The sequence below is a fragment of the Paroedura picta genome, chromosome 11 (assembly GCF_049243985.1).
Source record: "Paroedura picta isolate Pp20150507F chromosome 11, Ppicta_v3.0, whole genome shotgun sequence".
NCBI classification, from domain to species: domain Eukaryota; kingdom Metazoa; phylum Chordata; class Lepidosauria; order Squamata; family Gekkonidae; genus Paroedura; species Paroedura picta.
Window position 1 is genome coordinate 44,236,976 of NC_135379.1, and position 144,179 is coordinate 44,381,154.

Genomic DNA, 144,179 nt, shown 5'->3' on the forward strand with positions numbered 1-144,179 from the left:
AAATATATTTTGCTGATCATCAAATGTACGTTTACAGAGCTTTGTTGATGTGAATCATGCAGGTTAATTATGAAAAGGCATCTTCTATCACCCTTCCCAAGAGGGGGTGGGAAGGGTTGAGGCTCCTCTCACTTCCAGTGGGGATGTGGCAGGGGACATGGCCAGTTGACAGCATTTCCTGGTACTTTGAAGCCTAAAAGGTTTCAGTGGTACCTTCATGGCTCAAAGGTTGAGAAAACCTGGACCCGAGTTTTCTCTGGCCACCAAAAGGAAGGGGGAGACATCTAACCATGGCACAATGCTTAGTTTCAGGTCCAGAATTTTGTTGGAGGTTTGCTCTTGCCACACGCAATCCCCTGGATTTGGATAAAAGTCATTTTGCTAAACCTTCCCCCCTCCCCCAAACTGGAATGTCATCGTGATCCGAGTGCAGAATAGAATCCAGTATGATGAGTCCGTGTGATGTCATAGAAGCCTGAAAAGAAAATTCTAGAAAGGCAGTAGTGTATCTGTTATGGTCAGATACTAGCCAACCAAAACCTGTTAGGCAGACCTTTGAGCCAACTAGGTAAATTGATATTTGGCAGAATGAGGACTTTCTTCCAAACTACGGTTATCCTGCTTCTGGAATGACCTTTTAGTAAATGCAGTGCCAATAGGCAGAAGGAACCCAAGAAGAACAAAAGAATACAAATATATTCAAATATTTTTTGGGGGGGATTACTTAATGTAATGCAGCACTCTTGCTTGCTTTACCTGGATATCCAAAAGCACAGGGGAAAATAGAACGTATTCCTGTGATTTTGCATTATGTTCTGCAGAGCATACTGTTTCTACAAGATTATCATTTTAATTTGCTGAAACAATTTTACTTTGCTCAGGTAAGTCTATGCATTTGTAACCTTACTTGGATGAGGGCTCTCTAGCATTTATCAGTGCCAGACAAAACATAAACGAACATCTCCTTATAGGGTTCTGTAGCACCCGATCTAACTGCCAAAGAGAGAGGGTGAATTTGCAAACAGCAGTTTTCAAATCCAGAAATGCAGAGTTGAGTCAAATTTGTGCTGTTGGATGTCATCCAACAGTAACTAACAAAACAGTTTGTGTTATACCAGAGGACAATTTCACTGTCAAATATTTTCTGTGCTGGGGAAGCATTTTTTGAAATATGGTCATGCTATATTAACGACAATCATAGTCATTCTTCAATATGATTATACTGGAACGTTTTAGCTAGCTTGGCTATAATGAAATATGAAAAACAATAAAACACAGTTCTGCAACGAACACACCAGGCTGCAGTAAGTGTAAACAATAAAAAGAGTATCGGTCAGCAAATACTTTAAATTGCGTATCAAAGTATACGAGTTGCAAATGCAATTATATCCCAAGAATAAATGTTTTTTTTAACCTTTACTGTGTAAGGAAATTAATTTGATGGCAGGAGATAAACAGCTGGACTTTCTGAAGATATCCAGAGGCAAACAGCCTTTCTTATTGCTAACAAAACAACAGAGCCAGCCTACTGTGCTAAAGTTGCACCAGAGGCAGAAACACGGCTGGCATCAAAGGTGGCATAGTTGGGCATCTCCCAAGCCTGGCCTAGGTTCAGGCACCTAATAGGGTGAACTTTGACATGAAAGAATGTATTAGTCATTCAGATTTCACACTGTCCTTATTTTGGCAACAGTAGTCTCACGCTGAATCAATCTCTCATTTCTGGGACAGCCTTTTCCAACCTTTTGACCATGGAAGTACCACTGAAATATTTTTCAGACGTTGAGGTACTAGGAAGTGATGTCAGCTACCCGTGCCTCCCTGCAAGGCCCCCTAGAAATGAGAGGAACCCCAGGCAACAAATATTTAAATGACATGGGGGGGGTCTCCCCTTCCCACCACTTCCAGGCCCATGTTGGGAAGGAGTGGGTCAATCTGCCCAAATAAAGGCAGAATTTAAAAACAGAACCTTATTGTTATTCCTTCCTTGGACCCAAGAACAGCAGTCAAAGGGTTGGAGGACTCTTCCCTGCCACCATTTTGAAAACCCCCATGCTGTGATACCATTGAGAGACCTTCAGGGTGCTGTACGTACCTCAGTACCGTGGTTGGGAAACCCAGCTCTGGAGGGAGGAGAGTGCAAGAGAATATTTCTCCAGCCACTTCTCTTGAAGAGAAGACTCTATGGCATTGCATTGACCTCTGTCCTGTTCCTTCTACACCAAACAGCTCTGATACGGGCTAAGCAAGTGTAAAGTAGTCATACCCACTCCCTTCAATGTGGCAGCAGCTTTCTGAAGTGAATCACAGACTAAAAATATAGCTGCTGCAAACAACCAAATAGAAGTGTAGGTAATATAATGTGTTTGAATTTGCCATAGAGCTAACAGGAAAGAGGAGTGTGTTCATATATGTGGGGGGGGGGCACTAGGGATGTGTCCTGGGGGCCAAGGGGGGCGGCAGCCCAAAATGTTTGGGAATCACTGCTATAGACAATTGAAGCACAACAGTATAACATGTTCCTGCCATGTACTAATGAATCATACACCTGTGTCCATATTATACTAAAAAAATTATTTCAAATTGTGTACAGTACATAGTTCTTTCATTTTTTTCTAGGTACGTTGCTCATGCATCGGAGGTTTCAAAGATATAACGCTAATTCTGTTACAAAACAAGGTACTTACAATGGACTAAAGACACGGCATTCCTGATCAATTTAGGGCGAAGACTGTGAAAAGAAGAATCTACACATGACCATCCTAATGCAGAATGAGTCTCCTGGTATGTCTTTCAAGTTATTGTTTCAGATGATTCATGGATCTGAATGAAATAATTTCAGGTATAGGTAAAGTATCCCCTGTGCAAGCACCGAGTCATGTCTGACCCTTGGGGTGACGCCCTCTAACGTTTTCTTGGCAGGGTAGTTTGCCAGTGCCTTCCCCAGTCATTACCGTTTCCCCCCCAGGAAGCTGGGTACTCATTTTACCAATCTCGGAAGGATGGAAGGCTGAGTCAACCTTGAGCCGGCTGCTGTGATCGAACTCCCAGCCTCATGATCAGAGCTTCAGACAGCATGTCAGCTGCCTTACCACCCTATGCCACAAGAGGCTCTTAATTTCAGGTATACAGAGGAATAATTTAGAAATGTCAGAGAGGAAACCTCAATTTCTTACAGCAAAACAGAAGAATCTATTATAGCATGAATTATTGTGAGCTAGAGCCTACTTTATCAGGGTCAGGAAGTGTATACTCAGATGGCAGATAAAGTTGGGCACAGAGATGGAATGAATTGTAGACAGGTATGAAAACACTATGATATATATGAGGCAATATGATATTTCTACACAAAGCTGAGCTGTGTCTAGTTGTTATGCTCAGTACATACAACAGATAGAATAGGCACTAACACCTTAGATTTATTAAACAAATTTAATATCTTTATAGTAAGAAGAAATTGTCATTGCAATCAGACTCTTCATTGGATGGTATCATCAATTGGTGATGAATTCTAATCCAACAATTCCACACTGGAATCTCCCTTTCTTAAAAGAATAGTAATCTTCAGGTCAGCAGCTAGGAATGGACATATATTATTATTATCATTAACATTATTATTATTATTTGATTTATTACTCACCACTCTGGGCACACCGGCTTGTGGCAGGTTACATAATGGTCCAATACAATAAAATCCCCAAGTAAAATCCCATTAAAACCCATATCCTTAAAAAAGCAACAATGCAATACAGTGCAGATGGCAGAAAAAGTGCATCCATGTGCACTTTAAATAAATACAAAAATTGTGCCATAAACATAATCTGTGCAGAGAACAATTGTCTGTGTAAATTATGGAAAGTAAGCACAGTTGTATGTAGTTGCTTAGTTTGCATCCACTTTTTGACCACTAAAGCTCACTGTATTTCATCCATTCTAAGAAAGTTCCCTCTGAGCCTAAGATATTTCCTGAAGCACTGCATACAAAATTTTAGCATCTATCATTATAACTATATGGTCCAGAAAGCTATTTTCAGCCAAACTTTTCAAGACCATGAATTTCACAGGATAAACCTTTTTTGGTCTTAAAGGTGTTGCAGGACTCAAACTTGATTCCACAGGCAACTACTCATAATGAACCAAAATTTTGCATAGTAGCATGCACAATACAAAAGCAGATAGTTTAGTCTTGAAATAGCTGACCCCCTCTTTACTGTGACATGTGTCCAAGGATTTTGAAATGTTGGAATGTAATGGCCCACATAAAGCTTTTTTGTTGGTCTTGTAGTTTTGGGTCAGGTCTTTTTTTTTAAGCTTTTATTGTTTTTATTAATACCTTCCAAGCAGATCATGTATAGAGACAAACTGAGCTGAATCCTGCAGGCAGCAGTACATAATTCTGTGGTCCATTGCTGAATACCCACACCCACACCTATATTGAAAATATTACTCTTCATATTAAGCTTACCAAGGGTTACAGAGCAGGATAGCTTTATAAAGCAGCAGAACAAATTTAGAGTCCAGCAGCGTCTTTAAAACCTGCCAAGTTTTATTGAAGGGATGAGCTTTGTATAGGTGGAGTGTGAGAGCAAATGAACCAAAAGCAGGATTAAAATGGTTCGCAGGTTCCAGAGAGAAATAGGGAAAAACAGCAATTTGGATTTGTTTGTGTTCCCTTGAGATTGAATTGCACAGGAAACATTTGGCATACAATAAATATGCCACATTAAGAGAATAATGGGCAAGTAGACAATCAATTGCTGACAACAGTTTTCTGAGGCTTTGCCCTTCCACCCCATGCCTATCCTCTCAAGCATGGAAGCATGCCCTCTTGAATGTATAAAGCAGCCATGGTGATTTCCGTTTCCCACTTTTCTCAGTAGCAAGAACAGGCATAGCGGCTGCCAGCAACAGCAGCCTTGCTTATCAGAATCCAGCCATGGACAGCTACCAGCCTGCAGCTCCCCGCCAGTTATCATTGCAAGACTACAACTCCCAGCATCCCTAGCGGCGCACGGCAATTGGAAAATATAGCGTCCCAGAGATCTTGCCTGTTGGGGTTCATTGCGCAGACGCAAGGCTCTCTCTGTTTCTTTCCCCCCTAGAGGGCTTTGTTCTGGCAGGTACTGGGGGTGCAAGGGGAGGAGTGTGTATCCTAGCAACGGTCTCCTATGTTCCCCTAGGGACCAGGAGGGAGGGAGGCGAGAAGGGAGCTGAGGTGGTTGGGAGATGCTGAAGAGGACCCCTAAAGCCAACGCAAACACCTGTGTGTTTCGCTGCAATTAGTGCATAAGGGCTTCAGCACCGCTATAACCCCGGGAATAGCAAACAAAAGAATCTTGTCTCCTCCCGAGCCCCCTGTTTGTATCTACCTGCCTGTCCATGCTGCAAGGGGGCGGTGAAAACTTCAGGCGTCCAAAAGGAGGAGAGGTTTGGAGGGGCATTCAGTTCTAAGCAACCCCACCATAAGGGATGATGCTCGAATCCATTCGTGTCACGGGTGAGTATTGCTCTAGATTTGGAGGGGGTTGTTTCTTTATCCATCCAGTTCTTGCAGATGGAGACAGTTGGATAGTGAAGGGGTGTGTGTGCATTGGGGGGGGGGGGAGTCAGAGCAATTAGAAAGGAGCCCCAATGCATCTGCCGTTGAAGGATTAGGTTTGTTCTTACAGTCCCCACTGAGATATTGGCATTGATTGGGGTCTGCTTAGTTTAAAAGGCTATGTGTACATTTAGTACGGCTGTAACAGAATCTCTGTTCTTAAAAAAGTAAGCATGCCTTATTTTACTGTGGTTCTGCTTATGTTTTGATGCTGGTCAGTGACTGTAAATAAATGAACATCCCTTACTTCGTGTACGTAGGGATTTCCTGCTCCTGTTTTCGAGAAACTGACTTTTTTCTTTTTTTGCAAAGGGCCATTGTCAAAAAATGCCATTTACGGTTTGGGGTTAATAAGCTTTAAACAATGAAATAAGGACTTGAATCCCCCCATCCATGGCTAAATTAATCTCTCTGCTTTTTCCTGCACAGCTTTCAGTAAAGTATTTTGGAATATGGTTTGTCACAAGCAAAGCCTGAGGGCTTTGTTTGCTGTCTGTTAAAATCAATAGCAATGCCGCTGTGGAATCATGCAGAACGAGCTGGAGGGGTTTGCCTTTCAGGAGGTTCTTGGTTTTCTGGGGGTTGTCATTTTTTAACATGCCCCTGGGCAGCTTGGATATAATGCAAGAAAATATCAGGCATTGCAAAGGAAAAAATCATAGTCACATGCAAATTCATACTATTATGTCCAGTTTTTGCTTGAAATCAACCACGTTTGAGGTTTAAAATTTATCAGCAGATCCTGCAGGGAATAAAGAAAGGGGGGGCAGTTGTTGTTTGGAGATACCAAAACTATAGATTTAAAAAATGTAGTCTCTGATCATTTGTTTTAGAGTCCTTACTTTCTTTTTTTTTACAGTATTGTTCAAATAATTGTATAGTAATCATTATAATGGGGCAAAATTAAGCAGCACAGAGACCATAAAATAATAAAATATTCAAGAGCAATTAATGATTTATCATATTATGTAAGTATACCTTCACTACTGCTGAATAATAACAAAAAGTCTCCTGTTCACATTGCTTTCTAAATGTTTCTTTCCAAGGCTGTTTTAATACTGGGGGGAAATCAAGTTAGGACAGAAGGAATGAGTTAATCTACTGATGTGGTATCACGATTCTTATTTCAGTCCTTACTGAAACAATGAGAAATATTTTCTGGTGGGTAACCCTGTCGGTCTGAGGCAACAGAAGGTGCCCCGGGACTCAAACTTTGTTGAAAAGATGAGAGTTTTTGTGTGGCAGCATCATTAAAAGCAGAAAAGTCTCAGAGCTGCCAGAGGTTCAAAGGGACAGATAATTCTCTTCCTTCTGTTAGACAGCTTTTGATTCAAATGTGCTTTGTCCAGCCTTAAAGAGCCACTTGCTTCATTGTTATCTTTCAATTTTTTTAAAAACCAGGTTTGAAGTTTTCATAGAAGTTTGATAGCTTTCTGCTTGCTTCTGTTTCTATCTGCTTTGCTAAAGCCTCTGGCAGTGGGCAACCCAGCTTGTTATTTCAAGTTGTTAGGGGAATCTTACTGGTCAGTTTCAATCATGGAGGGGAGGAGCCTTCTGGAAACCCCTCCTCTCAAGTTTTGGCTGAAACGGATCAGATTTGCAAGGTAGGATTCCAGCTCATAATGTCAACCCATAAACTAAAGTTCCCAGCAAGCAAATCTACTTATGAGTAAGAACACTGACGTCCACTTTATGTGGCATACTAGTGGTTACCAAGACCTCAATATAGGTATATTAGACTGCAAAGATTTCCTTTCAAACATTATGGTTATGCATACCTACAGGATAACAAGAATTAGCAATGAACAAGTGGGGCACCTGCTGCACTCCGCCAACACAAATAGCTGGTGATCCCTGGCCCAAGAGATGTATGCTTGGACTCAACCAGAACCAGGGCCTTTTCAGTCCTGGCCCCAACCTGGTGGAATGTGCTCCTGGACTCAACCAGGACCAGGGCCTTTTCAGTCCTGGCCCCAACCTGGTGGAATGTGCTCCTGGACTCAACCAGGACCAGGGCCTTTTCAGTCCTGGCCCCAACCTGGTGGAATGTGCTCCTGGACTCAACCAGGACCAGGGCCTTTTCAGTCCTGGCCCCAACCTGGTGGAATGTGCTCCTGGACTCAACCAGGACCAGGGCCTTTTCAGTCCTGGCCCCAACCTGGTGGAATGTAGCTGCAGGCCCTACAGGAACTCCCACAGTTCCAAAAGGCCTATACAATGGAGCTTTTCCACTAGGCATTTGGTTTAGGCCAGTGAGCGAACAGAAGACCATCAGTAGGGCCCTTCTCTGTGACTCCCATCCTGGACTGAGAAGGGAACAGAGCTATTCAGTCAGTGACTTAGCTCAGGGGTAGTCAACTTGTGGTCCTCCAGATGTTCATGGACTACAATTCCCATGGGCCGCTGTCTGCAAATGCTAGCAGGGGCTCATTGGAATTGTAGTCCATGGACATCTGGAGGACCACAGGTTGACTACCCCTCAGTTAGATCATTGTAACAATTTTAAATGTTCTTAAATGGTTTTATGATAATTGTGTATTGTATGTGTTGTAAATTACCCCAAGATGGTTATAGAAATCAAAGTAATAAGGAGTTGCCAGGGGGGGGGGTATGCCCTCTTCCTTATTATTTACTCTTTCTGTCCTCCTGGCAGACCCCACATCTTCTCCCTTTTTCATGCTTCATTCTTTCCTTCCCACTGACAAACCAGCCTTTCTTTTATCTGCCTTCCTCCAGCTTTATTTATTTATTCCTTTCCTTTCTGACTTATCATTCATTTCCTCCTTTTGCACCCCATCCTCTTCCCCAACGGGGACCCAAAATAACCTTCACAATAACCTTGTCAGGTAAGTTAAGCTGAGAGAGAATGATCGGCCCAAGGTCACCCAGAGTGCAAGGTCATGGCAGAATGCAAATTCAAACCTGGGTCACCTAAATTTCACTTCAGTGCTCACTACACCAAGCCCACTGATGGCCCAGGGCCTGGTCTGGGCCTTTTGGGATCGTTTGTCTAGTGTGTAGTACCCAAATAGAATGACCACTAGACTGGAAAACCTTTTTTGATTTTATTCAACTGCAGAGGAACAAAATGAGTAGAGGAGAGTTTACTCCTCTACTCTCAACCACTGCCCTAATGCTCTCTGATCACTATGGTAATGTTTAAACATCCCTTCAAAATAAGATAGAGACACGCCACAACAATGAACATAAGGAACATTTTATTTTCATGGAAATTTTAACTCATGACAATGACAAATCAATGGGAACCCTGAGCTTGTTTCTCTGCAACGAGATAGTCCCATCTGGGAGTGATGGGAGACAATGACACCCGAAGTGTGTTGTAAAGGGCCGGGGGGATGAAGTAAAAGGCCGGGGGGAAGGGGAAAGGCGTCCTTCGCGACCCACCTCCAATTAGTCGACGGACCACATGTGGTCCGCAGCCCACAGGTTGGGGATCGCTAACCTAAAGTCTCCACCCTTTGCACATCCCCCTTGAACCATTTTGTCATTGTGCCATTTTGCTGAGTCACCAGAAAGGTCCCTAAAAGGCGATATCTGTTCCTCCCAGCCCTCCACCCAGCTCCAATGGTTTAGTATCAACAATTCTAGTGGCCTTGGAAATAGGCCAGTCCGGTACAGCAACATTGGCACTATTTGGCAGCATTTCAAGAGATGGTCAAATACATCCTTCTCACAAGGCCTTCTGACAAAATATTACAGAACTTTGCATTGTCACATACAATGTTTAAGCACTGAATGGGCACTTTAGGAATCTTAGCATTTCATAGCATAACAAAAGTGAAAAGTTCAACCCCTGCTCCATCACCACAGTCTGTACTGAATACCGAGAAAGAATTAGATACATTTACAAAGACCAATTTCAAAGGTTGAGGCCAGATAAAAGAGCGTATTTTGTTAAATCTTGTCTGCTTTTAAATCCTCTGTCATTGCCTCAGATCTTAGTCAAACCTAATATTATACCTGTTTCCAGGAAACACACCTACAAATAAACACTGCTAAATTTCATTTGTTCCAAAGCTTTTCTTGTTACATCACACCTACTTGAACCCGCTGTCCATCACAGCTTTACGATCCACAATGCAAACAGCAACCCAGAAACACAACATGCCAAATAAGTTTTTTTTAAAAATCCTTGAATGTTTATACAAATGATTCAAAAAAATCAACATTGTGATTACATATAAGACTCAATGCATAAGTACAAGAGCACAGAGTTAATTCTAAACCACAGAACATTTCTTTAATAATTCAAAGGGGGTTAATTTTAATTTTCTTTTTTCATGTTCCTAGATTTTTTGATAGGCTCTCACTTTCATGTTTCATGGGAGCCCTAATTTAATGAAGAAGTCCGGTTTTGCTGGAAGAGCAAGTTTTTCAAATACTGTTTCCACATCAACATCAATATATTGTTGTTGTTGTTGTTAGGTGCGAAGTCGTGTCTGACCCATTGTGACCCCATGGACAAGGATCCCTGCCCTCTACCATTCCCCGGAGTCCATTTAAGCTCGCACTAACTGCTTCAGTGACTCCATCCAGTCACCTCATTCTCTGTCGTCCCCTTCTTCTTTCTATATCAATATATAGTCCCAGTTTTTTAGAGAAAAAAGAAAACTAAAAAATAAATTGAAAAATAAAACAAAATAGTAATGGGAACGTTAACCATCCTCCCACATAAAGACTCATCAGTCCCAGTAGCAACCTGCATCAAATTGCTTCCGCACAGTGTGCGTGACTCACCGAGGTATAATGGTGGCTACCAGACAACTTGATGCTACACAACTTGCCTGGTCCCAGTGACAACCTCTGCATCATTGTGAGACTTGGCCAGGCATGGCAGCAGCCACATTACAAAAGCAACCAAGTGACTTGCTACGATACACCTTTTGTAATGCGATAAAATCAGAATCCAGTAGCAGCTTTAAGACCAACAAAGATTTATTCAAGGCGTGAGCCTCATGCCTTGAATAAATCTTTGTTGGTCTTGAAGGTGCTACTGGACTCTGATTTTATTGTGCTACTTCAGACCAACATGGCTACTCGTTTGAATCTAGGGGGAAAGAATTTGTTTTCTTAATTTCTGAGCTGCCACCCTTCATAGCAGTCTCAGGGTAGCTTAAAACTAGTATAAAATTCCCATACAATAATTAGCTAAAAGACATAAAAGTTAATCTCTGTACAAATATACCGATCACACACTCCATCCTATGATCATTCTCCTATGGGCCTGAATCACAGTAGTTGGTACACCAGTTGTTGGCCTGGGTTTAATGGGGAGAGAGTGGCCTGAGCCAAAGGCCCTGACTTGGGGCTGGGCGGTGGGGGGGGGGCTGTTGAGATGGTAGCAGTGAGGCCTTGGCCCTCAAGCATCTTAGAGGCCCTTCGGAACTTTGGGAGCACATTAAAGAATAACCTGATGATATTATTGAAAATTGCCTTCAGTATTCCTGTGCTTGAGAAATTTGCTGTGTATTACAGTCACAGTCTGTGTATTGCTGTGTATTACAGTCACAAGACAAGCCTCTTGTGGCGCAGAGTGGTAAGGCAGCAGGCATGTAGTCTGAAGCTTTGCCCATGAGGCTGGGAGTTCGATCCCAGCAGCCGGCTCAAGGTTGACTCCGCCTTCCATCCTTCCGAGGTCGGTAAAATGAGAACCCAGCTTGCTGGGGGGTAAAATGGTAATGACTGGGGAAGGCACTGGCAAACCACCCCGTATTGAGTCTGCCATGAAAACGCTAGAGGGCGTCACCCCAAGGGTCAGACATGACTCGGTGCTTGCACAGGGGATGCCTTTACCTTTACAGTCACAGTCAAATGCAACCTTTTTTAGAACAGCGGTGAATAACCATGCAACTCTTTGAAAAGCTCCTCCAGTCTAAACCCCTTAATTTCGACAGATTTAGACAGGAATAACTCTCCCTGGGATTGCACCATTTGTGGCAGGGTGTGAGCTTTTGTGAATCACTGCTCACCTCTTGGTTAGTGTTGAAGGTCCTCCTGGACTCTTGTTCTTTCCCGCTGCCACAGACTAAGACGGCAGCCCATCTTGAGCTCTCTGGGATGACCCCACCTGTTGCTTTTGTAACCTTCTCCTTCCTTTCCGTAACATAGAAAAGCTTCACTGGCCGCAGCGAGAGCTCTCCAAAAAGAGACTCTTGACTCTCGAAGAGCACAAACTGATTCTTCAGAATGAAAGCCCCGTTCAGGACCTCTCCCAGTGCGGCATCCTCAAGGACACCTTCACCACGGGGACGAGCAGCTACAATGTCCTGCTGCAGAGCAAAGAGGGGAAAAAGCACCTGTTGCAAAAGCATCCCTTGGGGTACCCCAAACGACACCGGAAGGCCACGAAACTCTCCAGTGTGTCGCGAAGCAATGAGCGCCGCAAACTCAAAGCGCCTCCGCCATTCCTCCGAAGCGGGTGGTGCTGCCTCAACCGACAGCCCTCCCTCTTTCTCACCGGCCCGGCGACCCCCAGAAGCAAGCTTGCCCACAGCATTTCCATCACAGGCTGTAGCATAGGGCCCACCTTTAGGTCCAAGGGGAAGCGGCGTTCTTTGTCCAACTTGACTAAGCCGAAGCAGCTGCCACCGTCGAAAAGCTACGTCAAAGAGGGCGACGGTGCAGCACGCAAGCTCTGCATCCTCACGGCCATCAAGCCTTCCAACGTGGAGAGGGAGAAGCTCAAGTTCTTCCGGTCCAATTACAGCTACAACCCACAGTTTGAATACGCAAGTCCCGCCTTGTCCAACGTCTTGGCGAAACACAGCCAAGCCTCAGGCACGTTTCTCAAGCAGGTAGGTGTCCTGTAGGCCATGCCTCCCTCCTGGCCAGAATCTCCCCCCCTCCCCATTGTTTTTAAAAATGTCATCTATTGCATTTTGAACTTTCTCAACTTGTCCTACTCCTGGTTCCCCCTGCAGCAAGCATCAGCCCTCTGGTTCATGTGTTTGCCAAGATCTACATATAGCCATGTGCACCCTGATTGGCCCTTTTCTAACTTGGACAGCCGGACTCACTCCTCTTCAAGGCTGGTTTCATAAATATATAAGGAGGACCCATGGATAAAGATTATATGTGTAGTTTATTTTATTATGTTGAAATGTTTTGATGGCAGCTACCTTGGGGAACCCTGTTTGAGTGGAAAAGTGGCATAGAAATATGTTAAATAACACTGGACTGTTCTTGGAGACCCCACGCATTGCCCCAAAACAGGCTCAGTGTCTCCCAAGAGTTTTGATTTCACCATTAGCGTCCAGTGCTGACAGCTTGGCCAACCTACCTCCAGCCATTTTTTCATACTTTCCACTATTCCTTTGTCAGCTTTTGGCAGCAGGAAATTCAATGCAGGCAAGGGTCATGCCAGGAGATAAAATATTGAAGCGGAACAGTCTGTTAAATGCAAGAAGCAATTGTCCCGTGGAAACCAGATCTATGGGATGGCTAATGACTGTCATGAATGTCTGTCAAAGTGCTGGGGCCTTGTTACTGAACTGAAGATCTATCACATTGAATTATTTAGGCTACTCACTGGCAAGTACATCTTCTTCCGATCACATAGTTGGGAAGGAGCCTTTCCCTGTAAGGCTCTAATATCTACACACGGCCACAGGGCAGAATTTGCAGCTAGGGTTGTGCGTGGTGGCGTCCGAATCGGCCATTCCAAGCCAATGCAGCCAGTGCCTGGAATGGGGGGGGGGCCTGGAACCCACGGGGGGGGGGCTGGAACATCGGCCTGGAATGGCCGATTCAGACGCCGCCACGCACAACCCTATCTGTAGCAGCAGAGGAACTGGAAAGTCAGAAATATGACCGGAGAGACCTTGGTTCTAATTCCTACTTTGTCAAAAGGGTGATCTTTTTTTTTGGCGGGGGGGCAGTCTCTCATCCTTAATCAGACTGGCTGTGAGGATTAAGTGGGGTGGGGTTTGCACATACTTGCCCTGGACTCCTCAGAGGAACAGTGGCATAATCTAAAAATCTAATAAGAGAGAGGGAAATAGCCCTTGTTTTTACCCAACAGGGCACATGGGATTTGTGGCCTGCAGAAGCTACAATTATCTCAACGGCAAGGGCAGCTGTGTGCACCCCTAGATATTCCATTGCAGGAATGGAGGTGTCTCCTCCTTTGAAATGGTTGGGGCAAGCCACATGGTCAGGATCATGTATGCTTTGGACCACAGGTGGTTTGACAACACTAAGGGAAGGTTCCTTTTTCCTTATGGGCAGTTTGGAAATCGAATAATGCCTTAAATGTGGTTGAAAATATATAAACCTATGAAGATAACCATTGCTGCATCCAGATATATTATCAATTGCTCCTATTTGGGTCCCCGTCGTAAAATATCAAAATGTAAGACTCCGAGGGGCTTTGGCTAGGGGGGCGGTCCCAGGTGCTTTATTCTCTGCGCTCCCTTGAATGTGTGCTGAGGTGGTCTTCTCTGTGTTGCATTTCATTGCAGATGGCCAGCAGGTGGCATTGCAACCACCCAAGTCAGCAAAGGATCTAAGAGGGAGTCCTACCTAGTTTTGTGTTTATGTTGTCTTCTTCTCAGGCCACCTTTTCTTTATTACCTGCTTTTCACTGCAGTCCTAAACAGAGTTATACTCTTCTAAACTGCTGCGTTCTGTTAATTTAGGAGGAAGCAGCTCTGTTTAGGATCACATTGTTCTGGATTTGCCTGCCAGCTGGCTTCCAAACATCTGGCTTGGACACAAGTCGGGGAACATCAGAAGGTCTCATACAGGCTTTCTTAACCAGGGTTTTGTCTCCTTTGCAGGCCATCAAAATTATGGAGTTGACCTTGCAAAAATACGGAAGCTACGAAAGCTTTGAGCTGGCTACGGGAGGCAGCCTCCTTTCCAGGAGTCGCATCTGGAGCCATGTCAGGAAATACATGATGAAAGAAGGCTGCTTGGGTGAGGTGAGCTCCCTTAAAAACCATCGTCTTCTCCCAGAGTGGAAATACCCAACACACAGCCCAGTCACAGCCTCCCTTAAAGCACTGTGCTCCAACCGTAGCGAAAATGGCCACAGAAGCCATCGGCCTGAGTCTGGTGAGAGCCTGAAGAAATTGAAGATGAGCTGAGGCTCTGGAACCATCTACTTACAAAGCCCCCTGGGATTATCACTGAGTCTCAGTTGACATTTTCTTGCATATCTTTGCGCAGTCTAGGTTCACTTTTCCATCGGCCACCTTAGATCAGTGTCACCTAGTGCAGGGGTAGTCAACCTGTGGTCCTCCAGATGTCCATGGACTACAATTCCCATCAGCCCCTGCTCATGGAAGTAATGTGATTGTGCATTATAGCTATGTTTGCTAAATTCAGTTATGTTTAATCCAAAACTACATCGATGTTCAGTCCCTAGCTTCACCTTCAGCAGAAAAGCAAACCTAGGAGAGCAAGCAGAGACCAAAGAATCAACAGGGTCTTCCTAGGTCCTAGGGCAGGGGTGGGCAAACTGTTGCCCTCCAGATGTCTATGGACTACAATTCCCAGCATTCGCTGGCAGGGGCTCATGGGAATTGTAGTCCATGACATCTGGAGGGCTACAGGTTGACTACTCCTGACCTAGCGTGCAGTTTATCATGCAACCCAATTAACATTTGGTTTTCTAAATGTTTCCTATCCATTTCCACTCCAGTTTTTTGGCATTGAAGAATGGACATTCTTAATTTCCATTACCTGGTGATTTAATTGCTTCATTCAGGTCCTACCATGCGGACTCAGAGCGGCTTATATTCTTCTCTTTTCCAGCTTATCCTCTTAGCAACCCTGTTTATTAAGTTAGACTGAGAGGGTATGGCTGGCCCCAAGTCACCCGGTAAAATCCTGTGGCAGAGTGCAAATTTGAACCTGGCATCTTTGAGATCCTAATCAGTCACTACACCTCACTGACTCTCAATTGTCACATTTAGCAAGTCAGAAAGAGTTAACTCCAGACTAACAAATAACCAAGTGGCAGGTGATAAATGTGCTGTTTAACCCACATCTGGGATATTTTGCTGTTTTATGGGATTTTAGATTTATGTAAACCACCTGAACTGCTTGTTTCCTGAAATGGTGGTCTAAAAATGTGAATATAAATAAATAAATATTTATTTTAAACGCTCATGCAATTCACTACCTGTAAATTAAACAAAATTCAGAAATAGCACATAGAACCCATAATATTCCCGAAACTCATTGCTTCTAACCAGAAGTAAGGCCTCTGCTCTATTTGTACCATTCGTGTTCATTCCTGTCTGGCTGATTAGATGTTGGGCACAGATGTGTCCATGGTGCTATAGCTACCTGGAGCCAACACCATCACCCAGTGAAAGAACTCTGGTCTGGATGGCTCCATTTAGTTCCAGGTACAGCTTGTATGGGCTTATCCTAATGATCAAATCAGCATCCCAAAATCTAGACAGCATCCTAAAAAGCAGAGACATCACCCTGCCAACTAAAGTGCATCTAGTCAAGGCTATGGTCTTCCCAGTTGCAATGTATAGCTGTGAAAGTTGGACCATAAGGATGCCCGAGCATCATAGAATTGAGGCTTTTGAACTCTGGTGCTGGAGAAGACTCTTGCGGGTTCCTTGCACTGCAAGACAAACAAACCGATCCATCTTAGAGGAGATCAGCCCTGACTGCTCTTTAGAAGGCCAGATCCTGAAGATGAAACTCAAATACTTTGGCCACCTCATGAGAAGGAAGGATTCCCTGGAGAAGAGCGTAATGCTGGGAGCGATTGAGGGCAAAAGAAGAAGGGGACAGAGAATGAGGTGGCTGGATGGAGTCACTGAAGCAGTCGGTGCAAACTTAAATGGACTCCGGGGAATGGTAGAGGACAGGAAGGCCTGGAGGATCATTGTCCATGGGGTCGCGATGGGTCAGACACGACTTCGCAACTAACAACAACAATGATCAAGTAACTGGATGGTGGATCTAGGGAGATTTAGGGTAGGTGGGGGTTGGGATCTGCTTTAAACGCTTGCAGTGTGCACTCTCCCTTATGCCTTCCGCTCCTTTGATGACTGATAGTTCTAGATCAGCCTCCCGGTGGAACATTCCAATAGCAGTTCTGGCCTACGATTTCGCTGTGAAGCTTGTTATAGAAAAGTTAAAACAACTCACCTGAAAAATGGAATATATATATAGCAAATTTTTTGTAGATGTGCCTCTGGAGGGGGGGAAAGAAACAGGGTTATAGTTGGGGAGAAAGAACTTTTAATTTAGGAAACCTCCCCTCCCCCTCCCACAGATTGTGGTTCACGTCACTGAAGACTTGCTTTCCCGAGCCTCGATGACAGTCGTGAGTGGCCGTCCAACCCTGACAATCAACATTGCCACCGCACGCGAGCATTGGCTGGAAGGGATGTTAAGGCACGAAATAGGTATGCAAAGCAACAGCGGTGGGTATTCAAGTAGCCATGGACTTTGCGGAGCTGGTGTTTCCTCCTTCCATTGCCTGGTGCAAGCCTGCAGAGCCCCCAAACGTTTGTTTGTAGGGGGCAACCAGACTCTCAGGAGCCACATAAGGAGCAAAGTTGGGGACTGCAACAAGATGGCGGATGTCAGCCAATGTGGTGGAGGAGCCCTCTGGTGTTCTCCCCTTATGATTGCTTTGGAAGTCCCATGCAGGGGCAGGGGAACGTTGGTTTGGAGAACCAATGAGCAGGGTGTCTTAACTTACATCCCAGCCTGCTGATTCTCCCTACAAATGCCTGACACAATATTATTTTGAAATTATTTCCTTTCAGCTAGGCTCCAAGAGTGGAAATGAACAAGACTTAGTGTATCACCCACTCCAGGCCCACCTTTGGCCATTTGGGGGGAGGGGAGCAAGTTGACATAACTATATATGATCATATTACAATAATTTGTTTTAATTAAAGAAATATGTTAAAGATTAATTATAGGTAAAGGTATCCCCCTGTGCAAGCACCAAGTAATATCTGACCCTTGGGGTGACACCCTCTAGTGTTTTCATGGCAGACTCAATACGGGGTGGTTTGCCAGTGCCTTCCCCAGTCATTACCGTTTACCCCCCAGCAAGCAAGCTGGGTACTCATTTTACCGACCTCGGAAGGATGGTAGGCTGAGAACCTTGAGCCAGCTGCTGGGATTGAACTCCCAGCCTCGTGGTCAGAGCTTCAGATAGCATGTTGGCTACTTTACCACCCTGCACCACAAGAGGCTTCTTAAAAAAATTAATTAACTCCCGCCAATCAGAGAAACCCTTCTAGGCCCATCGAGAAACTCCGGTTGAGAAAGCCTGCTTTAGAGAGTAGGCATAATGCAGTTCTTACACAACCCTCAGAAAAAAACCTGAGTCTGAGGCAGAAACACCAGCCCACTGTCCAAATCATTTACTTTTTTTGTTGCCTGTTGTTTCGGGATGTCTTGGGTTTGTTCCCTGCTCGTACTATTCAGAGGTTAACTGTGCTACTCTTTAAGATTATGACATGGCCTGTGTATATATTTCATGCAGGGACTCATTATCTTAGAGGCATTAACAACAACAGTCAACCTTGGAACAACTGGGCTGGTCGCCGAAAGCATGGACTGAAACCCATCAACCCCACGGAAGAAGGCTTGGCGAGCATTCATAGCGTTCTCTTCCGAAAGGACCCATTTCTGTGGAGGGCAGCCCTTCTCTATTACACTGTCTACCAAGCTAGCCGAATGTCCTTTAGCGAGCTGTTTCAGGACATCGGAAGATTTGTCCGGGACCCCAATACGAGGTGGGACTATTGTGTTCGAGCCAAGAGAGGTTGGACTGATACATCCCAACCAGGTAAGCTTTTGCATTTTCCCCTTCATCTATCTGTGGTTCAGGTGGGGATCTCAGGGGAGATCAAGAGACAAAGGTTGAAGCTGGATCCAGCCAACTTACTAACATCTTGTTCAAGTCAGATACTATAGTCCACATCTTATGTGTCATTTCAGTGATCCTCAGCATAGCTTGTTTTTGGAGGATCTCTCTTTCCTTTTCCACCGAGTTGAATAGCTGATTGGATCTAGTCTCGAGTTAGGACAGAGCAATCTCAGTCCTTAAAACAAGTACTTGTCATGAAATATGGAAAGGAGCTTTGGAAAAAAATGGAGTTGGGGTACAAATCCTATTTATCCAAAATGTGATTTTTTTAAAAGTAAAATCCCAAAAGGACTTGACAGATAATTGATCTTCAGAATTACACTTTGAATTTCTCTAGAAGTCACTAGAATCTTGAGCTAGATTATTCTTCCTTGATTCACTACTCATTTTTGATGAAATATTGAGATTTCAGAGGACTAGAATCCCATTTGTAAAGGTGTACATTTGTAAAGTTTCTATCCACCCCATCTAAGTACTTAGATGCTGATGCAGCAAAAAAAAAAAATGGATCAGGTTTTTACTGCCTTCCGTAGGATTCAGTTGATTTCTATCCAAAATTTGTCAAATAACTCGGGAGCTGGAAACCTGATATGCAGTCTCATCCAAAGTATGTTTACACAGGAGTGGGTCCTACTTAATTCAGTGGGGTAGATTTCCAAGAAATGTGCATAAGATTGGAGCTGTTCTCAGCTAGTGTTCTTTTAATCATTCTTGAATAAAGCTACATAAGAACATGAAGTGTTTGTGCAGATTTTTGACAGTATTTACATTTGATGATGCTAATATTTGTAGACCTCCATATAGTGGATACCATAGAAACATTTGAAGATAGAATCGCATACATATTAGCATAGGATGAAGATTTATCCTGCTGTTATATGATAGGAATGCATTTAAAGAGAACCTATTATTAAAGGTTAAAGAGTATTTTACATCACTCATGAAGATACCGAAAACAAACAAATACCTCGGAATTGATCCAGTGTTTCTTCCAACTACTGAAAGATCAGCAGTGTTTATTTATTTATATTTATTTATTTATTTGTTTGTTTATTTATTTATTTATATCTCACCTCTCATGACTTCTGTCACCTCAAGGTGGCTAACAAAACCATAAACAAATTCCCCATTAAAAAACCCATTAAGACAGTAACAATATGTAAATGATCCAGTTGGGAAACTGAATTACAACAACTTGGCATGCAAAAGTCCTGTGAGTTTCCTGAGCTGCCTCAGGAACATATTCTGCTATGCACATGGGATAGAAATGTGCTTTATCAAATGTCCTCTGTGTGTGTTTTTAATAGGCTGCTTCAGTAAAGATCAAGTCTATTTGGATGGCATCCTTCGAATTCTGAGATACCGACAAACCATTGATTTCTACTTACTGACAGCCCTAGGAAAGGTGGGTGAAATTGCTGGATGGCTAAACCAATGGGTGCTGTTAACTAATGGGGAGTACATCTTGTTCTTGAAGAGTATTCTGTTAAAGATTTGAGGGCGTTTATTTGTACATGGCGGCTCACAATAATTAATAATAAAATACAAGAAAAACATGCTCCCAAACCCATACTCCCAAACCCAGACTCAACCTACCTTCTCTCTGCCATGCATCCAGGGATGATTTCCTATGTTGGAGAAGGGGTTATAGATCTTTTTCTCAGCCTGGCCTCAACCAAACGTCTGGTAGAAGAGCTGCATCTTGCGGGCCGTGCAGAACTGAGTCAGTTCCACCCTCAGTTCTTCTAGGTAGGGGCCAAGACCAAAAAGACCCTGGGCCCAGTCAAGGCCAGGTGAGCTTCACATGGGCCAGGGATGTTCAGGCTATTTGCGCTCGCAAAGCATAATGCCCTGTGTGGGGCATAGGGAGTTAAATGGTCTCTCAGATACATTGGACCCAGACTGCTAATGGCCTTGAAGGTCAGCACCGAAACCTTGATCTTGGTCTGGTAAACTGGTAACCAATGCAGCTGCCTCAGTGCTGGCTGGATGTAGGCCCTCCAGGATGTTCTGGTGAGAACCCTAGCTGCTGCATCTTGTACCAACTGCAATTTCTGGGTCAAGGACAAGGGAGGACCCATGTAGAGCCTTCCCTCTGTAGAGTTTCAGTGTTCAAAGTTTTATGCTTAGTACCATGCAATAGGGATTTTCAGAACTGTGAAATGAATTGTTCACGGCTCATATCCAGAAACATTATATACATTGTTGGTTTCCACTTGGGAAAAGTTTGAATAAACGATACATCGTGCTGATATCTTTGCCCAAAGACATCTTTGCCCATTTCAAAAAAGCTCTATCAATCCTTTGGGGAGGGGGTGTTCTCCTTTGCACATCTGCCCAAGATGCCTTTCAAGGATTGCTCATCTCGTGTTTGGCGCAAGCTGCCACAGGCCATGTGGAATGCTAAGCCCAACCCACACTGGTCCCCAAAATAATGAGCAAGGCATGTGCAAAGACCCACTTAAATGGGAATGGTAGGAGTCGTTTGTTTCATTCGGCCATTTTGAAAACATCTCCCTAGGCATCTGGATTTAGCAATATGGTGTCAAACTGGGAGGAAAGGCCCCAGTACACAGATTGGAGAGACAAAGAAGATTGAATGTGCAAAATCAGATAATCAACAAGGATGTTTTAGTATGAACCCTTTCCCCCCTCTTCACATGTAGGTTTCTTACGAGGACGTGGAACGCCTGAAGGAATTTGCAGTATGTGAGAACATGAGGGTGCCACATTTTTTGCAAGATCACAGCCGGTACATGGAGCACTTGGAGAAGATTATGGAAGTCAACGAGCTGTCTGACAAGGAACTCCAGGCACTTGTCCCTTAGGGTGGCCTTTTTATTTTTGTTTTTTGCTTCCTGTTGGCTTCAGAGTAGAACACAGGCAGTGTAAACGTAGACATGGATTGATCATTCTTATTTGGGTGCCCAGCAGAATCTAAATTCTTTCAAACTGCCGTTTAAAAAAAAAAAGAGAGAAGAAAAATTAAGAAAATTGCAGTCCCTTAAAAAGTTCTTTGTTTTCAATTTTTTAAACAAAAAGGCAACTCATTTTCATCCCATTCCCTAGGAGTATATCAGATTTTGTAAAAATTTCAAGATTAAAGTATAGATTGAACACAGACACCTTCTTTAATAAATAGATGCCGATGCTTTCATATTTACCATTTACCATAAGTCCTATACGCAGAGGAAAAAGTTTCAGAATTTTTGTTCTGATTCAGCCCATCATAACCATTTTTGAAGAATTCGCTTTTCCCATGGCCTGATCAGTTTGGATCGTCAGCATTCCACCTGCACCCCTTTCAAAGAGTTAAGCTATTTCCATAAGATTTGCTCTGCCAGCCATTCTTTTGACTCACCCTCAGGTGTCCTGTTTCCTTCAAGGGAGGATTATATGGACAGAGGAACAAGGGTGTATTATTCAGACTTGCTGTGAGTGGTCGTCTGTGTGTTGCTATTGGGCCCTATCAATATGGTGACTGCTCTTACCGGTAGTCGACTTCAACTGGGAGGGGCCTCCAGTGGAAATGCAAACTTTGTCAGAGCTGGCATGAAGGTGGCATCGAGAGCAAGCCCTTATCGCTGATGGACTAAAGAGATATACTCTACGGTTGAAGAACTTCCACTGAAGACTGTGGGTTTCCAGCTCTAGGGCTTCTCATGGATACAAGGAAGAGGAGGGGGGCCTGGTTGCAATGTATCTTGTTTGTGTATCCACAAGATTATCGTAAAATTACCTTGGAGAAGCCTTGTTGGATAGTTCTCAAATTTGGAGACGATTGCTATAAGAATTCTTTGTACATGGCGATTTCCTAGGGCGTTCCTAAGAAGGCAGTCCTACTGATGTCAATGGACTGGACTCCAAATCCTCTTGTTTTGTATTCCAATAATAGTGGAAGTTTACGGCGGTAAATGAATGGCAGTTGGCTCAAATGGTTCATAGCATCACAGGCGAGAATTCTTTAAAATAATTCCTGTCCCTCATGAGCATTTATACAAATGGAGTTCTAGAAAAGGGCATTCCCCCCTCCCTTTGCCTTGCATAACAATATTGCAGGGGAAAAGAGGAAAGAATGGGATTTTCTAAATTTTGTGTGTAAAATGCAGGGATACCAAGGATCTTAACACTGTGTGGAGCGAAAGACCTCTTTATTGTATTATGAACATTCTTTATTAGGCAATTAGCACTATGTTATAAGACTGTCCCAAACCTTGGCCTTGATCGATGTCACGGCATTAACTACACATTCTGGCTTCTGGATTCACTTCAGTTCCTGTCAGACAAGATGTACACAGGCGGTTCTCAGCTGAAAATCATTCTCAGGGGACAGATTCAAGGCAAGAAGATATTACCCGTCACCTAAACATTGTTTTCAGTCAGAAATGATCTCATGGAGCTGCCCCTTGTCCCACAGGCAAACCTACATGTAGCCTGCAAGTACCCTAGCTCTGGGGTAATCAACCTGTGGTCCTCCAGATGTTCATGGACTACAATTCCCATGAGCCCCTGCCATGAGCCCCTGCCAGCAAATGCTGGCAGTGGCTCATGGGAATTGTAGTCCATGAACATCTGGAGGACCACAGGTTGACTACCCGTACCCTAGCTGCGTGGTCATGGCTTCCTAAGATCATTTGCAGTTCGGACATGGCTGTGGGGGAAGAAGACTTAGGCCCCTGTCTCCCCACACACCCCATGGTCCTGATCCTGAGCATTTCATCTTAAAAAGAGAATTTCATGTTCAGAACATCTGCCCTGACCGGAAACAGTGTAGTGTGTCATTTGGCCTTCATTGCAAGGATGGAAACACAGGAAGAGGTCACAATGGATACCATTCCAGTCGGTTAGGAAAGATCTACAAACCTCAACCAGCTTCCATGCATTTTGCCTATGTCAGCGGTCCCAAATGTGGCACCTGCTGACACCCTTTCTGGTACCTTCCAAGTGGCTTTCAAAAGTAGATGGGGCCAGGTAGGGTTTTTTTTTTTGTCCAGCAGAGCTTATGATTGGCTGAGCAGTAAGCTGTACTGCCTTCCTGAAGTTAACCTGTGTCATTCATTTTGTGACTGGCTCTATGTTCCGTGGCAGCCATTTTGTTTCTGCACCCTCCATGTTGCATCAGAATGTCAGATGTGCCCACAGGCTCAGAAAGGCTGGGGACTGCTGGCCTTTGTAGACCATGGTTTACGTAAGCCCTACTGGAGGCATGAGTTATAACCCCCGGTTATTAACATACGGTCTGTGCCTACGGTGATCTGGATGTGTGGCAAATATAGTGCTCAAGCTGCCAGTAGAGCATTTTTAAAATCTCCCTAGGATTTTGGTGCTACATAAAAACAGAAAAGGCAGAGCACATTCCTCTTGCGCGTGTCTAAAGCATTGGCAATGGCAAGCTATGCAAGAGGTCTTCTCTTGAGAGTACCACTCAGTTATGAAGAAGAATTGAAGGCTTTAATCGCAGCCAGCATGAGACTAGGCGTGCTGTCCCCTCCTGTCGCAGTTCCATGAGGAATTCTCCAACTTTTGCCTGTTGCTAGACTAAAGAATCTAGCATTCCTTGATCCCAGCAACTTCAAGCTCACCCAAAGCAAATTCAGGTGCACGCAAAGACCGTGCCAGTTTTGAAGTTATAAATACAGTTTTGCAACATGATAGTTTGCAAGGAAAATCTCATTTGCCGAGGGTTATGGAAAGCATTTAGAAGAGCATCATGCCAGCTGCCTGAAAATAGCACTATGCGTGCGCTGCAGTGATTGTTGTTTTGTTCTTCATGATTGCATGCCAAATGTTACTATAGCAGAAAGATGTACTCCATACCATTGCATAAGTTGTCACCCCAACATAAAAGTACTACAGAGTAGGGAGTAGAATAATATGCATTTCTGTTCCATGGTGGAGTCCACTCCTTGTCCTTGGTGGTGGTGAGATGAGCTGTCAAGCCAACTTATAGCAATCTGTAGCCAAGAGATTTTCTCAGGTGTTTTGCCATTGCCTGCTTCTGTGTAGTGACCCTGGACTTCCTTGGTGGCCTCCCATCCAGGTACTCACCAGAACTGCTTAGGTTCCAAGGACTGATGAGGTGGGGCTAGTAGGTTTTCCAGGTCAGAACTTTTTGTCCTTAGTATCTCTTGATCTTCCCTCTGGACTCTCTTGGTTTACAGTGGTTAAAAACTACCAGGATGATGGTACAAGGGGAGACCAACATAGCTGCTCATTCATTTTCCAGGGAACACTGTAATGGAATCTGTGAAGATGGAGGGAGAAGCCTGTATGTTTCACTTGTATTGTTTGTCATGAATCATGCTGGGAAAAGGGACCTCTTGCTCTTTGAACAGCCCAACACATTTTGTACCTTACAAGGAAAAATTGTGCTCATCAGTTGGCTATTGCCTCTGAAGACAATGGGCGTTTCAAGGAAGGATTAGGAAACTATTAAGCCAACTAGGTCCTATAGGTGTAATTCAGAAGCCAATTGGCCAGGAAGTCCAGCAGGAAAAGTCTTGGGGGACTAATGGTGTGGAGGGTCACCCCAGTCCCAAGCAAAAGGGGGGGACAGCATTTGTCCTGTGCAAGGAACTTGACAACCACTTCCACCATGGGCTGCCAACAGCTGGAGACCCTTACCCCATGCCCAACTAAACTCTGCATAGAGAAGTCCTGCATTTTGCTACACAAAACTGGGGCAGGGGCAGGGTTTTTTTTCCCCACCCACTTGACTCAGTTTGCTATAAGATGTTCACAGGATGTCGTTTCATCTGAATAAATCTTCATTTGTTCATCTTAATTTGATTTAGGCAGATTCTGCATCACCATTAAAACAGTAGCAAGTATAACTTCCTTTCATTTTTACCACTACATATTTCCACAAAGTTAGAAAAAATACACTGTAATTTATTACTGGTGACATTTTAGGGTGACAATACAAACCACCATGGACTGCCATTTGTCATGGGGATGGAGATCACTCCGGTTTGCACATGGAAGAACTACGGGACACGAGTGTACAGATCCACATCTCCTCCATTGCAAACACAGCAGTGATGTTGCTTGTCTTTGACCACAGGCCTTTCCAAGTCTCTGCTACCGTTCAATGCTTAGCATTCTCCACCGCTTATTCTGTGCATGTTAACATCCGAGTGGACACTAAGCCCCACAATGAGAATCTATCACAATGAGAACTGCAATCGACCAGTTGTTGAGCGCCGTCTGCGTCTCCTTTTTCAACAAGTGCTTTAGCTTTGTAATCGTAGTTTTGTAGTCCTTTCTGGATTGTTTCTATTCTTGTGAAAATCTTGCTGAGTCACGGTAACAAGTTTTGAAATAAAGTAAAAGAGTGTCGTTGCATTCACATGTGTCTCACCCTCCCCCCTTCCAAATTCATGTGTTTGTTGTTTGAGGTCTTCTGACCAGCAAGCAGCTGAGGTGGGCAACAGTATGAGTTGTTTCTTTCTGGAACTTGGTAATGCATTCTGAGCTTGGAGAGAGGGCTTGGAGGATGGACATCTCAGAATCCAGTTCCAACGAATTCAGGGTGCGTGAGAACGTCTTGGGTTGAGGTTGGACACTGAGGGATCTCTAGCAAAACAATCGTGAGGTTGGGTCCCACCACACAAACTCCTTTGCTTCTTCCATCTGTCAGGATATTGTAAGAGGATAGTTCCAGGATATTGTAAGAGGATAAAAGAAACACAATAGATGCTCAAAATATACTTTCCTTACCCAGCAGTTTAGTCTTGAATATCCAAAATCAGGACTTTGAGTCTTTGTTGGATCTTGCCCACTTCCAAACACCTTGCTTCTGCTATAATCTCTACATTGTAAGGCAGACGTGTTATTTTTTTTTTACTTGAGTTTTTGCTATCTCTAATGGAAACAAGTTCTGAGTTTTCCAACAGCACAAAAAACTCTTACTGGTGTCCTGATCAGTACAAAAACAATATGAACCAGGATTCGCATGAAAATAATACAACAAATTACAAGGTAGGTCCTGAAATATAACTAAACCGGTCGATTTGGGTTGCCAAAATGAGTTTTCCAGAGCTCTGTTTTAGGTTTCTAAACCACTCTTTAATTCAGAGATTAGCAGCTGCATAATTTTGTGGCCCTATACACTCCCTGCTTTTCACATCCTGTGTCCTATAATCCTGTTAATGAATTAACACACAGTTAGTGTTAAACAGGTGGTGCATACCAAATTTATCAGCAGTTGGTGACTGGTAGCTACAACTTCAGACCACGAGTCAACTTTTAACATTTGAGAATGCATCAGAAGATGACAGAATTTCTACCAATTAACCTGGAGAACAGCAAATAAAAAGAACTATACCACTGAGTGAACAGATCATACTACGGAAAGCATGAACTCTGATAGCAGAAAGGAGATGAAGTCAGCTAGTTTAGAAGAAAAGTTGTTTTTTATATCCCACTTTTCACTGCCCCAGGAAGTCTCAAAGCAGCTTACAATCGCCTTCCCTTCCTCTCCAGACACCCTCTGCGATGTGGGGCTGAGAGAGCTCTGACAGGACTGATTGGTGAGAACGGTTCTAAGAGAACTGTGACTGGTCCAAGGTCACCCAGCTGGCTGCATGTGGAGGAGCGGGGGATCAAACCTGGCACAACAGATTAGCAGCCACTGCTCTTAAACACTATACCATGCTGGCTGTTGATATAACAGCTCTGTATACCTCCTTTACCTGGTGCAGATCAAAACTTCTGCACAATGGGGCCTCATAGGACTACAAGGCAGGTGTCAGCAAACCCAGGGGGAAAAAAAGTTTGAGAAAAGTAATGGAGAATTAGGCAGTAATCCCCTTCAAATCAGTTACAGGAACATTGGCACATTGAAGAAAAAAAATGGTATGACAAAATGATAGCAAAAATGCTGTTTGTGTGTGCCTGTGTACACCTAATGGAAATAAAGGAGAGACCATGGGTGCTACCAGGAAGGGAAGGAGAGCTGGCATAGACGAAAAATGAAAAGAGTGGGACTAAGAACTGGACTGAGGTAAGAACAGGAAGGAAATTTGGAATTGGGGATCTGGGGGCACGTGGTTCTTTTCCTTCTTCTGGAGTCTCCCATAGGCCTTTCTTCTTGTTGTCAAAAGACTATTGGCTTTGTAATAAAATTAAGCTATGTCCTTAACCCTTGTGTAAGCATAGCTAATTACCTGGATTTAAGCCATTTTAGTCTTGCCCCAATATCCTTTTTGAAGGAGGCTACACACATTTTAAAAATTGTACTTTGGTAACAGTATTTGAAGAAAAGAGTCACTGGAAAAGAAAATAGTGCTAGGAAAGTTTGGAGGCAGCAGGAAAAGAAGACGATCCAACATGAGATGGATTGACTCAATGAAGGAAGCACAGGCCCTCAGTCTGCAAGACATTCTGGAGGTCACTGATTCACCCCCAGGTCGGAAGTAACATGATGGCACTTCACACACACACACATTGTGATGTTATCAGCTAGATAACATACTTTCTGCCAAAGGAAGGCTAAACATGAAAGGCTTAAACCAGACATAGATCAGTGATCTAACAATTGTTTATCTCTTACAATTCTTAAGCCTGGAAACATTAGAAGCATCTACTGGGACAAGAGTTCACAACCCAACTCACAAAAGGAAAAGTTCTTTTGCATGAAAATATTCCTTAAGGAAAATGGTCTACGAACAAGACACGACCAATATTGGGGAGCACACCTTAAATATTAAACCAGCATCACAGTTATTCACAATCTGGCTTTATAAGATTAACCCATACCCTCTTAAACATTTGAATTGTACAATCTGCCTGTGAATTTACACTCCAATATTTGTGTCAGGTTTTTTCTTAGAATAGCTATGAGATGGCTACTCTAAACTGTATTTGCAGTACTGATTTCAAAGGATCAGCTTATGTACATTTCCAAAAAGTCTACTACTTTAGCAAAACGGGAAATCTGATTACATCCACAAATGGATTTATAAGGAGACTTTTAGTAACACGGTTCTGAACACAAGAGGCTGTCATGCATTTACCTGGCCCAGTTGGCAGATTACAGTTTTAATGGTGGCATGGTGCTAACTTGTCACATTTTGCTAAAAATGAACACTTGAAGTACACACATTTATCAGAAGGAGCAGGTGGCCTGTCACAGTTCCACAAGGCATGAAAGATGAAATGGTTCCGGCAGGTCTAATTTTAATCCTTTTGTTTTTAGTTGCAATTGGTTTTGAATATTTTCTAGGTCCAAAAGAATGTAACGGTTTTAACTGTTTTCATAATGAACCTGAGCCACCCCGAGCCCCATATTGCAAAAGAGGGGTAGGATATAAACCTCAAAATAAAAATAAAATACTTCTCTTTTAAAAGTTACATTTCTAGGCGACGCCCAATGAAAGCAGAATCAAAATACAATAAATACACACTAAAAACCTAGCTTCAATTATCATTTTAGAAGAAGGATATTTACCTGTTTTCTTTACATTTCAGGAATTACTTGGGGACCATCTTAGAGGAGGATGTCCTGAGAACTGGAACCACGATGGGGAAGAAACATTTCCTGAAGAGATCTTAGTAAATACTGGGTGAACTGGATAGCCCAGACTAGCCTGATCTCGTCATCTCTCAGAAGAGAAGCAGGGTGGACCCTGCCTAGTATGCGGACGGGAGGCCTCCAAGGAAATCCAGGCTCACAACATAGAGGCAGGTAATGGCGAACCCTACAGGATCACCCTGAGTCACCTGTGACTTGACGGAGTGTTCCACCACTCCTGGGGTTCACGGGAGAAGCTTGATTAAGCTATTTTGACCTCATCTGCACCACAGAAGTAATTGTTAAGTTTCTGTAGTGAGCCCAACCATTTGGGGGAGTTTCTTTTATGCTTAAGATGCTCCAGGGAAGTCATATGGACAGCCCTCTTAAGGACTGAGAGCAGGATGAGCAAAGAGCTTCACGTGTCAATCAGACAGCAGTCAGAAATGTGAAATTCTGGTGTGTCATCCCCCCTCTGGGTTTCATCCTCAAAAACTCCACATGGAAGTGAGTACCAGGAAACACCATGGGCATCACAAGCACTGCACTGGGGATTGTTGCATAAGTATTTGAAAAGTTGTCATTTGGAGGAGGGCAGGATGCTGTTTCCATTGGCTGCAGAGGAGAGGACACGCAGTAATGGGTTTAAACTTCAAGTACAACGATATAGGCTAGATATCAGGAAAAAAATTTTCACAGTCAGAGTAGTTCAGCAGTGGAATAGGCTGCCTAAGGAGGTGGTGAGCTCCCCCTCACTGGCAGTCTTCAAGCAAAGGTTGGATACACACTTTTCTTGGCTGCTTTAGGATGCTTTGGGCTGATCCTGTGTAGAGCAGGGGGTTGGACTAGATGGCCTGTATGGCCCCTTCCAACTCTATGATTCTTTGAAGATTTTATCTACAAATCAAAAAAGGGGGTTATTTTCAAATCAGGTTCTTTAGTTTTCTAGTACCACATGCACAAAAATGTTATTAGAAATAAAAATTTCACAATTACATCTTTCATTGGTCATTCATAATTATAATCGATGTCCTTAAATAAAATAATATAATAATGAAATACATATATACGTCTATTAAATCTTCACTTGAGAATACATTTTACTCTTTTCTTTCTGATAAATACTCCATCTTTTTGTTTATTGGGGGAGGTTATTGTGGGGGTGTTGGTGGTAGTGTTTCATAGGTTTTGTGTCTTTTTGTTGTTGTGTAAAATGTTCAATAATAATAAAAACAAATTTTTTAAAAGGGGGGTTATTTTAGCCATCACGAAGCAATCCGAATGCCAGCAAGTGGCTGCAATCCTAACAAAGATGCAGGTTTTAATTCTTCACTTCCATTGGGTTAAAGCAGGGGTAGTCAAACTGCGGCCCTCCAGATGTCCATGGACTACAAGTCCCATGAGCCCCTGCCAGCATTCGTTTGGTACGTTTGGGGCGCACTGTAACCCTGCACCCATACCCTTATTTCTGCGTAATGTTTTATTCAGATATTCCAAGGCTTTTTCACAGAATGCATTAGCAACAAGCTGTCTTTTCAACAGGCCTAGAAACTTACTTACTTTGCAAATGCTTTGGCAGGTCTTCAGCTGGTCACATGCAGTGACTGCACTTCCACTATTACAGAGGATGCAATACGGGGATACTACTGACCACATCTGCAGAATTCACATTCACTCGACCGGCTTCCCATCAATTTTAAAAAGCCCACCTGTATAACACAAGCGTGCACAAATTGTGCAATATAATTTAAAATGGGTCATGCAAATCTGTATTGCTAAGCTACTCTGTTGGGAGAAATCCACTGTTTCATTTTATAAGAAAATCACAGAGATTGTGAACATACGGTATTAAAAAGTGCATTTTATTTGCAGTTATCCAAGCATAAGAGTGTCCGCCATGTCTCCATTAAAAAAAAAATCACAAACCACTCTATGGCAATAAGATGCCCCCAAACATTCACAGAGGGGCACAGAGCAGGGGAGACGGGAAAAGGAGATGTTAAAAGCAGAAGCTGATTCTTTTTAAATGAGAAGAAAGGCAGTTCTGGTTCACAGTTGGGCCTTGAGCAAAGGGATCGTCCAACCATCCTTTCCAGGCACAGGAACAGAGATTTGACTTAGCAGCCATCATCCTTCATGTTTCGTATTTGAGTCACTACGTTCCACCGTCACCCCGTTTCCATTTCGAATGGCATCCTTTCTGTTCCAGTCTCTTTCCATGTAGAATTCAGCTAACACGGGGCAATGGCTTGATGCTACTCCGCCCCACGACCAGTTGTCGGGGATCCAGGGGTTAGTAAGACCTTCTCTCACCACTGCCCAGTGGCCTGCAGGGATGGAAAAGGTGCAGGAAAAAGAGATGGGTAAATTTTTCTTGGAAGGGCAATTATTTTTAAGGCAACACCCATTGACACTACGAAGTCTTTTGCTCTCTTCTTTCTAGTACACAAGGGAATGGCACAAAAGGATCTGATATACTGCAGCTCTTTTGAAATTTGATGGTTATGAACTTAATCAATGCCTAGGAGATAAGCTGTTGATGCTTTCAAAAGAAGAGCAGGATACAGAAATAATAAAATTCAAATAAATATGTGAACACGCAAAATGTAGCAGAATGGCCAGAATATTTCTAGGATCTCTTAAAAATTAGGTGTGTAGTTCTTGTAGAATTAAAATCTTGAAAAAAGCAGTAAACCCGCAGAAGACTCATATCTTCTAACACCAGGGGATCTGTGGCAGACATATGCAATTGGCCATACATCTTCTCTTCTTTTAAGAGGACCAACTCTTCTTCTTCTTCCCACATTTTTTTGCAGCAACTATTAACTATTGCTGAGTAAAACATTCCCTGACCTGAGTAGTCCAGGCTAGCCTGGAAGCCACGCAGTTAGCCCTGGTTGGTGTTTGAATGTGAGATCCCCCAAGGAATACCAGGGTTGCTTTGCAGAGGAAAGCAATGGCAAGTCATCACTGTACATCTCCCACCTTAAAAACCCTATGCAGGGGTAGCCAAGGTGTGGCTCTCTAGAGGTCTGTGGCTCATGGTAATTGTAGACCATGGACATCTGGAGAGCCACATTGTGGCCACCCCTACAGAAGGGTTTTTGTAGACGCCCAACACAGTTAAAGTGTGGAATTGGTCTATGAGGAAAGACTAGCAATCAATTTTCAAACTTTCCCTAAGTCCACTTAACAAGATGTGCAGCAGTAAACATAGTTACATGCCCCATAGCTGGCAATTCTCACTACACCATGGCAAACTACGGAAACCGGCTCACCAGTGAATATCTTTTTCAAGCTACGACTGATCCAGATGTTGTCCAGTGCCTTCGACCCCTGAGGGTTCTTTGTGCTGATGTTTGTAAACGTGTTGGCGGGGACCAGGTGGTGGAACTTCTCCTTCCTCAACAGGTCACAGTCGCTACTGTCCGGAGCTTGACTGAAGTCTCCTAAAATGATCACGTCTTTTTCTCCTGCGGGGGAGGAACAAAGCAAAAACAGAGAGTTCAGTGTCTGAATGAGAAGCAGGGACTTCCCTGTTCACCGTCTTCAGCCCTTTAATTCAGCACCACTTTTCTTGCTCTGCTTCACTATCCTTCTCTGTACAGAAGGCTTCCCTTGACCATGGGACATGTCGATGCCTCCTTCAGTACCCTCATGTCCTCCTTCAGAATACAACCCTTATTCAAGGTCTCTGTATAACATTGTTTTTATACATCCCAGCCTTCTGGGTTGTTCCCCATGGTCTGTTTTTAGACTGTAAGGACCCGGATAGGGCAAAATAAATTCTGCCGGATAATACAGAAGAGCCTGTGTGGTGCAGCTGTTAAGAGTGCTGGCAGGGGCTTCTGGGAATTGTAGTTCATGGACATCTGGAGGGCCGCAGTTTGACTACCCCTGCTCTGGAGAGTGCATGCTGCTGGATTTCTTCACTTAGGAACAAGTGTGCAATCAGCATTTTGTCTCTTTTCAAAAATGCACCAAGTACATCCCTACACTATTCACCATCCTGCAGTTCAACAGGCAGCTAGCTTCATGTGTTCATGAAAGAACATCATGAAGGTATGATAATGGGACTAGGGAATGAAAAAGACATGGCGCTCAACGAATGAGACAAATGGAGGAGGGCAGAATACTGCTCATAATGAGCATTTAAAAAAATTGCTGAGCAGCTTTAAGAAAAGAACTGGTCAGGGCAGAAAAGTTGACTGCCTCTTACTTATCACTTCAAAAGCACCCAGGCTATTCAATTGAGTGGCTGCAGTGTCAGAATGTTCTTAAACATTACAACAGCTTGGAGGAAGAAGGGTCAGCGCCGGGATGTTGCTGATCATTATAGGGATTTCCCACAAATAATTTTGCAAAGGACAACATAAACCATCCCTTCCTAAATAGGCTCAGGGTGGTGTACAATGTATTAAAATTCTCTATAAATATACAATTCAAATAAGACAATAAACACTATAAAACAGTATCCTGATGCCTCATCATAACACCTCTAGGGTTTGTTCTTACTACTATGTCATTAGGCTGTCTATGCCAGCATACGGAGGGGGGGGGGGGCAGGTGCATTGATTTTTATTGAGTTGCTCTGGCCACAACCATATGCCTGGTGGAAGAGCACCATCAGGGCTGGAGTCTTCACTAACAGCGTATTCTGGCAGTATTTTCAGCATCTAGACCATTTTCTCATAAATGCTCTTTTGAAATTTTAATATATTTTTTTAAATTAGCGATTCCCCCCTCTCCTGTTTTACATTCATATCCCCAACTGGTAACATAAAAATATCATTTATATTCAGGAGGAACAGACGAGAGTCCTACAAAAGCTCTTACTTTTCCACAGGGTTAAATCTCTTTGATTCAAAATTTGCACTGATTTTTTCCTTAGCTTAGAACTCTAAGCTCCTTTTCTCGTCCCCGTACTCAACTCTGAACCCTTTGACTATGTACTGCCTGGATATTTAGCTTAATTATTTATGCTGATCTTTGTCACTGCATAATTCATCGCTCACATTCTTTTGGGGAGGCCAAGTTTCCTTATTTGTTCTTGATGCCGACCGTCTGAGCAACGAAAGATTCTTGGGCTCGGCTACCAGATAACCATAAAGGATATGCACAATAATGACAAAGAGCAGAGCCTCAAAAATCTGATAAACATCAATTAATAGCTTGCTAAGATTCCAGAACGCTCTTAAATTAAGAAATGGCTGGAAATATTTAACAAGCACAAAATCAGCTGCCAAGATCCTACTGACATTACTTGTTTAAGCTAACATTTATTCTTTGGGTGTGGGAGAACTTTTTTTTAATGCTTGCTGTGGATGCTCAAGTTATCACAGCTATGCAAACAGCCATCCAGCAGAGGGAGCCCAGAATCAGTCATAGACTCTTACCATTTCACATTCCCTACTGAATCAACACTGCTTTAAGAGTGTTCTTGACTCATAAATGTGACGAGCAGTACACAACTTCTTAGCAGGAAAACACACTTGAACCCTGTTTTGTGCAGCAAATGCCCCTTTCTGCAAACATGGGGCACACACTGTGAAATTGACAAATACCAGCCTCCATGTGCTCTTCCCCAAAGATCCCCAGTATTACAACTGACCCCCAGACAACAGAGATCAGTTCCCCAGGAAAAAATGGCTACTTCAGAAGATGGACTCTACGGATTTATATAATGTTTGAGGTCCTGTCCTGGCCCAAAATTCTGCCCTCTCCAGATGCAACTCCTCACCTCGAGTGGGCTACCTTGCACATTAAAGGTAAAGGTATCCCCTGTGCAAGCACTGAGTCATGTCTGACCCTTGGGGTGACGCCCTCTAGTGTTTTCATGGCAGACTCAATACGGGGTGGTTTGCCAGTGCCTTCCCCAGTCATTACCGTTTACCCCCCAGCAAGCTGGGTACACATTTTACCGACCTTGGAAGGATGGAAGGCTGAGTCGGCTGCTGGGATCGAACTCCCAGCCTCATGGGCAGAGCTTTCAGACTGCATGCCTGCTGCCTTACCACTCTGCACCACAAGAGGCTCATACCTTGCAGATTATATACATATAAATATTTCCACCCCTGTGAGGAAGTGTTTCCTCAGTGCAACATGTGTGTTTTCTGAAAGGAATCCTCACCTCCAAATCACCCAGTTCCAAGAACTGTTCCCAGGCAGAATGGTGACAGGGATGCAAAGAAGTGAACCTACCACTAATGGGGAGAAGTGACAAGAAACCCTGAATGATTTCAAGTTTCATAGGAAGCACAATGAAGACTAGAGCAAGGCAATCTTTTTGGAAATCCCCAGAGTCAGCCAACACTTTGCATCCGGTTGGCATATTTCAATTCCATCCCAGCCACGTTATTGGCATGGCAATTAGGTTAGGAAATTCCTTGAGATTTTGGAAGTGGATTTTGGGTTAGCAGGCTTGGTGAGGTATAGTGGTGTAGATTGCAGTCTCCAACGCAGCCAATTAATCCAGTGGAACTCTGCTCTGTAGTCTGGAGATCAGCAGGAACATCAGGAGATCTCCAGACCTCCCCTGGGAGCTGGCAGTCCCTTAATGGCAATTGCATTACCAGCATGCGCCCAAAAGTTTAAACCTTAACTGAAACTTTGTTGGTCTTAAAGGTGCTGCTGGATTCAAACAGAGTCCTCTGAATCTGTTACCAGCATGGTCAGTCTAGAAGGGACCTGGTCATATAAAATGCATCTCCCTTTTTGAAGTACCCACTTGGTCTTGCCTCCAATCCATACATGGACACAAGAAGAGCATCGCTTTGGAGCTCCCGCAAGTTCCCTGGCAGGGTGATAAGAATCCTGGGCCTATTCTGCACACAATAGATAATGCACTTTCAATGCACTTTTGAAGTAGATTTTCCTGTTCCACACAGGAGAATCCAGCTGCCAAAGCACACTGAAAGTGCATTATCTTATGTGTGCGGAATGGGCCCTGGTCTAAAAGGCTTGGAGCTGGGTTGCAGCCTGAACAGAGGACCATGTGAAGTTGCATCAGCACAGCCTTGTGATGATGTTTTTACAGCATGATGCCGAGTATACTGTAAAATAATACCAACCAATACAGGCTGAAAGCATTTTAATGCCAGAGCCATACATTATTGATAAACTATATTAAGATGTTTTATATATAGCATATAGTCTAAGAACACTTTAAAACAAAACTAGCATTTCTGATCTATATTTAAATGGAACATAGGCTAGGTGACTGCGGTTGATTATTTCATTTCTTTGCTCCCACAAATAACTTAGCCTAATGGCCGCTGCACAGAATTTAGCTGTCTGCTCACTTAATGGCAGTATTTCCTTCCCATAGGAAGTTGCAGAGGGGTACCTCGTAAAGAAAACATCTAAAAAAAGATATGCTGTAGCAGCTCCCCCTGCCTACACGGGAAGAGCCTCTCGACTCTTGGGACTTTCTCAAAGCGCCTCTCCAGGACCGCAGGCGGGTGGAACAAGGCCTCAGGAGAACAGGGGCTCCTTATGCAGAAGGAAAGGCTAGGGTTCTTGAGGGGTAGCCCTGTGGTCTATGTTTGGTCCCTCATGAAAGCAGAGAAGATGCTGTTTCGACAGTCAATGGAGCCCCCTCAGGTACATTCCACACCTCCGTGGTGTGTGCCCAGCCTAGCACATAATTATGTGGACATTGGACGGGATGCCGGTGTGAGCAAGCTGGCTGCTTGCAAAATATTTCCAAGCCAAAACGGAGATCCCAGATCTAATAAAGCAAGAGACTGAAAGGGACTGCGGCATGCAGGGCTCTTTCTGCAAGTGGGTTTCTCCCCGCATGGCATGCAGCATGTGCCTGCTTTATTTGGGAACTTCCACATTACTCCCCTGCTCCTTCCAAGCATGGTTTGAGGGGCTTCCATTAAAGCCAGAGCAAAGAGAAACCTTATTTGCATTGATTTAAAGAGGAAACAGCATTGAAAGATGAGATAAGGAGGGCTGCAGTTTTGTGCACCGCTTTGTACTACCCAAAAAAGTCTCAAAGTGGTTTACAAATTGCCTTTCCTTCCTCTCCTCATAACAAAGACCTTATGAGACAGGTGAGGCCGAGAGAGCTCTAAGAGAACTATGATTGGCCCAAGGTCACCCAGTAAGCATCATGTTCTCAAAGTGGCTTACAATCTCCTCTTCCTTTGCCCTCAACAGACACCCTGTTGGGCCTGAGAGAGCTCTGAGAGGAACTGTGACAGGCCCAAGGTCACCCAACTGGCTGCAAGTGGAGGAGGAATGGGGAATCAAACCCAGTTCTCCTGGTTAAAGGCTGCCACTCTTAACCACGACACCAAACACTGCCTGAAGCCAATCTGGGGTGTCCAGAGCTTCCTGCCACTTTCAAGTGGTGACACTCAGTGTGGGTGGCCCCCTCTCCACCCCTTAAAGGTAATGGTATCCCCTGTGTAAGTATTGGGTCATGTCTGACCCTTGGGGTGACGCCCTCCAGCGTTTTCATGGCAGACTCAATACGGGGTGGTTTGCCCTTCCCTTCCCCAGTCATTACCGTTTACCCCCCAGCAAGCTGGGTACTCATTTTACAACTTCGGAAGGATGGAAGGCTGAATCAACCTTGAGCCGGCTGCTGGGATTGAACCGGGGAAGGGGGGGCTGGATTGATCCCCCCTGTGCTGATGTGACAAGCAGGAAGGCTGTGGCAGTCTAAGGTTGGGCGCTTCGGTGTCCGAAGCGGCCATTTGGCCCAAAGCAGCCAGCAGTGCTGCTTCGGGTACGGACGGCCTCTTCGGACGCCGAAGCGCCCAACAATATCTCAGTCTCCTGCAGTGCAAGGACAGGGCATGGGATTGTCACTCCTGCTTGCCTGGAGCTTGTTCACTGCTGCTTGCCCAGCGAGAGAAGTTTTTTTCTTCTCCTGTTTGTTCTGTTTGTGAGCACGGAAGGGGAACTGCCCTTGGGATGTCCCCAAGAATGCAAATCAGTGAGACTCACTTCGGAGTGTACACCCTGGCGGTCATTCCGCAGCCCTCCGCGACGGTTTGCCTCAAATGAAGCAGCACAAGGCTATTTTCAAGTCCATTTGCATGGAGAGGAAATCAATGCTTGCCTAATGGAGAAACCCTTTAAATAGACGCACTGAAGTGTTGGGGGAGAAGCCAACTAAATTTCTGACCCAACAGATCCGGCATCAACTCCAGTAGCTTTAATCTTTTAGTCAAACGGCAGCTCTCCAGATGTCCATGGACTACAATTCCCATGAGCCCCTGCTAGCATTCGCTCATGGGAATTGTACTCCATGGACATCTGGAGGGCCGCAGTTTGACTAACCCAGTTTAAAAGTATGAGTCTGGATTAGAACAATGCTCTCTCTCCACATGAAGGGTATGGTGGTTGTGGTTAGCAGCACACCAGTTCCAGAGCCTTGCTGCTCAGACACGTTTAACAGATTGCATGCAATCTCTCTCTCTCTGTCTCTCTCTCTCTCTGTCTCTGTCTGGAGAGGGGTGCTGGATTCCAAAACTAGTTTTAAGCCACTGACCTTGAAAAATCAAGCTAAATCATCCAATGTTTTGCAGTGCAAGCCTTTTTAGCTGACCCGGATGACCCAAGCTAGACCAATTTCATCAGCTCTCAGAAGCCAATCAGGGTCAGCCCTGGCCAGTATTTGGATGGGAGACCTCCAAAGAATACGTGGCACGGAGGCAGACAATGGCAAACCACTTAGGAAAATCTCTTGCCTTGCCTTGCCTTGCAAACCCTACCGGGTTGCCATGAGTGAACTGCAACTCAACAGCAAAACAGTGAGAGAAAGAGAAAGTTGGTTTATTTTTTTAAAGGCTAATTGTTTCAGTTCCCCAACAGAGGCCTGTTAACAATTACCCAATTATGAGTAAGGAATCTACCTGAATCTCACTCTCAAGTATAAGAGCAATAAGAAAAGATCCGTTCAGCCGCATGCAAGCAGGCTGAGTCAACTGCACTTTCACCTTAAACAACACTCATTCTGGAAGACCACGGAATTTCTCAGAACAAGCCTCACTGTTACGTGCTTCTCCAGAGCCTCTGCATGGTGGGTCATGGTGTGAGGGATCACATAAACACTTCCCTTCCCTGTAGAGTTCCCAGCTGCTGTCTTGGGCAATTAACCATCTAATACCAAAGTATGAATTCACTTGGGGAGCCCAGCATGGGCCCAACGTAGGGCAATGTGCCCCTGGAGAACATCAGGGCCCTGACGGAGCTAGCACAGTTTTGCAGGGCCTGCAAGATGGAGTTCTTCCGCCAGGCTCATGGTTGAGGCCGATACGCCCGGAAGATCTGCACAGCATAAGGGCCTCCCCTGCCGGAACTGGATCACCTCCTATATGCTCCCACTTACAGGGCATTAACAGCAAGACTCAGGGCGGGAGATTTATTATTAGGTTTTTAGTCATTTTAATTGTATTTTAAATGTATTTCTCTGTTTTATGCTGTAATGTTGTATGCCGGCCCGAAAAGACGGGCTCAAGAGGAGGGGCCTACAAGTGTAAATAATCAATAAAGAAATGAATATATTCTGGGATGTGCAGAATGGGCGAGGGTTGACACAGGTTTTTAAATCCAAGTGGACTCAAGGCCCACACGCTAGTGTTTTAATAAAATCAGAGTCCAGTAGCACCTTTAAGACCTTGAAGGTACCTGGAATATAGCGTCTTCAGAGGGGAGTTCTTAGTCTGAGGAAGAGTGCTTGCACTCGAAAGCTCACGCCTTGAAGAAATCTTTGTTGGACTCTGATTTTATTGTGCTACTTCAGACCAACACGGCTACGCATTTGAATCTACGCTAGTGTCGTGTTTCTTTTCCACTGGTTCTAACTGCACAGGTTGTGTTTTGGAGAAAAATGGCACCTTACCTTTCAGCGTTTCCTGTAGGGTCTGTGCAAAGGCTGCTAATTTGTGGCTATCGTGGTTTTTCACAGCATTGTCTCCCGCCGAGGGCAAGGGGGCCAGATGAATGTTAACCAGCGTTAGATCATTCATCCCCACCTAGACAGGTGGGAGAAAGAAAACATGAACACACAGGCTCATCAAGGGACCGTCCGCAAAGCCAGCCGCAATGATCAAAACTTAAGCCGCCAGTTTAGGTCACAATGAGTCGCTATAACTGAATTTCTCCTATATATGCAAGGTCGAAATGGGCCAAGACTGTTAATATTTATCTTGTAAACAACCTGCATAGGGATGTGAACCAAACAGGACACCGAATGATATGAAGCTGAACATCCTTAGTCAAAATTCCCTCTTGGCATCTCTGTCTAGCACCTGGCTAGCTACACAACACTTGTGACAGTGACAATTACCTAACACATTTCAAAAAGAATTCTTATTAACAGCCATGGGAGAGCTGAGGTTTGGTTGTATGAAACCTAAAAGTCTGCTCATTCTGTACGACGTGAAGGCAGGAATTAAAAAAAAAATCCTATGAGGAATGCATATGCCCTTCTTGTGCTGAAGGCATAGAGACCTCAGGACATATCATTTTTGACCGCAAATCATATAAGAACTTCTGAGAATCTCTCCTAATCTTTGCCCCTAATGGGATGATATAGAGAGCGTTTATTGAGAATTAGAAGAAGAAGACTTGGTTCTTATATGCCGCTTTTCTCTCCCCGAAGGAGGCTCAAAGCGGCTTACAATCCCCTTCCCTTTCCTCTCCCCACAACAGACACCCTGTGAGGGAGGTGAGGCTGAGAGAGCCCTGATATTACTGAAGAAGAAGAGTTGGTTCTTATATGCCGCTTTTCTCTCCCCGAAGGAGGCTCAAAGCGGCTTACAATCCCCTTTCCTTTCCTCTCCCCACAACAGACACCCTGTGAGGGAGGTGAGGCTGAGAGAGCCCTGATATTACTGAAGAAGAAGAGTTGGTTCTTATATGCCGCTTTTCTCTCCCCGAAGGAGGCTCAAAGCGGCTTACAATCCCCTTTCCTTTCCTCTCCCCACAACAGACACCCTGTGAGGGAGGTGAGGCTAAGAGAGCCCTGATTAGGGTTGGCGCTTCAAAGCGGCCATTCCAGCCCAAAGCAGCAAGCACTGTGGCACCAGGGGGTGGGGTGGGGGGGCACCAGTGCTGTTTTCACAACAGAACTTTGGGATATAGAATACTCTTGGGCACCTTACCTTGAAGTGTGCAAGATATGGTTGTGGATACGCCTGCCTCCCATTCCCATTGGTGTGCATGTTCTCATAGATGGCGGCATCCTTCAACTCTATGCCTGCAGTCACATCCCACAAGAAGCCCGAATATTCCACCCCCTGGGAAGCAAGAGGGAAAAGCTGATAAAGAAAGACTAGGTGCCATCCAAAAAGATAATCGCCTACACAACTAAGCAAACCGCAATTCTGGAATACCAAAAACTAGCAATGTTGTGGAGGCTCTGTTGAGGGATTCTACTCCACGGTGTTGGGGTACAGCCACCCATGGACCTAGCTTAGCTCTTGCCTACTGTCTTGGTATGAGAAGACAATGCCAGAGGGAATGGAATCTTCAATGATGTGGAAGGGAATTATGACTGGCCACTTGAATTCACTGTAAAAGTTACTCAAAGACATCCTTTTGCACCCATAAGGGGCCCAAAGAGAATAAAAAGAACATCTTTTTGCCACTGTTTGACTTCCAGTAGCTGGTGTTCAAACGCATGCCTCCATTATTCTCCATGGCGAAGATGTCATGATGTCATGTCATTCCAATGTGTATGTAATCGATGGGATCCTGGGCTGCAGAAATGACTTGCAAAAGTAGATCTTTCCTATCTTGCCCTTTCCCCAGCTGCCAAACAACCCAAAAGGCCATGGATTCCAGCATAAAAATTCTCCTTGCATAAGGTATCCCTGGAGGTTAGCGGGCAGACATAAAAGTGAGTGTCGGTGGTTTAAATAAAGCTCTTTACTTTTTGGAGACAAAAAGTTACTCCAATCTTTTTTTTAAAAAAAGGCAACCCTTTCCAAAATCAATAACAAAGTCCAGGGGAAAGTCAATTATGAGACGTCAGCTCAAAGCAGAAAAGAAATATAATCCTTAACCACGGCTACTGTGAAAAAAGTGCAGAAAATTATAGCATAAACACATTAAACCATGCCCTTGGGATGGAAAAAACAAAAGCAAAATATCACCAGGAGTCAGGATGGTTAGATTACCTTTTTTGGCTGTCCCGAGGGCTTCTCAGAAGTAATTCCCTTCCAGCATCCTCGAGGGCCTCTCCATTTGCGAATGTTTGGCAGAGTTGGCTGATTTAGCTCCATGCAAAACTGCAGAGAGACAAGATCAGCAACAAAACTCATCAGATAAGAGCATTTACAGGGTTTTGCTAATGTCAAAAATGCTTTCCAATATCTTCGTCTGCAAACATTTTAGAGCCAGAGATTCATTTAAAAAGAAATGGGCCTCCAAAACAGAGAAAAGAAAAATGGGGGCAAGGAGTAAAGTGTCCTAGCAAAAGTTTCAGTTTTAGGACTGAAAATGACTCAAAAAGGGAATTAAATTCAAAGCACAAGGGGGGAACGAGGCAATTTCCCCTAACTCCTGATTTTCAGAGGTGGTGTGGACTTACATTAGATTAAGGGCCTAACTCAGGATTCTGAAAGCGAACCAGTAATTAGAACAAACTTGAAGAATGCAGTGTCTATTAATAAACTCCAAAACGAATGCCCTTCCCCAAGGAAGGGGGGGCGAGGGGAGATGGCTGGCTGCCCAGTGCTTCAGCGCCACATTCAATCAGAGGCACATCCCACACGAGCTTCTTAAGGAACAGGCTGTTAGCTGATGGCAGGTGGTGCGTTGATCAGATTTGTCTTAAAGACGGGGTCCTCTGGGGAAGTCTGCCAAGAGCAGCCTGCACTCTGTGTGAAGCATTATACTTCCAGCACAAAACTTTCTGCCTGCCATTCTGGCAGCCTTGTAGAATTGAAAAGAACTGCTGCCTTACTCTGCGGCCAGGATCAGACTGCCGTCAAACTAGGTCTCTTAACTTGCAGCTAAATTATTTATTTATTCATTTTATATTTTATTTATTTATTCATTTATATATATATATATACCGCCCTCCCCTGAGACTCAGGGTGGTTTACATAAAACTTAGTGGAATGGGGAACAGTACAGATAAATCAGTAGCTATAAATGGTAGCAGTACAGTAAATAACAATAGAATAATATGATCGAACAGTAGAGCAATGGTGAGAACAGTAATTCGAACTGCAGCATACTGATAGCCCCATGGTTGGACATTGTGGCAGTGATTTTCATGAGAGGGAGGTTTGAGAGCCCAGTGGAAGGTGCTGGCTCTGATCGACCTCAACCAAATGCCTGGTGGAGGAGCTCCCTTTTGCAGGCCCTGCGGAACTGTTCGAGTTCCGTCAGGGCCCTGATCTCCTCTGGGAGCTCCTTCCACCAGGTGTGGGCCAGGATGGAGAAAGCTCTGGCCCTGGTTGAGGTCGAGCAAGCTTCCTTGAGGCCAGGGATCAGCAGGCAGTTGGAGATGGTGGAGCATAAAATTCTTTGAGCGGTGTAGACAGGGAGGTGGTCCCTCAGGTACACCGGGCCCAGATTACCAGAACTTTAAGCCTGATCCAGAATTTGACTGAAAGCCAGCACAGTTGAAGAATGGGTCAAATGTGGGACCTCCATGGTGTTGCTGTGAGGACCCTGGCCGCTGCATTCTGGACCAGATGTAGTTTCCAGATCGAGGTTAAGGGCATGCCTGCATGGAGCAAGTTGCAGAAGTCCAGTCTACAGATCACCGTTGCGTGGATCACTGTGGTGAGGTGTTCTGGGGCCAGGTAGGGCACCAGTAGTTTGGCTTGGTGAAGGTGATGGAATGCCAGCTGTGCTACTTTCATGACCTGAGTCTCCACTGAGAGGGAGGCATTGAGAATCATGCTCAGGTTCCTGGTGGAGTGAGCCACTGACAGCTGCACTCCATCCAGGTTATAATTCTGTTTCACAGTACACCATGCTTGACGTAATGGAAAAGACGAGAAAGCTTTGCCCCAAGCTGCTTACAAGTGTCATCTGGATAACAAGTGTGTATAGTTTGTATGGTTTTGCCATAGAGTTTCTAGAGATTCCTAGAGAGGCAAGACTTTACTTCTGGGTTTTCCCAAGAACTGATGCTGTACCATCCCCAGTGATGCCTCTATGGTCCCCTCCCCCTGATTTCTGCCAGGTCATGCCTGGTAAAGCAACTGAGCCAAGCAGTACTTCAGACCCCACCCCCACCCCATCAGCTAGCTGCTCCCATCTCAAAAATATCTACAAGATTGAGGCTCCAGATGCTTTCAGTTTCAGAGTATTCTATATCAGGATTGACCTTAAAAACTAAACACAGATGCCCTAAAGTGTCTTCCCAGAGGGCACCTGTAGATTGCACAGAGGTTTAAGGTTGGGGCCTTAATGGATGGAAAGACAGCCCCTTCCCTCAGAGCATGATGGATTTTTCACTTGCTGTATAAATGGCGCCCACCTTCAGAAGTCTAGCCCAAGCCAATGTTAAGGGCCCCTCCTTCATGGAAAGGTGACACAGGGATACACATGTGCACATTGCCACTGCTTCTGGAAGGGTCTTCCTCTGGTTTCTGGTGAAGCCCTCCTTGGAATTAGCTCCCTGCAACAGGGTCTGCATGGACTGGTAAAATCCTGCTAATAATTAAACACTGTTGTTGTACATCAGCACAAAAGGGGAGGGGGACTTCAGACAGGGCAGCTGAATTGTAAACCGGAACAAGGCTAGTTCTTATCTTTATGGTGCAGGTGCCTGAAACGGCTAGCTAGAATACAAAAAGAGAAGCACTTGACAGGAGCACATTTTTTGAACAGATAAGACAATCTCCAGCTGCAAAGTTTTCCCCTGGTTTCAACTGATTAAAAAGGACTACATCAGCACCTCCTACTGATCCAGCACTAGGTTTTACAGTCTCGTAGCAGCGTTTCCATCTCTCCAGTTCCGCACCATTCCAATGGCTCGGTTTGCTGGTCATTTACTTCTCCAAAGTGACTGATTCAAGCTTGTGTATCTGTGGAGCTCCGGCTTGTGGAGGGTCTGCCTTGCCTCCCCTGCATACATTGTACAGAAGATAATGGAGCAGATTTTAAAGAGGGACGTCTGCAAACATCAGAAGCTAGAAAGCCATCTGACAGAGAGGCTGATTCTGTGAAGGCTTAAGGGGGTGGCAACTTACAGTGGATGAGCAATAGGGATGTGAGTGTCCTGCATAGTGCAGGGGGTTGGACTAGATGACCCAGGAGGTCCCTTCCAACTCTATGATTCTATGATTCAGTGAAGAACCAAATTCTCTGCAGCAATTTTGAAGTCCTTAATCCTTCCCTCAGTAACTGAGAAGCTGAATTTTTTTCGTCTCTCAGATTCTGAGCCATTCATCTCACAGAGGGCCGCTTTCTGCCTGTACAGCCAAGAAAATACCAGCTAACATTGTATCTGTAAGGAGAGATGGCTGTTTTTAAAATTAGCTTATCAAATTAAAACAGTCTATTACTACTAAGCAGAGCAGGCCACTTGGTGTAGTGATTAAGGGCAACAGGATCTAGTCTGGAGAGCCAGGTTTGCTTTCGTTTCCTCCACATGCAGCCAGCTAGGTGACCTTGGGCCTATTAGAGCTGTTCTCACAGAGCAGTCCTCTCAGAGCTCTCTCAGCCTCACAGAGTTTCTGTTGTGGGGAGAGGAAGGGAAGGCGATTATAAGCTGCTTTGAGATTCCTTTGGGTAATGAAAAGCGGAGTTAAAAACAACGCTTCTTGAACATCTGGGTTTAAACTGTGGGCCTTTTATCCGCTCAGAACGGGACAGAACAAAAGTGTATTTGGTTTCTGCAGAAAAGAACACCCATTTTTATCTGAGCATCAATCTGAACATTGCTTGGCATATGGCTGCTTAGGGGGATAGCCTTGCAGCCGTGACACCATTTTCAAAAGGGCAGAATGATATGTGATATTCTTCCTGCCCCGTGCCAGACTGCTGCTGAATCCAGAGCTGGACTGAGGGTCCTCCAACCCAGAGCAGACTCAGAGATGATCAGCTGCCAGCAGGGCTGCCCTGTTCCGCGGAGGAGGCAGAAATCCCACTTTGACTATCAAGCCTGGCCAGTCTAGAGGCTTCACGGTGTACGCTCCAATACTCCAGGGGCTGTTTCTGTTGGAATAGACAATGTCTACTGTACAAAGATGAGAAGAGAAGAAGACCCTGAAGAGGGCAGCAAGAGGGCTGTTAGAGAGGTCAGAGAGTTCTGGACCTTTCTCTCCTATTAAGTGTGCTTTCTTGTCTGCCATTAGATTGCTACTCTTAGGGCAATATCCTGCTTCTTCTCAAGTAGCCATGTAGTGCAGACACCTGTCCCTATCTCTCCCTGCATTATCACAGATGTCGTTCCATAAATCAGGGGTAGTCAAACTGTGGCCCTCCAGATGTCCATGGACTACAATTCTCATGAGCCCCTGCCAGTGAATGCCGGCAGGGGCTCATGGGAATTATATTCCATGGACATCTGGAGGGCCGCAGTTTGACTACCCCTGCCATAAATAAATCCTTTAAACTCAATAAAATCTGAGTCCAGTGGCACCTTTAAGACCAACAAAGATTTATTCAAGGCGTGAGCTTTCGAGTGCAAGCACCCTTAGTCTGACGAAAGGTGCTTGCACTCGAAAGCTCACACCTTGATTAAAACTTTGTCGGTCTTAAAGGTACTACTGGACTCTGATTTTATTGTGCTACTTCAGACCAACACGGCTACCCACTTCATAGGGTTGTAGTGAGGACTAAATGGACGAAGAGACACCGATGTACAGCACCATGAACAACTTGGAAATGCACTAAATAAATATGTATATTCACACATGGCAAAGCAAGACGAACACAATCTCTACACTACAGTATCAGATATTGGTCAAGACCCCGTTCATATGTTCACTGGTTACCTTTCCACCTGTTCTCATGTTCTTGTCATGGGATTTTTCCCTGACCCGTTTACGCCCTTTAATTTTGTAGCATTTTCCCACAGCTTAGAGGCCCAGGCTCGTATATCTCCTGGGAGCGTTTTATTGCTCTGACCTTGCTAGCCTGATGAATCGCTTGGGAATGCCTTTGTAGTGTCTAAGCTGCCGGGCACGCTTGGGCATAGGAAACGCTGTTTGTGCCTGGCATCTCGTCTAGCGCGTCTATTTTCAAACTGGGGAATGGGATTTAGGGGAAGCTCACAGTCATGCTTGCTAGCTTTGTTCTTTAGTTCTAGCAAATATGTACCTTGCACTCTGTTTGCCATTTTCTCCTTTAACAACATCTGCTTATTGAGAGCTTGACGGGAACTTGCCAATATTTTATCCCTACACACGTACACACCTTTGGGTATAATCATGGGTCGAGCATCCTTAACTTGGTTTCCTTACCTATGGATCTTTTAGGACTTGAAAGCAATGTTTTTTTCCAATCCCAGGGGGAATGACTGATTAACACTCAGTACCAGAAGGCAGGTGACATCCCTTACAGCAGGAGTAGTCAAATTGTGGCCCTCCAGATGTCCATGGACTACAATTCCCACGAGCCCCTGCCAGCGTTTGCTGGCAGGGGCTCATGGGAATTGTAGTCCATGGACATCTGGAGGGCCACAATTTGACTACTCCTGCCTTAAAGCTTTGTCCAAGATGGAGATATTGATGTTTGTTGAGTTCTTGGTCAGAAACCCATTCTATAACTATTCAGATTACGTATTAATACTGCATCAAGGAAGATATGAAGTGGAGACTGTCTGTACCACTTAATTATTCATTAAAGAGGAAACAAAACAAAATAAAAATCAATTGTAACTGACCTCACTAGTTTCAAGGGGAAAACATCTTTAAATAATTAAGAAGTAAATACATCACATTGTTCCTCTTTGCTTGAAGGACAGAAGTCAATGAAAACAAAGTGCTAAAGACTAAAGGGGAAAGTTTCAGGAAAGCGGGAAAACATCTCCAGAGAGAACCAGCCAAGCAAGGATGGAAGAGTGAGCGATTTGATCTCGTTCCCCCTCCTCTCTACGGCCCACCCACCCACACAGCTGTTAACTCCAGGTAAACCCTACAACGCTGAGAGTCCATTTTCCAGGTATTGGAAAGGACTGTTGTGGGGCAGGGAACTTCCAGCACAGAACCTGAAACCCACCAATATGGCCAAGAAAACAGAGTATGGAATCATAACCATTTCCTGTTCCGGAGAAGAAAGAAGAAGAAGAGTTGGTTCTTATATGCCACTTTTCTCTACCAGGAGGAGTTTCAAAGTGGCTCACAATCGCCTTCCCTTTCCTCTCCCTACAACAGACACCCTGTGAAGTAGGTGAGGCTGAGAGAGCCCTGGTTCCGCGCCTGCGTGGTTGTGACCGCCGTTTCGCTGATGCCCACGCCGCCCCCCCCCCACGCAGAGCGGCACTGGGTGCGCCTGGAGGGAACGGCTGCCGAAGCGGCAGAATCGAACAAGCTTAGTCAGAACAGCTTTATCAGTGCTGTGGCGAGCCCAAGGTCACCCAGCTGGTTGCTTGTGGGGGAGCGCAGAATCGAACCCAGCTTGCCAGATTAGAAGTCCGCACTCTTAAACACTACACCACGTTGAGTTCCTTCTCTCTTTTCCCCAGTAGACTCTAAAAAAGGCTACACTGACACACACCCAGATTTCAAATTAGAAAGAAAAGTCCATGTACTGTATTTGCTTCTGGCCACAGTTCTCCATTTAGCTAGTAGGGTTGCCAACCTGGCTGGAGATCTCCTGGGATTACAACAGATCTCCTTGTGCCATAGATCAGTTTGCCTGGGATCAGTTTGCCTTGGAAGGTAGAATCCACAGCATTATATTTCATTGAAGTTTCTCCCCTCCCCAAAACCCACCTTCCTCGGGGTCCACCCTCAAAATCTTCAAGTATTTCTCAACATGGTCCTGGTAACCATACTAGTGATATGTGGGGGCAGCTGTGCATGGAGAAAAGAACCACATTACTAGATCTTCAAACTGCTATCCTTTAAAACAAAAACCTTTCCTTCCAAAACCAGCAGCCTTCTCACATTTCCCCTTACTGGGACATGCTTTGTACCAGGCTAAATTCAAGGCTCAGACTCCCAGCTCCATTACTTGGCTACACAACCCTTATCAAATGGTTGTTCTCACAGAAGCAGACTGGCTGGTTGTGATTCCTATCTCGACCCCAACAAAGAAAATCAATTTAGTGATTACAACCACAAAAAACCTCAAGGTAGATTCAGATGGGGAGCCATTTTGGGTCTGAAGCGGCAAAATAAAGTTTGAGTCCAGTGGCACTTTGAAGACCAACAGAATTTTACTCAAGGTATAAATCAGGCTTTCTCAACCAGGGTTTTGTGAAACCCTGGGGTTTCTTGAGAGCACTGAAAGGGTTTCCCGAATGGGTGGGAGTTAAACTTTTATTTATTTATTTAAATTTGTTAAACGTTTATTGAGTGATATGACCATATGGGGTCATGTGGACCTCCTGCTCCCAAAATGGCCAATGGTGGGTCTGGAGGGGCTGGGAAGGGAAGGGGCCCCAGGTAAGCCTTTCTACAGCTCTGCCTCCCTACCATATTCTGCATGATTGTGCTACTTCTGGGCTTTCTCAAAGCCTGAAGAATGTTTCAGGGGTTTCTCATTGGTAAAAAAAGTTGAGGAAGGCTGGCATAAGCCAATCGCCCCATGCCAAAGAAGAAAATGCTGTAAAGATGCCTCTGTGCTTGAGAGGAGATAGATGGAGCACAATGGCAAGGTCTCAGTGAACTACTCTCAGCATTCCACAATTAAGGATACATCTGCCCATTAATCTCCAATCTTGACATATTTATTTCCTTCACTATGGCCCCCCTTCGCAGAATTTGCCCCATTATAACCTAAGCTTGTAATTCCTGTTTGGTCATGGTATCTGTTAAACGTCTTCTTTATGCAGTATGCTAATTTACTTATTGCTTTCTACCTATATATATAGACATGAAAGCTTATATGCCTTGAATAAAACTTACCCATCCGAGGACCTTCCCTTCCCACCTCCTGCCCTACCCCGATCCTAGTCCAGGGGTAGTCAAACTGCGGCCCTCCAAATGTCCATGGACTACAATTCCCATGAGCCTCTGGCAGCAAATGCTGGCAGGGGCTCATGGGAATTGTAGTCCATGGACATCTGGAGGGCCGCAGTTTGACTACCCCTGTCCTAGTCCAACCACTGCAGCGTGTTCTACGACACAACCTTTGCGCTCAAGCGCTCACGATTTCCTGCAGTCATGCCATGACCTGCAGCCAAGCTGGTTTAATTGACTGCAATATGCTTTGGCTCTAATAAATCAGCAAACAGCAGAACTTGAAAGCATGTGTCCTAATTTGATTATTTTAGCCATCGAATCAAAATGATACAATCTTGACACACATGCGCGCGCGCCTCCAAAGCTAAGCACATTAGCCAGGAATGTAGCTGATGTGGGCATTTGCAAGGTTTGCAAGCTCTTAAGTTTTTCAACGTTTGTCAAAAACAAGCATTTCTGGGAAATCTCTCTCTCCCCTTAGTAAGAACCAAGAGAGTGATTCTGGAGTTACTGCCCGCCATTTGCTGAAGAAGCTGCTATAAACTTAGTTCTTCAGAGTCTCAGTTCAGTAGGCATATGCGTGCCCAGAAAACTTGCTTATGAGTTAGTCAAACTATCTCATTAGGAAGTCCTTCTCTTCAGTAGAATGAGAAGGTATGGGATACATACAAGGATGATGGTTGGGTCGTGAGGGAAGAAAATTTGGAAAGGATCTTGGCCACACTGGGGCTCCTGGTGCCACACAGGACAGCTGGGTTTTGTGTCAGTCTGACTGACACGAAGGGCCAGATGTAACCATGAGGAAGCCCAGAATAGAAACGAATAGAACAATTCAAGGAGTCCCTTCCTTTTAGGGCTTTCCCCCCACTTTTCCCAATGGAAAAACAGAGGAAACTGAGGGAAACACTAACCCACGCATACAAGAAACAACTCCTTTGAAATATTCTTCCCTCTTTTGAAACAAGTGAAATGCTGTTTAAGACACTTGAAAAGTACAGCATGGAAATGCATGAGGTCTTTGTTTTCAATTTTTTCTCCACTGGAAAAACTGGGAAATCCACATAACACAGTCCCCCCTCCCAATGTAATTTCTTTCAGTATGCATGCAGTACAATTCAAGTGTTCAGAGTAATTTTTATTCCCACATTTACAGCAAAGTTTGATTTCTTTTAAATTGTTTTTTCAAATATAGATCTTTGCTTTTCTAGTGCAAAGTATTATTTAGGATTTTTCCACATCAGTCTCAACTTTGACCTTCTCTGTCCCAACTCTGGCCATTAAACACAGATTTCTAGCACTTTTTTCAATCCCTTTCTTAGAACAACATTCAAATTAGTTTTCTTGCTTAACCCATCATGGTCCACTGCTGGAAAAAAGCACAGCTGATCATTTATTACATGGCAAATTCTTTTCGCATTCAAAATCTGTTGAATTTTCATACAGAAATGTAGCTTCACAAACATGCTCCTCCGTATAGCCCAAATTTGCTCTCCCTGAGCATGGCAGGCATACAAGGCTATGTAAGAGCCTCTTTAATCTAAAATAAGTAATTTATTCAGTAAGCTACTGGATATAAACCAAAGCCAACGGTGTGAACCAAGGTCATACATCCTCTATAGTCCTGCCAAGTCACAGGCTTTTTTCTTGGACCTGAAAATGAGGCTTATGACACGAGGGAAACACTTTTCCCTTAATGCGATTGTATGAATCAGGGATAAAATTAAGAAATGTTTTACTTTAGAATTAGAGCAATGACTTGATATTCTGCTTCATTGTGGACCTTTCTCCCTTTATTAACTTCATTTAACTTTCCTCCTAACGGGAAGCCAAAAGAGGACACATCATTCTCCAATTCCCTTTTATCCACTCCAGAACTCTGAGAGAGAAACTAGGCTGAGAAAGATTTATTCCAGGTGTGAGCTTTCGAGTGCAAGCACTCTTCCTCTGAGGAGGAAGTGCTTGCACTCGAAAGCTCATACCTTGAATAAATCTTTGCAGTAGCACCTTTGTGCTACTGGACTGATTTTATTGTGCTACTTCAGACCAACACGGCGACCCATTTGAATCTAGGCTGAGAAATGCGACTGGCCTGAGGTCACCCTGTGTGTTTCCACAGCAGGGAGGGTCTTAGCCCACTGCTAATCCACTTCACCACACTGGCTCTTCTTAACCAGAGGGTCAGGAGAGCAACATGACACTGCTGTTCAACAGTTAACTTGGACCAAATCAGGGGAGCTTAGGGAGTTGGGAAGCCTTGTTCTACAGGGCATCGCTCAGTTGCCAAGTGTACCGTTTGCATGCATAAAAATCAAGGGTCAATCCCAGCAATAATCTGTTAATGGATCTGGGGCAAGGTTCTCCCAAAACATGCCTGAACCCTGCCATGCACCAGTGACTTCCAAGATTTGAACACCCACCCATAGAAATGAGATTTAGGGTTGCCAACTATAGCCTAGCTGGAAAGAGACATCGTCATACAATTAAGACACATTCATTTGAATCTGCAGGGTGTGTGTGTGGGGGGGGGTCAGTTGGTTGGGGATCAGCTATCAGCACTGCCTCCCCAGCTCTCTTTCTTCACAATGGAAATGGTGAATGATTGACTGATTCTCTGAAGGGGAATATCAATACCTCTCGAAGCCTGAAGAAAGGTGTTGAAAAAGGGTCACCTGTGCTCTGAGCCAAGTGGCATCTCAGGCCCTGGCAGAATGGTTGGGGCTTGGATCTGCAGGCTTCTGGCCTCCACTACTCCTCTAGGCCAATAATGCAGCAGGGAATTTCACCCTGAGTTTAGCAGCCAATCTGCCCCTGTTGTGAAGAGCTCAGTTCCTGCGGTAAGGAGGCCAACAGGTTGTAAGCCTGCTTATATTGGCATACATTAAATCTATAGGAATCTCTTTAGACTCCTTGTACCCGGTATCTGAAAAGACTGCATTTGATTCAATTAAACACAGACTGTTACACATAGAACTGCAAGTACTTATTTATTTATTTATTTATTTATTTATTTAGATTTATATACCGCCCTCCCCGAAGGCTCAGTAAAGCTAGAAATACTTGCTCTCCATAGAACTTGGGGATCTCACCAAGCTCTCAGCCCCTACCTACGTATTTCTACCCCGCAATGACATAGAGCATTTATGTTAGCTAGAATTAATGCTCTACCTTCTACTGTGCTACATGGGAGATTTCAACAGATCCCACATTCAGCTAGGTTGTGCCCCTGTGGACAATGCTGTATAGAATCAATTACACACGTTTTTTCCCATTGTCCATTTTATTTCTCGATCTGAGCTAAATTTCTTAACTCGCTGCTGTGTAAAAGAGAACTGCATTCGGATGAACTTAAGATTCGGTTTGTTTTGACATCCTGGAACCCTGATATAATTTTACTACCCGAAGAAGTCAGGGCTTACAATCCAGAACCCTGATATAATTGAACCAGTTGCAAAGTTTTTATATCTTGCCATGGGAGATCGTGAATGCATTTTGTCCTACTCTAAAGCATGATTAATGAGCCTCTTGTGGTGCAGAGTGGTAAGGCAGCCGTCTGAAAGCTCTGCCCATGAGGCTGGGAGTTCAATCCCAGCAGCTGGCTCAAGGTTGACTCAGCCTTCCATCCTTCCGAAGTGGGTAAAATGAGTACCCAGCTTGCTGGGGGGTAAACGGTAATGACTGGGGAAGGCACTGGCAACCCACCCCGTATTGAGTCTGCCAAGAAAACGCTAGAGGGCGTCACCCCAAGGGTCAGACATGACTCGGTGCTTGCACAGGGGATACCTTTACCTTTATCTTTAAAGCATGATTTCTGCCTTTGTATAGCAATGGATCCTTTTGCACTTTCCCCCCTTACATTGTACTTTTACATGCTATTAAAGGCTTGTTGTTGTTAAAATATTGGCATACGTATGGGCTAAAAAGCCATGCTGTATAAAAGCAGCCATCTCTATGCTTCAGCCAACAGAGTGCTGGAGTTGTATTTGGGCTGTGTATAACCCCTGGTTAACTATTGCATCCTGAGCAGTTTGCTTTGCTGTGAAAGTGAATTACAATTGATAAAGGTAACAAAGGTTTAATTGTGAAGAAGCCCTGATCAGGCTGAAACACCACTGCAAGGTTGGGGTGGGGGTGGGAAGGAAACCACTGAGAACGCATTTGCAGTCTAAGCTTTAAAAGAAAAGTCACTTGAGGGCAAAAATATTATACTGGAGCAGAAAGAAAGGAAGATATGGTGGGGAAAGTGGAGCAAAAATAGGTTCCCTTCCCCAAATGGGAATATTTCCTCCTTTGGAATGAGTTTTTGAGAAAAGTTTTTGCTCATTCAAACCAAGCACTATAAAGATATTTTTACAAACCACCATCTACACCATTAAATAATGGAGATCCTTATGCCTGCAGACATATACAATGCATTTTCAAAGATATGTTGAGGGTTTAAATCTAACCAATTGTGTCCACGATTACTTTGCTCCGACATGTATAATAATACTCAGTTGAAGTGAATTGTTTTTAATGTTAAGAAAGTTTGACACCTAAATTAGAGATGGGCCAATATCTGCTAGTGGTGATCAGATGGCCAACTAATCAGCAAGTCATTTGGCTCTTTGTGACCTATTCTTTTCTGGTAGGGTTTGGCAACAGGTTCACTGAGAAAGTTGCAGGACCCTTAATCCAATATGCTCTTAGTTATTTGTGAACTGCATTAGACTGATTCTGTCTACTTCATACATCACCAAAGCATCTCACCAAAGCAAACTATTAGTTCTCCCAAAAAGTTTCAAAGGTGACATTAAAAGATGCCTTGTACAAAATATGACATCCTCAAAATCTTGGATACATCCCTCCTCTGACATTTGCACTTATTCTCACAAACACCTCCTCTAACATTTGCATGCAAGTACATGCATAACTCAGCAGCATAGCGCTCTTCTGTGATCTCTTCCCAAGACTAAAGACAAAGTCAGTGAAATATAAAAGGCTACCGGTGGAGCAGGATGGCTCACTAAGAGAGCCCAGAGATGCAACACATGCCAGAGTTCAGAAGAGCAATCTGTAGACATTCAGGTAGTGCATGATGAATGAGAAATACTGTTCTCAAGGATGCTTTAGGGTGATCCTGCATTGAGCAGGGGGGTTGGACTAGATGGCCCCTCCCAACTCTATGATTCTACGAAACAGAAAGAACCAAAGGTCAAGCTGGGAACCAAATTCTATATCTCTGACATGGGTTGAAGGAAGGGTTCTGGGAACTGATTCTTTATGTGGCACAATCCACCATCAACAAGGAATCCTGGTGCCAGCAGCAGAGTTATGCTTGTGTCGCTTTACAAACAGTATAAAAATACCTTTTCCAGTGCATCTTTGTCAACCAGCTCCTGCACAGCCAAAAGCTTGATGCTGTAAGGGACAGAAACACAGAAAATGTGTCAGTTGAAATAACATCCAACTAGAATTTGGAAGTACATAAACATTATGTGGTAAATTAGCCAACTGCTTGCACAACCTGCCAGAATCAACAGATCTACCTCAGGACAACCAGTCACCCATCACCTTTGTCCAGAACACACAATGTTGCTGCTTGCTGTTTTGACAGGGCTCCCACAAACTGACTTCTGCTCAGTAATTATGCTAGTGAAATAGATTGTGTTAGAACTGATAGCGGGAGAACTTTTGGAATGGTGAGAGCCCATCTACAGCCTTGCAGAGTCAGGATAAGAGTCCACCTAGTCAGGCATTCGGAACTATCCAGATGTTACTGGGACGTCTACCAGCTGTTCATGCAGGTGGTAACCTCACCTGGTATTTTCGCAACCCCTCAGGTTATCAGAGCCATGTTGTCTTTGCACCCAGCAGTGCCATTTGGAGAGGGCGGTATACAAATATAATAAATAAATTAAATTAAATTACACCCATCTCCCATTAATTTGTCTGAATGCCACCTAAGCTACTAGAGGAACAGAAAAACAGGGAACCTTGTAGAAACATTCAGAAAGGATAATATGCAAACCACAAAGAAGCTCCAATTCACAAAGTTATACAAAATGAAAAAGCATATGTACAATTTTAATAACAATATACAAACCCTACAAAGTCACAAGAGTACAATGTCACAAAGTCTCCTCACAATTAATCACAACATATATATATACATAGAAGAAGAGTTGGCTCTTATATGCCGCTTTTCTCTTTGAGGAATCTCAAAGCAGCTTACAGTCGCCTTCCCTTTCCTCTCCCCACAACAGACACCCTGTGGGGTGGGTGAGGCTGAGAGAGGCCTGATATCACTGCCCGGTCAGAACAGCTTGATCAGTGCTTTGGTGAGCCCAAGGTCACCCAGTTTGCTGCATGTGGGGGAGTGCAGAATCGAACCCGGCTTGCCAAATTAGAAGTCTTCACTCCTAACCACTACACCAAGCTGGCATAACTCCTAAGAAGACCGAGTAGCTCAGGCTGTTTCGCATCTGCTTCTGCAGGGGAATAGAGAGAGGAGCAAACAACTGAGTTAGGCCTTCAATGAAATGTAAAGTTGATTCTACTTGTGGAGAAGAACAAACGAAGGCATCACTGGTTGTCTGTGCCACAAGCAGGGACTCAGACTAAGTTACTAACCAACATTATCCGAAGGGAATCCTTCACAGGCTATCAATAAAGACAATGAATGTCGTGTCTCTCTAGCCACACTTAGTAGCAGATTACACAAGAGACAGATTGCTAAATAGCAAGTAGTCAACGTCCTCATCTTGTACTAATTAAACCTACAGAAGCAGATCAGCCAATCCTAAATATTGCCATCATTAGAAATGCTCAACAAAAAACAATGGAAGGGTGGAATCATGTCCGTCATTAATTCACCTCTCTGTGTGTTTCAAGTGGGTAGCCATGTTGGTCTGACACAGCACTACAAAACAAAATCAGAGTCCAGTGGCACCTTTAAGACCAACAAAGATTTATTCAAAGCGTGAGCTTTCGAGGGCAAGCACTCGAAAGCTCACACCTTGAATAAATCTTTGTTGGTCTCAAAGGTGCCAATGAACTCTGGTTTTATTTTGTTGTGTTCTCTGTGGGTGTGTGTGGGGGAAGAGAAGTGTCAAGTTGCAGTTGACTTGCAGCAACCCATGGGATTTTCAAAGCAAGGGACCGATAAAGGTGGTTTGCCATTGTCCCCCTCTGCATAAAAACCCTGGCATTTCTTGGTGGTCTTCCATATCCAGATCATAACCAGGGCTGCGCTTCAACAGACCACTCTGTAAAAAAGTGACTGCCCAATCAGCCAAAGTCAGCCATTTTGCTGAAACCTGAGCATCTTGAAATATGTGCAGGTGACTATGCAAAAAAAAAAAAAGTTTGCTTTTCCAGAGCAAAAAATGGGGTGCAGGATAGGAACAGAGGGAGAGGAAGAGAGACAAGAGTTCAAGGCAAGCCGTTTGAATTCTATAATTAAGGCGGTTAAGAGGTTTATGCAGCTTGTCTGTAAGTTTATTTGCAATCTTCAGCTTGATTGTGTGCTAACGGGAAAGAAGAGAGAAATAAGACGGTCCTTCAGTCCTTTCTTAACCTTAGCCAGGCTTCTGTGCTGACTAACAGAAAGCAGGAGGCTGCTCAAGGAGCGCAATCACCAAGCCAGGATTTATAGCACTGCATTGTGAAGGAGAGATCAATTTGTCTAAATGGTAGCTGGCAGCCTGGCACCAGTGCCTTGTGGCAGAAAGCAAAACTGATTGGACATCCTCTGTGGTTTTTACAGGACTGGAGGTGAAATTGCTCTAAAAATAGGAGATAGTTACTGCTGCCTGTTCGGTATGCTGCACTTTCCCAAGTCTACAAAGGTTGGCTTTAAAAGAAGCAAAACAAAAATCCTTAGTGCTGCTTATGGAGCAAAACATGACCGTCCAGGCTGCAGGACATGAAACCTGCACTGGCAAATTAAGGGATACCAGGCAGTGATTCAACCTGGGCGTTATTGCACAGGACTGGCTAAAAAAGGGACCTGCAGAAAGACCAGCTTACTCCGGGACGGAAGCCACAGTAGGCCAAAGCAGAACAGAGGCAGCCAAACTGTGGCTCTCCAGAGGTCCAGGGACTACAATTACCATGATGCCCTGCCAGCACCATATGGTTTTTGCCCGAGTGACACCCCAAAGTTGCTGGCATCTCCTCTCTTCCCAAAAGGCTGAGGTGCAAATTAATATCTGCACCACCTAATTTAATCCAGTCTACAGTCCATCCTGTTTGTGAGACAGTCAAGAAAACTTAGCAATGCCGCAGGAAACATCTTTTCCTTCACCCTTTTGCACCCAGCCTGAGGGGAATTCTGAGAACTCACACAACACTTGTGATTTTTTAATTGGTCCTACTAAAAATAAAATACAAGTGTTCTGAGTGTTCTGAGAATGTTAGTTTTTCTTTTCTGGTTGGCTTTTCTTTTCTGGTGAGTAAACATTTTTAAAAGTTTTTTTTTTTAAATAATGCAGTTGCTTCAGCCAAATGACTGAATACAATATCTTTCAACCAGTGCTGATTAAATTTGCCCCTCATGCTAAAAATAGATGGCTTGCAGGCACGTAATATAAGAAAAGGAAATATAAGGGCTTTTATTGCGCTGAACTTGAAACACAATTGGCTATTTTGACTGCACGCACCAGCAGAATGTTATTGCTTCTGCAAGGTGACGTTCAACATATTTTGCCCCCAGGCTGGTAATGATGAATTGTGCCAGCTTTCTCACTAGCAGAGAGGTTCCTTCCAAGTTATTCTTTCAGCAATTCTGCCAAGACCCTGTAAATCTCTCTCTGTCTAAAAGATAACAAGAACACCTTCAATTTTGTGCATGTGATCCCAACCTGGCTTATAAACATAGTTGTTTATAGCCAGCTTGGTGTAGTGGTCAGGAACGCAGACTTCTAATCTGGCGAGCCAGGTTCGATTCTGCACTCCTCCCCCACGTGCAACCAGCTGGGTGACCTTGGGCTTGTCACAGCCCTCCTGATAAAGCTGTTCTGACCGAGCAGTTATGGCCTCACCTATCTCAAAGGGTGTCTGTTGTGGGGAGAGGAAATAGAAGGCGATTGGAAGCCAGTTTGAGACTTCTTCAGGTAGAGAAAAGCAGCATCTAAGAACCAACTCTTCTTCAATCATATCAGGGTTCCCTCAGCTTCATCTACCTCACAGGGTGTCTGTTGTGGGGAGAGGAAAGGGAAGGCGAGTGGAAGCTGGTTTGAGACTTCTTCGGGTAGAGAAAAGCAGCATCTAAGAACCAACTCTTCTTCTTCTACTACTTTAATGAGACTATAGAAGTGTGCTCCTCTCAGAATGATAGCTAATGTAAAAGAAATGACTCTTCAGCTGGCATCTTTCAAAATCCTACCAATGGGGTTTGCTAGATTAGAAACACTAATGAATGAAGGAGAATGTCAAGAACCCTCTAAGATATCTTACCACCAAGCTGCCTAGAGTGGCATTAGAGAGAGAGAGTGGCTCAGAGACCTTGGCAAATAAAACTGGCCTCTTGTTTCTCCACCCAGAGAGCTTGCTTGGTGGCTAAAGAAGACAAAAAGCTGGTTTAGATACCCCTTTTTTCACTACCTGAAGTCTCAAAGTGGCTTATAAGCACTTTCCCTTCCTCTCCCCACAACAGGCACCCTGTGAGGTAGGTGAGGCTGAGAAACTCTGACATAACAGCTCTGTGAGAACAGCTCGTTACAGTCCTGTGACTATCCCAAAGTCAGCCAGCTGGAAGGAATAGGAAATCAAACCCGGCTCTCCAGATTAGAGACCACCTCTCTTAACCACTACACCATGCTGTTGCAGGCAATACATTTTATTGGTTGAGGCACAGAACACGGCTGTCTGAGGGCTATACTAGAAGTGGTGGCAGCCTCAGGCCACCCATAGGGATGCTGCCACCACCTTAAGTAGTTTAAAAATGCTGCAAGGGCCCAATCCTGATCAAAGTAGCAACGTGGCAGGACCAGGCACTCTCATCCCCTCCCCAACCTTTTTCAGGTGCCAAAACGGTTCCAGAGGGCTGTTTCAGATCTTGAAAAAGTGCAGAGAACAAGATCCCCTCATCCTGCTACACAGGACTGGGCCACTGCAGCATCTTTAAAGCCCTTAAGACACAAGGCGACCAGCACATCTGGATGGGGCTTGAAGCAGCAGCCCCCAAGGGCAAAGCAGAGGAGGGGAAAGCTTGGGAGGAATTTCAAAAGATCAGGTCATGGGTCAGGCAACCCATGCCTCTCACTTGTAACATGTGTGCTTTAAAGGGGCAGCACACACTTCCTCAATAAAAATTTCCAGCATAAAGTAGAAGCCTGGCATCAAGGTGAAAAATGCAGCTCATTAAAATGAAATATACTGTCCTTTGTAGCCAATATATACAGTGGCACATAGCCAATCATATGTTTCTCATGAAGAAGCAGCATTTCTATTTCCAGAAGAGGAGGTAGGGATTCCTGTTGAGACTCACTTTGCCCCCCTATGCTATTCCTGAGGGTCTGCTGAGAGCCACCCCACCCCCCCAAGAACAAAATGGAAGGACTTAATTGGCAGCAGGAAGAGGAACCAGGAGAACCCTGCACCACCACGCCCCTCCCCAGGTGGTCTCACCAGGTCTCCGCTTCTCTGAATTCAGTGTGGCTTCCTCTTCTCTCATGTGAGCTGACAACTGGAGCCTCAAACCCAGGACACATGTGTATTTTAAACCAAAAACCAGCATGGGGACCACCCAAATCAGTGAATTCCACCTTCCCCTTTCACGGCTGGCCATAAGTATGATTTTGTAGCGAGGGCATAAAGATTTTTTTTGATCCTGAAAACAGGGACTCAATGTGGTTTGATGTGATGATGTTATCCGTTCAGTCGTGTCCGACCCTCGGCAATTCTATAGGAAAGTCTTTGCCATGGTTCCCTGTCTCTGACTGCTTCTTTCAGTTGGTCCGTGGTCATTCCTGTATCAGCTTGGATCGTGTTGAGCCAGCGGATCCTTTGGTGACCACGTTTCCTTTTGCCGCTGACCATGCCGAGCATTAATGATTTTTCTAGCAAGTTTGATCGCAGGATGTGTCCAAAGTAAGTGAGCTTCAGCCATAATATTTTCCCTTCTAATGACATTGGTTTGCTCCTCTCTAAAACTATCTTGTTGGTAACTTTGGCTGTCCATAGTTCAATGTGGCTTACAAATAATACAAAGCTACATAAAAACCAAGTTGTGTAACATCAGCTTGATTAACAAGCACTCGATATCAGAGCCTAATTATCAAGAAACTGGATTTTATTCTAATCACAGTACATCCTTCTATCGAGACCAAACCCTACAGTTTTAGCTGATTTTAGCTCCAATTTGTTTGCTACTACATTAACACAGGGGGTGAATCCGATCCCACTCGGGTTGACGTGTTTTGTAATTACGAAAAATGCACCGCATTTCCAACGTGCTATCGATTGTGTTTAAACCGTGTATTGCTGGAGCCAGCAGGTTTCTTAAGGCTTTGACAGCACCAAGGTGTACTGGGAATATCTCTTTCCACCCCCCCTCTTTACAGTCTTTTCAATTTCGTTTGGATGGCTCATATCATGCATAAAATTCTCTCCACTGGCAGGAGTCCGGCTAAGATTGAAAACAAAGACCTGGGGTCCCAGGATAATAGCTGGCTTAGGATTTCCGCAAAAAGAACATGATTATTTTGCAAATAAAGAAACTCGTGTGTGCTTGGTTCCATTACTATATTTTTACTAATTTGTTCCATGGACTCCACTCTGATGCCTGAGGAGTCCCATTTCCTCCATCGGATTCTGCCTCATCGCTTCACCTCAAAGACTGGCTAGCCCTTTTGTGTGTGTGTGTGTGTGTGTGTGCATGTGATATATATAAATGCACATAAAAGAGGTCAATGGTTTATCATCATTTCTTGACACAAAACAAAGTTAAAAATAAAATGCGGGGGCTGTGAGAGGAATTCAGAAATCGGTCCTTGCTCTTAGGGATTTATCATCCAAGGAGTTAAATCCTGCGTCCTTGCCAAATGGCTTTAAACCGTAAGCAATCAAATGTAATTTAGGGTTGTTTGATTCCATGCTTTCGCAGGGCCCTTTCTGCCAAATCCTACGCAGGGCTTTCAGCGAGAAGACTTTCATCTCACATTCATTTTCAACAAAGAAAAGAAGAGAAGGACGGGTAAGTCTCCACGCGAGAGAAAGGCCCGTTATTAAAGAAGTACATAAACATATAGCAGCTCTCAGCGAGCCTGAATTAGGCTGAGTAATCGTGAGTTTTCTGAAATCAGCATCCAGAAGGTTTAACGGGGACTTGAATACAGGCTTCCCATGAGAAAACCAAAATCATTTTCCTCTGTGTTACGCTGGTCTAAGCAGAGCTAGATTACAGAGAAAATGCTCATGCACTTTAGTAATAATTCTCAAGCAGTCAGTCAGTGTACACATTATGACTATTCTTTGGAGGCCATCAAAGCCCACATGTTTCACACATGGAGTGTTTTGATGCATGCAGTACCATGAAATATTCCTCAAAGTTGTGGCCTGGACCTTCTTAGACTGCATTGAATCATAGAGTTGGAAGGGGCCTCCAAGGTCATCTAGTCCAACCCCCTGCCGAATGCAGGAAATTCACCACTATATCTATGTGTAAAAAATGGCCTAGACAGCGCCTCAAGTAGCTCAGCAGCTGAAGATGGCTGCCTTGGGTTTGGCCTGTACCAGGGTGGCAGACCAGCTGGTAGCGCTGCACAAACTTTGCCAAAATCCCATCTTGAAGAAACAGCTAGGTGGAAATATAGCTAAACCACAAAACAAAGAAGCCTGCAAGCCAACACTAAATGAGAGTTGACACTGGTATTTTTTGCCTGAAGCCTCTCTGGAAACAGAAACCGGGGACCCTTTCGTCCTCATTTTTGCAGGCACTTTTAAAGAAACAACTGGAGCCATTAATGCCTTTTAAAAAAATGAGACAATCTGATTGTTTAGCTAGAACGTTTAAATTTCAGGACCATCCTATTTGTTTCACATGAAAAGCTACAGGAGGGTTGGGCACTTCGGTGTCCGAAGCAGCCATTCACGCCTGATGCAGCCAGTACCACAGCGTGGGGAGGGGGAAGGGGAGGTGCAGGTGATGGCTGCCGCTTTAGGAGCGCTTCGGACGCCGACTGTCTTAAAAATACACACTGGGGGAAAATTAGGCTTGCAGCACATTCTCAATGCTCTATTGTAAAAAAAAAAAAATTAACCACAAAGTAAACAAGATGATTTTCCCATTGGGATGCGGCTGTTTCTCTCCCCCCACGCCCCATAACAAAGGAATTCAATGGTATTATAAGAAACCCGAGCTTCAGATCTGCTATGAAGATCCCGCTGTGTATATTACACATCACATCTACCACTAAATCAAAAGTGCTTGTTATTTGATACTCAACCAACTCTTTGGATGTTTATGTATCTGTATTTCTAATCCGGAGCACATTCATTTTCTCCAGGATCTATACTACTTAAGACAAATGATTTCTCTAAAATATGCTGGGATATGCCAAGAGTTTCCCAGCACCATCAAACACACCGTGTAAAGCTGTACAAACGGGATCTGGCCGGCGATAATACCCAGAATTATGTTACAGCAGGAGCGTAAAAATGATCTGCTTTCTAAAGTTTTCTTCCCATACGCACAGAAAACACCCAAGGGGGACATGCAGGAACCCGGAAAGCACATTAAGGAAAAAACAGAATAAATGCATCTTTTGTTGAACAGCTTATATAATCAAGCAATTATTCCTAAAGGAGGATGTGTTACACTCTGGAGCAAGGGTAGTCAGACTGCGGCCCTCCAGATGTCCATGGACTACAATTCCCATGAGCCCCTGCCAGCGAACAAATGGGAATTGTAGTCCATGGACATCTGGAGGGCTGCAGTTTGACTACCCCTGCAAGGAATGCAAGGAACCTGGATGGAACTGCGGCAGAGAGATGCTGAGAACAGAAGGAAAGCTGAAGGCCAAAATCAAAACCTCCAGGCCCTTTGGAGGTTTCACAAGGCCAGTTGCAGCAAGATCGTGTGGAAATTGGAAGAGATAGCCAAGCTGCAAGTGGAAGGCCAGGACTACTGAGACAATGGATCACAGAGAAAACCCCACTCCAGTCCTGAAATTGGCACCACAACAGTTTGTTTGTTTGCTCATTCAACTTCTAGGCCACTGCTCCTGGCCAGCCAGCTCACTGCTGCTTACAACATGAAACAACAATACAGCCGTTATTAAAATACACAACTCCCCCCTCCAACCCGCCACCCCGCACCAATCATCCTGCCCCCATCTCCCTGGCTGCTACATATCTGGGGAGATTACCATTGGACACATTGCAGGAGAGGCTAAGATCTTCCTTCTCACCAAATGCCTGGAGAAAGAGGTCCGTCTTGCAGGCCCTGCAGAACCATGTTAGTTCCATCAGGGCCCTCAGCTCTTCCGGGAGCTCATTCGACTAGGCAGGGGACAGGGCCGAAAAAAGTTAAGCGACCCCATCTCATTCTGGGATTTGCTTATGTCCCAGGAGAAAAGCAGAAGTATGAAAGTAACCTGGAGGGCCCAGGTCAACCAGATCTCATCAGATCTTGAAAGCTAAGCAGACTAGTGTCTGGATGAGAACCCACCAAGGATCTCAGGATGATTATGCAGAGGTAGGGAATGGCAAACCTTTTGCCTTAAAAGCCCTACAAGGTCACCAAAAATCAGCTGTGACTTGAGGACATGGACCAATCAACCATGAAAACTGCAGAGTAACTATTTGGTAATCTGCCAACTGTCTGACAAGAAACTCTCCATGTGCTACAGGAGGACTAAGATTTGGAGAACTGGAATAGCTGGGGGAGACACTTGGAGACTGAAGACATTACTGACAGAACCCAATAGTCACTCGTTGTTTCCCGGGGGGGGGGGATTCTGTGAGGCAGGCGAGGAATAGAGATTTATCAGCCCACCCCCTCAACAAGACAATCGCACAGAATTCTCCAGGGGAAGCCACAGACATTGAACAGGTATAACAATATCAATGGCTCAATTAAATCAGAGTCCAGTAGCACCTTTAAGACCAAGAAAGATTTAGAAGAAGAAGAAGAGTTGGTTCTTATATGCCGCGTTTTCCTACCCGAAGGAGGCTCAAAGCGGCTTACAGTCGCCTTCCCATTCCTCTCCCCACAACAGACACCCTGTGAGGTGGGTGAGGCTGAGAGAGTGCTGATATCACTGCTCGGTCAGAACAGTTTTATCAGTGCCGTGGTGAGCCCGAGGTCACCCAGCTGGTTGCATGTGGGGGAGCGCAGAATCGAACCTGGCATGCCAGATTAGAAGCCTGCACTCCTAACCACTACACCAAACTGGCTCTCTTTATTCAAGGCATGAGCTTTCAAGTGCAAGCACTCTTCCTCAAAAAACTCCCTACATGACAGTGTGAATATATAGCAAAAATTATTTCTATTAAATTAGTAAACTGTGTCACACATCCAAATACAGCCATATGGTAATTCTTTGCCAAGACAGGCAATCAATCCCCTGGAATTCAATTGTGGTTCACAAAAACATAAGGAGAAATAAAACTCAGTCAGTGATCAAAGTCTCCCACCCCACCGTTTGCTGCTTGCCCCATCTGTCACCATGCAAGTGTGACACATTCCTGTAAGGGAATATCGGTGGCTGTGTAGATAGGTGCTCCCTTTCAGGACTGACCTATGCTCTCCTGAGTCATTTACTCCTTAATCCAGTATTTGACTGCTACATTTATTACCATAACAGAGGGAGGGGAGGAAACCTGTCCGGTGACAGTCTCCAAGCGGATCAATCTGATAACGTTATCAGAATGAGTAAGGAAGGGCGCACACAAACTATACACGACATCTCTGTATCACAACATTAACGATACTGTTGAAAACAACAGCCACTCTGTTGAGAGCTAAAGTCTATATCAAGTCAAAAGTTTCAGTTCTGCCATAGTCTCACACAGCAACTGCCCTTCCCTTAGCAGGATTCTGTTCCCTGAGACAACGACGGATTTCGTCACTACCCTCTTGACAAACCGCTGTGAGCAGAGCAGCTTAGCAACTCAAAACACAACACTGTCTGATGTGGGCAACGAGGGAGGGAAGGTGTTTCCTGTAGCAGCTGTGTGCAAACCGGCACATAATCTGTTTTGAGTTCTAATCCTACTGCCTGAAGGGCCACAGGGAGCTTTCATGCACCCCTGAACAAATGGCCTCTAGCACATTCAGAAGAGCACGTGTGGACAACTTGATTAAAACAATAAAAACAGAGTCCAGTAGCACCTTTAAGACCAACCAAGATTTATTCAGGGCGTGAGCTTTCAAGTGCAAGCACTCTTCCTCAAACTTGCACTTGAAAGCTCACGCCTTGAATAAATCTTTGTTGGTCTTAAAGGTGCTACCGGACTCTGATTTTATTGTGCTTCTTCAGAACAACACGGCTACCCATTTGATTAAAACAGTGTGCCAAGCAGCATCTTGCCCTGTTCCTCCAGATTCCAAGCCAACTTCCCCCCACACCCAGATTTTGAACTCTTCCTGATGACTGTATGAATACATGAAGCTGTCTTATACTGAATCAAATTTTGGTTTATAAGGTCAATATTATTTGCTCTGACCGGCTGTGGTTTTCCGTGTCCCAGGTCAAGGTTCTTTTAAATCACCTGGCCCCTGCTCCTTTTAACAGGAGAAGCCAAAGACTAGATTTCTGGCCATTCTGCACGTGAAGCCAGAACTCTGCTCCTGAGCCACCGTCCCTCCCTGGGGGCATACAAACATGGATAATACCCATGTAGGAATTTTGGGTCATGTGTGGACCATACCTGAGGCAATTGGCAGCAATTAGGAAGGCACACCAGCATCCTTCTCACCTGTTTGTCAGGTGCCAATAGGCTAGGGGAATGATAATGTGTTAGTACACGGCAGAAAGTGGTTACATGACTGGGATAAGTCATCAAATGCAGGCTCATTTGTGATCATTAATCACAGCATAATTGAGCAAGGCTAATCCTGAATAACTAGAAAACACTCCCTTTATATTTTTGTTCACATGTTTTCCTCTGAGGGATAACAGCAGGGCCCAGGGGTGGGGTAGAATAGTATTGCCTGACAAAACCACATGAGGAGAATTAACACCTACACACAGTTTTGTAACAGTTCCTTGCATTGATTTCATCATCATTTAAAAAACACCTCAGCCACTGATTCCCCCCACATTCCTCCTAATTTGACCCTTATTTAGGTATTTCTCCCCAATGGAAGACCCAAGGCTCCACCTCTTCCCATCACGTGATTCCGACATCACACCACTTCCCTTCACATGTCTGCAGTTGGGTGGATCTTTTAAATATCATTTGCCCGTGAGTCACTGCGGCACAGGGAAAGCAGCATTGAGTTGGCTGTGGGCAACGCATATTCACAGAGCTGCCAGATGCATGTCCACAGGTGGTAGCTGGAGATGTTCGGGGATTACAACTGCTCTCCAGGTGACTGAGATCGGTTCCCCTGGAGAAAGTGGCCATTGTGGATCGTGGACTTGACAACACTGCAGCTTATGTATTCAGGCCTTTTGTCATATTTGAAGCACGCTGGATGCTGAGAAGGGATTGTTCTGTGTATACAGGGTAATGTAAGAAGCCTAGGAGCGTAATGAATTATGTGGAGGGAAATCTGTCACATTCCAACTAAAGATCCAATGGGATGAAATTAATTCAAAAGAAACTCTGTCTAAACATCCGGAAGAAGTTCCTGACAGTTAGAGCAGTTCCTCAGTGGAACAGGCTTCCTCTGGAGGTGGTGGGTTCTCCATCTTTGGAGATTCTTAAACAGAGGCTGGGTAGCCATCTGACGGAGAGGCTGAAGGTGAAGGTTCAAGGTTCAAGGGGGTGGCAGGTTACAGTAGATGAGCGATAGGGATGTGAGTGTCCTGCATAGTGCAGGGGGTTGGACTAGATGACCCAGGAGATCCCTTCCAACTCTATGATTCTATGTTCCTTTCATTCTATTCCCAATCTACTTTCTTAGAACGCTCCAGGAGCTGGGCATAAATATCTTTTTCTCAGGAATCTCAACCGGCCCTAACAGATGTGGCTTGAACTAGTTAGGAACTCCAAAGGAAAAGACTTCTCAAATATTATATGAGCTAGTTTTGGCAAAGTGATGCTACTCATTACTACGCTAGCTGATGTAATAGTGAAATTATAGCTCCAGATCAATTATAAATTCATTAATCAAGAAGGAATATGATCCATGCTCCATTGGCAAGAAGCTTTATAAAACCATAAAACATCTCTTAAAATCAGATTTCCCCCCAAAAATCAAACTGAAGTAGCTGAAGACATTTGGGTTTTTCCCAACATGCAGCAGAGTGAGCGTGCAGATTCTCTTTCACTTTGCTTTCCTTTGGCTTTACGGTGCGTATTCTGCCTGCCTGAGAGCAGCATGAACTTTGTGAAGAGTCTGCTTGTTGAACTCAAGTAACTTCAAACCGGGCAGAAAGCCAAGCAGACATCTTGGAGGTTACTAGGGTTCCTTCTGGAAGAAGAACGTGTTTTAAAAGCGACAGTAGGAGAGAAATTGCTGACAGCGGACACACTGCCACGTGGCTAGAAGAACGATTTCATTTATCCGCACAAATTACGCCACGATGCAGCTGAGATTAATCAGAAATTAATCAGAAACGTTTCCCAATTTGTTTAATTGTGGTTTGTGACCATGTACCTATGTGTAGAAGCCCAGATTCTTTTAAAAAACAGAGTAGCGTCAGGATCTCACCGTTCCTTTCATTGGGATTCAAACCGTCACAACTGTCAACTGTTCTCCAGATCTCCAGTTGGGGAGACAGATGATTTTTAATACTACTTTCCCTGATCCCTAAAAAGAAGACACCTGGAAATCAAACCTGCAAATCTTGAGGTTCCGACATGGGAAAGCTAGGAGTGAAATCACATGGTCAGCTCCATCTCAACATTTTCAGGTTAGGTCAAGAGATAACTTCCACATTTTACAGCAGGGTTGTTGTGAATCTAAAACCAACTTGGGCAGAACGTTGATTGTGAGAGATTAATCAAGCAGGTGTTCAGTTGCAGCTGATCAGCTACTGTTCCTGGCTTGGCACGGTTTTGCTGCCCCACATTCAAAGGTGAGGTAGAATACGGGTTTACTTGTATATATAAAATTGTTTTCAATTTTGTAAGATATTACTTTTGAACATTTATGTTTAGGACAACCATTGAGGAAAATTTCCATTTGAAAACGGGACATATCTAGAAACCGTTCTGGTTGGAGCCTATACAGGAATAAACAAACAAGAATGAAGAACCCTTTACTTCATTGGTTTTGTAATAATTTTAGTTATATTTAAGAGCCTCTTGTGGCGCAGAGTGGTAAGGCAGCAGACATGCACGCTGAAAGCTCTGCCCATGAGCCTGGGAGTTCAATCCCAGCAGCCGGCTCAAGGTTGACTCAGCCTTCCATCCTTCCGAGGTCAGTAAAATGAGTACCCAGCTTGCTGGGGGGTAAACGGTCATGACTGGGGAAGGCACTGGCAAACGACCCCGTATTGAGTCTGCCATGAAAACGCTGGAGGGCGTCACCCCAAGGGTCAGACATGACCCGGTGCTTGCACAGGGGATACCTTTACCTTTACCTTTTATCTATAGTAGCCTTGGGATAGTTTTTTTTCTTTCTCTCTTTGTATTCACTGCGAACCGTCCCACTTGTCTATATTTTCCCCAGTGATGAAGTCAACCCCTGTCCGGCACTCTGCCCAGGGCCTTGGTCCTCATGCGTACAGCAAGGAGGTGAGTAGGCCAGTGGTGTGTCTCCTTGCGATCTCTGATTGCTCAGCCCCCACAGCCACAGAGTGTTTTGCAGCGCTGCTGTTGTTGATATCCAGGCGGCTCTTTGATGAGGTTGACCTCTGCACAGAAACAAACCCACAGTTCCTTGAATTTGCCGAGCCGCCTCCCAAGAAACTCAGGGTGTCAACCTGGAGCCTGGAACTCTCACCGTGAGCACCTGCTGATCATGTTTGCAAACTACACACCTCTCTTTCTCAAAATGGACACGGCAGCGGGTTCAGATTCTGTCTTCTGTCGACAGCCTCACAACCGAGGGCAGCAGTGTTTTGCCAACGGATCGTGCTATGTGCGTCCACACCTTTTATTGAATTATTCAAACGTTTTGGGTAGGTATATTTTAAAAGCTCTTTGACTGTTTTGATGTTCGATGTCTCGGGAGCAAAGAAATGATTTATAGAAGTAAAACAATCTGTACTCTTTCAGCCTCAACAAAAATTGAGTCCAATAGCACCTTTAAGATCAACAAAGATTCATTCAAGATTCATGAATGAATCCTTGTTGGTCTTAAAGGTACTATTGGACTCAATTTTTGTTGTGCTACTTCAGACCAACATGGCTACCCACCTGAATCTATCTTTCAGCCTCAGGTTTTGTCCATTGTAAAGCAGTAGCCTGGGTCACTTGTAGTCCTAGCATAGATCTCCAGATGAGAGGTTAGAATTCACAGTCTATGTTAACCCAAAAGCTGATCTGTACAACAAAAGGCAAGGGAATTTGACCAAAAGCATATCATTAGGGAAAGCCTACACACTGGAAAGAGATAACTTTCGCTGATTTCTCAAGGCGCAGCCACACAAACAAATCATACCTCTCCTCCACTGGTACCTTTTGTGATATCATCAAACCCTACATGGAGACAGATGGCTCCGCGGCTCTGATTGAGACAGAATCAGCCGGAATAGCCTAGCAGCCACGCAAAATGGTGGCCAAGCAATTCAATGATTCATATCCTTCCAAGTATCTTTCCACTGTCTTGCCTTCTCTCTCTTAACACTGTAGCTATAGCTTCCTTGCTACAGCATATTTCCAAATATATGCCATTGCCGGCAAGGTATTGAAAGGGGAAATTCCACAACCACTTCCGGATTGCTTTGACCCACCGGGCCATTGTTTCCCTGCTCACCTGCCACATTGATCTACACTGGAATTCACCTGAGAACACTTCCCCATGACTTTGATCTTCAACTAGAAGGGGCCAAATTCTGGGAACAATAAAGCCAACCATCCATTGAAGATACTTTCAGAAAGATTTCTTTCTACTCACAAAAGGCTGGAATACATTTATGTAAAAGACAATGCAACAGGGTATGGGGAGGGGGGCTAATGCTTACTGCTCATTCTGTAGCCATAAGAAAGAGACGATGCAGGCTGGGCAACAGTTGGAGAACTTCTGCAGGAAAATCAGCCTTTAGGTGCCAACTGACAGGGAAGTCAAGACGCAGAATTCTTTTGAAAGCCAAAAGAGGGAATGCTCTGTCTCTCTGCCCTGATTAAAATCTTCTGTGGAATTTCTACCAAGGTTTCCCACTCAGAAAACAAAGGGAAGAAAACCTTCTTCATACAAAATAAGATGATGAGAAGTTGCACGGCCAGAAGAACATCACCAGCCCCCGTGTTCCAAATTTCAACATCCAATAAGAGCAACTGAGGAAAGAATCAGAAATAGCCCCTGGTGTGCAACATCTGGGAGGCAGGGGAGAGACTTTCCTAGGCAACCAGACAGCAAACTGTGGAGAAAGGAGGTTGGACACGTTTTGTAAGACTTATTTGCAAGGCTCCTGTGGCTGATCTCCCCAACCATCTGATTTTTCCAAGACCAACACTGATTGTAAAGAAGGCAGCTGGAGATAGCCAAGGGGCAAGACAACAACAAGAACAAAAGGAGCAGTCTTTATCTTTCTCTGCATGGTCTCTTTTTTGCTTTAGGATGCTTAGGGCTGATCCTGCGTTGAGCAGGGGGTTGGACTAGATGGCCTGTATGGCCCCTTCCAACTCTATGATTCTATGATTCTATTAGGGCTAATACTGGATTTGTCCTCCTACCAACTCATATATTGACAATGAAGTTATGGCAGGACACCTCTGCTGCGTTTCATTAACAGCACAGACACCTCTACAGCCCCAGGAGTACCAAAAGCCAATATTCTATGCTAGTGATGTCTGAACACCACTTATTCTCTGCTCCGGTTGTATTACATCACAGGGACTTTAAGGAGAAACTAGTAATCACGTAATCTTTGCTCCAGAAAAGTGTTTTAAAGCATGTTTAAAAGGCAAAGTTCAAGCAAACTGGATTAGATTTGACTGTAGATTTGTAACTGCTTTGGTCTGAAGCAGCAGAACAAAATTTGAGTCCAAGGGCACCTTGAAGACCACCAAAGTTTTATTCAAGGTATCCACTTTTACAATCACACAAAGCTGGAAGAGACCACAAAGGGCCATCCAGTCCAGCCTCCCACCTTCTCAGGGACTTAAAAATCACACACTCCTAACTGGTGCTTATCTAATTTCCTCCTAAAAACTTCCAACCGGGCAGACTATACCACCCTCTGACAGCATATTTCACCTGGCCAACAGCCCTCTCCATCAGAAAATTTTCTTAATATTTAAGAGGAACTTCCTTTCCTGTAATTTGAACCCATTGCTGCTAGTCCCTGTCTCTAAAGCTACAGTAAACAGGTTGGCCTCCTCTTCAACAGGTCTACCGTTTTCGTACTTCAACACAGCTATCCTATCACCTGTTGCCCTCCTCTTCTCCAGGCTATGCATACCCAAACTCTCTCAACCTCTCCTCGTAAGGCATGGACTCCACCCACTTCAACTATCCTAATAAAATCAGAATCCAGTAGCACCTTTAAGACCCACAAAGATTTATTCAGGGCGTGAGCTTTCGAGTGCAAGCACCCTTCCTCAGACTAGGAACTCCTTACATGACTGTGGGAATATATAGCAAAAATTAATTCTGTTACATTAGTAAACTGTGTCACACATCCAAATACAGCCAATGACATTTTTTTTTGCCAAAACAGCCAATCAATCCCCTTGAAATGCAGTTGTTGTTCACACAAACATGGGAGAAATAAAACTGCCTGTGAAAGTGATCAAAGGCTATCGCATCACCATATGTTGCTTGCCCCATCTGTTCCCATCCCAGTGTGAAACATTCTTACAAGGGAATTGCCTTTGCTCGCTTTCACAGACAGGGGTTCCCAGTTCTCTTTGGGCCACTTTCACCCCGATATTTTTCTGGAAACAAATATTAGGTCACCTTTTTCCTTGCACATAACATTTCTTTTCTGTTTACTTTGTCCCATTTGCTGTCTCCTACTTTGCCATGTCTGGACTGTCACCACCACCAAGCCCCTCCCTCATCTCTCCCCACCAGTGCCTGAAAAGGAGTCAAGGGAAGACCCTCAGTGAGACTCAATAGCACAGAGCCCTCCTCTGAAGCTGCCATTTTATCCAGGGAAATGCATCTTTGGAGTCTGGAGACTGGCTGTAAATACGGGAGAACTCCACACCCCACCTGGAGATTGAGGGAGGTGTGATCCATTCCAGGGTAAACTGAGGGCTGTTCAAATCCTGATTAGGCAATGTGGCAAACCTATTCCTGCCGTAATGTGATTGTGCATTACAGCGATCTTTGCTAAATTCAGTTATGTTCAATCCAAAACCACATCGATGTTCAGTCCCTAGCTTCAACTTAAGCAGAAAAGCAAACCTGGGAGAGCAAGCAGAGACCAAAGAATCAACAGGGTCTCCCTAGATCCTAGGGCAGGGGTGAGCAAACTGTGCCCCTCCAGATGTCTATGGACTACAATTCCCAGCATTCGCTGGAAGGGGCTCATGGGAATTGTAGTCCATGAACATCTGGAGGGCCACAGTTTGCCCACCCCTGTTCCAAGGTACATAAGCAACTGTTCATGTCTCAAATCTATTTGCTGCTTATATGCTGCAAAATCCACGCATAAAAAGTGCTTTCCTAAGGATTTCTGCTCCCTCTCAAACACAGCAAAGGTCTGAGCTCTTGGATCCAAGGTTCAACTGTAATCTCTGAACTATTTTAACTTGCGGCTAAGTAAATCTCCTGATGTTGCAAAGGTTCCTTGCACTGGGACAGCCAAAACCAAAATATTCCACTCTGCCTGTAAGCCGGGGCTGCATTTCAATGTGGCAGAGGGACAGTAGATTTTAAAAATAGGATCCGTCAGCGTGGACTGAGTCATAACGCTGAAATATGCAGTACGTTAAGAATGCTACGGAGCAGAAATTAAGCCAAATTGTTGCTTATTTCTTCCACGAACTTAAAAGAGAGAGAGAACAACCACGGGGACTCTTCCCTCACCCCTATAAGCACAAGAACAAGTGAAACCAAGCCACTGATCCATCCACCTTTGATCCATCATCTGTTGTGGCTGGCAACGGCTCTCCAAGATCTCAAGCAAAAGCTTTTCCTTAAATGGACCGCTAAAAAACCTTTAAACAGCTACGAAGGCTCTAAGTTTCAGCCTCTAGGACAGGGGTAGTCAAACTGCGGCCCTCCAGATGTCCATGGACTACAATTCCCACGAGCCCCTGCCAGCAAATGCTGGCAGGGGCTCCTGGGAATTGTAGTCCATGGACATCTGGAGGGCCGCAGTTTGACTACCCCTTCTCTAGGATATTGCACTGATATTGTTCAAGAAGAACTGCTGTCGTGTTTCTTATTGTCAAGTGTTTGGGATCTAAGGGTTTCCAGAATAATTGGAGAGAGAGCGTCTGACAATTGTGGCATGGCTGTTACCGAGTTCACCGTGACAATTTCCCAGGGTACTAGTTCACATGGCAAGGCTGGGTTTTGCAAGTCAGGTGGAAATCACATGTTTTGTCTAGAAGGGATGGCATGGACTTTCAAAGAGGGTGTGGTTTCTTTTTCTGAGATCTGAAAGGACCATTTCCTGAAAGCAGACATTTCACATATGATCTGGAGGCAAGGAGTTTGCCATGGATGGTTCCAAAATGTTTCCACTGAAAAGCAGCCAAGAAAGGCTGAAATGTGGCGGACAGCCGCTCACCCCTTTCTGTCCCTGTCATTTTGCTGCCCCAGAGTGCCCATCCCCAAAGCTGCTTTTCTTCCCCACAGGTGGTTATATATTTGAGAAGGTAGGGAGAAGAGAGAAACTTAGTGCCCAAGTGGAAGGAATTAACAAGGTTAAGTTGTCTGTTCTCTGGTTCTCCATTCCATCTGATTTCCTGCAGTAGACAAAACAAAGCATCGTACAACTGCCCATCATGAGGTCCTTCGTCCACCAAAGCTCAACAACACTGCGTGGAACTCACACATGCAGAAGGACCAAGGTATGGCCCAACTCTTCTAGATTAGGATCCCAATGTGGACTAATTACCACTTGCAACATCAAACATCCCAGCCTTTAGCAAACAAGGAGCATCAATGTGAATGATCTCTTCATTCAACAGCCTGGACCCATTGCCATGCTCAGAATGCCTCTTTAAAAAAAAAAACAAAATATGGTGATATTAAGACAAGAAATCAAACAAGTCTGCAAATATTATTCCAACGTTCCTCCATGTTGCTGTTTGTGGCGTTTAATTTGCTGCTGTTTGTTCTCATGCTGAAACTAATCTGTCCTGGATCAACTGCTGCCAGAAGAGAATGGAGAGGATGCTAAGGGACAGGCAAGTGAATGAACCCTTCTCAATGCAGCCAAACTTATTCAGCCCGCTAAGAAGTGATGTCTGAGAAGCCACAGGGACAGAATGGATTACCAGGAATTGTGGCAGTGAGGCAAAGCATCCTGATTTCCTCCAAGGACTTTAATTTTGCGAGTCACCTCGAGCGACATTCAGTGGTTAAAAGAAGTCCATTAAAACATTGTCTCCTGAAACCGGCCCACTGCAAACACTTTGCAATTTTCCAAATGCCAACAGCATGCTGGTTTAGGCTGATCACAGCCATTGCATTGTACACGCAACCAGAGAAACAGGTTAGGTGCCTCATGCGTAACTCTATGGCTAAGAAGCCAGAGATGTCCAAATGTAAATTCCCCCAGGTCCTGTATCGTCTTCCATCATCTCCACCAAGGCTTCCCCATTGCTGCCCATGGGCTCTTTATGGAAATTATGTTAACTGCTTAGTCATCGCTCACTCCAGCAGCCTCCCGTACTTCCACGGGACATATCTTCACACTGACACTACAGCCTTACGTCGAGATCTGCTGCAGAACTGAACTGAAAGGCAGGTGCTTTGAACACGCCTGCTTAGAATTCAAATGGGATCGCACAGCCGAGAGCCATCCATCTTTTCAGTTCACGTTATTCTTACGATGCTAATTTATGGCAGCCTACATTTCTCTGCCAACAAAAGGGACCAAAGTGCTTTAAAAGAAATGCGTAGAGTTACTGAAACTAATTGACTCTTTTCAAATGTTCAAAATAGGTTATCTTCCTCCCTAAAGCAACAGATCTTGCACCTCAAAGAGCCAGAAAACTCCCTGCTACAAAGAGAAGGGAATTCAGAAGCAGTGACAATAGGGGCAGATTTGTCCCTGTGTGGTTTTTTTTTTTTTAAGGCAGCTTTTTCTAAGTCAGCAATTGCTGTGCGCATGACAGCAAGCCACTTCAAGTTCAGCAAGAATGTATTAAAAGCTCTCCCATCAGCAAACCCCTGCCTGAGGTCAATGACCAGGAATTACTCTGTGGGAAGTGCTGGAACAGACCCAGGGAGGGGTGTGGACGGGAGAAAAGCGTGCACACATGTGGTATACAGCGGCCACAGGCCTATGACGAAGAAGGGGAAAATAAGATCTATGCAACAGCATTACTGTGGCAATACTTCAGAGGGCCCTCCTAAACTGTAGATTTAATAGATTCAATTTTTACCTCTTTCCTTCAACTAGTGAGGGAGAGTTATAAGTCCCCAAGTATGTTTACACACAGACTGCTCATAGCTCTGAGAGCACGCAGCTAAGTGCCAGTTTGTTGATATTCCTTCATTCCCCTTAACAAAAAATAAAGACAAATTCTTACGGGTACTTTAACCCTCAACTATTCTCTTCAACTGCACACCAGTAAAACCCAAACAGACCCAAGCAACAAAACTGTGTCTATGACTTCTTAAGTAGTAAACAGGAGAGACCTTCCCACAAGTATCTCCTTTTACAAAGCAATTCTACCCACTCTCGGAGTCCGGAAAGACAATACAGCTGGCTTGGAAGCTGGCTAATTCTTCGGCTAGTCCAATCTAGTTGGATCTCAGAAGCTAAGCAAGGTCAACCCCTGGTTACAGCTGCCAGCTCTGAGCTGGGACACACCTGGAGACTTTGGGGGTGGAGCTGAGAGTGGCCAGGATTTGGGGTGGGGAGGGATCTTACAACAAATTTATGACATACGTGGGACCTCACAAGATGGAACTTACAAGACGAGCTCTTCCGCCAGGTTTATGGTTGAGGCCGGCGTGCTGAGGAAGAGCTGGACCCCCCCCCCGGGTTACTCTTATGTTGTTAATGGTCAAAAACCCCTTTTTGCCCCCATGGTGGACAGGGGGTTAGGTCAGTTATTTGCAGTTTCCGCCACTTGTGGACATCTTGCTTATGTTTGGGTATTTTATGGGGTTGTTAGTGTTCTAGGGGAGTTTTATTGGGTTTTTTATGTATGTTGTAACCCGCCACGAGCCATTTTGGGAGTGGCAGGCTAGAAATCCAAATAATAATAATAACAACAACAGCAACAACAATAACAATAATAATAATTTGTGAGGCACACAAGGAAATTGTTCATGCAAGGTCACCCACTAAGCTTCAAGGTGAGCAGGGATTCTGGAGTAGCTACACTCTTGATTGTGATTGCATGAGAAAGTTTGTCCAAATAATATACTTCCTTTTGTTTACTACAGAATTTGTTTTCTGTCTTCAACATTTGTTTTTGCCCACTTCTCAGGTCAGGAAAATTAAACATACTGCTATGGCAGCACAGAGTTCAGCTGTTTGCAATTCTTTTTCAAACACTTCTAAATTCTATAAATTTGCTGACTAATATATGCTAAGTTACAGGTGATGCATTTTCTGTTGGTGGTGGTGGCTGAATTAGCAGCAATGGTTTATGTTCAATAGGGAACAATATTTTGGTGGGGGTTTTTCCTTCCAAAAACCACCCACGCTTTTCCCTTCCAGCTTCAACATTTCCAGAAATGTTACATCTGTAGATCACTACTGCAAAGAGAAGATGGCCGTCTGCCTTCCTCACCATATGGTTTTCTCAAACTGAAATGAACTGGGGCAAACACGTTATTTGATCCATTGGGGGGAGCCCACTTGTACAGAATACTTGCATATGCCACCCCAGTGGGCCAGTTAACGCCCCCCAGTGTCATTTCAGCTCAGGAAAATGATATGAAGGGGAGGAGAGGATCCCCTCCTCCCTTGTGCCATAGTCCCTATCTGAATCGAGGTCCAAGAGAACTTTGAAACGGAGGTCTCAGGAGGAACTGGAAGGTGCAATATGACTGTGAGCCCCTGGCGCTGACTTATATACATGGTAATGTGTCATTTGGCCCTCCAATCACAATTTTGCTTCTTTTTTGGACTGCCTACTTGGAACATCCACTGCAAGTACATCGTTGGGATCTGTGGAAGACCGGTTGAAGAACACAGAGGCAGACCAGGGTGCAGCTCTGAAACGGCAATTTCATTTTGCATCCTTCCAGAGCTCAAGAGATCTCTGTGTGCTCAAGTTATTAAGGCTGTGCTTTCCTCTACTTGTGTATTACAGGGACTTTATCTTGGAAGTCCTCCAGTGTATTATTAGAACGGGTCGAGGAAAATATATACAGAGATAAAAGGAAGAGATAAGGAGCAAAACAGACACACCTTGTAGCTCTGCCAAGCTCTGCCAGGAGCTGAGCATACAAAAATAAACCAACAGAAGCCTATGCTGTTTGCTGATGCTTCGAAACATTTACAGATTAGCAGTAGAGTAATATCGGTACGGATGCTTGGAAGGCATTCCAGTCCAATGCAGAAGCAGGAGTTTCAAAAGACTGCTCCGAATGCAACTCTCCATGGGCTGAGAACGAGAACTTCAGACTTTATGCTGAGCGAAGAAAACGCCTACCTATTTTCTCAGCATCATGTTTGCAAAGGGAAGTCTGGAATGTGCGGACAGACTGCCTTGCTTCCTCATATCTTCTGATTAAGCTGGCTGTCCCAGGCCCTGCTGGGAACCCCTTCCTTTCCAAAGAATACAGGGACCAGATGGCCTTTGTGTTTTTCCCCTTCGGCATGCTCCGTGGGGAAGGGCTGCCCGGTGTGGAGGGTGCAAGGGGACTCATGCCCCATCAAGAGCCTGTAGTTGCACCAGGCTACCCTCAGCAAGTTGGCTCAATCACAGGACCTTTGTCTTAGCTGGATTTAACTTCACCCAACTCCACTTGAGCCAATCCATCAGAGCCACCAGACGTCTGGTCAAGAAATCTCAGGGTTCTGATGGATGGCCGTCCATCAACAGAGATAGCTGGGGATGCCAACCCAGGCTTAAACTCTGGAGGGGGCACATGTAGATGTTAAAATAACATCAGGGAGAGAGTAGCTCCCTGTAGGACCCCAAATATCAGGGCCTGCCACTAACAGGTTCTCCCCCCAAGTGCCTACATGGAGCATCCACTGCAAGTACATTGTTTGGATCTATGGAGGACCGGTTGGAGAACACAGAGGCAGACTGGATAAAAGAATGCAGCCATTTTAATGCTGTGCCTCGAATCCCCACATCAGCTAAGCACCGGGCTAATAGTCCGTGATCGAACAAGAATAGCAGGACTGACCTACCTAGATGCAGATATCTCTAGAGATCATCCGTGAGGGCCACCAGAGCTGTCTCCACCCGTGGCCAGGTAGGAAGCCAGACTGGAATGGGTCAAGAGGCTTACAATTGTTTTCCTTTCCCCACAGCAGGTAGGTGAGGTTGAGAGAGATCCAAAGGAACTGTGCTGGGTCAGGATCACCCAGCTGGCTGCATGTGGAGGAGGAGTGGGGAATCACACCCACCGCTCTCAACCGCTACACCAAGGACTGGAAACAGCTTTTGCATGGGACTAATGGGAGCCTTTTCAGGGATCCTCAACCTGTGATCCTCCAGATGTTCATGGATTACAATTCCTATGAGCCCCTGCCTGCAAACGCTGGCAGGGGCTCGTGGGAATTGTAGTCCATGAACATCTGGAGGACCACAGGTTGAGGATCCCTGGGTAATCCAGTATACAAGGCAAAACTGACCGTGCTTCCCTGCAAATATTCCTTCAGGCCAAGTCCAACAGAGTGAAAGATTCGATTCTTTCAGTGGTTATCAGCTTTCTCCTCCTCTATGGAAACTCCACGGCATGTTATGAACTCCAAGGCGCAGGGTTAAAGGAGGAGGGCAGGAATGCCGGGTGGTTTACTGCTTAAGACAAGGGAACTCCCGCCGCCTGTCTCCACGGCTGCTCACTGGGACCAAGTCCAAGGAGATAAAGATCTCAAGTCAACTCACATTAAGGCAATCTGGCAAAGAGAACAAACCTGCTTCCTGACCCCGGTTGGTTCCAAAGGTGCCCTTTGGCTTACAGGGAGCGCCCGGTTGGAGCCAAATCCCTTCAAACAGCAGACTCCAAATATTCATTAGCAGCAAGCTCTTCGCAGTAAGCACTGGGGGTGGGGGTGGGGGTGATTCCAAGGGCTAAGTGCACTCCTGATATGCCAGCCCAGTGTAGAAGTTAGACTAGTACAGGACCCTGGATTGGAGTCTCCCAGGTCAGATCCAGTTTGAAAGCCAGTTTGGTGGAGTGGTTAGGAGCGCCAACTTCTAATCTGGCCAGCTGGGTTTGATTCCCTGCTCCCCCACATGCAGCCAGCTGGGTGACCTTGGGCTCCCCACAGCACTGATAAAGCTGTTCTGGCCGAGCAGTAATATCAGGGCTCTCTCAGTCTCACCCACCTCACAGGGTGTCTGTTGTGGGGGGAGGAAAGGGAAGGCGACTGTAAGCCGCTTTGAGCCTCCTTTGGGTAGAGAAAAGTGGCATATGAGAACCAACTCTTCTTCTTCTTCTTCATCCTCACTCTGCCATGGAAGTTGGCTGGATGAACCAGAAAGGCAAGGTACGAATGAAGCAAGGCACAAATGAAGTAAATCAATGCATCTGATCTCTAGCAGAACAGCACAAACCCCAAAGGGCTTAGGGCACGGACTGTGCCGGAATAAACCGGAGGGGCTCCAAATCCCTGGTGTTTGATGAGCGTTTGGAAAAGATGACAATGGCGACCGCTGTCCTTTATGACTCACCTGAACAATCTATTTTTGTAACCTCGCCGCTTTGGTTAGGGTAGAGGATTGTGGGGCTGCATACATCCAAGCCAGGGGCATTTCCACACACACTAAATGATGCACTTTCTCTCCACTTTCAATGCACTTCGCAACTGGATTTTTACCATGTCAAAGGGCAAAATCCACTCAATAGGCAGCAAAGTGAATTGAAACGGCATGACCGTATTCAGCATGAGTGAAAGGGCCCAAGCTGAATTTCTACAGGAAAAAACAACCAGAAATTTACCTAGTAGGAAGTCTGTCAATTTTCTGTCATCCGTGTTCCTGCAGTTTCACTACGGTTCGACAAGTGCTGGTTAATCAGTGAAAGTGCTCCTTTTACTTCAACTTCCCGAATGTCTCCAGATGAAGGGGCTGCATCTCAGGATCTCTCCACTACATCTTCATACCCCTCCCCTTCCCCCAGGGAGCTCAGAGCACCATCTGGTGTTGTCCCTTCCCTGCTGAATCCCCAGAGGAAGGTTTAGCTGAAGCAACCAAGACAGTGCCTGGCCCAAGGTCACCCTGCAAGCTTCAGGGAGAACAGGGAGTTGGGACCAAGTCTCCCGGGATCCTGGTCTGAGGTTCTAATCCAGGGATTCCCAACCAGGGTTCCAGGAAATCCTGGAGTTACACGGGAGCTCCCAGGGGTTATGTGACCTTTACCAGATGACACTGCAGACATCACTGGAGCCCACTTGCCCCATTGCTCTACAGGCCTAGTTTCTTTCTCTGCAATGGAAACAGTAAATGGTCGATCGGTTGGCTGGCTGGCTCCCACATTGTACTTCTGCACCCGTCTGTCACCTGTTCTGGGGTTCCTCGCAGCCTGAAAAATATTTCAGAGCTTCCTCCACGGCAAAAAGGTTGAAAAAGGCTGCTCTACCCACTACGCCATATGGACCTTTTATCAAATCCTAGGAAAGGCAGAGGGGAAGGCCCAGTAGAGAAGCAAGACTCTCAAATGGTGAGGAAAATAAGGAAGCCTTTGAGCATTTGTCGTATTCCTCAACATGATCAAGCTGGGCACTGAATGTTTCCACCAATAATTATCAGAACTTAGGCTGAGATTTCATACATGACATCCAAGCATTTACCCTACCTGAAATGGGGGGGGGGGGAAACCCTAGTTACAGCAGATGACAAATTTGGAGCTACTGTGTGACGGAGCCTGTTCCTAGGAAAGGCCTGTTCAAACGGAGATGAGGGGAAATGTTGGGATGCTCCCCCGTGTGGAACTTTCTTTCTCCTAGAAAGCCAGCTTGCCTAAGGCTTGCCTTTTCCCTGACAGACTAGCTTTCTAGATGCTGGGAGTTTCTGGTGTCAGGCAACAAATACAACTGATGCCACCTGCCACTGGGACAATCCCGGAAGGACTTTGCCCCGTCATATTTCTGAACAGGCTGTTCAACATTCAGGCTGCAGCCCTATACTGTGGAAGTCCTGCTGATGTCAAAGGGGTTTATTTATAACCGCAGATTTTAAACTGAAAGGTGATATGCAGGACAGGACACACCCATCCCATTACTTTTCATAAGACTTCCATGCAACCAGATCAGCCTCAGAGCGTAATTGACCAAGGTTTTTGGATTTCACTTTTCCCAGGGCATCTATCTGCAATTTCTCTCTGGGCCTTAATAAATGGTATTTCTACCGTTGTTTGAAGGTACAAAACAGGCTGTCAATTTGAACAGTGTCAACAACGCATCATGTGCCACCTTCCCCGACTTCTAGAAGCACAAAATATGAATGATTGAACCTGCAGATCCACACAAAATTAAGCAGTTGTGCTTAATTCCACAACTCCCCAGGGCTGTGTTGGAATCCTGCCTGCCATTTGCTCTCAAACGCACCAAGAAACCTCCTCTCCGAGGGGCACAGTACAAATGGTTAGCATGCATGAGTAAAATTAAGGCCAGCAGCTTTTAGGAAGCCTCTGCCTTTCCTCTGGTTCCCCCCCCCCACCAAAAAAAATCCCAAAGGCAAGAACGCCTTCTGCACGGATGCAAAGCTCGCATATGCTCTGGGGGTAGTCAAACTGCGGCCCTCCAGATGTCCATGGACTACAATTCCCATGAGCCCCTGCCAGCAAATGCCATTAAATGGGTCATTAACGGCCCTGCAGTTGTAAGAGAAGAGGACTGCAGCACGGTTCTAATTACAGAATTCAAGAATGGCCCATTAGTTCCTTCTAACACAAGGGCATTGCAGCTTTATCGCTCCATTAGAGTCACACTTGCAACAAAAAAACCCAAGAAACCCCACGCTGCACAGGTTGCTCTCTGCACCGCAGACACATGAACAAATGCCCTTTTCTGGGCTTCAGTTTGCAGTGCAGGTAAAAAAACGAGAAGAATGCGAGCATGCAACCCCATTGATCTCCAGCAGCTTCTTCACAGCACTTTTCCTGTGCATTCTTTCCTTGGCACAAGCACAAACGGTTCGAGCACCATATTCCGAAACCAGCCTTTTTGAAGGGGGGAGCAGAGAGAAAGAGAGAGACAGAGAAGTTACTTTTTCTTGTGGTGTTGGGAAGACGGCCAGGAAGGAAGTTCTCGTCATATGAAGAATCAGACGGTCACTTAGAGAACTTCAGAGGCACCACGACACTCATTTCACATAACGATTGCCATGGAAACACACACATCCACAGGCACCAAAGTACTCTTCATCCAACAAGAATTTTACACCTCCCTGCTCCTCACAGACACAAACTGGTCTATCACTTCTAGCGTTGCCAGGTTCTGTGCTGCAGCCATGAAGAGTCGGCGGAAGTTGTCTAAAACTTAACTGACCCAGAGAGCTGCGATTGGAACAATTGTATTTCCAACCAGTTTTAATTTATATTTTATTCCCTGTATTTCCAACCAGTTTGAATTTATATTTTATTCCCTGTCTTTCCAACCAGTTTGAATTAATTTGTTTGCAGATCTATGGTCTAAGTCAGGGGTAATCAAACTGCGGCCCTCCAGATGTCCATGGACTACAATTCCCAGAAGCCCCTGCCAGCGAATGCTGGCAGGGGCTCCTGGGAATTGTAGTCCATGGACATCTGGAGGGCCGCAGTTTGACTACCCCTGGTCTAAGTAAATCCATGCTTTCGGCTATTCTAATTTTTGTCACTGCGAAATGGCTGATTTTGACTTTGCTGGTCTATGACCGTAATAAAGATCTGTCTGTCTGTCAAAAGCATGGCAGGCCCTCTTTCTCACCAGCCACCCCTTCATGGCATCATGGGGCAGGGGGGCTGACGACTCTTCAGAACTCTGACCACACAAACACCCTGTGCCCCGAGGCCTTTGCCCTGCAGTGCCATGGCCAAAATGAGGCTAAGAGGATTGAAATTCTGCCAGCACAGCACACAGGCAGGCCCCTCATCCTTGCCAAGTTAGCCTCAGGGCTGATTTAAACACAGACAATCTCTCTCACACACACACAGAGGCACAACAAGGGGGATACAAACAGACCGTGGGTTGGATCCAGACAGGTTCACCCAAGCCTCTTAACTTCTACAGCCCTCCTCTCAGGCCCCATGAACTGCAGCATAGCCTGAAAAGGGGGTGTCAAAAGGGTGCTCACAAGCAGAAAAGCCAGCAAGCTTCAACCCCCTGTGGATCGGCCATCACTGGCTAAAAGGTTACTGCCTGAACACCTGTGATATTCACCTCAGTTCTGAGGTGTTGCAAGAAGCCTGAGTCCTTTGGACACCCAAATCTATACCTTGTGGCTCTTCTAATGGGACTCAACCGATCCCAGGCGCTAGGGTGCCACGGCACTGAAAAATTTCAATGTCATGCATAATACTTCCTGCCGTCGGTTATTGTAAGGACCTCCTCATAATCCTGAGCAGAGTTACAAAGCTTATTTAGGTGACAGCTGGAAGTCAGATTTTTGCTCTGATGACAACCAGAGTTTAGCCCATATTTGTTTATAACCTCCAACACTTTTGTTACTCATCTCTGCTACAGAACAGTGGTCCCCAACCTGCGGGCCGCGGCCCGGTGCCGGGCCGCAAAGGCCATGGCACCGGGCCGCGGCTCCCTCTCCCCGCCCCGCCCCCGCAGTAAAAAACTTCCCAGGCCGCAAGCTTGCGGCCCGGGAAGCTTCTTACTGTGGGAGGCGGGGAGAGGGAATCAGGGCCGGGCCGCGCCTGTGCGGGCCACGCCCGCTCGGCCGGATCCGCGGGCGCGGCCCGTGGGCGCGGCCCGATCCGTGGGCGCGGCCCGGGCGCGGCTCGCGGGCGCAGCTCGGGTGCGGCCCGATCCGCGGGCGCGGCGTGGGCGCGGCCCGATCCGCGGGCGCGGCGTGGGAGCGGCCCGCGGGCGCGGCCCGATCCGGGGGCGCGGCGTGGGCGCGGCCCGCGGGCGCGGCCCGATCCGGGGGCGTGGCCCGCACGGGCGCGGTCCGCGGGGGCGCGGCCCGATGCCCTGCCGGTCCCCAGCCTCGGAAAGGTTGGGGACCACTGCTACAGAACACAACTGCCCTGAGTAAAGCTGTTCTCTTCAACCTGCCCCAACGTGACCACCAGAGGTTGCCTAAACCAGGGGCAGTCAACCTGTGGTTCTCCAGGTGTTCATGGACTACGATTCCCATGAGCAAATGCTGGCAGGGGCTCATGGGAATTGTAGTCCATGGACATCTGGAGGACCACAGGTTGACTACCCCTGGTAAACCACCAGAAATGTCCTAATACAAGCAACGCACACCGGGAACAGACAGTCCAACTGTTCTATAATGAACATTACAGCATGTGCAATACTGAGCTGGGCGCATGACTAAAGAAGCAAATTTCGGAATGAAACTGACTATGGCAAGGTTTCCGCTCTATGCGCTCGGGTTCAAACGATCCTGCACACGTGACACAAGGCACATGTATTCATTGATTATGTACAATGGTGGCACAATTGCACAGAGATCCTTAAGGGTCTACGGATAAGGCTATATCACTTGCCGAACAGGTAGCATCCCCCATGGGTAGGTGTGGAAGAGCTGAAGCAAGCAAGAACGGGGCGGCGGGGGAGGGGGAATGTAAATATTGCCTCAGATGTCCAGGTGAGGGCTCATACCTGTTTTCCAGAACGGTCATGCACACGACCTCTCGCACCCCAGGGTTGTTGGCTTTTTCAACGGAGCAGCTTTGCAGGTTCCAAGTGGCCACCCTCAGGACGGGCCTCCCGTCTCTGGTCCCCCCAAACATCTCCACACTGGGCCGGGTGGAGATAATCTGAGTGGGCCCGCCCGGCGGTAAATCCAAGTCCTCGCTCTGGAGGCTGAGGGAGGTGGGGCTGGGGTGCGGCTTGACAGTGAAGTTGAGGCCGCCGTTGGTGTTGGTGGAGGGCGGCCTGGACCTCTCGGCGAAGATCTGGTGCCGGATCCTGTCCAGCAGGGAGGAGTTGATGCAGTCCATCCTGACCAGGTCCTCGATGCTCTTGAAGGGCCCGTGCTCCTTGCGGTACTCCACGATGCTCTGGGCGATCTTCTCGGTGATGCCGCGGACGCTGAGCAGCTGGGCCGAGGTGGCCGTGTTGATGTTGACCTTGGCGGCCGACAGGTGGTCCAGGGCCTGGTCCCTGCGCAGCGAGGTGGGCGAGTGCTGGGCCGAGTTGCCCTTGCTGCCCACGCAGATCTCGAACTTGACCTGCTCCAGCTTGGCGGCGCCCACCCCGCTGACCAGCGCCAGGTCCTCCACCTTCTTGAAGCCCCCGATGTACTCGCGGTACTCCACGATGTTCTGGGCCACGGCGCGGGTGACGCCGGGCAGGGTCATGAGCTCCTCCTCCGTGGCCGTGTTGATGTTGAGCCGCTCCTGGTTGACCAGGATGTGGCTGAAGTTGCAGGCGGCGCTGAACTTGCGGCTGTGGCACAGGTCCGACGGGTCCCGCGGGATGGCGCGGTGGCAGCCCAGGTTGCCCCCCATGGCGCCCGCCGCCGCTCCCGCCCGGGAGACGCCTTCACCAAGCGCGCCCCGGGAGCCGGCGGGAGGCGACGGCGGGAGGCGAGGCTGCCCGGGCGCTCCCGGCGCCGCTCATCCTGCGACCGGCGGCCGGGCCAGCCAAGCTCCACGCGCCGCAACGGAGGGGAGGGGAGGGAAGAGGCCGACGAGGCAAGAGTGTCTTGTCCGGCGGCGGAGGCGGCTCTCCCGGGCTACGGCTGGAGTATCCCGCCGGGGCTGCACCGAGCCCGATCAGCGCTGCGCGGCTCCTTTTCTAGCCGCGGCTCCGCCTCCCCTGGCGGCACGTGTGACTCTCGCCTCCCTCCGCCCGCCGCTTTCCCAGCCCTCGCCTGGCAGCCAGGAAGACGAGCGCAGCCGCCGCCGCCGCTACTCCGCCTTGGCTCGTCTGCCTCCGCGCAGGGCTCCGCAGCGAGCGCGCTCGAGCGTGAGTGCGGCGCCCCCTGGACCGGCGCTCCAGCGCTGCCCGCCCGCCTGCCTGGCTCTCTGGCCGCGGCCGTAGCAACAGCGCCCGCCTCGCCGCCCGGTCAGCAGCTGTGCGCCGGACTCTGGAGAATGCAGCAGCAGCAGCAGCCCCAGCAGGCGCCGCCGGCGTCTCGGCTCCGCCCTCTCCGCACGGGCGAGGCGGGGCCTGCGCTGCTTTGGCCGCGCTCGCTGCCCGGTTGATGGGCGGCTGCTGCGGAAGGGTCTCCCTCCTCCGCCCGCTCCCCCTTTTTTCTCCGGCCCGGCCGCACGTGCAACGCTGAATCACGGGGGCCGTCGGTGAGTCGCCTCCCGGCACGCGCCCAGCCTCGCAGGGGTGTTGTGACGGGGAGTTCAGAGTTCCCCTGAACTCCACGGGGAAAGGGCAGTGAGTGTGCTGGACCGGGGCGCAGGGAGCCGGAGGGGGCAGGCGGCACCCCGCTATGCCGCTGCCGTCACCACCGTGCCATTTCAGAAAGCAAATGTTCCCGTTCAGGACTCTCGTCTAGGATGTGACTTGTGTGTGTGTGTGTAAGTAAGTAAATGATGCCCAGGCCCTGTTGATGTGATTTCCCTGTCATTTCTCTGTCACTTAGATCTCATAGAATCAGAGAGTAGGAAGGGGCCTCATGGGTCATCTAGTCCAACCCCCAGCATCATGCAGGACACTCACATCCCAATCGCTCATCCACTGTAACCTGCCACCCCCTTGAGCCTTCACAGAATCAGCCTCTGTTTAAAAATTTCCAAAGATGGAGCACCCACCACCTCCCGAAGAAACATGTTCCAATGAGAAATCCCTCTAACTGTCAGGAACTTCTTCCGGATGTTTAGACGGAATTTCTTGAGAAATTTCTTCTTTCTCCTGGGATTACAACAGATAAATTGCTTCCTTTAGAAGATGGACTCTACAGCATGATAGAGACCCCAGACCCTGCTCTCTGTTAGCTCCACCCTCCAAAATCTCCCAACCCAGAGCTGGCAACCAACCCTCATCGGTTCATTGTTACAGATTAAACATGGACATGTGCGTACCCAGGGCACACCTCCATTCCCTTCCAGAAGGGGGTTTGGTTTACCTTAGCTATGACAATTAGGAAGTCCCAAAGCAGACACACAAACCACATGGCCTTAATATGACTCCACAATTCTTGCAGAGGTTTCTCAAGATACCCCCAGGGCCTGTGGACCTTGCTGAAGAGCGTCTCTGGCATCCAGTCCCCCCTCCCCCCCAAGAAGTGTCATCCTGAAGGAGAAGGTCTAATCATCCCCAGAAGCTGCTATCTGGTGCCAAAAGAGGTGGCTTATGTTCACCAACTGAAGGGGCACTTTGTGTAGTTGAGAGATGGCAGGGCGCACACATGTCCTCCTCACTGGCACTTGAGGCCACTGTATGAACACCCCCAGAAACATACATGAAATAGAACGTACATGAAACAGTTCCTGCATGGTGCAGGGGGTTGGACTAGATGACCCTGGAGAACCCTTCCAACTCTATGATTCTATGAGAACCGGCACACTGGGCACAATGACCAGGAGGAGGGGGGCGGAATGGAAACTATTTACCTCAAAAGCAGCCTATGAAAAACTTGGGCCTTGGGTTTTGCTGGAAGTAATCCAGAACCTGCTCAGCCCTCAATCTCTCCCTCCCGACGCCTCAGGCAAGCTGCCTGTTCCTTTACTTTCAAATAAATTGCACAGTTCTCCTTTAGCTCATTACTTTTTAAAAAGAACTGAGTCCCAACCCCGCTTAGGGGAGGGGACTGCAGAGGTGCCAGCCAATCAGCCGCTGTGTTGCTGACGGCCGCCGTGAGTTGGCAGAACACCTTTCTCGAATAAAAGACACATTTGGGTTGCAAGGAAAAGTGACCTCTGCCCCCCTTGTGAGATCCAACCCCAGCCTCCCTCCCTGCATGGGCCTGTGCGGATGGGACAGGAAAAGCTCACGCAAGTGGTCTGAAGCTGCTGGGTGCAGGAAAGCATTTGAGAGCTCGCCTGTTTGGTCTGCTTTGCAGCAGAAGAGACAGTTGAGGCCGGTTCACACCTGAGAAAACAGCAAGATTTTCAGGGTAGAAGCTTTCAAGAGGCAAAGCTGATGAAGAAAACACTGATTCTCAAAAACTTATACCCAAAGGTCTTGTGGATCTCTAAGGGGCTGCTGCTCTTGGGAGGCTCATCCGGGAGAGAGAAACTATGTATGGCAATTATGAATGTAGCCAACTCTGCATGTAAATATCAACTCTTCTTTTTTTCCCTTCCAAAATTACAACTTCTCTCAATTCCCCAGTTCTTCTGGCTGCTATGCAGGGTGGACTGTAGCATTTTTCCTGCCGAAGTTCCTTCCCTCCCTCAAACCCTCCCCTTCTTGGCCTGGATCCCCAAATCTCTGGGAATTTTACAACCCAAAACTGGCAACTTTATTCCAGTCCCACGTGACCTGAATTTCAAGGAAGGTGACTGGCTGCTTGTTTAAACCGCAGTGACCTTCTGCTCTGGATGCCCACAAATGAAGAGCATAATTTCATTGTACATTCCCTTGTTCAGGCCTCTTGCCAAAAACAGAAGAAGATTATCTTTGGCACAAGGAAAGTGTTGTGCAGTTTGTGTGTGTGTGTGTGGGGGGGGGAACGGAACGGGAGAGAAAGTTGCCATGCTTAATGATTATTAGAGGAACAGCCCTTCATTTCCAAAGTGCTGATACCGGCTAATGAATATGATCCTGCTGATTGCATCTGGTCCCCTTTGTACTTAGCCGCTGGGTGGGGGTGTTTTATATGGTTATTTGGTTTTATAATGTGTTTTATATGGTTTCGGCCCCTCCCGGCAGCCCTCGAATGAGGCTCTCCACGCACAACAAGGATTGTGAAGCAGCTGAAGCAAAGATTTAGGAATCGGCATGCTTCCCAGTGACCTGAAGAAACATTGGTGGGGCACACAAAGACAGACCCTTGGCATCAGGACTCATCAGGGCTGATGATTTACTGTTTGTTTCTTTTTTTACGTACACCCTAATTTCTTTTCTTTTTCTGAAATTTTTAAATGTTATTTATAACATTGATGAATTAACAGGCAAAAAACAGCTAACTAAATTAACACTGCAAAGAATATCGTTGCACAATAGAGAAAAATAGAATAAATGGTCCTCCTCACTCTGTCTGTGCTGTTCCATATAACAGTGGTCCCCAACCTTTTTATCACTGGGGACCGGTCAACGCTTGAGGCCCAGGGAGTCTAGTCTTTTGCCGAGGGACGTCGCCATTGCTGCCTGAGCCCCTGCTCCACTTGCTTTCCCGCTGGCGCCCGACTTCCCATCACCCGCTGGGGGGATGCTGCCAACAGCAGCTGTCCAGTGCCACGCCGAGGGGAAGACCCAGCCATGGCAGCCACCGGAGAGCACCAAAGATGAGCCGGCGGCAGAGTGGCAGGGCAGCCCCTGAGGCAGCAGCCGGGGAAGAGGACAAGGAGAAGCCGCTGACCGGTACCAACTGATCCACGGACCGGTCCCGGTCCCCGGACTGGGGGTTGGGGACCACTGCCTTATAAGATATTTAGTACACCTGACTTCCTTTCTTGAGATAGTCCATAAAATAACTCCACTGTTCGTCATATTCTTCCACCAGGTCCAAGGCAGGATTGTAATTCTGGGAACGCAATTGACCAGTGTGTGGTCAGATCCTTCTACTCTGGGATAATTTGGTGGACCAAGCAGTGATATCAGGGCTCTCTCAGCCTCACCCACCTCACAGGGTGTCTGTTGTGGGGAGAGGAAAGGGAAGGTGACTGTAAGCCACTTTGAGCCTCCTTCGGGGAGAGAAAAGCGGCATATAAGAACCAACTCTTCTTCTTCTTCTTCTTCTTCTTCTTCTTCTTCTTCTTCTTCTTCTTCTTCTTCCTCCTCCTGTCTGTCGGATCCAGACAGTGGAACTGATCAGTAGACCCAGGAGAAAAACTGCCAGGCTGAGTAGGCAGTAGTGACTTTGATGGACCAAAGCAGAAGGCAGCCTCAGGAGGGTTGCCTGGAAACGGGAAGTCTGAAGAGGCTCTGGCACTCAAGCAGAAGGCTCTGGAGAGCGCCGCTGTACAGATGCCATCTCTGAACGGATCCCTCTGCTCTTGCTGCTTGCAATACAGCCCTGCTTTTTGTCCTGTATGACCTCAGCAAGTCTGTCTCCGTCCTAATTCTGAACAGCTGTCAAAGTACATGGAGCAAACACATTCTGCAGAACAAAATGCTTTTAGGCATAGAAATCCAGCTGGACTTAGTGGTTAAGGTTTGATTCCCCATTCTTCTGCAAGCAGCCAGCTGGGTGACCTTGGGCCAGTCACGATTCCCTCAGAGTTCACTCCAGCCCACCGACCTCACAGGGGGTCTTTTGTGGGTAGAGGAAGGGAAGGCGTTTGGAAGCTACTTTGAGACACAGGAGGCCTGGGTGACCTTGGGACAGTCACAGTTCTCTCAGAACTCTCTTGGCCCCACCTGCCTCACAGGGTGTCTGTTGTAGGGAGAGGAAGGGAAGGTGATTGTAAGCCTCTTTGAGGCATAGGAGGCCTGCTTGGTGACCTTGGGCCAGTCACAGTTCTTTCAGAACTCTCTCAACCTCACTACCTCACTGGGTGTCTGTTGAGAGGAGAGGAAGGGAAGGCAATTGTAAACCAGTTTGAGACTCTTTTAAGTATTAAAAAGCGGGGTATGAAAAGCCCAGCTCTTCTTCTTGTTGGTCTTACTCTTATTATCCCAACAAAATCTGATTTTATTGTGCTATTTCAGAATCTTATTATCCCAGAGTAGAAGACGCTCATTCAGGTAGTTTAGAATGTATTAAGATTTCCAAACTGTGCTAAAGAATAATTTTAAATGTACAGATCTCATAGATCTTTGTAGAAGAACTTTCTGGATATAAGGCTACCATCTCCCTTCCCCATAAAAATTAAAGGAAAAAAACCCTGAACTTGGAGCTGGCATTTTAGGACTGGAATAAAGTGAAAGTCAGCTCTGTAATTAAGGCATGGAGTGTAACATTGTTTCCCACGAAATAACTGTTCTTGGTGATTACGACCCCACCCCCTGCCGGGCCCAACTTTTACGTATTATGAAATTTCTGCATTCATATTCTCCCCATTCCCCGTAAAGAAGTGGCTGCCACTAAGCTCATCTGATGGGATTTAAATCTCCATCTGTCACAAAGGAGGATCAGTTTAAAACATCTGAAGGTTGAAATATTTGTGAATGAAAAACGTGTCACCCGGGCAGTAACTGGGGTTTGGGATGCTGTTTGAAGCTGCAGTGAAATCTCTGCCGTGGGCTGCTGGACGGCATACATTTGGCAAGCCAAGCCTCCATCCTGCACCATTTCCTGTTTTGCATAACTTGCTTTGTTTTCACTCGGGACTGAAATGCTGCAGCTGATCTCTGGGCCTGGAAATGTTATTCAGCAGTTCCCCTGGCCTTTAATTTTGCACGGCATTATACCTGCACACTTCTAAACCTACCTTTACAAATCTAATGGTTGTAGGAGGGTAAAGCAATACTTTAGACCAGGGGTAGTCAACCTGTGGGCCTCCAGATGCTCATGGACTACAATTCCCATGAGCCCCTGCCAGAGTTTGCTGGCAGGGGCTCATGGGAATTGTAGTCCATGAACATCTGGAAGACCACAGGTTGACTACCCCTGCTTTAGACTGCCGGGTGTGTGGAAGCATTCAGACAACTGGGTTCTCCTCCACGTGGGGGGGGGGCATAAAAAGCTAGAAGGCCTCTAACCTAATCTACCCTTTCCCTTGTTTTCTATTAGGTATGCCATCCTCCAGCCCAGGGATTCCCAAGCGGGGGTCTGCAGATCCGCAAGAGTCCGTGGAAGTTCCGGAGGGGGTCCACAGCGTTTCCCCTCCTTCCTTAATGGACCGGGCCACAAGCTACAAAACTCATTGCTTCCCCTCCCAGGTGTAAGTCCTCTCATTTCTGCACCTGGGTGGGGGCAGAACCTGCATGCCTACTCTCACCTTAAACAGCATCCTGTCTCTCTCCCCTGTCCTCCTCGAGCCTGTGTGTTAATGCAGGTGGTGATGTCATGTCCGATGATACGTAACATGGGGGGGGGGTGGAAGGGAGGCTTGGCCAGCTGACTTCATTTCCAGGGTTCCTTGAAGCCTGGACAATTATTTTAGGAGCTCCTCTATGGTCAAAAGACTGAGAAGGGATCTGATAGCCATCTTCAAGTATTTAAAAGGGTGCCATATAGCAGATGGAGCAGAGTTGTTCTCTCTTGCCCCAGAGGGACAGACCAGAACCAATGGGATGAAATTAATTCAAAAGAAATTCCATCTAGACATCCAGAAGAAGTTCCTGACAGTTAGAACAGTTTCTCAGTGGAACAGGCTTCCTCGGGAGGTGGTGGGTTCTCCATCTTTGGAAATTTTTAAACAGAGGCTGGATAGCCATCCGACAGGCTGATTCTGTGAAGGTTCAAGGGGTGGCAGGTTACAGTGGATGAGCGATAGGGTTATGAGTGTCCTGCATAGTGCAGGGGGTTGGACTAGATGACCCTTTAGGTCCCTTCCAACTCTATTATTCTATGGTTCTAGGAGGGCACTGTGGCAACCCTATTTTGTACATGCAGAGAATGAGTTCCTCCCTGCAGTCTGAGCTGAGAAGCAGGCCGATGTAGGACTGTTAATGAGATGATCCATGAAGCGGTATTGCAGATGAGCAACACTGGCACCGTCAGCCTAGAGGCTTGGAAGTCATATCTTTTCAGAAGGCTGTTATCACGAGCAGCCTTCCCAACATGCCAGGAATGACTTCCTGGAAACAAAGCATGACTTAAGAAACAGAGTACACACACACACACATGTTCAATCTGGGTGTTTCAGATCTTAGCCTGACACTCTTACCCCTCTTGGAATAAGCAAGATTTACAGCTTGCATGATTCAAAAGCATATGAAGGATATCCTGCAAGGGGAACGTAAAGCGATGTATACTTAGCATAGTTGGAATAGGAACTTTCTGATGCACACTTCCTCTCTGCTTGCCTCCTGGACAGACAGAATGAATGAAGGCAACAGTTAGGCAGGTCTCTCTCCTCTCTTTCTATACAATTCTTTTATGTATTTGGGTGCTGCACTTATCTTGGCCTATTTAAACCCTGCCAGCAGCCACCACTTTAACCTGGCTGAAGACTGCAGACAAAAGATAAAGCAAACGGGAGGGGAAGGGAGAGAGAACCAGCTAGGCAGCACCGCGTAACTTGAGGTTTGTGAGAAAATATTTTCAGGGACTTAATTGAGATAAATCCAGTGACTACATTAAAAGGCTTCTCCGGTGATAGCCCTCTGGAAATAGCACAAATGCCATTGTAGGGAAAAGGCAACACGTCCATCAGTCGTGGCCTCACGTTCTGAGCCGTCATTCAAATGACACACCAAGAATGTTATTTGTTTAGACACGGACTATGTCACTTGGCTTCACCGCAACTTGTGATGGCATTTCTGCGGTGGCTCTTTGAGTTGCCCAGTCATGTTGTTGATGAGACGCCAGCACAATGTTTGCTGATTTCACGGTGTCCTTTGCTCTGTCTTTTATCTCTACTGTTTGGGAAAAGCATACATAACAGAGAGGATCAACCAGTCTTTGGCCCCGGGTCTAGCAAACATATTATCTGGACAGAGCACATTTTATGTTGCTTAAATGCTTCATCATGCTGGAACGGTGGATTTACCTGGACTGCAATTCCCATGAGCCACTGGCAGGGGCCAGTGAATGCTGTCAGGGGCTCATGGGAATTGTAGTCCGTGGACATCTGGAGGGCCGCAGTTTGACTACCCCTGGGTTAGATCATCTGAGAGTATACCTCACTTGAGATTTAAACATTCAGTGAATTCCTCTAAATTCTAGAAACCTGTTTGGGAGTGTGTTGCCAATCATCTAGGGTTGCCAATCTTCAGGTGAGCCCTGGAGGCTCCCACCTGGAGGCTGTCATCCCTATGTACACGTGGTCATGTAGAGGCAAATTCATGTACTATGGACTGTTTGCCTGCCTCCCTCGACCCACCTCCTGCCATTGACAGCAAGCATGGCTAGCTGAGCAAACAGACGCAATTGGAGACCTGATGTGAACTGTAAAACACACAGACTCAGTGTAGATTGTACAACTCTGAGCAGTTCTTACCCATCCAAAGCTTCCCAGGGACTTTAATTAGCCTATTTGCATGGGTAAGTACCAGCTAGCATGAATAAGTATGGGGAAATTTGGCCCGAAGACTGTCAGCTTCACGGAGAAATTATGGTTTTCTCCAGTGTTGTGCATGGTGTAATGAAGAAAACATTCTAACTCTAAGCACCCTCTTCCCTGATGCAGTTATAACATTACATAAGTAGGACTGTTATATTTTATTATTTATTTTATTTATTATTGGAGTTATTGCCCTGGCAAATTGGCTCATGGTGGCTTACAAAACAGATTCCAATACAAAACCCTCCCATTAAAACCCAATTAAAATACACAACATAATAGTAATATGGCAGTAAAAATAACCCCAGGGGGTATCAGTAATGCAATAACTCAGGGGTAGTCAACCTGTGGTCCTCCAGATGTCCATGGACTACAATTCCCATGAGCCCCTGCCTGCATTTGTGGGCAGTGGATCATGGGAGTTGTAGTCCATGAACATCTGGAAGACCACAGGTTGACTACCCCTGCAATAACTGATTATCACCGGAACACCGGAAGCTCCCACAGGGCCCGTAGCTCTTCCGGAAACTCATTCCACCAGGTAGGGGCCAGGACCGAAAAGGCCCTGCCCTGGTTGAGGCTAGATGGGCTTCTCTGGGGCCGGGGATGACTAACAAATTGGTACCTGCAGAGTGCCTTACTGCACACTCTGTTGGGAAACCATCCCTGTGACAAGGGAGTCACCAGTCACTTAGCACAAGTAAATCCTGTGATTGTGAGCACACCGTTTGTCAAATGCCCCGCTTCAACATTTCAAAGAATACAAAATGCTTCATCATTTTGGCCGCCTTTAATTTCCCTCTTCCACTAAGTGTGTGAAATTGCACAGTGTCACATTACACCACACTGCCCTTCAGCTATGATTCACGGCAGAGTTATCCAAATCCCGCCTTCAGAATTTTAAGGACAGGTAAGCGGCATCCAAGAGAGCGGAGATCAAAGGATTGATTTTGGGTTGATTTTGGTTAGGTGCAACTCCGAGAAAAGAATACAAGACTGAAGTGTTAGGAATGGGTTGAAGTGAAGTGGCAAAACCAATGTTTAATTATGATTTTCCTAATTACATAGCCCACTGCCTGTAGAAATCTAGAGAAATCCTAACTGTTATTCTGCAGAAATTGGTGGTCCTCTCCTCTTTCTTTCATTTATTTTTATTTTATTTATTGGATTTTTTGCCCACCACTCCCGAAAGGCTCGTGGCGGGTTACAACATTTAAAACCCCAATAAAATTCCCCTAAAAACCATATAACTTGCACAATACCCATACAAAAATCCAAGATACAATTTGGCGTTAAAACAGCTAAAATATCCCCCTAACCAAAGCCTCCAGGGGCAGATATGGGAGAATTGATCTCCAGCTGTCAATAAGATGTTAAAAGAAAGAAAGAAGTAAGGTGGTGGTGGGGGGGTCCAGTTCTTCCTTAGCGCGCCGGCCTTTGGTATTTAGAGCAAAACTTCAAACCAGTGTGCGTTGCTCAAGAATCTTTTTTCATTTGCTTTGAGATTCATATCGTGAGATCTACCACTGCTCTGTTCAGGGAAGGACCATTCTGTTTCGTCTGTAGCTCTGCGGAGGACCCCAGGCAGGATGCTAAGCCTGCACTGTAATTGACCTAGATCCCGTCAGTTTCAAGTGAAACTGACCAATAGCAACGCACTGGTGGGAAGATCTATTGTGGGGCTTTTGTATATAACTTGGGGTTGCTTGTGGGCTTCTTCGGTTCAGTTTTGGTTCTTGTACCTTCCTGCTGGGGTCACAATAAAGAGCTGAAATGAACTCCCAGTGTGGATTTAACACCTTCCATATTTTTGTTTTTATAAGCATGCCTTGCCTTCAGAATACAAACTTTTAACTCACTGCTTGAAGGTAAAGAGATGCTCAGAAAGAAGACAATGTTTAGCCAGTCGTGGTGTTTGGGAAGCACCATCTACCCAGGCTGGAATGCAACAAGGTTCTCCTACACTGGAGTGACTGAGTGAAGACTGGGTTAAAGGTAAAGGTAAAGGTATCCCCTGTGCAAGCACCGAGTCATGTCTGACCCTTGGGGTGACGCCCTCTAGAGTTTTCATGGCAGACTCAATACGGGGTGGTTTGCCAGTGCCTTCCCCAGTCATGACCGTTTACCCCCCAGCAAGCTGGGTACTCATTTTACCGACCTCGGAAGGATGGAAGGCTGAGTCAACCTTGAGCCGGCTGCTGGGATCGAACTCCCAACCTCATGGGCAAAGCTTTCAGGCGGCTGCCTTACCACTCTGCGCCACAAGAGGCTCTTTGAAGACTGGGTTAGCGACCTACAATTATATTTACCCGATTAAATAGGGCAATACCCATATTCTGTGAAAAGCTCAAGTGCCTCATTAGTCTGGAAAGAAGGGACATGCAATCTCCAGGTGAAAAACAGGCATCGATTACCACGTTCTGGGTACAGATACAGAATAACAGGTTGGGTCCAACAAGCTTTTCTGCTGGTGAAAAGGGAAGGATGGATACTTTTGGACCACTGTCAAAGGCTATGCTAGAGATCACGTATGAGAGGACCAAGTCAAGGTGTGTCAGTCCAAAACACAAATGGTAGAGTTGGAAGTTCAAGTAAAGTATGTTCTTTCAGGAATCGCTGTAGCAAAAGTGTTATGTCTGTGGGCATTTGGCCACCGATGCAAATGAGGGTTTCTGCTAGCCAAGGAACTAACCAATCAAAGGAACCTGTTAAGGTCCAACCAGATCATTCTGCTTAGGGCCAATCAGCGGCAGCAGCAGGCTGCCTGAAAGGTATAGAAGTGCATGAGTTTGCCTGTTTTCTCTGTTCAGTGTTTGGATTTTGTTGCTGGAGTTGCTAAATAAAAAAAAGTGTTCAGAAGACTTGGATTCTGTGATCACTGAACCCGCAGACTTAATAAAAAGTATCATCAAGACACAGTCCATTTATGGCGACCCCCATAGCCCTGACCATGGGAGCCCAGTCAAGGCCAATCCTGTCAGATCTCAGAAGCTAAGCAGGGCTGACTCCATGTTGGATGGGGGCCTTCCAAGAATTTGGGTAGTCGTTCCTCCAAGGAACACCAGGGGTCATGATGTGGAAGCAGACAATGTCAATCCGCCTCAAGACATCCCTTGGCTGGATGCCGGATAATCCTTGGATTTCTTGGCCACACTACCCAAAAAGCCACGCAATCAATAATTAAATATGGTGACCCGACAGGGAGAATTATTGTTTGCTGCTCTATAGCAACCCTGGACTTCCTAGGTGGTTCCCCAAACTAGTACTGACCAGGGCCAACCCTGCTGAACATCCAAGATATGGTAAGATCAGGCTAGCCTGGCCATAAGGCTCACTGGTGACTAGGGCCCATTCTGCACACATAAGATAATGCACTTTCAATGTGCTTAGGCAGCTGGATTTTCCTTTGCAGAACAGGAAAATCTACTTCTAAAGTGCATTGAAAGTACATTATCTATTGTGTGCAGAATAGGCCTAGGAATCCTTCAATAATATGCAGAGCAATCCTTTTATCAGGCTATTTTGGATCTTGCTCCGAAATGTTCGCAAGGAGTCCTCTGTCACCTTCAAAACAAGGAACCATCAAATAATTCAAACCCGCACATCAAAGAGGAGAAAAAGTGACCTGATCCTTAAGAGTGCTGTTAGGCAAGGACCAAATTCATATGCTTAACATGATAGAAGCCTCATAGATAAGTTTATGTCTGCTCCATCGGAAAAGGCTCTCGGCTTCGGAGATCCCTGCTTTGTAGATCAAGATGGGTGGCTGCATTTGTCTGTTGTAGTAGAAAAGAGCAGGAGTCCAATCGCACTTTGAAGACTACCTGTGGCAGGGCAGGAGTTTTTGTGTGTCACCGCTCACTTCTTCAAATACAGCTAGACCTGTTTTGCACAAAGCTAAGAGGCTAAGTGTTGTGAAATAATCTCCCTGATTGCTTAAAAGGAAACCCACGCAGTGCTGTTTCAAAAAGGCTGCAATCGTTTTCTCTATGATGGGCAGAGATCCCTACGCAGCCGTTGCTGTGACAGATAGGGGAGGGCACATTTATTTCTAGCATCTTCTGAAGCCTCAACTGGATAACAAATCCCAGTAGTCTCCCTGCATTGGTCTGTAGAAGCAGAAATGAACAGAGAGCTACAGGGCAACCTTGGAGATGAGAGCACTCGTCCACAAAAATTTATGCTGGGGGAAAAAAAATCTTGTTATGTGTTAAGGTAATCACTACATGCCTGTTTACAGGGAAATATAGCAGGTTAAAATAAGCCTTCAATCACTTACATCAAGCTGAGAAATGGCATTGCATAGAAATTGCTCTTGGGAAGTTGCACACGCTCTTGCAGCAGTTGGTTTTCCTCCCCAAGAGAAACCCCAACACCGTTTTCTGCAATTCCACTTGGTTCTCACAACAACCAACCTATAAGGTAGGGAAAGCAGGGAGAGAGAAAACATGTGACCGGCTTGAGCCTATTGAACTTCTACTGCAGAGTAGGGATTCGAACCTGGACCTCACCTGACACTCAACCCACTACACTACCCAGAATCCCAAGCCCAAAGGACACTACAAATCACCACCCATATCAGTCAGACCAAAGATTCTTTTCTTCTAAGCACCATCACTGGAGATGTGCAGGGCATTCCAAAAGCCACCTGCTGATCTTTCTCTCCCATTATAGAGTCAGTACGCACATGCCGAGGCTCTTGGGATATCAGGCAATAGCGCAGTGGTTCTCAACCTTCCTAATGCCGTGACCCTTTAATACAGTTCCTCATGTTGTGACAACTCCCAACCATAAAATTATGCAAATGTTCTTTCACAGAAATTAAACCGAAACTGACCAATGGTGTGAAGACCCATTATTCATGATTGTATATCAATTGTTTTTTTTTCCTGGGGTTTCTCAGTTCAGTTCTGCCTCTTGTACCACCATGCCGATCTCACTCTTTTCCACTGCTCCAGACAGACAAATGTTGTATCTCGATCCACCCCACAAGGCTGTTGTGTGGATGGCGCCCCCCTGGCCAAGCTGCTTGCCTCGCCATGAACCCTGTAAAAGGGTTGTTCAACCCCCAAAGGGTCCCAACCCCCAGGTTGAGAACCACTGCACCAGGCCTATGGGTGAGACAGTGGTGACCTAAAATCCAGTTGGGCCTCCCCTTTTCCTTTTCCCATTTCCCTCCCTCTTTCCAACCCTGCCCTTTTATTTTCTATACCATGCTCTCTTTCCCCTTTTCCAAGGGGACCCCCTGATGACTCACCAACCAGATGGTGGATAGAGATGGATAGAGGGTTGGGTGAGGAGTAAGTATTACTGTTGTTTATAGTTTTATGATGCTTTTACTGATATTTTATTGATGTTTGTTTTTATGTTATGAACCTCCCCAAGCTCATTTGCGGGGAGGGGCGGTACACATACAAACTTTGTAATGAAAAATAAATAATGGTATTGTTTCAGATAGTCTGAAAAGTATCCAAATCAATGATATTTGGACACATTTTGGACAAATCCTGTCGAAATTGCACTTCCCCTTAAGTTAATCTGCCAGAACGCCTTGGCCGAAGGGCCGAAATACGATTAGGGCATGATTTGGCTGTGCAGAGATTGAGCAGTATAAAGTTTAAAGGGACCAAAATGCAACTCGGTAGGGTATTTTGTGGTTCGGGGGTGTTTGAGGTAGAGGCACCCAATTTGCAGTGTAGGTGCGGAAGCCTCTCCTCAAAAGAATCCCCAAGTTTTAAAAGAGTGGACCAATTCTAAAGCCACCCAAAGAGGGTGCCCCCATCCAACTTGCATCGTTTCCAATGGAGGGGGGGAGGGGGAAGACAAGAACAGAGAATCTTTTTCCTCTTGCCACTGGAAACAATAGAGGTCGGATGGAGGCACCAGCTTTGGGTACCAGTAAAATTGGACCCTGTTCTCCAATCTCTTTGAAACTTGGGGGGTCTTTTGAGGAGAGGCTCTTGCAGCTACCCTACAAATTTGGTGGCTCAAACTCAAACTCCTACACCCCTCCAGGCCCCAGAATAGGTCAAAATGGAAAAATTCCCATTGACTTTAATGACACCAAATGGATTTGGTTGAATATGAGCCAGGGAAGGGTGCTACTGGGTATGGGCACTTCAGATTTCAACCGAATCCGAAATGTTCTGATTTTTTTTTTTTTTGCACATGCCTAATACGGTGTGCCACCATTTGACATACATGCCAAGGGTCACTTACCCCTTTTGCATTTGGTCATTTCCGTGTTCTGAAAGCCACAGAGAAATATGGAAGAACACCTCTAGGGGACTGGAATGGGATGCACCATAGCAGAACAGATTATTCACAGGACATTGCATTGTTGGACCGCATGTTCATATTGCTGCTTTACCTTGCACCTCAATTAGATTTCCCACAATACAATAACATTTGCAACCACCGGTGCATTTCCTTTCTGCATTGCAGTAAATCAGAATCCAGACAGGTAGTAAAACACTCATGCCCACTTCCCTGCAGGCTTAAAGGAGCTCACTCTGTTATGAAGTGGTCCAGTTTCAGAGGATATACAACATTATGTACTATTCTGCCTTGTTTTCAAAAGCCCAGAATCAAATTTCTAAATAAGATCCTACCAGTGAGAACTGCTAAGCTCTCCCCCCCAATCTGATTTCCTGTAATAACTTTGATTTATTATAACTCAATTTTCATCTCAGCGGAGTAAAAGCTTGCTTTTAAAGGTTTGCTTGCAAAGTGTTTATTGGGTGTCAAAAGCTACAGCAAACTTCTTGGATCGTTATTAAACACCTAATCCTGTGCCTAGACTATCTATGCTGCATCCCCTTCTAAGCAACTGCACATTTTCAAATAAATAACAGTGACCTAAGTAGCAAATCTTGGGTATTGCTAAGGTAACGACATATAAACACTGATTTAAATTACCCACAGTTCTTGGCACATAGATCATCCGTTTCCCGCACACCCTCTAATTTATGTCAGGTTGAAATTAGCCCTAGTTATAAATAGCATCACTTTATTTATAAATCTCTTTTGCATACTTCAAAGAAAGGGATGGCTGGGAGGGGGAGGGGAGCCTGAGAACAGCAGAATGGTCCACTTTACAGGCATATTAATTAATAAAGGGTGTCTGGTAACTGACTGCCTGTCTGAGAATCTGTGTGAACTATTAGGGAATATCAGATGATTCCAGAGGGATCAGACCATTGGTCCCTCCAGCCCAGCATGCTGTTTTCCAGACTGGCCAACCAGGGCTTGCAAACAGGGCACAGAGGAAAGGAGGGACTGCTTGGGCTGCAGGGCTGAACATAGCTTGAGGAAAGTATGTTTGCGAATTCTGTGAAGCCAGCTCTCATACAATAAGGCATTGTCCTTTTTGCCCACGGGGGCTCAGTAAGGCAGGGGACTTGAAATCATAGAGCTGGAAGAGGTTGAGGGACATGATATTGAATAGATTAAATACCTGGTGTGGTCTTCCATTAATTAATTAATTCAATCAATCAATCAATTTCTACCCTGCCACTCCTGCAAAGTGGCTCGTGGTGGGGAACAAAGACACCAGCCCCAATACAAACCCCGTTAAAACCCCAACATTACCATTAAGATCAGCATCCCTTGGTGGTGATAAAACCGTCCCACCACCCGCTCCACACTCAGCATCCTGCCTTGAGGGTTTAAGGAGTAACTTGATGTCCCAGGTTGGTACGGTTCTCCAATCAGTCCTGCTACAGCTGGACTATCAGAAAGTGAAAGGTATCCTTAAGCAAAGGATTTGGGACCTGGCCCTTTGTTCTGATAGGGCCTAGCTGCAATATATCTAACTAAAACCCCTTTCTGGCCAACAGATGATCTAACGGCATTAGAAGTCCCTAAATATTGGAGAACATTCCATCTAGTGAGCTTCAACATTTGGTTGTGATGCAGCTTAAGCAAACAGATAATCAAGTCCTTAAGCCAGGCCGAATTGTAATGATACTGTTAAATTTATTGGCTGACCTTAGCATTGCACGTGGCATGTTTTTTTTTTTAATTTTCAAAGCTGATTTTATATTGAAGTAAAGTGAAACTGCACAGGGAGGCAATGGCAGAGCACTTCAGTGGTCTTGAAAGCCCCTTGCTGGGGTCATCATAAGTCTGCTGAGACCTGACACTAACCGGACACTGAGCATTATGCCTTAGGCTGGGTGGCCCAAGCTAGCCCTGTCTCATCTGATCTTGGAAGCTAAGCAGGGTTGGCCCTGGTTAGTGGTTGGATGAGAGACCACCACTGACGTCCAGGTTGCTAGGCAGAAGCAGATAATGCCCTCTGAAAGCTTACTTCCTTGGAAACCCATGTTGGATGTGCTTTGGTGACACTTTCCATCACCAGTGACCATTCCTATGAGTTGTCTCAGAAGTCACAGTATACCTATATCCCACCAGTTCCCAGAACATGTTTCTCGATGTGATCCCATGACAGTTGTTTCCACACAGAGAGAAAATGTCCAAAAACAATCAATTGCCTCATGACGAGTTCAGAGAACATAAGGTACAGAACTATCTCAATATTTGCCACTTGAACAACTTCCTAAAGTCTTCTGTGCAGCTTGAAAGACAGTAGAGCTGGAGAGATGCCTTTGGGTTGAGTTCAGTTTTACTGAGGTAGCTTTCTTTCCTTGCTGAAATGTTTCATGGCCTATGTTGATGATTGGACTACCTAGTGTTTCCAGCTAAGCAAGATGGGCTGAAATGCAATTAACACAATTCAGTACCTAATCCTTTCAGCTCCATTATTTTAACCACAGCTCAATTTAGAATTCCAATTTCTAAACTCAGCTCCCTGTAGCCCTTGTTCCCCAGTTTTGGGGGCATTCCTCTTTCCTATAAAACTCTGCCCACTTCTCTTTATTCTTTGGACTCTCTTCCGGCAAGGAAGGTGCTACTTCTAGCAAGACTAAGCGTCTATCCCTCAAATGTGACTCATGCCAGGTTTTGCCACATTTTGGAATTGGACAGACTTTACCTGTATGGCTGGGGTGTCCCAAACACCCTGACACACATCATCCTGGTCTGTCTGGCCCTTTGTAGTCAATGGACCCTGATTCAGGACTACATAGTCAAATTAGGGCTGAATTGCAGGAATGAATGGCAAACCCTTAAAGCTCTGCTGAATGAGAAGAATCTGAAGTGGTCCATGTACTTTGTTCAATGTTAAAATTTAATTGTTTTTGTGTTTGCAGAAATGCTAGACTGTGTTTCAGGCTTTAGGGTGAACCTACGTTCATCTGAGTTGTGGCAATCTGTATCTACTTATGCCATCTATATCTAACCATAACTCAATGTTATTAGGTGAACATAAACATGGGCTTATCCTATCAACTTCTTTAAAAAGTTTGCACTGGAGAGCTATATCTGCAGAAGTGTTCTGTGTAACTGAAAATCTCATTGCCCATTTTAAATAATCTCCAATGAGACCGATAAAGCCCTTTCTTCTCAAATGCAATACTCTAGGGTCGGTTGGTTTTACAACATAACTCTTTTGGCTGCACTAGAAGCATAAAATGTTTCTGTCCTCTGTTGCGTTACAGCCACTTGGATGGGTGGGTGGGGGGCAAATCTCGTGCAGATAAACCACCAGCTGTCATGGGCATTTAAAACACCATTAATGATCCTGTACAGCAGGGGTAGTTAACCTGTGGTCCTCCAGATGTCCATGGACTACAATTCCCATGAGCCCCTGCCTCCATGGACATCTGGAGGGCCACAGTTTGCCCACCCCTGCTTTAGAGGCTTTGTTGCTGCTTTCTTTTCTCCAAATTTTTCCATTTAGATCTATTGGACTAAAAAAATAATTAGGATTTCCAAAAACTCCCAGATCCAAATGCTCTACTGCAGTGGTCCCCAACCTTTCTGAGGCTGGGGACCGGCAGGGCAGCGGGCCGCGCCCATGGGCCGCGCATGCGTGGGCCGCGCCCGCGCATCGCGCATGCGCGAATGCGTCATGCGTGGCCGAAATTGTGCATGCGCGGCACTTGTGATGCACGGGCGCAGCCCTGATTTCCTCTCCCCGCCCTCCCACAGTAAGAAGCTTCCCGGGCCGCAAGCTTGCGGCCTGGGAAGTTTTTTACTGCGGGGGGGGGGAGAGGGAGCCGTGGCCCGGTGCCATGGCCTTCACGGCCCGGCACCGGGCGGCGGCCCGCAGGTTGGGGACCACTGCTCTACTGGTATTTTGGATCCAGAACAGAAAAAAAACCTGGAAGGGGGGGAGAGGTTTGCAGGTTTGCGGGAATTGCACAGGCCTAGTCAGAAGAATTCCCCCTTCTGGAACAAAAATGTCTCTCCTGGCTCACATTAGGGTTATTGGGGCAAGTTTCATGTCTTAAAAATAGACAGTCACCTACTTAAAGGCATTTTTTGTGAAGCGTCTAATTGCATTTGTAATCCGTCAACACATTTTCACTAACACACAAATCGAGTCATAGCTACAAAGAGAGAACATTCTGCTCATTTTGGGATGATGCCCATGATAATCCTGACCTGGACAGCCCAGGCTAGCCTGATCCTGTCAGATCTTGGAAGCTAAGCAGGGTCTGCCCTGGTTACTATTTGAATGGGAGACCACCAAGGAAGGCAGCAGTGGCCAACCACCTCTTTGAGTCTCTTGCCTTGAAAACCTGTTGGGAGTTTCCTTGACTATTCACAGAGTGGGAGTTACTTTTGTTGATCACTAATATTGTACTTATCTTTGAGTCTATGTAAAGGATGTAGATTGTTAATTAAAATGTTTGCATACTTTTTCCAATCGCATAATATTTTGGCATTTGATATTTCTTTGTGGTGAGTTTATTCTTCTCTTGCTGAATTTTCCACAAGGCTCCCTGTTCATTTTGTTACTCTTGAAAGCCCTACAGGCTCAACCAAACGTTACCTGTGTCTTGATGGCACTTGACACACCTGCAATACGCCCTGACCTCCATGGCCCAGGTTAGCCCAATCTTGTTAGATCTCCGCAACTAAAGCAAACAAAACTAATAGCCAAAAGGTTGTGTCTTCTTGAGATTGATTAAATCCTAAAGAATTTTGCAAAATTATTTAGGATTTAATCAATCTCAAGAAGACACAACCTTTTGCCTATTGGTTTCGTTTGCTTTGGGTGTATTTCTACAAGAAACTATTGGTGTTTCTTCATTTGGACTGCGTTTGAGATCTCCGCAACTAAGCAGGGTCAGCCCTGTCTAGTATTTGGATGGCAGACCAAGAAGGAATACCAGGTTCATGACGCAGAGGCAGGCAAAGCACTTCTGAATGTCTCTCACCTTGAAACCCATACAGGTTCACCTGTGCCCTGATAGCAAAAAAACCCCAGAAGGAGCCCCAGCCTTCACAGCTTCCGCTGCGTTCTTTTTCCCGCTAGGCAAAGTTCGCACCCAATGGTGACATGACTTCAGACACCCGTTTTCCTGACGCAAATGCCACCGGCTGTGTTAAGCTGGCATCACTGGAGCTCCTAATACTTTGGGTTTTATGTCACTTGGATTCCCAAGGAATGGAGGCGGAAAGGTTTAAAGCTATCCAGCAGCCTAATTTTCCCGATTATATAATATCTATTTAATCTTTTATGTAACCGGTGAAGGGATTATGTCCACGTGAGTGGCTGCGAGCTGCATGCATTTTGTCCCTGCCCACACAAATGCAAAAATTGTACTTGCAGAGACCGTGTTTGATATCTACACGTTCTTGGCGCACAATAAACACAGAGAGCGGTTTCAGTAAGGAAGAAACAGGACAGGATTAGAGTGGATTTGCATGTCCTCTTTGCCTATCGTTCGCGTCATTTGCATGCTACGCTTCTACCAGTGAAGGAGGAAAGATAGGGAAGAAAAAACAAGTCTTCGAAACCATCCTAAAAGGGAATGCCGTTCCTGTGTCTCCCCAAGCATCGTTCCCTTCCCTCCTCTCCCAGGTCAGATTCCATTTAGGAAATAATTATGATATGGAATCCTCTGGGGAAGGAATTTAGGGGGTGGGAGGCAGATTTAGTGGGAGAAACCTGCTAGTAGTTCAGGACCCTCTGTCTTCTACATCTGGGCTATTTGCTCTGCAACAGTATATTTGGGGATGGCATGGAAATTGGTACAACCAACAAAGCCGAAGCACATTACACTTTTACAGTTGACTCACTCATTAAACATTTGCTGCAACCCAGCTTGAGTTTATGGCTTTTCCTTTGAGAGTAACCTACGCTGAATTCAGTCTGGCTGGGAAAGGCGTTTCAAACTGTAGCCTTACACCCTCGGGTTCTAGCGTCTCGGTCAATTGACTTGGGTTTAAGCAGGTGATCACAAAAGACCATAGGGCAGGGGTGGTCAACATTTGCTGGCATTTGCTGACAGGGGCTCATGGGAATTGTAGTCCATGGACATCTGGAGGACCACAAGTTGACTGCCCCTGCCATAGAGGGTCACAGGAATCAGTAAGCATCTTGAACCTGGTTGATCAGCAGCAGCTTGATGCATCAGCAGCTTGATGCATCAGAAACTATGTCAGGAACTTGTCTGTCCCTACAGGGACCACACTGTGTTATAGTACTATTCAGTTTGTGTTAGGTCTGTAGACCTGCCAAGGACTGAGCACGAGGTCCGAGGCAGGATTGGAACTCTGGAATCATGTCAGCCAATGCACAGCTAGGTCTTGACTGCAGGATCCAGTCAGCTTAAACCAAAACTGACCTCTAGCGCACACTGGCAGGAAGATCCCTTTGTGCATGGATATAAGTTAGGGTTTGGGTGGGGTTCTTTGGTTCAGTTTTTTGCCACTTTGTAACTTGAGCTGGAGTCACAATAAAGAGCTGGAAAGAAAACCCATTGTACTGGGCTGAATTCAGATCACTTTGAACCCGAGTCTTTGTGCTCTCCCCCCACCGACTTGAAACAGAAACCCATCTGCACGAGGCTGCATGCAAGAGGGGGGCGGGGAAGGCAAGACGAGTGGAGACGAGGACCCACAATAAAAAGAACTTCCTCCCGGATCTCTCAGCCGCTCCTACCTCACAGGGACTGAATCTGCAGGTGAACAGGGGACCTGAGATGAGACAGCAGCAGCCTCTCACAGAATGAGGCAAATCTCTGCTGCAAGAAGTTTGGATTGTGGAGCGCAGTCACATTAAAATTAAAAAAAATACATCTTGCAACCAGGAACTAAGAATTCTTTGAACTGGCGCCCAGCCAATCAGGCTTCCTTGTTACAGCGTTGGAGCCACGAGGCAGCAAAAAGTTATTTCGGGGATGCCGATTTTTCAAATATCGAGGGTTAAAATCACTCCTGGATATCGCGGGGGAAAGGTAGGGTCACTCCAGATCAATCCTGCTTGTTGAAGAGGGAAAATTTAAATCACCCAAAATCAAAATGGAAATCGCATTCTGTGTAGAAGGCAGTGACTGAATCGACCCAGGATTGCAATAAAAGCTCAGTGCAGATTCAGCCCTTGTCTCTGAACCCATGGATCTAACAGTTTCCCTGTTAGGTAAGCTTTACATTCATATTCACCATGTCATCCTTACACACACAGTTCAAGCAAATGCTTAAGGAAGAACGATGACTGAAGAAAGATTATTGAACAGCTATCGACAATTCATTGCATACAGGGAATGCTGTAAGTACTATTTATGCACTGTGGTCATGGAATAATAATGAGAAGATGAATTCTACAAGGCCTATGTAAAATATAGTTTTGTATTGCTTATTTAGTGTTTCGCTTTTATTTTAAAATATATATACTTTTTACTTTTATTTCCATTCCTGTTCCCTTTGACACAGTGTCACAAGTAGACCGCAAATTAGAGAGATGGTGGTTTAAGATTGGATATCTCCGTTTGTACTGAGATATCTTCTCACCTGGAACCACCTTCCTTTCACTCCCGTGGAAGACCTATATGCTGGTATCCCTCTTACCCATCTACATTCGACAGAAACCAATTGATCGAGCTGAGAATCCAGAGCCCACAACACATATTGTATCCAGAGAACCCATGACACGTATTATATCTGACTATAATGAGATCAGTCACAGATTGTATAATCTGTAATCTCCCAGTAGCAGGGGGAGTAAATGGAGGCTCTAAAGTCCATTTAGTGCAATAACACATCTAGCCAAAGCAAGCCCCGGAGTACAATAAATTCGTTTTCAACCGTGTGTCTAGTAAATCAATTTGCATTCATTCCAAAGGGCAATTCTGTGACTCATTCCAAATATTTATACATAATACTTTCACTCATTTTACCTTTTACTATCCCGTTGGACCCACAAGGGTTCTTCAACATTGCATAAAACGCGGATCCTGTGCCTACCAATTTTTGCCCCAAATCCTTTAAATACGACTGATTAGTAGATTGATTTTATGTTATGTTATATTTTATGTTAAACGGATTTTCTGTTATTGAGTATAGGTATTGATTGTCAGAGCAGATTTGTGAACCACAAAACGGCTGTCATTTTTGCAAAGTTAAGGTATGCTGCTTTGGCAATTTATACCTGAATGTTTATATTTTATTTATATCATAGCACCAGATATTGATATGGCTGTTTCATAGAGCCACTGAAAAAGACACACAGTTGAAAACTAGTTCGTTGTACTCTGGGGGTCGTTTTGGCTCAATGTGATTTTGCAGCAAATGGACTTTTTGCCATCGTCAGCTGGGTTTCCACCTTCTACGGGTCTTTTGCTTTCCGCGACTCCTCCCACTTCCAGACATCATGAAAGCTAGGGCAAATAGCATGTGCGGAAATGGCCTCTGTCATGGGAATAGCATGGGAGCTGACTTCCTAAATCTGTATGTGTTTAGGTGTATAAGGGATGTGCACCTCAGCTCAGCTCAGTCACCTCAAGATCTCCGACGCCTTGGAGATCTCCGAGGGGGCACATAGGAGGCCATGGCCATGACAAGGAGAGCGGGGGTGTACAAATTATGTGTGTTTAAGTGTTTTTTAATTAGGATTGCCCTGGCCACAGGGGGCAATGGGGAGGGGAAGGCTGTCAGATCCAAGCTGGGAAACTCCTGGAGATTTGGGGATGGCACCTGGGGAGGGGCGAGACCTTTGTGTAGTTTAAAGCCACAGAGTATGATAGCTCAGGGCCTGTCTGGGCATTTTGGGATCGTTTGCCTAGTGTGCAGGACCCAAACAGAGTGACCATTAGACTGGAAAATCCTTTATAATTTTATTCAACTGCAGAAGAATGAAATGACACAGAGGGGGTTGTCCCAGAAAAGCCTGTGTGTCGAACAAATATTCCATTGGAGGAAGGGAAAGATGATGCTTTTCAGGTCAAGCCAATAACCAGGGGTCTCCACCCCCTTGCACATCCCAAAGGACCACCCCATTGCCATTATGCTAAGTCACCAGGAAAAGGTTACAAAAGGCAATTTCCCATTCTTTCTCAATCCTCCGGTAACATAAACAATTGTCTCTGGCCTTGAGAATAGAACATATCAGATACAGTCAAGAACAGGTTTTTGGGCCTTTTGTTACGAAACAGTCTGGTACACTAAGTTTCACTTTACAGAACAATAAAAAATATTATTTTACCCCCTTATCCATCAAGTCCATTTTCTCTAGGAGAACTGATCTCTGCAGGCTGGAGACAAGCCGTCATTTTGGGAGTCACCAGGTCCCACCTGGAGGTTGGCATCCTTATTTTAAATGTGTGTTTCTATGTTTTCAATGGCATTTCACCATTTTAATGGGATTGATTTTCAATTGTTTAAATGTTTTTATGTCACTGCCTAGTGGGCCCTGATTGGGGGGAAAGGCAGCATAAAAAATGTTTCTACACAAATAATTAAATAAGGCATCTGTTCATTTCCTTACTTGAGGTACAGCTAAATGCCATCTCCACACCACAGATGTCCTCCTCTTATGTAATGCGAACATGTGTGCCTATGATTAAGAGCCATAAAAGATGGAACTGATCCTCACATTTCCCAGATAGTTCAGGCTGCAGTTCTTATTCTGCGTCAGGCACTGACCGGCCGAAGATCTGCTTAACTTCAACAGGATGGAGGCGGCCAGGTCCCAACTTGTGACCAAGTCCATTTAGGCAGGAAGGGAAAGGCCACGGACCCCATCTGGAGCTCCCATGGACCCCTGGGAGTCCATGGACCCCTGGCTGGGAATCCCTGCTCTAGGGGGTCACCATAAAATAGCTGTGACTTTATGGCATTTTCCACCATCTCATTTGAATTTGCATTGCAGATTTTTTAAATGTGTGACATTCGATTTTAAATGTGCACGCTGTTTATTATAAAGCCGGGAATCAGAAAGACTCCCCAGGACGGTATTTGGATGTGTAACCTTCTTCTCCAATACCCTTGGCCTGGACGGGCTTTGCTTTTGTTTAATGAAAGACGAGGCCAGAGGTCAGAGAGCCAGTGGCCAGCATTCATCCCAAGGAGGGGAGAAAAAAAACTGAAGAAGCAACATGATGCCCTTTTGTTCATGTTATTTCTGTTCTAACCACCTACAGATTAGTTATAGCAACTGGGGGATGTAATGAATGAAACAGATTTATTCCTCAAGCAGACATCTGTTCATGGCTGCTAGAGCTTGGGGTGTATTTTGGCTCTCCTAAAGGATGCATGCTCTGTATAGCTTCTTTTCAAATGTTAAAATAACTCACTAAGGGCTAAGTGGGCGGAGAGTGGGCCCTGACTTGGACGGGCAACACCCACTCCTGGCTACCCAGACGGCCAGGGGCTCTCTGCCAGCATAGCCGGCAGTTTGCCCCTGGATGCTCCATAGGACACATGTAAGAGCCCTGGGGGTGGGGGCTTCCATTCCCATTGGCCCAATGGAAAGCCAGTGGGGGGGGGGTAAGGGGGCTTTCCCTGCCACCTTGGGCTGAGAAACCTCCCTCTGCGTGTGCCTTCCTTGCCACTCCCACTTTGCATCACTGCCCGAGCCAGGGGATCTCAGTGCGGCTCCATCTCAGCTCGACAGGCTCGTGTCTGCCCTATTGGGCGCTCCACCACCTGTGCCCCTCCTCTCTGTGCTGACCTCCAATGTCTCCATTTCCTGACTTCCCCCACAGAGGTAGCCGGTCTCCCCTTCCACCACAGAGCATCTCTAGCTGGCCATTCCTTCCCCACCCGATTTTTCCGCTTGCCACCTGCTTCCCCAGGGCCGAAGCTGATCCAGAGACTTCGGTCTGACTCTGTAGGCTCCGTGATGTCAATGTCCAGCAGAAGTTTCCCTCTTGGAGACACTGGTCGCAGGCGTTGAAAGGCACCAGGCGATCCTAGCCAGAGGGAGCCATGCCAGTCCTCCAGGAAAGGAGAGTGAGCAAGTGAGCAAGAGGGGAACCGAAGGGGCCCCTGATGCACTAAGGGACCAGAGCAGCCCAAGAAGCAGCACCGGCCTAGGACCACTCCTGATCAGCCCTGAGACTGAAGAAAGGAATGGGGAGAGGGGGAGGCGAGGGCGCCATGCCAGAAGGTTCTGTCTGCCCATTCTGGGAAACAGGTGGTGGCGGGCTGTCCTGAAAGTCTGGCCTGGCCTGGCAAGGTGGCTCAGCCTGGTACCTGCAACACCCAGGCAGGTGGAGAGGTTCTGCTTGTCTGTCTCTGAAGAACTATGCCTGCCTTCACTGGAGAACTTAGACCCCAGAATCAGACTGTGTTGGTCTGGACTCAAACTTTGTTCTGTTGCTTCAGGACAAGACAGCTCGCCACCTGAATCAAGCCACAACCATGTGTTGGGAAGGGGGATGGGTTTTATGCATGCTGAAGCTGGGACTCCCCAAACCAAAAGCCTGGTAGTATTGAGCCCAACGCAACGCAGCACGCAAAGTTTCCAATTATCCAGAATTCTCTTATCAGGATGGTTGTAAAAACAACAATGCAACCCCCCTCTCCAACAGCCTCCCCCACCACTTCCCTGACATTTTAAAATGGCCATTTTCAGCCTTTGGGGGGGGGCAGGGTGGGGGGAAGGAGTCTGCCATCCTTTCCTTTCCTTTCCTTTCCTTTCCTTTCCTTTCCTTTCCTTTCCTTTCCTTTCCTTTCCTTTCCTTTCCTTTCCTTTCCTTTCCTTTCCTTTCCTGCCTGCCTGCCTGCCTGCCTGCCTGCCTTCCTGCCTTTCTTTCTCTCTGTCTTCCTGTAATTCTTTCTGTCTGTCTTTCTCCCCCCTCCACATCCTGTCCTGCTTGGAGGCAGCACATAAATAAGAGATCATCTGAACTGAACATGTATTATGTTGCCCAGCTTGGACACTACTGGGACGTGGTACCCAGTAGAATCCAGTTGCAAAGTGGATTGAAATCGTGTTGTTTAGTGGGTGCAAAAGCATCCCTGGCTTCCCCACAGCACCTCCTTGGTTTGCATCAGCTTTTCTGCGATCTTTCTCAGACTTTATCAGACCACTTCACATGCTTTGCTGAGCTGCTTTGGAAAAGATGGTAGCAAAGCTGGAAGGATGGCCACACAGGCTGGAGTGAATGGCTGCTTAGTTCTCACTTCCATGGGCAAACTGCTTTACTCCCTGAATGGCTGAACATTCCAAGCTGTCAGAGCAGCTCAACCAATCACTGTCAAGAAGATTCACTGCTGCAGGAAAAACACAAATGGAAATTATTCATGCATTCATCTTGTGGGCCCGAAATTTGGGCCCGAAATTGGGCAGAAAAGCTTGGTTTCAATATCTAAGCCTAGTTCATGGCCCAGCTGGGTGGATTCTGAGCCCAAATCTCCTTCCCCTTAAGGACCAAGAACAGCTCACTGGGTGTCTGGCTGGCTACAGCTCTTTAGAACCAAATTAGGTCACAGAATAATATTTAATTCAGACAGTGACCTTTGAAGGCATGTTGTTCGTTTTGTATGGGCTGCTTCTGGGATCGAGGGAGCAAAAGAAGAAATGTTCCATGAAAGTGCTGAATGGTTTCTTTAGAGAGGAGAAAAAGATCAAGAAAGCGAAAGAGATGAATGTCATTTCCCAGTTCTCCCTCCAAGAGTGCTAATGTTTCCCTGATTAATGCAAAAAGGTGGTACATGAAGCCAGCCCATCCCCTTGGGGAGCTTAGCCACTGAAAACTTAATTTGGGCATATCAAAATGGGAATTCATTGCGTCTCAAGCCTACATATTAACATCTTGTTTTCTCCAGATGGTTTCACAATCTACCAAGTTCCCCCTGTTCTGTGCTTCAACCAGGACCGATAGAAGCTCTGCCATAATTAATGCCTGCAGTGGAGAAGTACAAAACAACTGCCTGGAAAGCTTGTATGGATTTTATACACACACACACACACACACACACACACACACACATATATATATATATATTTAAATTTCACTCTGCTTCACCTCTTGGCTCAAGGCAGTTGGATTTTTTTTCTTTTTGCCACTTTTCTGTTAGCCCGAGGCAGTTTACAGTCTGTGGTGTTCAGGTGAGACAGAAATCACATCCATTTCTACCACAAGGAACTCAGAACAGCCCTCAAGGTGCTCTCTGTCTTATATGATCCTCACAACAACCCTGTGAGGTAGGATAGGCCAAAAATGTGTGGCTGGGCCAAGCCAGTGGGGATTCAAACCTGGGTCTTCTGGATCCAGCATTCTAACCATTATAACACACTGGACCTTATCATTTAAAACATCTGAAATAACAAAAGGAATTCCAAATCTTGTCTCTCTTCCACACCATTTCCCTGACTCAAAATGGCCTGGTAGAGAAATACCCCCCCCCCCCCTTTTGCAGCTGTGCTTGCCTGGAGCCCTATGCAATCCTTTACCGAGTTACGCTACAACTCATAAGAAGCAGTGTGCTTAAATGGCAGGGACAGCCCTAAATCAGCGATCGCTTTGGAAAGTACGGATTTCGGCTTCCAGCTGCGACAGGAGCTGCAAGCTTTTGTTCTGCAGCTGAGATTCCGTGCTCTGGGGAGATCCCAGAATTAAGCTGGGATTCCCATCACGGGATGTAAGAAATTGCGTTTCCATGAGGCAGGATTTGCAAACTGGTGTGCAACTCTCAGAATCTCCGTTTGCTGCCACCTATTAATCGCAGCATGCGGAACTTGGAGTTTGCCCAAACCACAGTTTAGAATCATGGTTTGTGGATGGGGGCTTGATTCAGTTCTGGTTTAAGGTGTCTCAGTACAGGCCTGGCAAGCATGATGGCAGACAAAGGATCTGAACACAACTGCGGGATGCTTTCTGGCGTACTAAATTGACTCTCCTAGCTGAATCTGGCCAAACAGGCTCTAGCCTTCTGGGTGCCCATTCATTAGCAGCGTGTCATGCCAGTTTCTTAAAATTGCTCTCACACAGGAGGAAGCAAGGAACAATCCCTTCTTATCCCAGGCCAACCCGCCAAAATTTGCAAGCTTCCAGTCGGCAGGAGAGACGCAGTGACATGGGTGCAGCCAATAGGCAACTGTTCTGATTTCTAGGCATTAAAAAGCACATCATCCAAGGATCAGTGACCCATGGCCAACAACACCCCTTCAAGAATATTAAAGCTACCGAAATGCCATTCCCTCTCCATTCATTTCTCCTCCTGTAATAATTGGTGCATGACATCCATTTATCATCATGATTATTAGTTATATTAGCTATTACTTATTATTGTCTAGCCTCCTCTCTCAGCTCAGCCACAGGCCCAAATGGCCACAGTTTATTGCCCTTTTCTACAAGGATTGGCACTGGGAGGTTCTCCGTGAGCTGGGAATTAGAGGGGGCTGAATGTGGAGCGTTTGACAACCCATTCTAATCTTAGCAGCTTTAGGGGGATCAGGGCTCACTTCTAATTATATCACCTTTTGTTAATCTCGTCACTATTTTGGGGAGACTGAAATGCTGGAGGCCTCCTCAGAGGGGAAAACAGACCTTCAGCTGCCGGGCTCGTCAAGGCACTTGCTGGGAAGAGGTAAAAATAAAAGTCGCGGGAGACATAATTAATGTTAGCTACGATCAAGAAGGCGGGAAGCTTGTCAGGGAAAGCTGGTAAATTAAAAGCAACTGTGGCTCATGTGCTTTTAAAACTCAGCCAAACTATATGGTTCTGACGTCCAGGAATTGTGCAGGGCTCAGGATGACTTGGGACCGGAGCAGCAGACCTCCCATCCAAATGGATATCCCCAAAGGGTTCAGGGACTCCTTCCCTTTCTGAAGCTATTTTCCAGAAGGTTTCCAGCTCAGGGTTGGAAAATACCTGGGCCTCTTCTGCATGATGGAAAAGCTGATGAAAACTCACTAAATGCATCGTTGTTTTTCTGATCTCTGCACAGAAGTTAATTTACTCTGCAAAACTGATTTTGCTCTGCATGGTGAACTGCCTCTTCAGTGCTTTAAGCATCTTTTAAGCGTTGTTTCTGAAAGCTGCTTTTCACAGATTCATTTCTCTCCTGCCTGCGACACTCTATTAGCCATGCAAAGAAGATCTTTAGTTATGCAGATTAATCACTGCATTCAAGAACAAAGCAGAGTTGGCAAAACTAGAGGCGGCAGGGCTATGAATTGTTTCATGCTGAGAGCATTGCAACGTAGTTTTTCAACAGATTATATTCAATGCAGAACAACGATTGTAATATAATAAGGGGTCTAAACTGGTACCCCCTTCAAGGATCGCTGCCTTGTTGTGGCAAGGGGGCTTGCGTAGTTCAGTGAAGCTATGAGCTATGCCGTGCAGGGCCACCCAAGACGGACAGGTCATAGCTGAGAGCTCTGACAAAAGGTGATCCACTGGAGAAGGCAATGGCAAACCACTCCAGTATCTTTGCCATGAAAACTCTATGGACAGTTCCAATAGGCATAACGATATGACGCTGGAAGATGAGCCCCTCAGGTCGGAAGGTGTCCAATATGCTACTGGGGATGAGCAGACGGCTAGTACGAGTAGCGCCAGAATGAATGAAGCGGCTGGGCCAAAGCCGAAAGGACGCTCAGTTGTGGAAGTAACTGGTGGCGAAAAGACAGTCCGATGCTGTAAAGATTTTTATTCCATAGGAACCTGGAATGTCAGATCCATGAATCAAGGCAAGCTGGACGTGGTTAAACAAGAAATGAGAAGACTGAACATCGACATTTTAGGAATCAGTGAACTAAAATGGACAGGAATGGGTGAATTTAATTCAGATGACCATCAGGTATACTACTGTGGACAAGAATCTCGCAGAAGAAATGGAGTAGCATTCATAATCAATAAGAGAGTAGGAAAAGCAGTCTTGGGATACAATCCCCAAAATGACAGAATGATCTCAGTTCGAATCCAAGGCAAACCATTCAACATCACAGTGATCCAGGTCTACGCCCCAACCACTGCTGCTGAAGAGGATGAAGTTGATCAGTTCTATGAAGCCCTACAACACCTTCTAGAAGCAACGCCCAAAAATGATGTGCTTATCATCATGGGGGATTGGAATGCTAAAGTAGGAAGCCAAAAGATAACCGGGATAACAGGCAAGTTTGGCCTTGGAGTACAAAATGAAGCAGGGCACAGGCTGGTAGAATTTTGTCAAGAGAATACAATGGTCATAGCAAACACTCTTTTCCAGCAACCCAAGAGACGACTCTACACATGGACATCACCAGATGGTCAACACAGAAATCAGATTGACTATGTGCTCTGCAGCCAAAGATGGAAAAGTTCTATCCAGTCAATAAAAACAAGACCAGGAGCTGATTGTGGTTCAGATCATGAGCTTCTTGTTGCAAAATTTAGGCTTAAATTGAAGAAAGTAGGGAAAAGCACTAGGCCACTCAGGTATGAACTAAATCATATCCCTGACGAATACACAGTAGAGGTGACAAATAGATTTAAGGAATTAGATCTGATAGACAGAGTGCCTGAAGAACTATGGACGGAGGTTCGCAACATTGTACAAGAGGTAGCAACTAAAACCATCCCAAAGAAAAAGAAATGCAAGAAATCAAAATGGCTGTCTGAGGAAGCTTTACAAATAGCTAAGGAGAGAAGGGAAGTGAAAGGCAAGGGAGAAAGAGAAAGATACACCCAATTGAATGCAGAATTCCAGAGAAAAGCTAGAAGAGATAAGAATGCCTTCTTAAATGAACAGTGCAAACAAATAGAAGAAAACAATAGAATGGGGAGGACCAGAGATCTTTTCAAGAAAATTGGAGATATGAAGAGAACGTTTCATGCAAAGATGGGTATGATAAGGGACCAAAATGGTAGGGACCTCACAGAAGCAGAAGAGATCAAACAAAGGTGGCAAAATTATACAGAAGAACTATACAAGAGCGAGCTTAACATCCCTGATGACCACAATGGGGTAGTTACTGACCTGGAGCCAGACATCCTGGAATGTGAAGTCAAATGGGCCTTAGGAAGTCTGAGCAACAATAAAGCTAGTGGTAGTGACAGCATTCCAGTTGAACTATTCAAAATCTTAAAGGACGATGCAGTAAAAGTGCTACACTCAATATGCCAGCAAATTTGGAAAACTCAACAATGGCCACAGGATTGGAAAAGGTCAGTTTACATTCCAATCCCAAAGAAGGGCAATGCCAAAGAATGTTCAAACTACCGCACCATCACACTAATTTCTCATGCTAGCAAAGTTATGCTCAAAATCCTACAAGCTAGGCTCCAGCAATATGTGGACCGAGAACTTCCAGAAGTACAGGCAGGATTTCGAAGAGGCAGAGGAACTAGAGATCAAATTGCCAACATACGCTGGATCATGGAGAAAGCTAGGGAGTACCAGAAGAACGTCTACTTCTGCTTCATTGACTATGCTAAAGCCTTTGATTGTGTGGAGCACAACAAATTGTGGCAAGTTCTTAAAGAGATGGGAATACCAGAGCATCTTATTTGTCTCTTGAGAAATTTATATGCAGGTCAAGAAGCAACAGTGAGAACTGAACATGGAATCACTGACTGGTTCAAAATTGAGAAAGGAGTTCGGCAAGGCTGTATACTGTCGCCTTGCCTATTTAACTTGTATGCAGAGCACATCATGAGAAATGCGGGATTAGAGGAGTCACAAATTGGGATCAAGATTGCAGGGAGAAATATCAACAACCTCAGATATGCAGATGATACCACTCTAATGGCAGAAAGTGAAGAGGAACTAAAGAGCCTGTTGATGCGGGTGAAGGAGGAGAGTGCTAAAGTTGGCTTGAAACTCAACATCAAGAAAACAAAGATCATGGCATCCGGCCCTCTCAATTCCTGGCAAATAGAAGGGGAAGAAATGGAGATAGTGACAGATTTTATTTTCCTGGGCTCCAAGATCACTGCAGATGGGGACTGCAGCAAAGAAATTAAAAGACGCTTGCTCCTGGGGAGGAAAGCTATGGCAAATCTAGACAGCATCCTAAAAAGCAGAGACATCACCCTGCCAACAAAAGTGCGTTTAGTCAAGGCTATGGTCTTCCCAGTTGCAATGTATGGCTGCGAAAGTTGGACCATAAGGAAGGCCGAGCGTCAAAGAATTGAGGCTTTTGAACTCTGGTGCTGGAGAAGACTCTTGCGAGTCCCTTGGACTGCAAGGCGAACAAACCGGTCAGTCCTAGAGGAGATCAGCCCTGACTGCTCCTTAGAAGGCCAGATCCTGAAGATGAAACTCAAATATTTTGGCCACCTCATGAGAAGGAAGGACTCCCTGGAGAAGAGCCTAATGCTGGGAGAGATCGAGGGCAAAAGAAGAAGGGGACGACAGAGAATGAGGTGGATGGATGGAGTCACTGAAGCAGTAGGTGCAAACTTAAATGGACTCCGGGGAATGGTAGAGGACAGGAAGGCCTGGAGGATCATTGTCCATGGGGTCGCGATGGGTCGGACACGACTTCGCACATAACAACAACAAAACTGGTTGTTTTTAAAACTGTTTTATTTGGCTCCGTGCAGAATACCTCCTGGACACTCTATGTATGGAGCCGGGAGTGGGCAGGATTTGGGGCAGGAGAGATCTCAGTGGTGCACAGTTAGGTGGAGTCCATCCTCCCAAGCAGCTCTTTTATCCAGGGGGAACTGATCTCTTTAGCCTGCAGGTGAGCTATAATTCCAGGGTATCCCCAGGCCCCATATGGGGATTGGCTCATTATCCATGAGGCAGGAGGGAAGACTTTCCAGTCCCATCCCCTCCCTCTCAAAAAACGTGCACATGTGCAGAATCGTGAATTGCCTCCCCAGCATCTGCAGGACATAATGTAAGCCAGGGGTCAGCAAAGGGCCTTTTTGTCATGCCAGGGTTTATCTGTAGAATATGCAAAGAAACACAACCTTGAGCAGGGACAGAGTACATTTTCTTTCATTGCTGAAAGGAGCTCAGAGAGTCCCCAAACATCAGGGGCAGAGACAGGGGACCTGAGGTCATTCTCGTTCTTCTTGGGTTAGGGAAGCCAGCTCAGATGAGACCTGGGAGTCCACTGGAATTATAGCTCATCTCCAGACTAAGGAGGTCAGCTCCTCTGGAGAAAATGGCTGTTTCGGAGGGGGGACTCCATAGCATTCGACCCCACTGAAGACCCTCCCTGCCCTAAATCTTGCCTGTTCCCAGCTCCACCCTAAAAGTTTCCAGGTATTTCCCATCTCAGAGCAGCAACCCTATCTTGGGTCCATGATACTTCACAAAGCTGTTGTTATTGTGAGGAACAGGGGGCAGAAGGAAGAATAGTGTGACAAGCCAATTTGGTAGGAATGAATAAATGAACAAAACACATCCAAAAGAAGACCAGTCAGGTCAAACATGCAGCAGACTAGAGTTCCAGCATCTCTTGTTTTGAAGACCACCTGCCCTTTCCTCTTTGTTAGTAGCAGCAGCAGCTCAGGGTAGAGATGGTTTCTTTCCAGAAAGCAGTGCTGGCAAGAACATCTATGGCTGAGAACTTGAGAACTCTAAAAATACTGGAGATTCAGGGATGGTGGGGTTTAGGCAGAGGAAGCTGTGCAGTGCGGATGTGATGCCTTAGACCAGGGGTAGTCAAACTGCGGCCCTCCAGATGTCCATGGACTACAATTCCCAGAAGCCCCTGCCAGCATTTGCTGGCAGGGGCTCATGGGAATTGTAGTCCATGGACATAGTCCATTGTAGTCCATGGACATCTGGAGGGCTGCAGTTTGACTACCCCTGCCCAAACTAGATTAAGAACATAAAAAGAGAACTACTGGATCAAACCAGCTAATCCAGCATCCCATCTCCCACAGTGGCCAACCAGTTCCTCTGTAGGGCCAAGAGCAGGGCATAGAGGCCGTGGCCTTCCCCTGACGTTGCCTCCTGGCTCTGCAATCCAGAGGCTTAGTAGCTTTGAACCTGGAGGCTCCCCTCAGTCACTATGGCTAGTATCCACTGAGAGACTTATCCTCCATGAATCTTGGAGCTACAATCCTGTGCATAGTTCCGGGGGAGTAACAGTGCAATCCCATGAAATGGAGCTACCCTTCGTAGTAGGACTGCACAGCCTTCTTGAGCTCTCTGAGGTTGACTTCTGAGTAACACACATCGAATTGCCCTGTCCAGCTTGCCACCTCGAGGTTTATATTTAACCTGATCCTACCAATAGGACCAGTCGTAAACATGACTGCGAAGGAAAAGTTACGCTGAATCCTGCAGACTTTCTCCCTGGTGAGTGTGTTGAGGACTGCAGTCAAAAAATGTGTTTGGCTTTTAATTGCAGCATCAAGTTCAGCTCCCCAAAATTATATCCTTGGCCTCTTGCAACAGGCACATTCCCAAAATGCTTGTCACTGAGCAACTGTTTACCAGGCAGCGTTCAAAATTCGGAGGCTCGGTCATATCAGTGCAAACCACAGATGTGTTTATTTCTGAAATGTGTGAACATCACTATTGTAATCCCCCCTTCTGCAGCTTGTCATTAATACTGTTTTTTCCAGCCCTAAAAATAACTGTACTGTAAACAGGGAGGTCATAACCAACATAAACTCTGGGCTAAATTGCAAAACCAATATTTTAAAAAAATGAATGTGGGTTTATATACAAAGTGCACCCTTCTTGGCAAGTTTCTCTCCATATGTAGTTCAGCAATGGAATCAGCTGCCTAAGGAGGAGGTGAGCTCCCCCTGACTGGCGGTCTTTAAGCAGGGGCTGGACAGCTACTTACCCTGGATGCTTTAGGCTGATCCTACATTGAGCAGTGGGTTGGACTAGATGGCCTCTATGGATCCTTCCAACACTATGATTCTATGAAAATGAATGCTGACACATAAGCACTCTCTGTGAGGCGGCCTGAGGCCACTGCACTGTCTGGAGCAGGTTGGCCAAACTATGGCTCTCCAGATATCCAAGGACTACAATTCCCACGAGCCTCTGCCAGCCTGTGCTGGCTGCCAGCATGTGTTGGCAGGGGTTCCTGGGAATTGTACTGCATGGATGTCTAGAGAGTCACAGTTTGGCCACCCTGTTCTAGAGGATCGTCTACCTAGCTTTGTGAACAAGCTCTTCCATGGTACACTTTGCTCACTTGACCAAATTCTATGATTGATGAATATGTTCAAATTTTCTCCTGTTCACTGGTCCTAAATGGGGAGCTGACTTTTCATTGACTACTTTGGCAGTTTGTGAACAGTTTGAGCCTGTTGAGCTTCTTGTGCAGAACAGTGTGGTACAATTAGCACTGTTTCATTCATACACATTCTCCCACAACCTCCTGAGCGGCCTGTTTGCCTCCTGTTGTTGTCATTGCATCCCCCCAATTTATAAACTGTGAGTGAATCAGTCCACAAACCATTATAACAACCACTGTATTTTAAAAAATCCTTACAATTTGGTGAGCATTTAAGTCCACGTCATTGCCACTATTCCTCAAAAGGGCATTTTGACACAGCCATAAGGGATCTATAGACAATGAAATGATTAGGGTTGACACATCCCTGCTGGCCACCAGCAGGGGATGGGGAAGAAGAAGAAGAAGAAGAAGAAGAAGAAGAAGAAGAAGAAGAAGAAGAAGAAGAAGAAGAAGAAGAAGAAGAAGAGTTGGTTCTTAGATGCAGCTTTTCTCTACCCGAAGGAGTCTCAAAGCGGCTTACAATCTCCTTCCCTTTCCTCTCCCCCCCAACAAACACCCTGTGAGGGAAGTGAGGCTAAGAGAGCCTTGATATCACTTCTCGGTCAGAACAGCATTCTCAGTGCTGAGGCGGGCCCAAGGTCACCCAGCTGGTTGCATGTGGGGGAGTGCAGAATCGAACCTGGCTCGCCAGATTAGAAGTCCGCACTCCTAACCACTACACCAAACTGGTTCCAAGTAGTATTGCAGATCTAGATTGGGAAACTCCCAAAGCTCCTTTGGATGGAGCAGGGGGGGGCAGGGACCCCAGTGAGGTACAATGCCATAGTCTCCACCCTCCAAAGCATCTATTCCCCCCCCCCCGGGGAACTGATCTCTGTAGTCTGGAGATGAGCTGTAATTCTGGGGGATCCTCAGGTCCTGCCTGGAGGCTGGCATCCCATGGGATAGTACTCCACCACAAGGGCATTTGAGGTGAAGGGAGGTGAACTAGAACTGAGGTTCAGCTTAGGGTTGATCATGGCTGTTGACCACTGTACGTTCATCATGATTTCTGCCACTTATTTGTGTCGGGGTGCTGCTCACTGACCATGACCCGAATCTCAGCCAATTCATCCTGCCTTTCATATAGTTCCTATGGGTGTACAAGCTGCACTCACATTGAAATTATGTCCTTTATTATTTAAATGTATTCACGACATTTATAGTACACCTACCTCACTGAGAGTTATAACAGGATCTGTGTGAAGGATCCTTGTTGTGCATTTTGACTAGGGGATGGATGGTGCAGAGAGTTCACATGCACATTCAACTACACACACATACGCTCTGAGAAATGTTTAGGGGGATTCAGGGAGGCCGGGGGTAAGGTAAACAGGGTTGTGTGCGGTGGCGTCCGAATCGGCCATTCCAAGCCGATTCAGCACACAACTCTGGAATCCCATCCGCTTCCTTTGGGTGGTCCCCAACCCCCAGATTTAGTCTGGTGGTAGTTGCTATATCATGTGGCCTGAGTCCCAAAGCCACAAATGGAGGCAGCCATAAGACAGGGGACTAAAAATTCCTTTCGTCTGGTTTCCTTCCTCAAAACACTCCGGATTTCGTATATTCAGTATGGAGAAATGACCCAAGCGAGAGGAGGATTGCCCAGAGTCAATTAGGACGGCGTCATCAGTTGCGGTGAAACGTACGGAATTCATCACTCGTGAATAAAAACGAGATGGGAAATGGCAGACATAGGAACACTTTATGGCAGGGGTGGCCAAAGTGTGGCTCTCCAGATGTCCATGGACTACAATTCCCATGAGCCCCTGCTTTATGGGATCACAAGGGAACACATCTCAATCTCCCTAGCACCTGTGCGTGCCAGGCAACAGAGGGATGGAGAGCTGGCAGAGATAACAGTTTCATGGAGTCATCCCGAGAGCTAGGTAAAATTAGATCCCCAACGAACCCCTTTCCCCTTTCGACTTGGGAAGGCACCCTTGATGGAATTCTGAATTCTGCCTTTGTAAGCACATGGTAAGGCTACATTTCACTCTGTAAGGGTAGCTCATACCAAGGGCTGTGTTTACACTGCAGAGGATTCTTGAATTACTGTACTTCAAGCAGAACACCCTGACTGGTACACATTGCATGGGTGCTAGCCTTAAAATTAGTCATCATAGTACTTCCAGCTGGATACGGCCCAGTGCATGTCCTAGACAAGCTTGGTATCTGCACAGCCAGTGATCTGGCTAGATCAGGTTACTAGATTCACTGCCAAGCAGGGATTCTGTCAACATCCTGCAAACAACTGCGCTTGCTCCAATCGTATCTTCCAAAAGGTTTTCTAATGTATTTATTGAATTAATACTTCTCATCCATCCCTTTCTCTTCATCAGGGACCCAGGGTGACTTACATGTTTCTCCTCTCCATTTTATCCTCACAATGACTGTGTAAGGTAGGTGAGGCTGGGGAAGTCTGACTGGCCCAAGGTCACTCAGGGAGCTTCCATGGCATGAGAAGACATTTGAACCTAGGTCTCCCTACTAGCTCAACACTCTTGACCACTACACCACACCAAAACAGAAGAAGAAAAGTTGGTTTTTTATACCCCACTTTTCACTGCTTACAATTCCCTTTCCTTCCTCTCCTCATTATAGGCACCCTGTGAGGTCGAGGGTGGTGAGCTGAGAGAGCTCTTACAGAACTGCTGTGTGAGAGCAGCTCTAAGGGGACTGTAACAAACCCAAATGTCACCCAGCTAGCTGCATGTGGTGGAGCCCTCTTACAATCCAGTGCCTTGAAGCTTTAGACTAAAAATTTTATTTTGGTGATTTGTTTTTTGGGGTGGGTGGGTGGGGAAGAGGTATGCTTTATGGGCAAATTGGTGGGGAAAAGTTTATTTTGCACTCTGCCTGGGTGATTGTGTGCCTATTCATTGCTCCAGGCAGTTCTGGGTGAAGAAAGAGGAAGGCAGGCTCAAGGGTGGGCACTGGAGCTGGAGCGCTTGCTACTTCGGCCACTTTGGTAACACACGTGTCTTTTGCGAGTGGCTGTTCTCCTCCTACATGGCAGGGGGAATCCAGTTTATGCGATTCCCTGCAAGCGCTTTAAAATGGAGGATGTAGCTGCCGGTGTGCTGCTGCAAGGCTGTATGTTCACGACGTCATGCAAAACGCCAAACATATGGCGTTTACAAAAGGTAAGAATTTTATGTTTTTTTATCGGGTGCAGAATGGCTCTGTCTCTCTCTCTCCTTTCAGAACATCAGAATCTTGGTAAAGTGTAATGATAATGGATATTAAAGTACACTGCAATTCCTGGAACTCTGTCCAGCTCGTCTTTGTGCTATATTTTCCAAACTTGGAGTCTATGGGCTTATTTACAGGCCTATTGCAAGGATGAATGAGCACAGGGCTCTTAAATATTTCACAGCTTGAAAGCATTATCTAGATCATAACTCCTCCTAATGCACCCACTGACAATTTTCGCTCACAGATTACTTGGGTCCGGTATCTGCCTCTGAGTCCTAGACAGGTTTAGCACTTGTTGGCAGGGGAATGGTGTCATTGTTCCCATCCAAGACATCCCCTTTCTTTTGGGGAATGATTGTGTGTGTGTGTGTGTGTATGTGAATGAAAGCTACATTAATAAATGGGAGTGTCTAATGCCGCTGCCTTGAGAAAGACATGGCGCGAACAGGTGGCAGCATAAGGTTTGCAGAGAGGACTGTTGATCAAATAATGCTCTCAGGGTTGCCTCTTGGAGTTAGCCATAAAAAGACCCTCCTGAGCAGGGGAAATGATCCCTATTAATGAGCCGATTTACTTTGACGTTACAGAATGCAAGATTCGGAGTTTCAGAGAAGTCTCAATCAGTCAGGATGGGAAAGTAATAAGATTTCAGGTGACAAGAAGCAGAAAACAAGTCCCCCTGACAGGGCCCTCGGCCGGCCGCTGCTTTTGGGTGAGGAGCCCTTGATGTAAGTTGAGATTTATGCAACAAAGAGGGTGGGGGTGGGGGTGAAATGGGGCCCTTTCACAGTTCCAGAATAGTGCATTGCTAAGAAAGGATTTGGAAAGCTAGAGTGCAGCTGTCTGGCCAGAACTCTTCACAGAAACCCTGTTGGCAAGAGACACTTCAAAAAGTTTAATTGGAAGTTTTGGTTTTCCAAAGGATGTGGGGAACCTTCCCCCTGTTTTGTTCTCTGTCAATGTTAGTGCTTGAGCACAGCTTTAATATCTTGCCCTGACAAAAGAATGATTGTAAAAGACTGGGAGAATTTTTTTTTCAGAGGGGGTACATTGAGTGATCATAGTAGAAAGATTCAGGAAGGCTCTTTTATAAAAGAGAACAGCAATGTGGAAAAGGAGAATTCTGAAAAATTTTCTAGAGAGTATTTTCTAGAGAGCATTTTCTAGAGAGTAAATGGACTTCGAGGAACGGTAGAAGACAGGAAGGCCTGGAGGATCATTGTCCATGGGGTCGCGATGGGTCGGACACGACTTCGCAACTAACAAAAAGAGAGTAGGGTTGTTGGACAACTGGTGGGACCTTTGGGAGCAGAGACGTGGGACATGCCTGGAAATAAGATTGGGGTTAGGGTTGCACACTCTGGCACGCTTCGGCTACTTCGGCGAGCACCAAAGCCTGAGGCAGCCAGTATCATGGCGCAGAGGGGAGGGGTGGCCCCAATGGCAGCACACCAGCCAGCACCTCCCCTCTGCGCCGCTGGCCGCCTCAGACTTTGGTGCTTGCCGAAGCAGCCAAGGCATGCCAACCCTAGTTGGGATGTTCTCCGATGATCCCTTCTGGGTATTCCCCAGTAATGACATTGTAGTACCAAGTCCCCCCCTTCTGCTGTCACTTGGAGCAGCAGCACATAACTGTATAAAAACATCATGGTTCTAATTTCAATGGTTTGTAAAATGTCCAGGCATTTATATCCCTCCCCGTTTATACTGACTGATTAGACAAGAAACCCCTGAAATATTCTTCAGGCTTCGAGAAACCCCAGAACTGGTGTGGTCATGAAGAATGTGGTTAGGAAGCACAGCTGTGTGTATGCCCACCCAGGGTCCATCCCCTTCCCTCCCTCTCCAGGCCCATCATTGGCCATTTGGTGGGGAGGCAGGTAGACATGACTATATATGGTCATAAGGTAAAGGGAAAGGTGTCCCCTGTGCAAGCACTGAGTCATGTCTGACCCTTGGGGTGACGCCCTCCAGCGTTTTCATGGCAGACTCAATACGGGGTGGTTTGCCAGTGCCTTCCCCAGTCATTACCGTTTACCCCCCAGCAAGCTGGGTACTCATTTTACTGACCTCGGATGGATGGAAGGCTGAGTCAACCGTGAGCCGGCTGCTGGGATTGAACTCCCAGCCTCACGGGCAGAGCTTCAGACTGCATGTCAGCTGCCTTGCCACCCTGCGCCATAAGAGGCTCTTTTTATATATGGTCATATCACCACTAAATATTTAACACATTTCTATAATATATTAAACTTTAAATAACTCCCACCCATCCCGGAAACCATTCCAGAGCCGTCAAGAAACCTGAGGAAGCCTGATTTAATTGTTCTCTGTTTGCAAACTCTGTCTTATGGGATGCATTATACAGTTTTATTACTGTGTTAATTGTATGTATTGTATTTCATTGCCCTGTTTTTTTAAACTTTGTAATCCACCTTGAGTCTTAATGAGAAAAGCCGACAATAAATGACGGAAACAAATAAGAGGTGAGGATTCATAAACTGTGTTGGCAAATAGTATGGTATTAAGTATCAAGCTGGTGGGGGGGAAATTGTGGTTTTGCTGTTCCCTGCATTTATGAAGAGGATGCACAATAGTCCATTTATTACTCTAATATTTATTTATATCTTCTGCATGGAAAAAAGTGGGCAAACAGTTCCGCTGCTTACAATTCACTGCAGCCCAAAACAAAATCTGATTTCACAGCACTTGGGTCAAAAGAGGCTGGGTTATTTTCTGTGTTGAAATATGTCATATTAGTATGATAGTGTCCCAACCAAAAAGGAGAAAATCTTAACCTAAACAAGAGTTTAGGAACTAAAAAAGGTTAACAAAAAGGGAAATGTCTGTTGGCCTAAAGGAGGTGCACCATTAAGCTTCTAGACCATAATGTAATTCTAAAAATACCAGTATTCATTAATAATATGCCTGCGGAGTTTCTGTCTAGGCAAAGGAACTACTATATTGCAAAATTCATTGTTCATGTCTTGTATGCTGCACTTACGCATGTGCCAGGCCATTGATAAAGGCAGTAACATCAAAACGTGCTTGTGAGTGGCACAAAGACATTAGAAGGTCCATAGAGTTGGATTTTATCTGAGGTGTACTCCCATTGGGCCAACAGGCATTTCCCTTTTTGTTAGCCTTGTTTGGTTCCTGGATATTATTACGATGGGTCCAAAGCTGATTAGTAGCCCATTCATCTACCAGTCAAATTCTGCTGTTTTAGCAATAGTTTAGCAACATGGCCAGTTGTCAGCAGAATAGATCTTGGTATAGCTTGTTACTGATGACAATTCCACACGTAAAAAAAAATTGTGTTATGCTCACGAAATGGCATAGTGATAAAAAATAATCACGCTTCCGGCCATTCTTCACCTTCTGGCTCTCTTGCTTCCATCTGCCGCCTTCTCGCACTCCTTACACTCTGCATGCCTCCTTGAAATGGAGGAAGAGAGCAATGCGCTTGATACGCGACTCTCTTCTGCCTGTCAGTCAAGCCAGGAAGCCAATCCCCTTTCTCCATGCACTAAAGGGCCCATGGTGCCAGCTAATTTTTTAAAAAGTAAGACTTCTCCATTGAAACGCCTGGGCATTTAATCATACATGCATAGTGCTTTTTATAATGCTACCTCTTATGGAATCATAAGTCTGTAATTTAAAAAAAATTAATCTTATTCCTGATTTTTTTTGGGGGGGGGGACTTCAGAGAGGCATGCTTTGTGTTTAAACTGTGGGGATTTTTTTTTTTTTTTTTGCTTTGCCTGCACAATTGAATGCCTATTCATTGCTCTAGGCAGTTTGCTTTTTAAAAAAATCCCTGGGAGAAGGGAGAGGGAGGCGGGTGTGAGGGCAGGACATTGGAGGCAGAGATAGCGCTTCTTCACCTCCACACATTTCTTTAGCATGTGGCTTGCTGGTTGCTCTCCTGTAGCTCATGCTACATAGGTAGGGGAATTCAGTTTATGCAATTCCCCAACTACCACTGTAAAATGGCGGATATTGCTTGAGGTTTGCTGGATGGACATGGAAGGTTGGTGAAGTTGTGCAAAATACCAAAAATATGGCATATGCATAAGGGAAGCATTTCACTATATTTATCAGGTGCAGAATGGCCCTGGGTCAACAACAGTCAATACGTAATCCATGTTTTTACGAAGTGGTCAACAAGATCAGCAGTAAAGATCAACCAGTAGCAGATGCCAAGCTCAAAGATACTCTCTTTGACTAGACATGGTATTTTCTTAAAGCATCTGTTGGACCCCCAGTGGCAGTCTTCATGGTGTTGACCACGGAGCAATTTGCCGACTCACTGGAGAGAAGTCAATGCTTTGTACACCTTTTGTTGTAATGGCCAGCCAAGACCTCCATGGGCATCGTTTCGAAACGAAGTTATGTGAAAGAATACTACTGTTTTGTCTTTCCCCCCGATCCATCTATTTTTAAGAAAAAGCCTCCTCATTGAGTCTCATATTCCTATGAAGTCTGTTATCACTGCATGTATTTCCAGTGCAAAATGTGTAAAGTGAACATTATAATCAGCAGGCAGTCCTGGGCATGCATATGCTTAGACAACACTTGGAGAGAGAGAGAGAGAGAGAGAGAGATGAAGAAGAGCCTTAATGCAAGCATTTTATAGACTGGAAACCACAGCTGAGGGATGGTGGTTTGATTTGGGTATTTCCAGAGATTAGGATTTGAACTCAGGGCACTCTGTGGGGATTGCACCAATTTTTATACTGGTCAATATCTTTCTTTTTTTTTTTTGTCTCAAGCTCAGCTTACGTTGACTTGCAGCCCTCATATGTATGTGGGCTGAAAGAACAGCTGTCCCCTTTATTCGTCATGGATTTTTAGCATATCCATTGAGGAGTTGAAATTTAATTATTTCTGCAGCTGAGCTGAAGTGGCCTGGTGTTCATCACGTCCCCGTCCCCCCCTTCAAAGCACAGCACAACTTTTGCATCTCTAGTGAACTATTCAGATATTTGGCATCTGAATAGGCTTCCTATGGGGATTTGAGTTTATCCGCCCCTCCCCGGCCTTGCAAGTTCTACAAATTTTGATTTGCATTCACAGAAGCACAGATTAATCTGCCAGCTGTTCTTTCTCTTGGAACAATGGCAGAAACAGTGGTTAGATGTTTGCACATAATTGTCTTCGGGATTTAATAAAAACGGAACACAAGGACAGATAATTACTGCACATTAATCCATTAAGCTTGCTCTAGTATACACATGACAGTGAGTGCATGCACATCCCGTATGCAACACATGTAGATTTTTTTTTAAAGAAACAGCCAATATGTGCTCATTTTCAGAGCCTGCAGATTTTACTGGCTAGAGTGCTGGCAGAGTTTAAAGATGCCAAGGAAAAGCAGAGCACCAGCTGCTTAAAGAATAAATTGCGGCATTAAGAAGGGAAACACATTTGTAAAGAACATAGTCACCAACTGACTAGCTTTGTTCTAGAGCCAGTAAGGGAGGAAGAAGAGTTGGTTTCTATGCCCCACTTTTCTCTACCAGAAGGAGCCTCAAAGTGGTTTATCATCACTTTTCCTTCCTCTCCCCCCAACAGGCACCGTGTGAGGGAGATGGGGTTGAGTGAGCCCTGATTTACTGTTCTCTGACAGAAGAGCTATCAGAGCTGAGATGAGCCTGAGGCCACCCAGCTGGCTGCATGTGAAGGAATGGGGAACCAAACCCAGCTTTGCAGATTCGAAGCTGCTGCTCTTAACCACGACACCAAGCTGGCTCTTGTGTCCAAATGAGCAGGAGTCTCCAATGGAGCCAGTCAGGACTCAGGAGGAGATCATCTGACAAACATCCTCTGATGCCCCCTGATGTTGAATCATGCACACTCTGGCCTGTCCAGCAGTGACTAGGATCAAATCCCCACTCTGTCATGAAAGCTGAGTGCCCTTGAGCTATTCATAATCCATCAGCCTAACCTCCCTTTATAGGGTGGTTGTAGAATCATAGAATCATAGAATCATAGAGTTGGAAGGGGCCATACAGGCCATCTAGTCCAACCCCCTGCTCAACGCAGGATCAGCCCAAAGCATCCTAAAGCATCCAAGAAAAGTGTGTATCCAACCTTTGCTTGAAGACTGCCAGTGAGGGGGAGCTCACCACCTCCTTAGGCAGCCTATTCCACTGCTGAACTACTCTGACTGTGAAAATTTTTTTCCTGATATCTAGCCTATATCATTGTACTTGTAGTTTAAACCCATTACTGCATGTCCTTTCCTCTGCAGTCAATGGGAACAGCATCCTGCCCTCCTCCAAATGACAACCCTTCAAATACTTAAAGAGGGCTATCATGTCCCCTCTCAATCTCCTTTTCTCCAGGCTGAACATTCCCAAGTCCCTCAACCTATCTTCATAGGGCTTGGTCCCTTTGTCCCAGATCATCCTCGTCGCTCTCCCCTGTACCCTTTCAATTTTATCTATGTCTCCAGGAGGGGCCTGGGAGACCCCCTGGAATAATAATAATAATAATAATAATAATAATAATTATTATTATTATTATTATTATTATTATTATTATTATTATTATTATTATTATTATTATTATTATGATTATTATTTAATTTCTAGACCGCCCTTCTCCCAATAGGTCTCAGGGCGGTTTACAACATAAATAGTTAAAACACAATAAAATCCCCATAAAAACCCCAATTAAAAGTTACATATAACATATCACATAACATATAGCGGCGGTGGTCACAATTCTGATCTTAGTTCAGCCTGGTGGAGAGAATAATGTTCAGAAGAGGGTGGCACCAATACAATAGATCTAACCATGATCTCGGTGTTAGAGATCTCAATATTGGAGGGGATCCTCTGATGGATTAGTGGGAGAGCTGCCCTGGCCTCAACCATATTCCTGGCGGAAGAGCTCCGTCTTACAGGCCCTGCGGAAAGCTGGTAGATCCTGCAGGGCCCTTAGCTCTTCTGGGAGCTCGTTCCACCAGGTTGGGGCCAGGACTGAAAAGGCCCTGGCCCGGGTCGAGGCCAGGCGCACATCCCGTGGGCCCGGGACAACCAGTAAATTCATACCCGCAGAGCGGAGTGCCCTGCGGGGGGCATAAGCAACCAAGCGGTCCCGCAGGTAGATGGGACCCAGACCGCGTATAGCCTTAAAGGTCAATACCAATATCTTGAATCTGATTCGGAAACAGACTGGTAACCAGTGCAGATGACGAAGCACCGGCTTATGATTCAGACTACAGAGTTCGGATTTCCTAGGGCAGTGGTAGTCAACCTGTGGTCCTCCAGATGTCCATGGAGTACAATTCCCACGAGCCCCTGCTAGCAGGGGCTCGTGGGAATTGTAGTCCATGGACATCTGGAGGACCACAGGTTGACTACCACTGCCCTAGGGGGAAAAAACCACAATGCTTTGGTTTGTGGACTCTGTGCCACTGAGGTGCCGGTCTTCTTCAGGCTCCAGCACCCAATTTCTAGGGGTTTCTTAACCTGGATCTGGCAACCCTATCTCCACCCCCTATCTCCTGCCAGTCCCCAATGGGGAGCTTGCAAACCTGCCTGGGTAATCATTAATATGGATCAGAATCCTTGTTTGACCATTTTAGGGGGAAATGGGTAAACCAACAAAATTTAGCTATGGTGGGTGTCCATGGAGTTTTTGCACCAAAGCCTTATGGCCTCAATGTTTAGATGGACCTACATGTGCATATATTCAGAGCAGGAAGTAATTCCTGCACCCACAGGATATGAGGAGATCGAGTTCACCAGCAGAGGTAGCAGACAGTCAGGCTGCCCCTTATTTGTAGTGCATGACCTCAGTTGTAGTCCTAATGATGGTCACCTCTCAGACTGAAATGTTAAAAGACCAATATTGGAGCTAGTATTTGAAGCAAATATTGGTGAGAAGTCAACCCATCTTGTGGTGTTTCTTTTGTTTTCTTTTGTTTTGTTTTTAGGTTGGAACGATTCCCCCCAGACACGCATATCCCTTTCAGCACAAAGAAAAGCATCTTGCATTGTAAAAACTAGACTGAACTTAACCAAGCCCTTTTGCATTTTGGGAAACGTTGACTTACAGAGTTGTTGATTTGAACGCCATGTAAACTTCTACAGAACTGCATCCCAAACGAACTGGGAACTATTAATGTCAGGAATCCTAACCTCTTCCTCCTCCTCCTGTTCTTCTTCTTCTTCTTCTTCGAGCCAAAAACGATCACATTCTGGGCTCCATAATGTTTGCTCCCTAGACAAATATGAAATCTGAACCACACATTAGATGAAGGTTGTTCCTTTTGCCTTTGGGTATAAAGAGGATGAACTCAAACTTCAGTTCATCATATTTATTGGTAATGGTGCAGAGTACCAGCACAGAGTTGCACTCATCATAAATCTAATCTGCCTCCCCTAAATAGATTCTTATTGGTCTTGCAGAGATTTTTAGTTGACTTTATGCCTTTTTGTCAAGTACCAGGAAACACAGAGATTGGTAGGAGGGGGAGAAAGTGTGCCTGGATGGCCACGGGGATTTTGTATTTTCTTCATCTTATGTCAACTTTTTTCAAGCTTTCCCCAAGCGCATGATCTACAAGCATTTTATTTAAGAATATTCCTGCAAGACTCTGTCAAGGCACAACTGGACCATGAATCCCTGGACAACAGGCAAGGACTTGGAACATGCAGTTGCTCTCAAGTGTCTCAAATGAAAATAAGTACACTTGTTTATTGTGTGTTATGTAAGGGCAGTGACCAGCTCAATGCACAGCAGTCACAGGAAACCCCCAATCAGATCTGGGGAGGAACCATAACTTAGTGGTGAGTCACAATCCAAGGTCAGTTTTTGGCATCTCCAGTTTAAAACATCTCAAATAACAAGGCTGTGGTCATAGCAGAACAGGCAGTCTTTGGGCTAGAGGAGTCATTAATATGACTAATTAGATGGAACTCCTTAGACTTTCCATTTTCTCTATACCAGGGGTTGGATCCCTCCCAGTTCTTCTCTCAGTCTCATCAGTCCCCATCCCACACAGCTCTTGTTCATGCAGGTCCCACGAATAACCTTTTTTGGGTCGCAAAGGAAAGCCATCCTTCCCTGGGCACCAACAGAAAAGCTGGCTTCCATGAGGTGGTATCCAAAGCAAATCTTCCACTGGTGCTAGGGCTATGGCACAGGCAGAAATATCAGGGAAAGACCACCACTTGCAACAAGACCCCACTCTAGTTTTGCAGTGCTATAATGGATGGTGTGTAATAAAGAGAGAAGCGCTAAGTGCTGTGCAAGATCTCGGACAAACAGGACCATACTAAGGTTGTTTACATTTTCATTTGCACATTGCTGCATCCAAGCTCTTGTAGATGATGTTTCTATTACTAGTGCATAACTGTTAAACCAGAATCTCCATATCAATGGGGAAGGGGGGAGGAAATCCTATTGCATATAATCCATTTTTAGCAAACATTTACAACTGGGTGAGTTCCTAGTGCTTGAAGAAGAAGAAGAAAAGTTGGTTCTTATATGCTGCTTTTCTCTACCCGAAGGACAATCAGGGGTCTGTGGGAGCTCCAGAAGGGATCTGTAGCCTTTCCTATCCTAGAAGAAGAAGAAGAGTTGGTTCTTATATGACACTTTTCTCTACTCGAAGGAGGCTCAAAGCGGCTTACAGTCGACTTCCCCTTCCTGTTCCCACAACAGACACCCTGTGAGGTGGGTGAGGCTGAGAGAGCCCTGATATTATTGCTCGGTCAGAACAGTTTTATCAGTGCTGTGGCGAGCCCAAGGTCACCCAGCTGGCTGCATGTGGGAGAGCGGGGAATCGAACCCAGCATGCCAGGTTAGAAGTCTGCACTCCTATTTATTGACTATACAGAAGCTATGGGCAAGATTTTAACTGTTGCTTTAATATATTGCTGCTTTAATAAATGGGTTGGGACTGACATATCGATGGGACCACCTCTTCCACTATGTCCCCCAAAGAGCGTTAAGGTTCTGTAGGGCCTGTAAGACAGAGCTGTGCTACCTATGGTTGAGGCCCAAACAGACCAAGTGCTGAAACACTCATTACTCAAATGGAGAAAGATCTGCCCTCCAAAGATCTGTAACCCCCCCCCTCAAATTAGTTAGGGGCTACCATAACTTATAAAAAGCTCTTACTGTTTTATGTTTGCTTTTATTATATTACTAGGAACTAAGCCCATTGTAGAATTAATACAATGGGCGCTAGCAGGCTATCGTGGTTGTCGGGGGTTGCGGGCAGGGGCCCGTGGAAGCGGACAGGCAGGTTGAGTTAGCGGTGTGGGGCGCAATTAGGCAGAAAGGGAGAGGCGAGGGAGCTTACCGTGCAGAGGGGCCATTTTGGAGGCCGGTGTGCGGCTCCGCGGCGCCATTCTGGTGGCGTTGGCGAGCAGGATGTGGGCTCCCGTTGCGGCTGGTCGTTGGGCCTAATTATTCCGGCGAGGAAGTTGCCGCGGCTGCTCAACGGCGCTGGTGATGTTGGCGGCGAACTGTGAGCAGGCGGCGGCTCATTGGGGCATTGGTTTTCGGTGCGGCCATGTTGGACGGCGGGTTGTTCGTGCGCATGTGTGGACTCTCACTCCCGGAAGAGGGAGCACAAAGAGGACCCAACGGTAAATTCCACGTTTCGGCGGCGGGCTGCAGGGCTCCGTGGCGGTCAGAGAAGGGGGCGGGAGGCGAGTGCGGCCAGGGGTTCGGCGGCGGGCTGCAGGGCTGTGTGTGGATATTGCAGGAGGAGGCGGGAGGCTGTCGAGCGGCTGCAGTCTTTGTCCGAGTGCTGGCTTTTGAGTCCTGGTTTTTCGGCGGCGGGAGGCTGGCGAGCGGCCGCAGTCTTTGTCCGAGTCCTGGTTTTCGAATCCTGTTTTTTCGGCGGCGGGAGGCTGGCGAGTGGCTGCAGTCTTCGTCCGAGTCCTTGTTTTCGAGTCCTGTTTTTTTGGCAGCGGGGGGCTGACGCGGGCAGGGAACCGCGGGCTGGGGACCGCCGGGCAGGGAACCCTTCGCGCAGCTCGCAGTTGCTTCCTTGAGCGGCGGCTTGATGCGGTGAGAGGCGCAAAGCGCCTCTCGCCGCGCCAAGACGCCGGGCAGGGAGCCCCCGGCAGCCGCACTTCGCGCGACTGCCGGGGGCTCCCTGGCCAGCGGGCTGATGTGTCAGAGGCGCCTTGCGCCTCCATCGCGTCAGCCCACCAGCAAGGAAGCAACTGTGAGCCGCGCTTCGCGCGGCTCGCAGTTGCTTTCTTGAGCGGTGGCTTGACGCGGCGAGAGCCGTTCGCGCCTCTCGCCGCGCCAAGCCGCCGGACAGGGAGCCCCCGGCAGCCGCGCTTTGCGCGACTGTCAGGGGCTCCCTGGCCGGCAGGCTGACACGTCGGAGGCGCTTCGCACCTCCGACGCGTGAGGCCGCCGGCAAGGAGGCAACTGCGAGCCGCGCTTTGCGCGGCTCGCAGTTGCTTCCTTGTGAGTGGGGTGGGAATCGGCCGAGCCAATCGGCAGGCGCTTCGCGCCTGCCGATTGGCTCGGCCGATGGTCCGTCAAGAGGAAGGGGCCAATCGGCACCCTTCCTCATCCCGGACCGAGCCCGCCCTAACTCCTCCTACACAGCCCTTACGGCTTTATTTAGTCCGTGGCGCCCGTGGCTTCGCGCCTGCCGATTGGCTCGGCCGATGGTCCGTCAAGAGGAAGGGGCCAATCGGCACCCTTCCTCATCCCGGACCGAGCCCGCCCTAACTCCTCCTACACAGCCCTTACGGCTTTATTTAGTCCGTGGCGCCCGTGGCACCACGGGCGGTGTAAAGATTGTTTTAAACCATGTTGTTTCCTGCCTTGATTAGAAGAAGAAGAAGAAGAGTTGGTTCTTATATGCCGCTTTTCTCTACCCGAAGAAGTCTCAAAGTGGCCTACATTCGCCTTCCCTTTCCTCTCCCCACAACACACACACTGTGAGGGAGGGGAGGCTGAGAGAGCCCTGATATTACTGCTCGGTCAGTACAGCTTTATCAGTGCTGTGGGGAGCCCAAGGTCACCTAGCTGGTTGCATGTGGGGGAGTGCAGAATCAAACCTGGCATGCCAGATTAGAAGTCCGCACTCCTAACCACTACACCAAACTGGCTCTCAGAAAGGACATGCTACAAAAATAAAGTTGTTTATTATATCATCATCATCATCCCCCAAAGAAGAGTTGGAGGGTGCTTTCTATGCAGATTTCTAGAGACTTTAGACGAGACTCTTGGACCTGAGGCTGGTGTCATCAGCCTTACTTAAGATTCACCAGCCCCCGCCTCTCAGCCAATAATGAAAGAGTCTTATGGACCATCATGAGCTAAAGGTCCAATCACAGGCCTCAGTTAAGGACCAGTCGTGTGTCCTAGTGGGTGTCCCGAACGTGTGTAGAAGTTCCACTGATTTGCTTGTCTACGTTCAGTTCAGTGTTTCTGGTTCCCGGAAAATTGTTGGTTGTTGGAGCCGAGTGACCGTGTCTGACTTAACCCACGGATTTAACAGAGGGATTGCTTGATGGGCATTGTGAGGGAACCTGATCAGCCGCTGCATTAAAGACTTCCACACCTTGTTGGATTGCCCATTCTATCTGTCTGCCTGGACAGGCTCTTTTTCAGGCTGACTTCTGCAAGATCCAGAGTGTCACCCGGCTGACTTCTGCAAGATCCAGAGTGTCACCCGGTGAAGAATCCTTAGCCTTTCAGAAACTCAGACCTACCTAGAAAAATTATACCACCATCCCAGGTGGAGCTGATGCTGCCTTAACAGCACAGCAAGGTTTTTAAAATTATTAGTATTGCAAGGCATTCCTTGAGAATATCATTCTATTAAGCCCCTTTGGCCATGCCAGATGCAGGGACAGTCTGGAGGTAACTTCATCCTGAGCTAGAATTCAAGTCTGGCTCCACAGGCCTGGGAATCAGGCTGCAGTCTGAACAATAATTGGTTTTTAAATCTGTAAATCAAGAGAAGATCACACACACACAACACAGTTCTTTCCAAACAAGCGATAAAGAAAGCAAAAGTTGCAATTGTTGTTCATGAGTCAAGAGTGGAATTAATGACTTAGAAAATTACCTTGGAAAACAAAATAATTTCCCTTGAACAAATGCTTAAATAAGCAATTTTCAGCTTTAAGGGACTGGTGTAGAATAAACAAGCTGCTTATTCTGCAGAAGGACAGAAAAGAAATAGATTCTTGAGCACTGGTTGTTTATCCGTTCAGTCCACAAGCCAGGAATTCAAGCTCTGGCACTCCGGAAATAAACTGGTGAATTTTGAGCTATGTGACTTTAGGTGGCTTCTGTGGTTGGCTGTTTGCAGATGGCCAGCTTTATCCGCAAGTTATACAAGCAGTGGACATGATTGGCCTCCTCACTATGGCCTAGCCCACCCACGGAGGTTCTCTCCTCAAGCTCTGCTTCCTGGGCCCCTGCCCACAGAGGCAAGGCAGGGGTGACCAAAAATGGGGCTTTTTTGGGTGGTGGCAACTCACTTTGGAATCCTCTCCCCCTAGAGCAGGGGTGGTCAAACTGTGTTCGCTGGCAGGGGCTCATGGGAATTGTAGTCCATGGACATCTGGAGGGCCGTAGTTTGACTACCCCTGCCCTAGAGGCTTGCTTGGTCCCTACCTCATGCTCCTGTAGATGCAAGGACAAAACATTTCTCTCTTCCCAGGTTTTTCACTAAAGGGTTCTGTCAGTTTAAGCTATTTTATGATTCATATCTAGCCTGAAGACAGGTTTGACCAACACTGTTTCTGACCCTTTTATGTACATTTATATATTATAATATATGCTCTGTTTTGTTTTAACCGGCCATTGATTACATTTTTGTTTCAGGAAAGTGGGCAAAGTCCTGACCCGGTGGGGCTTCTGGTTAGCTGGTGGTTTCCATCTAGAAGACAGAGGAAGGGGCAAGCTTTGAGCCTCCTTGGGGTGAAGGCTTCATGCCGGGGTAGAAGTAGAGATGATTCTTTTGGATGATGATGTTGGAGTGAGGCCACTCAGCATGCCTGGAGATTGGGGAGGGGGATACTGCATTGCTTCAGATTTGTACATGTCTTGTCTTCCTTAATGGGATGCCTCTCTTTGTCTTAACCTGGGAGTTTCTCTCCTCTTTCTCTGGTTTCCTGGTGGCCCTCCAAGGAGCCAGATGCATCCGAGGGACAACTGTCCTGTAGAAGTGCTGTCCTCTTATTCCCACATATCTGCTGTTCGATCAGCTGGCCATTTGTGAGAGGGAATAGTATTCTGTAGATGAGTTTTAAATAAGATTTGAATATCTCTGGATTTAGTCCAGAGAATATTGTGGTCATGTAGGATCATCGCAGAAACCCAGTTATTGTCAGGATTCAAAAAGAAGAGTTAGTTTTATACCTCGCTTTTCACTGCCTGAAGGAGTCTCAATCACCTTCTCTTTCCTCTCCCCACAACTAACACTCTGTAAGGTAGGTGGGGCTGAAAGACCTCTGACAGGATTGCTCAGTCCGAACAACACCAGCAGGACTGTGATGAGCCCAGAGTCACCCAGCTGGCTGCAGGTGGAGGAGGGGGGAATCAAACCCAACTCACCAGGTTAGAAGTTGCTGCTCTTAATCACTATGCCAGGTTGTTTTCCATCAGTGGCTTTACCATTATCTGAGAGAGAGAGAGAAAGAGAGAGAGAGAGAGAGAGAGAGAGAGAGAGAGAGAGAGAGAGAGAGAGCTTCTGTCCTTAAGTTTCGGGTTTTTGTCCCACTTAGTTTGAAATTATTCTATTGGACCTTTATGAGATTAAACTGCAAATAAGTGTTTTGAAGCTATCTGGGCACAATAAAAATGCTACTGCATCTCAGGAAGTCCCCAGGAATGACATACTGGGAAGTTTGCATGGAATGTGGATTTTTTCCCCCACAAGGAAAAGTTGAAGGCCTTGTGCTAGCATCTGTGGGAGAGAGGAATGTGAACCTCTCACATCCGATGGGAGGCCTGCCTGCATTGTATATGTTCCAGTTACCCAGATTGGACTAGTGATAAAGGTAGAATGTGGGAAAAGATGAATTTGACCTACGTTGTTATGCGGTTTATGAGTAAAGAACATAAGCCCTTTTTGTTCCACGGCATGGAATAAGACAAATGCACTTTTGTGCTCAGCCTTGAGAAGACAATGGAGGAATGAAATTCAAACATCTTGGTGCTCTTTTCACTACACTGCTAAAGAAAGTGTTGAATATTTTGGCACAAGCAGTTAGGCCATCTGTGACCTTTCTCTTGACCCCATGGAAGCTTTATATAAATGCTGTTCTGGACTTATATAACAGCCTCTTCTGAAACTGGCATTTCCAATGAATGCAGCATCATGTTCACCTGGGCTGATTCTGCACTTGCATTATTTTTTTCTGGTGTGGATCCTGCTGAATTCAGATCGATTCGAACTCGGTCTTCCTCTCCCCCCCCCCCCATTGAAACAGAAAAGTGTTCTGCACTAGTTAGGGAAGCTCAGAGGGGGAGGGGGGAGCCAAGCCCAGACGGAGCTCCTTTCTTCCTTTCTTCCTTTCTTCCTTCCTTCCTTCCTCCCTTCCCTTCCCTTCCCTTCCCTTCCCTTCCCTTCCCTTCCCTTCCCTTCCCTTCCCTTCCCTTATTTTTATTTTATTTTATTTTATTTTATTTTATTTTATTTTATTTTATTTTATTTTATTTTATTTTATTTTATTTTATTTTATTTTATTTTATTTTATTTTATTTTATTTTATTTTATTTTAATTTAATTTAATTTAATTTAATTTAATTTAATTTAATTTAATTTAATTTAATTTAATTTAATTTAATTTAATTTAATTTAATTTAATTTAATTTAATTTAATTTAATTTTAATTTTATTTTATTTTATTTTATTTTATTTTATTTTATTTTATTTTATTTTATTTTATTTTATTTTATTTTATTTTATTTTATTTTATTATTGTGTTCCTCCCACGCAGCTAAGCTGGAGAAAAACCAGCCCAGAAGGTTGGTGGGCATGACTGGAAAACACAAAGGAAACGATGTTTAGGGTGAGGAGAGTGAATATCTAGTTCCCAGTAGGGCTAGCTGGTTGACTGGAAGTCAGAAAGATGATATGATAAAGGCAAGCCCTCAAAACAACCTACCAAAAACTGCAGCAGGACGTTTCAAATTATTCGCTTCAGATAAGTGTTCTTTCTTTCTTGTATAAAGCCATCCGTTGAACGATGATCTAAAGATACCAGTTTATTTCTAACAGGAATGTTTCTCTCTCATTCAGTGCCTTGTTAATATTCAAATGGATTCTTTCAAGTCTCAAAATGGAAGAGAGCAGAAACTCTTGGGGTTCAAAGGCACAACTTTTCTGAAATGCACAATGAAGTTCTCGTAGATCATCAACAATCTTTACAACAAGCTTGTGCTACTGTAACATTTAGCACCATAACATTTGGGCTGCTGTGTGACACAAGGTTGGGTTGGACATTGCTAGTGGTCTGATCCAGCATGGCTTCTCTTGTGTTCTTATTTTTGGACAAAGGAGAGATCATCTGACATTTCAGAAGTTAACCTGGAGATTAAAGCTGCCTCAGGTGTTATAATATGGGGGGGGGGGGAGGAAGAAGCGCTTGTAGTTCCTGTTCTTTCTGCTTCTTTCATAATTGTAGGACCCTCATCTTGGGCTCTTCAATGGCAGGGGCTTCTTTAACTGAACATTATTATTAATTCATGTTCCCACAGAAGCCAGAAGCTTCCTGTATCTCTGCCTGGTGACCCAAGGATTTGTTCTCTCTCACACACACTCCTTTCTGTTCTCCAGTTTATGTAACTTTTAAGGATTTGACTTGAGTTTACAAAAATTGAGATTCAGCTCTCAAGAGGACTGATTCATCTTGAACATGTTGTCTGTAGGGGAAGCCTTCCAGCTGTGTTTGAACAGAGGAAGTTCCAGGAGTATAGCAAATATACTTTAAAATAGAGTAAGCAAATGGAAGATTTTAAAAAAACCCAAATCTCAAGGGGTTCAAGATTGGAATCCTGATCCTATGCAAGTTTATCCAGAAGAAAGTTCCAGTTTGTTCTATGGGCCCTAGGGGGCCGTCTCCGGGACTGTACTTACCCAAACCCAAAAGAGCATCCGGTTTCCTTCAGGTAGGAGGTGTTAGTCACTTAATAAGGACTCGTTGTAACATGGAGTCAGCATGGTGTAGTGGAGGATGCTGGGCTAGGATCTGGGCTCCCTCTGCCATGAAGCTGGTAGATTGGCCTGTGGCCAAGAACTTTCTCTCTCTCTCTCTCTTGTTCTAACTTACCTCAGGGTGTTGTTGTGAGTGTAAAATGGCAGAACCAGCTTCTTTGAGGAAGGGTGGGATAAAAATGTATGAAATAACAGAGGGGTTTGAAGAAGGGAGTGAGAGAAACGGCACCCAGATTCAGCCAACCTCCGTAAGATGAAAGTGCTGAAAGTTGGCAGGCACAAGCACAAAGTTGGCAGGTTGTCTTTCGTTGCCCTAGAAAAAGTTCTTAACAAAAGTCGGTTGCCTCTTTCAAAACCATAGGTTGTATCCAGACAGCGTTTTCATACCATTGGGTCCAGATCCT

General features: G+C 45.8%; 2 protein-coding genes across 3 annotated transcripts; one reads left to right on the forward strand and one right to left on the reverse strand.

Annotated features, from left to right (window-relative positions):
• The first annotated feature begins 488 nt into the window (after positions 1–488).
• MATCAP2 (microtubule associated tyrosine carboxypeptidase 2) lies at positions 489–25,830 on the forward strand. Of its 2 annotated transcripts, XM_077303097.1 has the most exons (8): positions 489–881; positions 2,620–2,784; positions 11,729–12,414; positions 14,398–14,541; positions 16,866–16,998; positions 18,096–18,401; positions 19,790–19,887; positions 21,149–25,830. In XM_077303097.1, exons 2-8 carry the CDS (start codon positions 2,754–2,756, stop codon positions 21,308–21,310), a joined length of 1,560 nt encoding a protein of 519 aa, XP_077159212.1. In that variant the 5' UTR covers positions 489–881; positions 2,620–2,753; the 3' UTR covers positions 21,311–25,830. The 2 variants fall into 2 exon arrangements, with proteins under 2 accessions (XP_077159212.1, XP_077159213.1); XM_077303098.1 differs by lacking the exons at positions 489–881; positions 2,620–2,784 and adding an exon at positions 5,068–5,497.
• Positions 25,831–30,836: 5,006 nt separating this feature from the next.
• On the reverse strand, positions 30,837–87,791 carry EEPD1 (endonuclease/exonuclease/phosphatase family domain containing 1). Its single transcript, XM_077303294.1, has 7 exons — positions 86,345–87,791; positions 55,403–55,454; positions 42,138–42,248; positions 41,121–41,255; positions 39,857–39,989; positions 32,274–32,468; positions 30,837–31,322 (listed from the first exon to the last, which is right to left on the reverse strand). The coding sequence occupies exons 1-7, from the start codon at positions 87,193–87,195 to the stop codon at positions 31,123–31,125; spliced, it is 1,677 nt and encodes a 558-aa protein (XP_077159409.1). The 5' UTR covers positions 87,196–87,791; the 3' UTR covers positions 30,837–31,122.
• Positions 87,792–144,179: the final 56,388 nt, after the last annotated feature.

Excerpts from the sequence above, each read along its gene's own strand:
- MATCAP2 (XM_077303097.1), top strand. The coding sequence starts at position 2,754 with ATGACCATCCTAATGCAGAATGAGTCTCCTG. Across the intron at positions 14,542-16,865 it reads AAGAAGGCTGCTTGGGTGAG|ATTGTGGTTCACGTCACTGA; the intron begins GTGAGCTCCCTT and ends CCCCTCCCACAG. Across the intron at positions 16,999-18,095 it reads GATGTTAAGGCACGAAATAG|GGACTCATTATCTTAGAGGC; the intron begins GTATGCAAAGCA and ends TATTTCATGCAG.
- EEPD1 (XM_077303294.1), bottom strand. The coding sequence starts at position 87,195 with ATGGGGGGCAACCTGGGCTGCCACCGCGCCATCCCGCGGGACCCGTCG. Across the intron at positions 42,249-55,402 it reads ACAAAGATGCACTGGAAAAG|TTTTGCATGGAGCTAAATCA; the intron begins GTATTTTTATAC and ends GTCTCTCTGCAG. Across the intron at positions 31,323-32,273 it reads CTTGAAAAAGATATTCACTG|GCCACTGGGCAGTGGTGAGA; the intron begins GTGAGCCGGTTT and ends CCATCCCTGCAG.